Raw genomic sequence first — 144,179 nt, forward strand, 5'->3', positions numbered from 1 at the left:
CCCTGACCACCTCCTTCTCCAGCTGCAGAGTGTCCGCCAGTGAGTTGATCTCCTGTGCGGATGGTTTGGGACACTTGAGGAAGTGGCTCTCCAACGCGCCTTTCACGCTTACCTCGATGGATGTGCGCTTTTTCCTCTTCCTGCCCTGGGTGGCGATCTTATCGATGCTGGTTGGGCTGCCGGTCGTGGAGTCGGCCTCCTCCAGCCATTTGTTCAGCAGAGGCTTCAGCTTGCACATGTTCTTAAAGCTCAGCTGAAGCGCTTCAAACCTGCAGATGGTGGTCTGTGAGAACACGTTGCCGTACAGGGTGCCCAAAGCTAAGCCCACGTCTGCCTGAGTGAAACCCAGCTTGATCCGCCGCTGTTTGAACTGTTTGGCGAAATGCTCCAAGTCATCAGACGTCGGAGTGTCCTCGTCTGAGTGCGGTTCGTGGTTCATCCCGTGATGCTGGTGATGGTGCGTGTGGTGATTATGGTGGTGATGGTGATGACGGTGGTTTCCGTGGTCCAGCTCCGGGGATTCATCGCGCACCAGCCCCTGGTGCATGAGGCTCTGCCCCGCGTGCGAGCTGAGCATCCCGTTGACTGTAAACCCGCCGGGCTGAGAGTAAATGAGGGACTGTTGTTGTTGCTGCTGCTGCTGTTGTTGTTGCTGCTGCTGCTGCCCCTCGGTGATGCTGATGTGCGCCGCGGAGCTGCTTCCCCAACTTCCCAGGTGCGCCTGATGGGGCCCCAGATGTGGGGACCTGTGGTGCAGAGCGGTGCCTGTGTGGAGGTCCTCCCTCCCTCTCTTCACGTCCTGCGGCTGGGAGCTGGGGGACCACGGAGAGCCGGCCTCGACTGCTGCCACCGCGGCCGCGGCCGCTGCGGCTGCTGCGTGAGGCAGCGATGTCACCCACTGGTGGGCATGGCTTAGCATGTGCCCCCCATTGCTCGCCACCATGGCTCCCTGCATGAAGTCACTCTGCACCATCTTTACTGAAGGGTCCCCTCTGTATCCACTAGACACCGTGGTCACAGCGGTGCTGCCCGGCTGCATGCCACCAACCCTCCGATCAGAGTGAAGGACCGGGCCGGACAAAATCCTGCTGCTGGCTAGGTATGGACTCGAGGTGGCTGTGGCCATCCCCCAAAGCATATATGTTCAGATATATTTCTCTATTCTGGTGGTTTGTTAACGTCTAAAGTTAGTTCTAATCCATGAATAAATTCAGTCTAGAAAAGAAGTCACTCCATAGAGGCTCAGCTGATAATTAATTAGGTTGTTCGCACTGAGACATGTCTTCAAAACTTTTCTCTATCCCGGGAGCTCCGCCGTGCGTAATCCACAGACCTGATGATATGGAAAACACCTTCTTTGTCCCGTGCCAACATGAGGAGCTGACTCTCAGTTATTTCTCTTAACGATTTAAAGCGATTAAATGATAACGTTAAACGTTAAAGCCTCTCCGGTCCTCTCGATAGTTTCGCTCACTTCATCTGCTCTATCCGGCGCGTCTTCTACGGAGCGAAGAAGACGAGCATGTGTTTACCTTGTGCTAAGGCTGCGTATTCCTCTCCCTTCTCCATCCAATTACAACAGAAAGGCTCTGCAGAGCACCCGCTGATTGGACGCACAGTCAGAGAGGAGCTGGTGTGTCTCATTCAAGCCTTGGGTGCACTGAAGTTCTTGCTGCAGGACAAAAAAAGCAACAATATGCTAAAACCTATTACAATAGGCCCAAATAAACAGACAGAGAATGTATCTTTAAGGACGCACAAAGTAACCTTTAGGCAAACATAAATCATCTGTTGAAACGCAGTAAGAAATCCTGCAACAAAACTTCTTAGCCTACATAATGACAATGGATGTAATAAAGAGGATTTGCATCATTATTATACTGTTATTATCTTACGTCTTTAACAGATCATGAAGTTGAAAAGCAACTGAAATTAGTGATGCTATAATAAAAAATATATATATATATATCCACAGACCATTATTTGTATCTGGTATCTTTTATTATAACTCAAAGCCACCGAGGCCTGTGTCAAAGATACTCCTTTGGGTACATAGGGAGGTTTGTACGCGTCTTGCATCTTAATGCGCTCTTCTTTTCATATGGTAAAGGAAGGCCACAGTGGCGTGACGCCGCACTGGTGAGCGCTGAAGGTGCACAAAACAAGCCAACAGTTTTATTTTTCCATCCTTAAAACAAACCGGTTCTGTTGGGATGTTTCCATGCTGGGTCCGTTTCTGGATGGTCGGTTAAATAAACGTGTCACGGGGAATTTTCTACCACGGGGTTGCTTCAGTTTTGAGGGCCTTGAAGCATCGACTGAGACGCATGAAGTCTTGTGACTGGAAGAGACAGCCAGGTGCAGCCCATTTAAAATGTGCTAATTTATGTTTTTCAGCTTTCAGGATTTGTCTTGGATCTCATCCAAAAGGTAAAAGATAAATAGACACAAAAAATGTATTTTCCCAACCCGAAACATAAACTTACACTTTATCATTTGAATCTACCTCATGTTCCAGATTACATTTAGATGTATCCGATTTTAGGATGTGTTTAAGTTTGAAAAAAGAAGCCTAATACAATTTTGTAGCAATGGAAATATGCTACATGGTTTATTAGCAAAAGTATATGTGTGTGTGTGTGGGGGGGGCACTCAGGGGAGTGAGACAATGACACACACACACACACACACACACACACACACACACACACACCTATTGGCTTTATCAATTGTTCCTGATGCTTTAGAGATCAGTTTTTAATAATGAGCACAATGTGAGTTGACAGGGCTATATATATATACACACACACACACACACACACACACACACACACACACACACACAAAGCAAGTTTTCATGAACATACATTTCCAAAATGTTTAGTTTTTAGTGTTATTCATGTTTGTTTCCCACATTTAATGCTTTATTTCACAACACATTTTTACAATTGCATTTTCTATGTGGTTTTAAGAATTTGTAATATAGCCTCATCAAAAGTTATATGGACGATATACAGAGATCAACACAACAAATGAGGTGAGTGCATCAGCATTAAGTTCGTCCAAAAATCTGTATCATATCATAACATAGATAATATATCACCAGATATGGCAGTTTGTTATGAAAAGTTCAGATTTTGCTGTCTTAACCCATTGATCCTGTACGGCCACAGATAACTTCTTTTTATCAATATTTCAAAATATGCAGTTTTAATAATGGCTTGTAATGGTAATGGTCTGTAAGGCATCAATAAATCATTTATTGGGAAATATATCAAGGCTATTAGTTAAAATCTATAAACCTCACATTCACAACTGCTGACTTATTATTGTAATAACCAATTTTTTTTTGACTTTGAATTTAATTATCATTTATACACGTGTCAAAAATGTTATTGATGTATTTTACCTGATCTATAAAGCATTAGTAAATGATGTATTAGCCAATATTAAAGCGGTTTACAGCTTCTAAATGTAAAAATATAAGTAATGTGTTCCACAGTCTATGAAACTTGTTTATTGTTGAGTTGTATTCAGTAAAACACAATAAAAACAGAGAAGCCGTACAAAACAGTCTTTCCAGCCTACCAGCACAATGTTAAGAAAACCAGAAGACTCAGGGAATGCACTAATGTTTTTCATGTGTTGTGCTGGCTGGTCACAGCACTGGGTCCTCTATTTGTTATTCATGAAGGAAGCTGGGTGAAGAGGCCTTCTTATGATGCACATTTCTCTCTCCTCCCCCCCCCCCCTCTTTCTCTCCATGAAACTGCTTCACAACTAAGCAAATCATCTGTTTCAGTTGTAGTAAATACTTTAATTAATCCAGCATAATAAGCATGGTACTACTGTTTATTTTAGATATTCTTCAAATCATTTACACAGACTCTCTCTCTCTCTCCCTCTCTTCGCCCTCTGTTGAGTCTTCAATGTGCAGATCGGCCATTTCTGCCCCTGGGCTATTTTCTTTGGTAGAATTTGGAAATATGCAAATGCTTCCAACAAAAATTGCAAAGGAGGAAAAGGAAAAACCTTCATCTGGGCTCCAGGAGTTTTCCATTCAAAGAACTCAGATGATTTTCTCTTGTTCATGCTCTTGCTCCTCATCTGTTTGTGTTGTCGGTCAAGGGTCTGTCTAATTAGTCTACTGTAAGAAGAGAGAGAGAGAAACACAAATCAGGCAGACAAAACAAAAATTGTGAAGATGAGTTTTGTTGTTATCGCCACTATTATTAAGTTTAATAATATTCTATAACAAGATGTCCCTCTCTTTGGCTTTTGGCATGGTATCAGGTGAAATTGAACAGTTAAAATCTTGCTTTCTTTTTATTGATTCATTGTATATGTGTGTATGTTGTAGAAGCTATAACACTAGGCAAATTGTGTCTTTACACTCCTCCATTGTGAGCCGTATGTGGTGTTTACAGAATACTGAACTGCACTGAAAACACTGCTGAGAGAACATAACTTAGCTCCGTTACCTTCCTGCCTGCACTCTTTATACTCCACATATTCAGTGTCATCCTGTGGTTCTGATCATGAGTGTGTTTGACCTTCAGCTCTCCCTGAGTAGGAGAGATGCTTCACAGTGGGAGTCTCTACCAACCAACCCCTGCTGCGCGTTTAAATCAGAAGCAGAGGCAGCCGCGGAGAGGGGACAAGGAGAGACAAACTGTGATAGTTGGGGTACAGAGAGAGTGGGAAAAAGAGGATCTGGAGAGGGAACAGTCAAAGTATCCATTTCCAAAGTCCTTATTCAAAAACAGAGAAATACGAGACAAACATGATCAATAATATTCAAATTATTATATGTCTGAATGCACTGTGGTGAAAGCTCTTCTATCAATAACTGATCATTTCGTATTAACTGACACTTGATGTGGGGGAATTACTCAGGGAGGGTAAAAGGACAGGAAAAGAAGGAGCTGTGTTTACCACACTGGAGAAATAGTCAATTACCAAGCCCTGCTGCGACTTATTGTAAAGGATGACACCCAATGGACAGATGCACTGGTTAAACACTGTTGTTGTTGTTTGGCCCATTATGTCTGAATAGGGGGAATTCATTTGTGAAAATTACACTCATTAATCCCAATGGATCATTTGAAAGGGGTCAAAGTGACAAGGAACAGCACAGAGAGAACACAGCCGGGTAATGGTACAAAGACATCACTCATCTTTTTTTCCTTTCTTTTTTTTCATACTCACACACACACACACACACACACACACACACACACACACACACACACACACATACACACACACACAGGTGTGTGCAGGGCCTGAAATGTGGTAGTTTCTAAGTGTCTGTAAGCATTAACATAATGGTGAAAGATGTTCTTGGAATGATGGCCCGTTACGGACGTATTTGCTGAATATTTATGCTAAACTAAAACAAAAAGCACTGAGTGGAGAGACACATCTGGGCCATCATAGAAGAAAAACAGGAAATTGAGAAAAGATGAGACTCATGGGGTTCAGTGCATTTAGACAAAGTCACGGCCTACATGAACTGTATAGTGCTTACATCTGACTGCAAAAAAAAATTGACAGATGAAAGTTGGGTTAAAAATAAGCAAGCCTATGAGTTTTTAATTTCCTTTTAGCGTTTACTAAGGCTCATGAACTGAAATAGACATTTTAAAAAATGACTACATTTGTGGTTTGTCTTCCCACTGTGGCATCTAATGAGTTTTTATCCATGTTCTCTCTAAAGTTCCCTCACCGTCCTTCGAATATGACTGCAAACAGTATGACAGAGAAATTTAGTCAGGAAATACCTTCAGCTCTGCAGCCTGTGGCTACGGACAACTGTAGCCCTGTACCCAGGCCCAGTCCTGAGCCAAGTCAAACAGCGGGTGTCCCTGAAGGGCCGGTCTGGCTCAGTCTGGCTGGCCCTGCGCCTTTCATGAATGGACAGATTTCTCTCTGAAGCTCCCACCGCGGTCCACGTGGTTATAAAGGCTCTCTGTAGTTAAGATGATTTCTCAGGTGGGTTTGGAGGAAAATAAGGAAGTATCAGATACTGAAATATTAAGTGACTTCTGAACCAAGCGGCAGAATGGTTTGTAGCATTTTCATTCATGGCTCTGTGCTCCTGTAACACTACGTTCCACTGGATCATAAATACATTGCAAGGAATAATAGAAGTGTTTGTAATTTATTGACTGAATTTATGACTTTTTTGTTCAATTGTGTTTGAATTATCTGAACCGTTTGAGAAGAGCATAACAAAAGAACACTCTTGAACATGTTAAAGTTATTGTCAATGTATCAGCACTAAGCAGAGCTGTGCGGATCAGCTGAGACATCAATCAAAACACCTTACAGTGGAATCTAATTAACCAAATACAATGAATACCTTTACACACAGCAGGTTAACAATGTCATGCAGCTTGGATATTAAAACGTTCACCACAGTGAGTGGAGTTTCACATTCACACTGCACACTACCTTACATACTTATTGGGGGTAATAAGAGAAAAAAGTGTTTTTTTTAACTTCTTGTTAAAGTGACACATTTAGTGTTTTACCGATGAAGGTTTGGAATATGAAAGATGTTGTCACTTTATTTTTTATGTAACCTATGCATTTATGAAAAGTGCCATATTTCACTACGAGTGCACACTTTTTCAGTATGGTCAGCCCAAGTAGCGCTTCTTTGTTAGGGTATACTGGTGCACATTTTAGAAAGAATTTGCATCTAATGTCTTTATTAATGGGTAATAAATATTTTTAAAAATACAAGTAACAATCATACCTGTGGCATGTTTGCCCCCTACTAATAATAACCATCTTGCAAGGTTGAAAGCTCTGGTAAAAGATAGTGGACCTTAATTTGTTTTGTCAACCTTTGGGTGGCCAGGTTATTAAAATCAATTGGGCCTGCTGTACTAATGCAGCAAAGATACAATTTTCACATTGTACAGAGATTTAGTTTTATTGGTGGTTGTTGTGGTCTTAAAGCTTTAGTGTGTAACTTTTAGATATTAATGAAAGTCAGTTACATTCAAGCCATTGCCAAATGAGTTGCTACAAAGCTAAAGACTATCAGCTCCACAAAACCCTCTGTGTATTTCTCAGTATGGCTATGTTCAGAAACTAGTGTTGTCCGGCGACTTTCACACGCTGAAACTTGAGTGAAGATTATAATAAATTGTGTGTTTTTAATCCTCTTTGGATTATTTGTCCTCCTTGGCTACTAGCAACTGTGTGGAGGAGGGGTGGGGGTGGTGCGCGATCACGGAAGGCTTGTATCACGTGGGTGCGCCAACAGTTTTGTTGTCATTACTTAGAATTCCTCATGGGGGAGACAGAAACTACGCACTATAGCTTTAAACTTTAGTACCTGACTGCACAAATTTCCAGATTCCAAGCCGCACGAGCACCCTCACATGTATACACTGACAGAGTGTGGAAATCAATATCAATCAAGGGCCACAACTTTAACCTATGGCAAGCCTTTGTTGGTTGCAATGTTTGACTTCTCACCCTTGAGAACATGTCCAGCAGACCCAGCAGCTCACCTTGTGCCTTCCGACTGGCCCCATGCGCTAAACCTACACAGACAGCATCAGAGACAGCCTTGACATGCAGGCAATGAAAACACAGCCTACATCAGCATCTTTCTTTGATGTACATTATCAAAGACCTTTCTCCTCCTCTTCTCCCTGGACCAAAGGCTACTATTGTTTTTGTTGTTGTTATTGGTATTGTTTTCCACCCTTATAACACAAAGCAGTCTGACCATGACTCTGATGCTAATGCGGTGGTGGAGAGGGTGTTTTAATGAGCTGAAGAGTAGATCAGAGGGGCTCGGGGGGTTAGAGAGTGGGAGTAAGTAGCACTGACTGAACATCAAAACACAGCTAGTACTCCAGCTTCTGCTTTTCCCCAGCCATGACCTTTCATATACAGGATGTAACATGGAAATTATGAATTTCTGCTGAAGAGTAAACAATAAGCTGCAGAGAAGAAAAAAAACTGAGGTGGTGTTTAAAAAAAACAAAAGCATAAATTTAGGAGAGGAGATCATTTAGTTTGGCCACTAGTAATATGAATATTTTTGTATTCCTGACTGAAATAGATAGTGGTGACATAGAAAAGGTGTAAAGACCCAGTCAGACCAGCACTTAAAGCAGCAAAATTCTGTAGTGAAATCAATTCATTTCAATGGTATCACCACAATCGGTGGATTCGCATGCAGGGGCAGTTATGATACAGGAGTCGATGGCACAGATACGTATTTTAAAGCAAGTTCGCTACCTCAGCAAGCTTTTCTTTCTCGTTCAATTACTCTCTTGAATAAAAATGATGTTCATTCCTGTGAACAAAATGCCATGGGGAGTAAACAGCCCAGTAAAGAGAAAATAGAAAGAAGCTCAGGTATTATGACTGACTAGTGCTAGCATGTTCCCGGCTGGCTTGTTAGCAGTTAGTTTGCCAGCTAAAGTAGTTTAACTAGACCTGTGAGTAGTCACTACGTCACCAATCATTCATGCTTAAGCAGTGATTAAATAACATGCTACAGTATGAATAAATAACACATGCTACAGTATATACAGAGTGCAAGGTATGAATGATATATAAGTATATAGATATGTGTCTATTTGAGTGTCTATTACTACAGGTATGTACAGGCTATGACTATGGTAATACAGAATAAATAACTATAGATATAACTATATATCTCAGAAAGCTGCAGGTTAGAGTAAAATCGGTGCCAGAGGGACTGCAGTTGCTAAGAAATCAGAGGCGGCAGTATGTACATCAAGTCCTCAGCAGTACAGGAAAAGGTGCACACATTGTAGAGTGGGGAGGAACAGGGGCTCATAAACTATTTTGGCCCAGGGTCCCCAAGCAGGTTAATCCGGCCATGCACTGACTCACCATACAATTAATTTATATTAAAAAATGGCTGGTTAAGTAAAAAAAGACACAGTCTACCCTGTGAGTGAGAAAAGGTAAATAATGCTCCCAGAAAAGTATAAAGCATAAAGTAGCATATAACAGAACAAAACAACTTCTAAAGTCTTCATTCATAAAAAAATAAATAAAAATAGACACCGGATTTTAATCACACTGTCTGCACTGATTGTTTGAGGAGCAAATCTTTCAGAAATCATTTCAACACAAACTGCGAGTTTTATGCAAAGATTGACAAAAGCTTTACAGGAGACAATAAATCTGAAATGATTTGGAAAGAAAATACTGTCTGAACATCTCAAACTTTTTGTTACATCAAAACACTTTGTTGCTTTGTTTTGTTAAAGAAGACTGAAAGTTACTTTCTACTTGTGATCCTCAACTCCTAAAGTTCTTCTGTCCCCTTGCGCCAGCACTGCTCCCAACTTGGAGTAGTTTTCCTGAGAGGCACTGTAAATATATAGTTACTGTAGGTGAGTCTGTCCTCACCACTGCCAGATCCAACACTCATCCTCCTGAGCTCCCGCTGAGATGATCGGTTTGAAGCATCTCTTGCTTCTCAACTGTTCGTATAATGAGATGCGACAACAAAACTTCTACCAGTACAGAAGTCTTACAGGAAGCAAGAGTTTGCAAAGAAATGAACTAGCTTCACACAGCTGTGTTTCAGCATTATTGTCAGAAATCAGACTCTCTATGGTTACACTTCAAGTTATTCATCTCATCGGACACCTGACAGGCTTTGATTCTTAGACGCTGCTTCATCATGTTCTCCAGCTTCAGATCTACATGCTGATCATTTCCAGATGAATTATTGAGGAGTACGACTTAAGACACGTTTGTTTATAAAGTAGTAATTTTCATTGGGACCTCTACAGTGACTATGTATGTATCATCACTATTGGTGTTACAGGTGCATTAAAATGCAAAGCACAGAAGATGTGAGGTACAATTGTTCTTAACACAAAGATTCATGTTCAACTTGAATTTGTTTCCTCTTGTGGATAGCAATCTGTAGAAGATATGAAACATTACTTATTAGAGAGACTGAAAATGTTGTGTTGTGACTGAAAATGAAAGCTAAACACATGCTAAGGACTCTGTGAGGTCTACTTAGGCATAGTGGTGCATTGAGCTAAACACTAACAGGTGTAATGCTTACCATATTTACCATTTGCTAATTAGCACTACATGTGCTAAATGGGAATGTTTTGCAGATATTTGGATATAAACTTAATAAAATTTGACCTGATGATGATGCTAACTGAAATGTTATCACCCATGTTATTACAATTCATCCCGAAGAGGACTTGTGTGTACCAAATTTAATCCAATAGTTGTCAACATATTATATAAGAAACACTGTAACTTCAACTTCATAGTGGTGCTACAGAAAAAAGTCAGCAGATCACCAAAATATTAAGCATTCATCATCTGAAAACCATGAATGACATGAATACAAAATCGTGTGTCAGTCAGTAGGATTCATCCTTTGAGGATCATGAATGTCTGTAAAAAATGTCTGAAAGTGGTGTACAGACCGACCATAGACATAGTGCATGGGAATAATTTCTAAGAAACTATGCAACTGACTGAACTAAATACAGTATATACAAGCATAGTGCAATTTTAACATTGACAAACACATTTTATGTCTGTTCTAGCTGTCCTGTTATAACCAGGAATTTGCGATGTCACGATTTCAACAATTCACGCAAATTCAACCAATCACGTGAATTCGATGAACTCGCAACTTTGACCAATCACCGCAAATTTGACCAATAACCAGAGTTTCTAGGGCTGCAACAACGAATCGATAAAATCGATAAAATTCGATTATTAAAAAAGTTGGCAACGAATTTCATTATCGATTCGTTGTATCAATATGCCACTCAGTCGCGGAGATTAAAAAAATAAATTGTGTTGAGTGCAGCGCGGAGCAGCGCGGAGCAGCGCAGCACGAAAGAAAAGAAAAAAGAGCAGAGCGAGGGTAGAGGAAATACGGAGAGAGACCGGAGAGACCCGTAACGTTGTTCTGAAACACACAGCGGAGGCAGTGAAATCAGTACGACCTAAGTCATCCAAGGTGTGGGAGCATTTCACACTAAATAAATCGAAAACGTGTTAATTGCAAGATAAGCAAGAGCGACATGGCATGGCACAGGCGCACCACGGTGATGATTCAACACCTAACACGTAAACATGTTGGAGTCCTTGATGAGGAGGAAGGGAGTTCAACAGCAGGGCAAAGTGTACAGAATCCTACTTTTGTTCCGTTTTGAAGTGTTGGAACGTAACGTCCCTCCAGTAGCTCTGCTGGTGCTGGTGTGGTATTTACTCGTTATCCAGCTTGACAAGCATGACAAGCTAGCGTTAGCTCGTTAATAACAGTAGTAAAGCAGGCAAGACTAAAGACACGTTTTATTCACTCGCCTCTTTTGGCCCATTCATTTTTCAATCTATTGTCATGTATATATTCTGTGCTTTGTCCCATATCAGTTATTGTTTGACAAATATATTTGTGTGTGTTGTACTTTTTAATTTCATTTTAAAGTTCTCGTATAGCACTTGGTCATCTTGAGCTGTGTTTAAAAGTGGTGTACAAATGAACTTAACTTGCACTTACTACAATGATGGTAATAATTTAATGAATAAGCTTCAAGTGAACGTGTGTGTGTGTGTGTGTGTGTGTGTGTGTGTGTGTGTGTGTGTGTGTGTGTGTTTTGTCTGTATCTGCTCTTTGGGTTACTTACCTTTACACAACTATTAACTAAATCAACAAGTATGTATGTAAGTATGTATTGAGTTGATGTAAATTAATGCTTTTTTGTTTTTTGTTTTTTTATCCGATTCATCGATTAATCGAAAAAATAATCGACAGATTAATCGATTATTAAAATAATCGTTAGTTGCAGCCCTAAGAGTTTCCCACGACTTTAACCAATCTCAGCTAGGGCTGAAACGATTCCTCGAATAACTCGAATAATTCAATTACAAAAAATCCTCGATGCAAAATGATTTGCCTTGAAGCTTCGTTAAATCAATGTTTCGACACGGATCATTATTATTGTCGCACACCAGACGCTGCTCAGTCTGCTGGTGACACATGCCAGAGCGTAAATAGGGCTGGGCTAAGAGAAGAGACAGGCTGGAGAAAACGACAGAAAGTGTCCAAAGTTTGGAATTAGTTCAAACGTAGTTAAAACGAGAACTCTGTACAGTGTGTCTACTGAAAAACCGAACTAGCTTACCACAATAATAGCACAACGTCAATGCTTCAGCATCTCAACAGAAAACATTTCTCATCCATTCCACGAAGCGGACCCGACAAAAGTAAATCATGGAGTTGTATGGACGATGAAACTACACCAAACACAACAACTAGAAAAAACAAAGACAAGAAAATACGTAGCAGTGACCACAATTTGATCTAAAGAGCCGACTTGTTGACTATCCCTTCGGAGAAACAGCTGATTGTTGTGCACCACTCTCTCTCACTCTCTCTCTTCATGGAGAAACAGCTGATCAACGATCTACTAGCATAAGTGTAACAGAGCTGTGTGACATTGTAATTAAATATATAAAAACAAATAGGTTTAGTATAACTAATATTTACATTTAATTATATTTACATATAGGCCTATATACAGATCAGTCTCAGGATGAAACTTGTAGTTCTGAAAGTTAAGTTGCACAACTTAAGGTCATGTTTATGTTTTTTTTTTTTTATTTCACAATGTAATATGGCACTTAAATGTACTTCATATGTTTAGTTTTTGGAGAGATGATATTGTAAGCAATGTAGGCAACACAAATGTTGCTTTTTACGAAACTTTAACCAAACTACTGTTTATTATTGCTCTTCAATAAAACAAAAGTATTTCTTATCCGATTAATCGATTAATCGATGGAATAATCGGTAGAATACTCGATTACTAATCTCAGCAGTCCCATGTGCCAGACTTTGGTCAGTATGTGACGCTGAGAGCCATTGACCAAACGGGAGTGAGAACGGGTTGACGTTGATGTCGCCAAATTCATTTCCTTGTTTCTGATATGAAGACGAGACGTGTGTGACTCCAACATCTCACATTTACCAATAAAACCTACAGCACAAGACCGTGCAAAACATTTCTGACCGTCCTGCCAACCTGTATACATTTTAACATCAATGTAAGCTGTAAAGATTTTTCACTGTCAAGTCGCTGAATGCTGCTGCTATTTCAATCCTGTCGGCTCTCTGCAGAGGGCGGGGCTGCTGCTCAGTTCCCCCCGCGACTGACGCGCGCACACACAAACACACACGGTGGATGCAATAAAAACCGGAGATAAGACGTACAGGAAACCTAAATTGAGGACAGATACGATCTTTTGCAACTTAATTGCAAATAAATACAAAAGACATTGCAACTTTTAGCGCAATTTTTTTAAATCAGGCATTTTGGGCTGCAACAATCTCAAAAAAAGGCTGCGAAATCCTGGAGGGACTGGATAGTGAAAAAGCAATAGAAAACGGGGAATTTATCAAGAGTCTCAGAGTCTTAAACCAGGTTGGAGTTCAATACAGAAAGCAGTGTACTTGAACAAGGCAAATGGTAGTAAGGAAAAGAAAGGACTTGTTTACCTTTCCTCCCCTTCTGGGTGGAGGGGGATTCATTAGCTGCTGTGTAAATCAATCTGCTTCTCCTTAAAGGCCTGTCAATTTAGCCCTGATGTCTGGCAGCCTGACATCGCTTGCTGGATATTTAACTTGAAAGCCAATTAATCATCATGATTAATTCACTCACAAACCACATGGAACTGTTTGACTTTACCTTATGGAATAAGAGCCAAATTCTCTGAACTTGAAAAGAAAGAAATGTGAAGAATTGTAAGTCTTACAGCTCTCTTCTTGATCAGCCACTCAATACACAGTTTCAGCTGCAACTCCACACTCTCCTCCTCTCTACCAGTGTTGCACAACAAACCTAAAGTTCCATCTTTTTTACACACACTTCTTATACACACACGATCGTGGTCCATGATTAGAGTGATTCTTGTAATTGGCTTTGCTCTTCAAATCTATAATGTTAACACAGGCTTGAACTGTGAATATACTTTTGCTTGCACATATAATGAAGTAACTTCGGCATGTAGAAAAACAGCAATTTTAAACACTGCATACTGCACTCTGGCTAATATTTTTTTAGCTTAACTTTTAATATTTCCTCCTCTTTCTCAATGAAAAGGGGATCATACATTAGGAAAGTGGAGTTTTAATATAAATTCCGTATGGCACTTAATCATTATCTTCCAAAGTCTCAGCTGAGGTAATGGAAATGACCTAAACTGTGTGCAGAGTTACCGAGAAATACGGTTCTGCTATCAGTCGGGGGGGGGGGGCAAGGCAGACTTCAATCCATAGTTTTTTTTTTTATTTAGTGTGATAGGTTTGGTGAACTTTGGGAGGTCTTATGGCAATAAAAATGGAGATCACACCTGAAAAATAAAAATCTCATAATGTCATTACAAATTCTGCACAAAGTGTCTCGAAGCTGACTCAACAAAGTAATGAAGTCAAAGGTTGAATGATTCATGACACAGATTGGCTGACTGATGACTTCCTGTTCCAGCTGCTGCTTTATAGCCACATACTATGAGAGGACATGAGCAGCAGATCAATCAATCATACCCGCCCGCCCCCTCCCCAGCAATAGCACGCCATTGTGAGAACATTCTTTAGCTGCAGTCTAATCACTTTTGAAGCAGCAAATGATCACTGTCATTGTAGAGTCCAAGTGTAAAGGCTGACACCTCTGCTGCCAGACTCAGCTCATTTCACTCTGTTTGTGCACGTATGCCAAAGGATTCTTTGTGTGCCGGAGCATCTGTTAAACACATGTCACAACTTTAAATTATGCCTGAGGTACATATGCAGTCTGGACTGAACATTTCTGCCCATTCCTGAGAAAGAAAGAGACACAATTACCTTCACGAGACAGTGTAAAGACTGTAGATGTAGATGGGATGTTATCGCTGGAATCTAATAGTTTAACACAACTATAATCAATATTTTTATATTAATCATATGATTACTTGTATGTGGAAGAAATTGCTTGCATAGTGACAAACCCAGATAATTATCACCCCTCGGCTAAATAGTGCTTTATAGCATCTTCAAGGTCATTGTATTGGTTTTCCACCCCTGATCAGCCTTATTTCCAGCAGCAGCAGGCAACAAAAACAAAAAGCTATTCTAAACCGACTGCATGCTTCCTGCTCAGCATCAAACAACAGACAGACAGAATTAGCAACACACTGGTAAACACATTTGAGCATTTAGCCACTAAGGAACCTGATACTTTCTTCAGAAGTTGGTATAGACCAAAATACTGGACTTACATTCGACAGGTTGCCAGAGACTCAACTCCAAATAATTACGTTGCTTCGTAACACCACCATGCAGCTGTAAATTCTCTCTTGCCCACCAAATGTGTGTTAATCCATGGCTTTATTGATGCATAAATACTTTACTTTCTCCTGTTTACTACAAACAGCAGTGCTGTGCCGTTTTAGAACATTGGCCATTTTAGTTAAAAAAAAGAAAAATAATTATACATTGTGATTTCTAGGGTTGGGTATCATGTCCAGAAATAGCACCATGTTTAATTGTTAAGTTGGAACCAATAAGCAGAACTGAAATAAAAAAAGTTTTAACGGTGACCTGGTTTTTTGGATTTTGGAATTGGTTTTAATTTGAAACCAAGTTTTGGTTTCCAAACCTAGTGATTTCATAAGTTTTTTGTATATAGTAGGAACAAATGGGCTACTTATCTTCTCATGGGACAATAAAAAAATATATGGAATAACACCAGTCTAATCCTTTAATATCCGTTCAGTCGTAACAGACAACTGAAATCTAGAGCTGTAAGTGCAAACTAACAAGGGGCAAAAAAAATCAGCTATAACCCCAAAGTTCCTTCAAACCAAAAAAACATCACAATAGAGTTCTTCTTCGTCTCATATCCGAATAGGTTCTTCTGCTACACACTTTTTTGTCACATTAGAGGTCTTTTAATGAATTGATCCACCTGTCTTGATACAACCCTCCCCCCACCACCGCCACCACCACTACCACCACATGCAAGCTCCCACTGAGCCGAACTGTGCACCGAACCGTCCGCAACGCATGCAGGACATGAAAGCAACTGTAGACCCTCCACGTGGGCTTCATCGGATCTTAATTAAAAAGCCTTGCATATTATTTGCTGTAACAAAGGGAAGTTGGGGGTTCATTTAAATCCAATTAGGCCTGTGCTGAAGCCTCAGGAGATGAGAGAGAGTAATTGGTGTTTGAACACCAAGGTCTTTGTTCTGGGCTGCAGTAGATTGATAAAGGCAATAAGCACACAGTGTAGAGCGACTAGAGATGGGACGGGCCTGTGAACTTACAGTATGAAGGCTTAAACACACCAGGACCATAAAACAAGAGAATTAGTAGTATGGAAATTGTTCCTTGTTGTTCTGAAAAAAAAAAGTGGCCCCCTGTGCTGCAGGTGTTACTGAAAAGATCAGCTGAGTTAATTGCTTCAGTCATTATTGCCTTATACCACACGCAATGAGCCTCAGCATAGTCAAAGTTTAGGCTGTTAGTGTATAATTTTACTAACTGAAATACATTTCCTTTTGTAATGTGATAATCATCTATTTTTCCTCACTGTTCCATCCACTGTTAAAGACATTACTGCTTAATGAGAGGATCAGGTGTTCCCTCCAAATGGCCAAGGTGGGTGGTGGTAGTGATCAATAACATGAAATATGGACACACACAGGGTACATCATACTTCTATATGACTGGTTACCTCTGTCTGTCTAGTCCCCAAAAAACGGGGGGAAATTTAACAAAAGACATCCATCACAGCTACAGGAATTGATAACCTGCAGCTAAGCCTGAGCCTTGAACTGAGGGCAATATCAAGCATTTTTGAAGAATTCTCCTCTGTGGCATATTAACACAAAGAAAGCTGGCTAATACTGTGATCCGTCACTGTGTCTGTACTTGTGTATATGTGTTTAATGCATGCTCATGTAATTAAATTACCAGATCAATACCACTGAGCTCCTCGTAACCTCACAACTGCTTCTTAAGAGTGAAGAAAACATTCTTACTTCCTCCCTCTCACCTTCTTTGTGCTCTCTGAAGCAGCATTCAAGAGGAACCTTTTGACGTATTTTAACATCCGCCTTCCTCTTGAGCTCTTTGGAGATGCTCCTTTGGCTCAGGCAGTATGTCGAGGAGAAAGGGAGCACAGCCAGGACACTAAAACACACAGCACAGGTCACATGTGGAGAGGCCAGAGGTCACACGGTGGCGGTTAAAGGGCAGTTTTCTGGCTTTAGGCCAAGGCCAAGGCAGCAGAGGTCAGTGTCTGAGTTGTCAGCCTCATCCTGCCCTTGGCCTTCAGCTGATCAATGGGAGCAGAGTCTCTGCTTGCCTCGGCCAAACAATCAATGAGACATTTACATTTAGCCCAGTCACTCAAACACATACCCCCACGTTTCTCCAACCCCACAATATATCTGTTGGCAATGCTGTCTATCTTCGCTTCTCTGTCTTTCCTTTATTGTTTTCCAGGATGAAACTCACTCAAAAATCCAATGCAATCTTTTTTATTTCAAGTGTTAAAGGTCAACATTGCAACCTTAAAAATGGAGGAGCATCTCGCTGCAGCCCACGGGAAGGCGGGGTTTGATATCAAGCCCCGCCCACATTCAAGTCAGCCATTGTTTTGCTTACGTCACTCCCCATACACTCGAATGGACCAAGACAGCCTGGGAGAGAAGCTGATATAGCCTCTTGTTTCACATTAGATGATAGAAACTGATGATGTAGGCTAAACACAAACGACATTTAATGCAACAACAGTGAAGTTTTCACTGTTGTTCTGTTGTACTTATATACGATATCCAAATTTGAAAAAAAAAATTCATTTTAAAGCTTGTTAATATTGATGACAATGTGTTCAAACGGAAACGAGTCATATTTCATTGAATTTAGCCCTCAAAAGTAGAACGGTGTGTTGTTTCGTTATCATGGACTTTCATAATAACAGCAAGAATTGAGTCTCCATTAAAACCAAATGTAGCCTGCAAAAGGGGCGATTTTGCTTTATTAATAATTAACTAGATCGGGAGTTTGCCGTAGTAGCAGCAGCCAACAACTGGATACTTTTTACAATTTCCGTCTGCTATTTCACCACTAAAGACTTTTTTATGCGAGAAATCAACTGTGTAGAGTTTGAATATGGGCAGTTTTACAAAAATTTATGGCCAATTGTACATTTGCTCCGATGTTGTCGGACTTGAGAAGCTCCAGTCTGACGTGACAGCCAGCTGGTGGCGGCCGGGAACGCTTTCTCGCCGGCCGGCCAATATTGCAGACCCCGCTGTCAGCTGGAAGTCTCTCAATAGAATCATGTTCAAGTTTATTTCCTGAAATATGGCTTGTTTTCCATTTGAACACATTGTCATCAATATTAAAAAGCTTTAAAATGACCCATTTTTTTTCAAATTTGGATATCATTTCAAAATTGGAAATCAAATGAATGAAAAAGTAGACATGCCCAATTACAGTAACTAAATGAAAACTTCACTGTTGCATGAAATGTTGTTTGTGTATCATCAGTTTCTATCATCTAATGTGAAACAAGAGGCTATATCAACTTCGCCCCCAGGCTGTCTTGGTCTGTGAGTGTATGGGGAGTGACGTAAGCAAGAAAAAAAATGGCTGACTTGGATGCTGCAGCCCGTGGGAAGGCGGGGCCCGCGGGCTGCAGCGCTTGTAAAAAGGTGTTATGTCTTTTTTCGTTTACAGTGTTTATGCTGCCTCATAGTGGCCAAATTTTTTTTTTTACAGTAATACAGGCTTAAATTAGGACAAACAACCGATTCGGACTGATTTAGGGGAGGTGAATGATTTTAACATTACCTGTGCTGGTCAGTTATTTTAACCCCATCCGGAGTGTGTTTTTTTTCACCCCCAACCAAGTAATTTTCACCAAGTGCATCTCTGAGTTTTTTCTGCATGAAGAGCTGCTTATTCTTCTACTTTTTTAGCAAGCTCTGTGTAAAGTTTTACTTTTGTGTGAAAAAAGAGAAAGTCAAAAATGATTTTGCTACTCTCATAGACCGAAATATGTTAACACTAAGACATAGCTATTTGGGAATGAGTATGACAACAGAAAAAATGTAAAGTCATTATGAAAGCAAGACCCCGCAAAAGCTCATCAATGGGCTGTTGTAATGTCAGATCTTTTTTGGCTAGTACTGCTGAATGCCTATTACAGACCACATCCTGTAATTTCAAGATGGTTAAAATGGCAATGAGTTCAATTACCGTGAAGCACAGTGAATATTTCATTCCCAACCTCCCCCTGTAATCCCGTCGAAATGGGGCTGAAGTCTAACAATGTATTTCTAAGATTGAAAATCTGTTTGTTTAAACGGTGTGTTGTGATTAGCCGCCCTCCGTCACTTTTTATCTAGTTCTTCCCTGTTAGCTCCCTTCACTCTCACCGCTTGCTGCTGCTATCATAAACCTCCTTCCATCCTCTGCAGCTTCTCTGTGACATGGGACATTTAGGCAAACTAAAGCTATGTTATTTGGACAGTGTTTCCTATTAAATGGCCCTTCCTTTATATTCACACATGGTGCATTTCCAGTCCCAGAGCAATTATACACATGACTACACTTGGAGCTAAAGGAACAGGCTGAATCTTTATCATCAGTCAAAGACCAGCAGTACTGTAGCAGTCTGCCTTCTGTGCTTGTGTCTACACTCCCCCAGTCATACAAATAGTGAATATTATTTTGTATTAATCAAATGACCAGGACAAGAAAAATGAATGGATCCCACCCACTCCCGCTTCCCAAAACCCGGGAACTTTACTTGGGTTTTGAGGAGCTGCAGCATTTATTCAGATACATACTGAAACCTACACTGTACATTTACTACCACTTAAAGTGGCTGTATGTAACTTTCAGTTGAATGAAAATGGTCAAAAGAGGTAGTGTATTACCACACCTGCTGTTGTAAAGCTCTATTCTTTACGGTGCTTTATTTCCCACTGTATTACCGAGTTAGCGTTATTGGAGGTTGTATAGTCGCTAAGGGTGTCACGATTTTGATTTTAAATCGGAATTTATCGAAATGAAGCCACAATCTTGAATATCGAATAAAAAAATGGAATCGTCAATACTGCCACGCCCCCATGTCACGTCCGGTCGGCTTGCCAAGCGGAAAAAAACACACGTGTTGAAGTGCTGCGAGTCAGTCAACCTCCTCTGACTTATACAGCCAGTCAAAAAATAGCATGGCAACTGCAGATGTAGCAGACCTATCAACAGAACTTGAACCCCCTCCTCTTTCACTGAAGTCGCAGGTGTGGAAGTATTTTGGATTTCTAGTGAGTTATGTTGACAACGTTCACGTTGGAAGCTCTGCTATGTGCATGTACCATTGTGTTTACCATTGCACATTAGCCTAGAAGCTAGCAGAAATTCCTTCTGCTTATAGCTTAATCCCAACAAAACAGCACGGTTGAATTTCAGTCTGCATGCACGTTTTGTAGCCTAAACAGAGCAGCTTATATTGGTTATATTAGAGAGAGCAACAAGTTAGGGGACTGCCGAGTCGCCCTCTCTGCTCTCTTGCTCAGCCGCTGTGTGCTCCGAAGCGTCTGTGAGCGTCTGCCCTGGCATTGTCGGCAAACTTTTTTTTAATGTTTTCATTTTTTTAACTTTATTGATAAATTGTTAAGTTTCCAATTGACTGAAGATATGCTATTGTTACATTATGTTGTTAATAAATGTTTAATTTGACAATGTAATGTGGCACATTGCAAACAAAGGTCAGATATTATATTGCATAAAAGTCTAGTCTAAAAATAAATAATGTAAAAATCGAGAATTGAATCGTATCGTGACCTTTGAATCAAAAATGTAATCAAATCGAGGATTTGGAGAATCGTGACACCACTAATAGTCGCGATGAATGTTTTGCTCAGACAAAAAAAAAAAAATTTACAATAAAAGAATAAGTTCTAGATTTCAAGTGTTGCATATGGTAACTCAGCCTACTTTGGATGTCTCGTGAGCTAAACCGGGTTAACGTAATTACTGTCACTGCGTCACGAGCCAAAGCATAAAGACTTTTTTGTAGCAACCAACGTAATAATAACTTAGATTAATATAGCACATTTTATGAAACCCGCAGACGCTTTACACAAGTGTTACAGGGGGACAAGGGGAAAGAAAAGAGTAGGCCAACACAAACACGGACTGAAAAGGATTAAAACGTCTGCACTAAATGGAAGGGGGGCGTAATTTAATGTTGGCTACTGACATACAACCACATTGCATACAATAAAGTTATTTTATGAATGAAATAGACTACTACTATTACATACCTGAGGGCCATTTCAGGGTGGGTTTTGAATCATTTACAATCCCGTAATTGTCTCCATCTGTTGATAGCCAGACCGAGTGTGACTCGCGTTATCGCCTGTTGTCTTTCACATTTCCTTTTAGCTTTTAGTTGTTCTTCGTTTTAATTTCCTTCTTTTCTGTGATGGTCCTGCCCCAGTATCAGCCATAACTACAACACATATCTTCTAAAATAACATTAAAATACAATTAGGCCTATATAAAGAAATATCCTGCTTCTGTCTACCTGGCTCAACTGGCTGGATACGCTAACACAGGCTTTCCGGTGTTCCAAAGAAATCTGTGACCCATCAGAATGTGTCACTGTAGCACCGTCTACCTGCCGCAAATCATTGTGTGACTGCACAGGAAAAATTGAACCCGGGCAGAGACCTTACTAAAAACTATTTCAAAATGGCGTTCTTTTCACTGTTAGTCTTGTTTGCCGTTACATGTCATTTAAGACCATTGTATGAAAAATGATAGAGCTTCAGAAACATTAAAAAGTTACATATAGTCACATTAACAAGTAAACTGCTAATTTATTCTCTGCACTTGACTGCCCTGCTCTGAGCGTATTCACCGTAACAGTACAGATCCACTTTGGCGACACGACTGAAGCGTGGTGTCGCGACGTAATACATCCATGGTTGATGCTCCACGCCCTTGACCGGCAGCTGATTGGACGAACGTGTGACGTCTGGCTGCTCGAGAATTTCAACCGAGTGTCATGGCAGCTCGTTGAGAATACGATCTCGTATTTTACCATTCACCAAAACGTGTTTCTGAAAACATTTTAAGTAGAGATGCACCGATTACAATTTTCAAGGCCGATTCCGATTTCCGATTTTCTTTGAGTTAGGCCAGCCGATACCGATTTTAGCCGATTCCGATTTCATTTTTTCTAAACACTTTACAGCACACACAAATATTTATTTTCTATCTTTTCTTTAATAGAACATTTTGCACAGAACATAGAACATTTTTTGAACAGATAATGGATCACTATAAAATAGAACTATATAAATTACTCCTGGTGTGGGAAATTTACACACATCTAAAGTGCAACGTTAGAACCATTTCTTTCTTTTCACATCCAATATCCAACTAAAAAAATTGATTGATTTGGTTTTTGGTGTCGTCCCTCCACGCCCTACTTTTTCCTTGCAGGTGTTGCATATTGTAAACTTGTTATTTCTGCACACACTCTGAAGAATTTCCAAACGGCTGACATGTTGCAGGTTAATTCACGAGGTTCCCTACATGTGCGAGAATAGCGCGGACAGGGTATGGCTACGTCTGGGAGGGATTCTGATTCAGAGGCGTTCAGTCATAATCCCGCAGATGGTAGCTTTATGGTAGCTTTGGGACACTCAGTTTTTGGAAAATAATAAACTATAACCTGTCTCAAATAAGACCCTCATCATTTGGGACACTCGGTTTTTGGAAAATAAAAAAATAATAAACAAACCTGTCTCAAATAACACCCTCGTCCTTTGGGACAATACAGCTCACATGAAAATTTACCAGTACAGTTCCGCATGTACACTATCCACCAATCTCCTTCTGTCATTACAGGCATGTCTGAAATAGCAACGGCCCCTCGACTCACACATGGACTTGATTCTTCTGTCGAGCTGGTGACATTTACAGTAACGTAAGCTGTTATGGTCTATAGTTTTTTTTTAATTGTGTTCATGAAAGGCAGCTAATAAATAAACAACACTATTGCTTGTTTTGTTTTTTAAATCCAAGCAAGTGGCATAGATGTAGGGATGGCAATGTCAGTTGGACATTGCACCACTCTGTTCCAGACTGAAATATGGCTAGCCATAAAATGTTGTAGACTTACATTCTGTCTTTCAGTACAAGGACAAACATGTACTGACATGAGTGGCATCCCCCCTTTAACAGTCTTTCCTCTCTGATATTTCAGTGTCAGAAGATCTGGCAGCAGCTAAGATGAAGGCAGGACATTTGAAGATGAGGAAAGATGTTTGAACCTGAAGCCTCTTTTCAGTGTCCCAGTGGGGAGTGTATATGGGAAGGCAAGTCATGTATTATTTAGAGTCAGATATTCCTTTGTGCTTGATCAGGGCTTGATTGAGAGAGGCTGTGGCTGGTGCTTTCTTTCCCCATGTAGCGATCTGAATGTCTGTTCAGGAATGAAGGTGAACTTGTAACCTCCACACAGAACTCGGTCAATACCTGCACACACTGAATGCAAAGTGCAGGAAATGCATTATACCCCTCTGTTGTCATGTGCATGGACAGCTCATGTCATCAGAAAACATTACTTCAGTGCATTACATTATTGGACAGCTATGGGATTACCTGTAGTCCTTGTGGAGTTGTTTCAAGCACTAATAGACAAGAGCCTATGAGTATTGGTAATGTGTCAAGACCACAGGGAGCTGTGTTTTAGCCAGTCATTAATTAAAGTTGAAACTCCAAGCGGTGTGCTCCTCCACTGCTCCTCCGCTGTTCAGCAAACGAGCCATAGCTGATATGCTCTTTAAGTCATTAGCAGCTCTGGTTTGTAGCCACAGCACCTTGTTAGCAGAAGATGGGCTCATAATCCCAAAACGGAATGCTCTGGTGCTTGTGGAGCAGTTAGTCCAGTTTAAAGTGGAATATCTGTTTAGTTTATAAAGTGTGTAATTGCTGTATCAGACTGAATTATTATACTCATTAGCTCATATTCACAGCGCTGTTTATTGTGTCATGTATGGTGATAAAAACAAGGATAATAATAATAATGACTGTGACACTACCAGGCATCTTTGCATTAACAGATAAAACTCATTTGGAGAGAAATTCATAAATGTGGCCTCTGGTTGCCTCTTCATCATTGAAGTGTGTGTGTGTGTGTGTGTGTGTGTGTGTGTGTGTGTGTGTGTGTGTGTGTGTGTGTGAGAGACAGTGTGAGAGAGTGAAATCCGTCGGAATTTCCGTCGGCAATGGGGCCATCCTGGAAGTGAAACGTCATGGATGTAGACTACTCTATTACAAATACAATGATTTTTTTTTACCAGACTTCTGTAGCGCACTACTTAACTCTGCTTGAGGCTAGCTGCTCCAGGCTACATTAGCCGCTACTAGCATAACAAGTTTGATCTTCTTCTTTTTTAAACTGTCCACTTTGAGTCAGACAGTGTTATAGAAGTGCAATACTAAATCACTTAACCACTTTTTCTCTCTCTTTATATACATTATACCATAATTAATTATATCTGCAGTCTTTTTTTCAGACAATTTTTGAATAATGCTGTTTATGTTTTGAGACAAAAGGAGGCCCACAATATTACTGTGAAGAGAGAGGCTTTAGATGAAAGATGGAGTACAAAGGTTTGAGGTCAACCTCTGCTGTCTGTCCATAGATGGAAATATTATTAATAATACTAATATTAACAGTCTATGTGTCTGTCCCAGAGAAACAGCTGAACCTTGTTTTTCAGACATTATTGTAATAACTAAAAATAACTATTAGTTTAAAGAGATGCATACATTTAGATGGAATTCCCATTTAAGGCATATGTTGTTTTAATTCCTTTTTACAGTAACTCAATGAACCATACATAAGTACTGTGAATGGAGAAGGCTGCCATACCAGGCAAACTGTATTTGAATAACAAATATATACAAAAAAAGCAGGTTAACCTTCAAGCTACAGTGTACAGTGATTCATTGTTAAATATGCATTCAGAAGATGTATTGTCCTGAGTTGATAGGTCTGTGAAGTTGGACAAATGCTACCAAAAGACGGTTTATCCTGCTTCTTCCCTGCCCCGTCTTCTCCCTTGTCAAGGCTCCGATCTACAATCAGGATAATCCATCATTGTGGCACATAATGCAAAAAAGATATTAAACTCACTCTGAGAAAATGTATTCCCAGGGACTGAAATGAGAATAAAATGCTGCCTAAGCATTTAGTGAAGGTTAAAAAAGAAGGCTGCAGGTTACGTACCTTCAAACCTGACCATCAGAACACATATTACATAATTAATATTCTGACAGACTTAAATGACTTTAAAATACATATTTTATGCACTGTAACTAGTGATAAAAGTGTATATATTTGTCCTAAAAGACGACATGTTGCAACGGAGAATGACATGCAAATCAATAATATATAATGCAGAAGAAAGTTAATATTATTATAATACTGTAATGTGAACCAGTTTATCCACTGTGCATTGGTTAAACAAATGTTCAATAAAACATGCACCCACTGTAAGTAATCATTCCCAGCCCCAGTCTGTATCTTGGCATGAGGATTCACCTGAGCAAAATCCACAGTAACTGATCATATTTCATAAAATGTTGTACTTCTTTCATTCTAAAATAAAGTGAAAAAATACAAATGAAATGATATGTTGCGCAACGTCGAAGGCTGCTAAAACAAGACAATGCTAACTTCAAGCAACAGGAACATGATGAGGGAACAGATGGCAAGGCAGGAAATGAAGAGTTCAAACAAGAAGTAATGATGAGAGGCGAGAAAAGTCAGACGCAATCTCAAGATCAAGAATCATCACTTCATCACACAATCATCACACAATCATCGCAATCAAGAATCTCTTTACAGCAAATACACAACATACTGGACAATACCAATACAGATGTTTTTATACAGATGTTGCCAACTTGTGTCTATTTAACACCTTTTACTGTAAAGTAGTGGAATAATAAAAAAAAAATGTGTTCAGTCTGTTCATGACTAACATTTTCCACAGAAGGGTGGAAGGAGCAGGATTTACTGTAAGCCATCACATCACACTAAAAAGCTTCATTAATGTAAATTTGTATTACAGTAATAGTCTTTTTTTGTGCGTTAGCTGGGTGACAAACACCGTCAATTTACAGTAACAGCAGAAGAGTAACCGTGGATACCTTAGAGCATCTATACAAAAATGACATTTACAAAAAATTTAAAGTAAAAATATAATTACAATATAATAATGAAATGTGCAGCGAAAATCAACATTTCAGACTATTTTTTTGTAGCTTTGGTTGGGGAGAAACCATGAGAGTTGACTAGATAGATAGATAGATAGATGGTCTGTGTGTTACATAATGACAGGCCTGCAACAGGGCAAATCATTTCCAAATCACACTGTGAAAACCCTCTTCAGTTATCCAATGTTTGTGTGCAGCTGCCAAGTCCTGCTCAGAAGCCTGTCGGTAAGGGCAACCCGTTCAGCCCATCTGTCTGCTGAACAGATGCCCCATTACTCGTCCCAGAAGCTCAGATGTTGCCATGCCAACAAGCAGGTGTCCTGTGTGTTGATGGGCAAGAGACTGGCATGACATCTTCTGCTGAGGACTGGACCAGGGTTACACACAGGCCAATACAAACAGAGCGGCAAGGTAACCAAATCCATTTACCATCCATCAGAGTCTGAAGTCATTTTTTGCTGTTTTGCTTTACATTGTTGATAGAGTTGCACAAAGTAGTGTTAATTCTCAGTGGGATCGTCAGCAGCACTTATATTTGGAATATTTTCACAGCTTTACCTTGCTCTCATCAAAGCCACCAGACTTAAACAGTAATTTGAGTGTTAAAGGGTTTGTTTGAATTCACCAAAGTCAAGCAACACCACAAACAAATTAACTGATCGAGACAGTGGTAGATCAGCAACTCCCATGTTCTGCGAGGTAAAATTACAGTTTTTGTAACTCTTGTAAGTTTTGTAACTGTTTTATAGATCAACTTACACTTCTTGGGATCTTTTTTGATAATTGATTAATCGTTTCAATCATTTTTCTAGCAAAGAATTTCAAACATGTTCTTGTTCCTGCCTATCAAATGTGAGGATTTAATGCATTTATTTTTATAAATCATTTTAAACTGAATATTTTTGGGTTTTTGGACATTTGGTCGGAAAAAACAAGGCATTTGAAGATGTCACCTTGGTCTCTGGGATGTTGTTATGGGCCTTTTTTTCACTATTTGCAACATTTAATTATTTGATTAATCGATAAAATAATCAGCAGATTTATCGATAATGAAAATAAACGTTATTTTTAGGCTAAAGTTTAGTACATTGTTGTTATCATATCATCTTTATACTGTATGTCCAAGTCAATAGGGTTAGTTGGTAAATCTGCTTTCGTACACACAAATAATGTCCTGGCCTTAACAATTAGTTTCCTTTTGTCTTTTCTCCAAATACCATCATTTACAGTGTCTGGGTTTATGAGGTCTTGGCAATGGCAAAATCAAATAAAAGACACTTTATGACAGAAGAAGCATCTCTGCTTTACAGTGATATTCTATTGATGAGTTGTAAAGATCCATCACTTGTTAAAACTAAGGTCATAGCTAAACACTAACTGTTACGCATTGTACAGATTATTTTTGAGAGAGCATGAAACATTTAAACTCCATATTATTTTTACATTTGCACAAATTCAAATCATTAGTCTGCAAATCCTAAACATTAGCGCACAAGTCAGCATTAATGTGTTCGTGGTTGTGGCTCCTAGAAAATGATATCTGTGATTATTCATATCATTCAGAGGAGTGATTAAATATTCCTTATTCCCTCAGAGCAGTGAAACAAATGAACCAGGGCTACGTTCTAACAGGAGCTGACAGATCTTTTAAATAATGTTTATTTATCATCGGTAACATTTACCAGCCTTGGTACGGTCCCTCGGGCATGTGACTTCCACTGCCTGAAGCCCGGCAGCGTCTCCTCAGCTGGCATTTCCTTTTTTACTTTGTAAAACTTTGCAGTGTGTTTATCGTGGCTCTTATCCTCTTTAGTTCATCTTCAGATCTGAACAAGAAAGAGAAGGAGAGAGGGTGAAATAAAGGAAGGGATACAGTAAAGACGTTGTACACAAGGTTTTACACAAGCAGGAGAAGGGAAAGGACAAAGTGAAAAAAACAGATTCAACACAGAAGTGGAGTGTAACATTTTCCTTGTTTTATAAAAAGGGATGTTGAGATCCTCCTTGCATTCCCAAAGTTTGAATGATCACAACCAAAAGTATGGTTTATGACATATTTAAAGAGAGATGTTTTACAACCAAGTAATGAAAGTATAAGGGCAATCTAAATTGCAATTCAAACGTATAAATTAATAAATGAATATATGAACATATTCATCTATTATCTGCATGGAGATACATTATTCACCACTTTCTCCTTTCCCCAACATCCAAGCTAGGGATATCATTATACTTCAATTAATACAAAGTATACTCTTACCATTGCAAAACCAAACACCACATTCTCTCCGCACAAGATTTTACTTTCAAGAAATGTCAGCCCTACTTGGGGTCAAAGGTATAATTTTGCAAGTTAAACCAGTATAAAAGCACAGCAGCAGTAACCAGATGAGGACACACATGAAGCCTGTTGGTGAAGAAAAAAGGATTGCAACGTTACTCTTGCTAACTTTCAGCTTTAATTTGAAACTTCAAGCAACAAAAGGATCGTTTGTCGTCCAAACTGCTGCAAAATTTCAAAGGAAGTCAGCAGGTAAAGCATTCAGCCTGTGTCTGTACTGTAGTTTCTTTTCTCTTGCCTTGCATTGTGTTCCTTTCTGTGTCTTTTAATTTGATATTCACTGTCTGTTTTTGTATGAATGCCTGAGAACTGTATGCTTCAAATTTACAATTACATTCAACAATGTTTTCAATGATTGTCCCTAAACTACTGCAGCTAGAACACTGTGAAATTAACATTTTATTTTGTAGTTTTAGCTTCTTTTTTTTTTTTTACTTGTTTACTTACTTCACTCTTCTTCAAATCAGAGCCATATTACTGCAGTGTACATACATTACTTCGGCCAATAGAAAGTATTTCTTCCTGTCAGAGTTGTTGTACATTTGCGTCTAAATCTCAGCACAAGTGTGGTTCTGCTCTTGTAACTTTAGCGAGACATCACTTACGTTCATATCCAGCCGACGTGACTCTAATGTCGGTACAGATGTAGTTCAAGTGTTAATAATAGGCACACATTTGCTTTGCTGTAATTTCAATACATAATACATCATTTTCATAAATTTTACTCTAATGAAGTGAGGTTGCATATGAAGTGACTGTTATGAATACACATGAAGAGTGAAACAAAGAGAGTAGAAATCATTTGAATGGTTACATTAGAATTGTATATTTATTTTCTATTAAATATGGTAAACAGTGCTTGTGCCTGTTCATTTTGTTGAATCCATTTACACACGCTGACATGCTCAAGTCTAACAGATATGACAGTGCCCTCTTGTAAAATGGCATTAATAAACATGTGTAACATTAAAACAGACTGAGGGATTGTGGTTCAGCAGTATGGAACATTTTTATTGTACCATTGAGACGCGCTGGATGGAGAATCAGAGGTTTAAAGCTGAGTGAAGTGAACCTGTGAGCGAGGATATAAAAAAAAAATTAAATGTTGAAACATTTTGTTCCCTTGAATTTAGTAAAAACATATTGGTTTGTACTATGAGTCAATGAACTATGTTGGAAAATTTAGTAAAAGTTAGGAACCATTTCAGAAAGGACAAAAAGCATTGCAAATATGAACAAACTGTTCAAGCGAAAATTTGCAAAATTATTGATAGCTCAACATTAGGTTGCAAATATGGTAAACAAGTGTTGGTGCATTATTCAAATAAATGTATTTCATTAAATTTAAAAAAAAAAAAATTCTGAGAAGCTGTTTAAGAATTGTGCACCCCAGATTTAAAATAAACAATAAGTATACAGTTGGTCAGTGGCCACTTAATGGTACACTTAATAAGTACAACTATCTTTACGAAGTTTATTATGGTCAGTTTTTGTTGACATTGTCGGAAATGTGTAAATTAATTTATATGTTTACTATTGAGGTCAGTTAAAGATTATGTTAAAATGGACTACATTATATTGAGAGGTGTTTCTAATTATAGTAATACAACAACACTACTATCTAGGGAATAAATGCTAAAACATATAATTCAATTAACACCTCTATGACAGTGTAAAAAAAACCTGAACATTATAGGCATCATAAAAATAGACATAGCAGAACAGTTGTATTGGATTGTCTGGGTGTACCTAATAAAGTGGACACTAAGTGTAAAATGTCCAAACTAATTTCCCCAGGGGCAAATAAAGTAATCTTGAATCTTAAAAATAAATTAATGGAAAAGTAGTGTAAACGTAAACAAAATTTGAGAAAAATAATGTCAATTTCAGCATGACATCTCACTTTGTCAAATAAATGTTGGGACAGACTTTCTGTTCAGATGGGGACAGATACTTTCGGTACAGAAACGATAAGTGGCTTTGAAGCCCTTGATGTATGCCTCTTCAACGCCCTGCTTTACAACACTGCATAAGAAATGATATGCAAGAGCTAGATTTGAATATTCATGATCAAATCCATCGGCTGTTTATACTGTAGCATTAATGAATTGCTTGAGGGAAAGCTATACCAAAATAAGGAGCTTCAAGTGGCCGGTGATGAAACACAGCAATCCCAAAGAAAGAATTTAAAAAGTGAGAATTTACTTACTAGTGGATGCTAACACAGTATGGATCTTTCAAATAACATGGGATGTACGTACTAAAGATTTTACAAATTTATTTAACATCCACAATAGTTAAGTAAAAAAGACAAAACTCTCTGAGCTGAAATAATCTCATAGGTAACCCAGTCTTGAATGAAATCTCCTTTGTTTAGGATTTGTGGATATACTATATGTGCCATTAAAACTGTATAAATATTCAAGATGGTTGAAGAGTCCCAATCATCTCCTACACAGTTGCTCTGGCAGTTAAAAGAGGGCCGCTGAGAGCAGTTTTACTGTGAAAGACATTAGCATGCCTTTGAAACAAGAGACCTTGAGTATGAACAAGGGCTATCCATATCCATACACACTTTGGAATGTAATTTATATGCACAAACTGAGGTGTGAGGCCAGAGGATGTTAGAGGGGCAGAAAGGATCCACTCAGTACAGGTGATGATTTCACTGGCCAACAATGTAATACCCATTTTTATACCGCCAGTGCCTCTTTACACATCAGTGAGTTCCTCTGAACTTACAGACTCCATCAGAACTGAAAAGGTAATATATGAGGTATACAGATAATTGGTGCTCTGCTTGTACTTTCTTATATGTCCTCTATGATCTTAAAGAGATATGTTTCCTCATCAAAGAGATTTTGTTCAGTGTTTGGCAGCACGAAAAGTGTTGATTTTTAACTGTTTGTTTGATGAACCAAGTTACTTTTTGTGCCACTGCCACCGGTGACCTATGTGCTCAACTCTCTGAATTATGCATGGTGATTATACGACGCAGTCCTCTGAATTGTAAATTCTCACAATTATACAGCCCATTGTCTATTCATTATTTCAAAACGAATGGGAAATTATGTAAAACTATCTCTAAAGAGGAAAGCAGCGTGTAATATGACTTGCCATATTGTTCATGCAATTCAAATACTTTGCTTTTTCTGAGAGTTGAAAGTAATCAGATTTGGATGAAATCTGACTTGCATGTCATGTGGGATTATGATACATTTGGAAGATAAACTATGATAACTACACTACTTGCCATGAGGTGAGAGCACTCAGGCAAAGAGTGTTTTCTTATTAACTTGAACTTCCCTTAAGGTTAAATATACAATTGTTGACTGAGAGTCAGACTTATCTTCTTTGCCTGACCAGACGAGTGAAGGACTTGAACATGTCCCACAGCGTCTTTGTGGACTTTCTTTTCTGATCCCTTCACACAAGCAGCATATACAGTTTACATACTGCATATTTACATAGTGCCTTAGCTACTTTCGTCATATTTTTAATGTTTCATTTGTAAATAGCCACACAAAAGAAATCTCTAGTTTGAGGCGTCTGGCATAAAGGCCATTTGTTCCAGCACACATTTGTGAGCTTTTGTGCTGATACAGTACATACACCATACACACACTCATCCTCAGATCCTGCAACAAAACTCTGCTAGCAGTCCCCACATCTAAACTCAAAACTAAAAGTGCATTTGCTGTCAGGGCCCCCAAACTCTGGACCAGCCTTTTCGTTGAAATTTTGTCTCAGTGACTTCCTCTAAAATCTCCATTACTGAAAAAACTACTTTTTATGAACATGTTTTTCTGCATTAGGTGGTATTTTTGAACCCTGTCACTTCTTAAGGCCTCCACTCAAAAATGTGTTTGCTTGTTGTTGGATGTTTGAACTTCACTGTGCAGAATGATGTATGTGCAGTTTTGACACTAGAAGGCTGTTTTCATATTCATCAGATTCTCAGTGCTCACGTTTAACAAGTGTGTGTGTGTGTGTGTGTGTGTGTGTGTGTGTGTGTGTGTGTGTGTGTGTGTGTGTGTGTGCAACAGTTCACATAAAAAGTGGCCGCCGCTTTGACCATCCTGCTATGTTGACTTGACTGGGAATGTCCATTCTACTCTCATCTCTATTTATATGGTTAAGTTAAGTTATGTTATTGCTTGTTCTGTTATATTCTATTATTCTATTCTCAGATGGTCTTTTCACGTCACTATTATTATGGCATTCATTGATTTTTGAACAATCTTTTTTAGTCTATAAAAATGAAGAGATTTTGGTTCTTATTTTTCAAGTTCAGTGTCTTGCATGGCCTTGCTGTGGTTGCATTATGAACAGACTATAAGGACGTGCAGTGAGACCGCTGCTTCCTCCGCCTCCTCTGGTAGGGTTACCCTCTCATCCTCCATCTCCCCTCATCCGCTATTCTCCTCCTCACCTCCTGCTGCACTCCATCCCTCTGCTGAGCACAGGTATTTGTTTAGGAATCTCTCAGTGGAAATTATACTCCATCTCCGGCGCTCCCTATCAACACACAATTATCATGGGCAATCATGCAGAACAGTGCTGAATTCAGCTGGGAGTCTGATGGCATTACTGACTGCAAGGCCCGGCTTCTTCTGGAGGTGGCCTGCTCCACACCTGCATTAAATCTCTCTCTCTCTCTCTCTCTCTCTCTCTCTCTCTCTCTCTCTCTCTCTCTCTCTCTCTTCTCACACACACTCTCACTTGGATATGGATTGAGAAATGATTAAGCCTTTTTTTTTATATCTTATTAGGATTTCATTTTAACCAGGAAGACCACCAGATAAGAAATCTCTTTCCTTGGGGAGACTCGGATGAAAGGACCACTCCAACCTGACACAGGACAAATCCTGTGATTTTATCTTCCAATTTATTAGCATCTGCCAACCTCTGTGGCCTCTTCTTGTTGCAGAGGTGTAGCTCAGTGTAGCTTGTCATATAACTGGGCTGAAGTTTGGTGTGGCTTTTCTCTCAGAGTGGTACAGCAATTTGAAATTTCCGGAATTTGGAAGTGTGAATCGCCATCCTAAAAGTGTCTTCTGTAAAGGCAAAGTCAATCTCACAAAGTAATCAATGCCTTACATTGTGTCGCTTCCTTCTGCATTCCGAGGCAAACCACAGATGCATTTCCCTATATATGATAAACATATTATAAAGCTCAAAAGGCACAGAGTTGATACAGACACATGAGAATCGACACAGGAGTCCATTCAGATCCTGATCAAATGCTCCATTCATGAGTGAAATTACTGTCCGTCTGTCAACCAAGGTGTGAATTATTTCATCTACAGAGCCTACCTCTGAAGTTGTTTAATAAATGCATAATGCCACATACACTCCACATAGACTGTAGATAAGAAAATAGGATTTCTGCCTCTCTGGTGTATGGTGATGTGTAAATCATGTGAGCAGCAGCGCCCTCTTGTGGTATTTTGAGTTAAATGTTTTGTAATTTTCCAGACCTTTGTTACAATCATCCCATTTTATAGGAAAATTCCCTGCAAGAATTAATATAGTCCATGTGCAAAAGGTGTTCTCCTAGAATTATATGGTCTTAATTATTACTTTTAATTTTACATTGTCACCTTTTCCACATGGAATAAATCTTAAGAGCCTCTTCTCCTTTTTTTTCTCTATGAAATGGGACTGTTAATTTTAGCTACACACTCACCTGAAGCCTGGACTCAAGAGCGCACATCCTTTCACAATTCTTTAAATTAATTAAATGACAACATTATTAATTTTATATACATCAAAGCTTGCCCTGGCCTTGTCATTTTATTGGCAAACAGAAAAAAGAAAAGCATATAATTGGACAGATGTGATGTTATGATGAATACAAACTTAACAACATCATAGAAGTACCGGAGGACAAAAACTTAACAACATAAACATAAAACAGCTACATAAACTCAACAAAAAAGTTCTGTTCATAAACAGAGTGAACTGTGCTGAACCAAGAAACTGGTCAAAAGGGAAAAACTAATAACAGCACAGTTTCACATGTACAGAAATTGTATAATAACAATGCAGAAAAAGCTACAAGATTAAGGGGATACACTCAGTAAAATATGAATATTTTAGGATAAGTCTGATTGTATTCAACATTTTTGTTATTGTCTGAAAAAAAGACATATATATATATATATATATATATATAATATATATATATATCCGAATTTCCTGGAAATACATCTGAAAAAGTGGGGTCGTCTTATATTTGGGGTCTAGACTTTTTTATGTTAACCCTCTAAAGTGCACGTGGTATAATGTAATATTGAATATCTCCAGATCAATACAGTGTAAAGACTTACTTTTGTTTTTGTTTAGAAGCAGAGAAATGCGCCGTTTTAACAAGATCATCTAACAATTGTAGGCCATCCAGAAGCTTTTTTAAATCATCGTGGAATTACAGTCTTTGTAACATATATAAATAATTATGAATCCAAAAATCAACTCACAAATCTCCGTTTTTCTTTCACCCCAGTGTCACGTCTTGTTTTTAGCCGTGTAGCCGTTAGCTCCAGTTTTCCAGCCATATGTTTGGTGTCTTTGTAACCCTTCCAGAAGCTTAGTTATCCGACCGGGAAGACTGTAACTTTTCAGAGAGTTTCAGAGACTCTGACGAGTAATTCCAAAGCGATAAATCCATCTGAATAGCTATTTAGTCATTGTTCTGTGTGAAAATTATAATAATACTCTGTTACCTCGGTCCAGTAGCCAAGATGACGCTGACTGATGGGTCTATGAACCAATCACATGCAGTTTGTCAGCTGAATGTGGCGTTTAGTCAGCCAACAGAATCCCCTAGCAGGAGGGACTTGTAGTCAGTGTATGTGTATGGGGAAATAGAACCAGACAGGCCAAGAGGACCCCTGGAGGCCTGGAGGCTGAAATTAGTGGGATTTGGCCTATTGATGTCTAATAGTAGAAAATGAATTAGAGATGACACAACTAACATTTTCATGTTTACTGTTAATTTAACTGTGACACTTTCATCTAAAAATATATTGAAAATATTATTTTATTTAAAAGATGTTAAAAACAACAGCCTACCATGTTTTATTCAATGTGTTTTTATCAGAATTATTGTCAAATAAAATTATTTTCTTTATAAAAACAAGATTTGGTCTTCAAAAAGTATTTTTTCCAAAAATGAGTCTTGAAAGAGGGGGGATCATCTTATAATCAGGGTCGTCTTATATTCGTACCAATGCAGTATGTTCTGCACCATAAAGCTCCATATCCATCAAAAGAGTGGCATGTTCATTTATTAGATGAACGCAGGCTGTGTAGTTTATACTGAGCTGATACACATATGCTGTCCTGTTGTCGTAAATACTCACCAGAACATGCAATGTGTATAAGTCTGCAGCTTAAAAAAGTACAACAACTGCACTATTTACTCTGTTTGAGTAACGTTTGCTAAAAACTACAGCTGCCAGCAAAAAAAGAGAAAGAAAAGGAGTGTGTACATTTGCGATCTGTTTTTAAATATTACATCTTTAGTATAAATTAATCAGCTTGGAGATGAGTGCCACAGAGTTGGGAAGTATTGGTTTTGGTGTTTTCACTGGATTTGTGTACAATGAAAAAATGTAGAATATCATCAGCCTTACCTTTTAAGTTGACTGCAGACAAAGCTGCTGGCCATGTGTTTTTTCCAAAAACACTGACTTCCATTACTGTATATAGAGAAAATAAAAATATCATGCCACCTTATAGCTTTTCACTATGCACTTTATTTTAAAGATATTTTTAAAACACTATACAAAGCAAAATATATATTATAATTACTTACTATTTTTTACAAATAGCAAACACAAATGCCTGAATTAACATTTATCAACATTGATTGCTGGTCATTTGACATACACTCATAACCCTGACAACCATCAACACACAAGATTCAAACAAAAGTGTTATGCACTAAAGGCATTCATACTGCCAGTGATCAGGCTTGTTGTGAATAGACTTGTACGTAACTTAGCTGAATTGAAAATAGCTCAGGCTGGAGTGATTATGACGCCATTTCTGAACTCAACAATGGCAACAATGTTTTTTCATCCTGGAACAAAGTGTTGAAGACAGACAGATCATTTATACCACAGAGCTTCCATATAGTATTCACTGTACATGTCAGACAAAATGAGGAAAATGTCCAAGGTCTGGTGGCAAAAAAAAGAAGAAAAACAGTCCAACCAGTGGTGTAGTCTAATGCATTGTATACTGAACTATATATATTGGCCTATATATATATAAGCCTTTTATTTATTTTTTTAAATTTCTGCCTTTATTAGACAGGAAAGCTGAGATATGAAAACAGAGAAAGAGGGGGGAGGACATGCAGGAACGCTGCCACAGTCCAGACTCAAACCCCAGACCTTCTGCACTGAGGAACAAACCCCTGCACATGTGCGCCTAGCTCTACCAACCGAGCCACCTCCCAGAGGGGAAATTTTGAGCGTCAAAGACTTAATTTCCTTCAATCGAATACACTTTTATGCACCAATTTACGGTGGAAATATCTTTATTTAGCCTATGCGAAGAAGATAAACACAGACGACAATTCAAAATTTATCATAATTATAATGGAAAGTATGTTGTTGCGTGTCATTGGGCATTTTAAGTGGATATATGGAAATCCTGGATCTTTGTTAGTGGGTATACTGCATATACCTGCGCATCACGTAGACTACACCACTGAGTCCAACCACCTCAAGCCTCAACTCTTCCTCTAACCTGCTGCTGGTTGAAGTCAGTGGCAGTGATTCTGGACGGTTCGGCCAATGAGGAGGAAAAGAAGGCCAGCCAGGAGGCAGAAGAAGATGCCAATAGGGGCAAACATGAAGGACAGACCATAGTTGAGGGACAGCTGGAAGTCTGGACACACTGTGCGCTGGTGGTCTATGTAGAGATCCACCACATCCAACACCTGCACCCACAGTACGTACATAACCACCACACACAGCAGGAAAAGACCTGGTGCAAAGAAAAGCAGCAGAGGCAGAGATGAGAACTCACCCGCACACTTTCTATATAAACAAATGGATCCAAAACAGGGAAAAGAAATACATATTTAACCAGTGGTGGGAGAAGTACTCAGACTTTACTTAAGTGTACCATTACAAGCTAAAGTCCTAAAAGTATTATGAGTCCAATGTTATCAATACAGTGAAAGTATCAAAAGTAAAAGTATTTGTTATGCAACAAAATGGCCTCTGTAAGTGAGACATCATTATATATGACATTATTAGGTTGTTAATACTCTTCAATGGCTGTGCAGAATCTTACTGTTGTTGGTCGAGGTGGAGCTGGTTTTAGCTACTTAGAGAGTTAAGTCCACTAGGTTCCCAACCTATGGGTCTCATCCCCTCCAAAGGGTCATAAAATCAATCTAAGGGGTCCTGAGATAATTAATGGGAGAGGATAGAGAGGACCACAACCATATATATATATATATATATATATATATATATGGTTGTGGTATATATATATATATATATATATTATATTATATATATTAAATATCCTTTGGACGTCAACCAGTTATTTAATGAAACCATCTGAGAAGTTTAGAGGGGAAATGTCTCTTTGGTGGAACTGCATAGACATCTAAAACTTGGACAAGGACTCCCAACTTCACACTGATTTTTAAAAAGAGGCCACAAACCATAAAGGTTGGGAACCCTTTATATTTTATAATGCAATGAATTGTATTTCATCCGCTTATTATGGGTTTTTAATGTAAAATCCTAATTTGTAATCAGCAGTAACTAGAGTTGTCGAACAACTGTAATGGAGTAAAAGTATAAAGTAGCATACAATGAGAAATAAATCAAGTGTACTACGAGTACCTCACTTTGTACATAAGAACAGTACTTAAGTAGGCCAAAGTGTACTTAGTTACTTTCCACCACCAGATTTAACCATTTTGAAACCTCACCAGATGCCAGGAACAGGCCGCCGCCTGCTTTATACAAGCGATGGCTGGCGAACGGAGCAGCACAGATGATGAAGAACCCACCGAGCACTACAGCTGCCACACCAATGAGCATGAAGATGCTCCAGAAGCCCCTGTAGACTGGACAACAGAGATGTTCGCCAAGTGTCTTAGTAAAGAAAATAAACTCAATCTGTACAATGAGGCAAATCTCAATAGATAAACAGACACTTACTTATGGCTGAATCATACTCTGTTGCATTGTGGGTCTGATGAGACACAGGGAATGGGAAAAGGTAGGCATGCCTGCAAACTTTTGATTGAGGCTGATTTGCTGGAGAGAGAAAGAATAAATCAACACAGAAAATAGATAAACTTAATCTTACAAGTAAACAAACACAGTTTGCAGTTAGAGGATATCACTTAAATACAATATATATATATATATATATATATATATATGTACGTTGCAGACTGGTATACAATTAAATTTGAGAGTCAACAGAGTGTCATAAAGTGATGATTATGATTATTCTCCACTTTTTCTCTCATGTTTTTATCGTCTTTCCTATTCTTTGCTCTCTTCTCTTCCACAGACCCTCACAAGGTCCTTTCAGTGCCAAAGGCTGTTTCTGACAATGAACCACCATTCAAAGTCTCCATCAGAAAATAGACGATGCACACAATCACCTGACCAGAATAACATCACATGGCACAGCCTCTAAACACATGAGAGGGTTCGTACCATTGTGGCGTCATATGCGTTTTATAGACAGAATAGCAGCAAATAAAAAAACTGATTTTTATTTTGAATCATTACAGTGCATTACTTTTCATAGCTATATGTGCGAATGGTTCATGAGAACAGCCTGAACATTAACATACTGATAACATACAAGATAACGGTAATGTTTTTTTGGCACAAAAAAGGATGCGTGCATAGCCCATATAACATATGAAACATAAAATGTTTTCTAATAATAAATATCTTGTTGCCTTAATCACATGTGCAAGCACAGTTTATAGCAAAAGGGAAGGATTTACGGTCAGATGAAAAGAAACAAAATATTTAAAGGAATGAAATGAGTTGATTTTGCAATTATTCCCATCATTTTTCAAATATGAAGCAGTGGAAACAATGAGAAAGTTAAGCCAAAGTCAACAAAGCACAAGAGTTAGCTATCGGAGCAATAACGTGTGTCTCACTTACTGAACCAGAGCTTCCACATCAGGTTGTCATCACCCACGCTGCCTCCAAATGAACACCTCCAGAAAAAACCCTCATGGTATAGAGTGATATCACTAGTGCGCTCCTGCAGCAACACATCTCCACGCTGAAAGAAAGCGCAAAGGAAGGAATGGTGGCTTAAATATATATAATATACTGTATATATATAAAGTCTGCAGAATAGGGTTTGTATAAGCATAATTATTGATGCACCCCATGTTATCTGTTGATGTAGTGAGGCAGGTGTACAGTGTGCTGCCACAGTGGCAGAGCAGCTGCTTAGTCAGGTCAAGGGTTGAGCTGAGCAAGCACCTCTAACCTCATGCAGGTTTGGTTTGGTGCCGAGCGAGCGTGCAGGCCAAAGGTGTTCCCATTCAGGAAACACTCATCACAAGTGGTCAGTATTTTTGCACGTGAGCAAAAAACCTAAATGGATCCTGCACTTTTCACACTGTATCCCCCCTTTATATATGATGTTATTGCTATGAAAATATAACTTGTCCAGAATTAAAATAAATTAAATTAAAAAGATTCTCACATTTTATGAATGTATACTATGTGCTACCACTTTGGTTTTATTGTGGTGATATCGTGCCTCGGTTTTAGTTTCAGTGCCCACTATGAAAAGCTAGGTATGTTCTAGTCAGTGATATTTAATACAGTACCATACCACTGGGACTACTGGTGTTTGTATCTCTATCATAGGGGCACAAGATATGTCTCAATCACTGCATTGCTGAACACACACTACATTAAACAGTGTCTGGTTACATGAAGAAGTCCTGCAGGGATGCCTCTCCACCCTGCTGTTCATCTACTGAAAGAATGATTAGAGCAACTGATCACAGTTTCTAAAATAGTAGAAGTGACTTTAATCTTAGTTTAAAGATCCACCATTATATGGAATATGTTTAAGTATGAGGGTACAGAGTGCAATTTCACAATACAACATTTAAAGCTTAAATACTGTAGAAAATAATAGAATTACTCTCTGTGGCCTAAGAACAGCTGACCTCATTTTAATTCCTGGGGTTACAAATATGAACTTTTTTCAACCTAAAAACACATGATAACTAATATTCATCAAGAGATAAGAAAGACATAACAAATTATAACTGATCTTCCTCTTTGACACCCACCTCTATGGTCACACCACCCGGGCCAACAGATCCATCAGGGTTCGAGTGGCAACTCTCTGAGGCCAGCAGCCAGTAATCAGTTCCAAACGAAAGGAGGATGAACATAGCTGCCAACGCCCCAAAGAGCCCCGCAAAAAACAACGCCACACTAAGCCTCATGGTCCAGGATTGACCAGCCACTCAGCTACTGGATGCTCACACTCAGTCTGCCTTTCCCCTCTAACTACAGTGAGTGCATGTGACAAGCAGAGGCAGAAACAGTCACTCCTTGAAGTACATCCACTGAGTAAGATGTGTCCCAGCTGGTTTATGTTGTGACTGGATCTTGACTCCTCTCCTATCTCTGTTTGTGTTATGGGAGGACAAGGTTGAGCACATGACTTCTTTGGACCCTGATGGGGTCTGCAGTCAGCCCACCCTCTACACACCCTGGGCTATTTTGGGGGTCTGACTGAAGGCGGCTGCGACACTCCATTGTGGGACAAAGTGTGTGAAGCAGTTGGAGTGTGTGAAGGGAGGGGATCAACGCAGAAATAACCGGTGGCAACTGGACACCCACCGTCTGCACGGGAATGTCAGGGCAGGGTGAGACTGAAAGGACAGAAGAGGAGTATCCCACAACACCCTGCCCAAAGCTGGGACAACACACATGTAAACAACACACATACACACCAGTATTATTTCCTGTAAATGGGTGAGATGGAAATTACTGTAAATGCACCTTTACAGTTGTATCACACTCCAAGAATACAGAGATAATTATCAACTGAAGCTTTATAAACAGTTTAAATGAGTCATTATTGAAATAATACTGAGATTTCTCAATAATGTATTTTCTCAAAAATAAATAATATGAATAAAACAAAAACAACAATATTCCACATTTAAAGTATTGGATACAGAATACACAAAAACCCTGTTTAAACTGTAAATTAACACATCAGTTAAAAAAGTCACCAGGGCCTTTACTGTAATACTTTTGTGTTATTGACAACAAAAGACAGTATTCCATTTAATCATACGGTAATTTAGCTAATGCCACATAAATGCAGTTTTGTTACTTAAACTGAAGTTATTTAAGTAGTATTTCAATAAATGTTTACAGTATAACCTAAAACAAAGAAGTTTAAAGTCTGATGTTGTGGTCAGTAACAGTTAGTGTGAGCTGAGGGGAAATACTTGTTTATTAGCATCTTAGGGGCACATTTAGCAGTGAGCCTACATATAGACACTGGCAAATTTACACACTGATGTGACCCAGGCTATCCTACTCCACCCACATCCACTGTTCTGTAGTGTGTGTGTGTGTGTGTGTGTGTGTGTGTGTGTGTGTGTGTGTGTGTGTGTGTGTGTGTGTGTGTGTGTGTGTGTTATATCCACTACTGTAAGTAACTACATACACTTACTTAAGTAAAATTTTGAGGCACTTGTACTTAGTATTTAATGCTACTTTATACCTCTACTCCACTTCATTTCATAGTGAAATATTGTTTTCTTCACTCCACTCACTCCATGCAAGTAAAGAATCTGAGTACTCCTTCCGCCACTTGTTTAATATAAAACCGATTTATTCCTGTTGAGTTTTTCACTGAGCATGCACAATGGTACTAAACAGTGTGACAAATAGTAGTTTTGTTTCTAAAGCTTGGCAAAAAAGACTAGAAGGTTTATTTGTTTAGGGTATGTGGTTACGTTGGCATCTGGTCCTTTGTCCTAGGTAATGGTGTCTTGTAAGCCTGTGTGGGCTGGGCATATTTTATTGTATGCATGACACAATAATAAAAATATATTCATTCATTCATTCATTCATTCAGTATGTTTGTATTTCAAGGTGGCAAATAGTTTAAGTGATAAGGATTGCTGATTAACTGTTATCAGTATCACAAAGTACCTCCCTTTAAAATGAATCACGTGAACATGTTTAGGACTTTTATTAATATCTTATAAGAATGTAATTTAGACGTTTAAAAGTTATCTTCTCCACACAGGCCCAGTCTTGAGTTCAGAGGTTGCTTGAGCTCTTCAAAGGGTCAGTGAAACACTTTCCTACACGTTTTTGTCTAAACTAATTATATTCTTTATTTTAGCACCATTACTCTGATCTAAAAGGACTCAGAACTGGAATAATCATCACACTCTTCGTATTGTAGAGTTAATATAATTATGAAATAATAGTAATGTAGTATTTCCAGAATCATTGGATTCTTGTGATTAGGTGATTTTCATCATTGCAGTATTATTTTAAATTCAGTTTGCTGTAGTTTGGACTCAAATAATGTAAACTTGAGTAGTGTTGAATGCCTCAGTTTGTCCAGCAGATGGCGTAAAAGTAACTGCAATATCATTAAGTCTAAGAGCTGAAAACAAAATATAAAGAGCTTGGGGAAATATTCATCACAGAGGAAGACCATTCATTTGTTATGTAGGATATATAATAATGAGTATCATATTTTCGAAAAGAAAATATCAAATAATATGTGTTTATGATTTTTTCCCCTCATCTGTTTATGACATGGATGTATTCTATGAAATATTATTATTTATTTATTTATTTTACTTTTTTTATTAAGCACATAACATAAGCCAGTAAGTATAAGTGTACAGCCACAAGTGTATACAAGACAAACAGGTCAAGTATGCCAGGGGAGAGACAAAAAATAAAACAATAATAAAAAGAAAGAAAAAAACTCAATTTACATAAAGCATTTGAAAATTACAAATAGTGTGCTCTAACAACCTTCTTATTACTGCAACGGGATATAGTAGATATATAGTGTTTAATGTGAATGGGCAGCTCTATGAAGGTGTTTTATTTTGGAATTTGGACTTATGGATGTAAAGTTTGGTCAAAATTAAAATCAGGTTGATTAAATAAAATTGAGAGGTGAGATTTGTGACAAAGTTAATGAAACCAAAAAGTACATTTTCCCAGCACATGGAGAATTTAGGGTAAATAAGATCAGCTAAGTATCGAGACAGTTTACTCCAAAGTAATTTAGTATGAGGGTATAACCAAAATAAATGCACAAGAGTTTCTCTTTGATTCCTCCAACAAAGCTGGACCAGTGTGATAAAGAAGAGGGTGTACTAATGATGTCATGTTGAAAAAGTTGAATTATTTTGTTGATATTCTTACAGTGTGGAGAGAAGCAACTTCTACCAACCTCAGCATCAAGTACATTACCTAAAACAGGGAGGGAGATTACCATCAGCCTTAAAACCTCTAAAAGTTGCAATTACACCCATGGGGATAGCATGGAAAACAATCGAAAACTCCCTAGGAGTAACAGGGATACCATACTGCTGAAGAAATAATAAAGTTGACCGTCTTGGGTTAAATAATTGACTGACCAACAAAATATTGTTATCAAACCATTGTTTAAAGAAAATGTATCCATTTTTGAATAAAACATATGTATTGTTCCAAATATATAATCTGTGGGGACTAAAATTATGTTGGAAGATTAAAGACCAGGCCAATAACTTTTGTTTATGAAAAGAAGCAAGTTTGAGGGGAATTTTGTCAATATTATAGTTACAGATCAAAATAAAGTTGAGACCACCTAATGAAGAAAAGATGTAATGGGGAATAAAGTTCCACAGAGAAGTAGGACACCTGAGGTATCGCCTGATCCAATTGATTTTAAATGTATAATTTAAAGTAGTAAAGTCCAAAACGTTAAGGCCACCTTTACAGTACTCATTCATTAGAACAGATTTTCTTACATAATGAGTGCAGTTTTTCCAAACAAAGTCAGAGAAGTTTGTCTATAGCTTTACAGGTGTGGGTATCAACACTAAGTGAAAATGCAGTGTATGTTAACCTAGATATCCCTTCAGCTTTTGAAAGTAAAACCCTGCCTCTTAATGATAGATCTCTTAAAAGCCATTGATTACATTTTCTTTTTGTTTTTTCAATAATAGGATTAAAATTAATTGAACATCTCTGGGAGTCTTTCTTATCTATAGTAATACCTAAATACATTACAGAATTCTTTACTGGAATGTTCGCCACTAAGTCAGCATTACATTACATATTACATATTACGCATTACATATCTTTTATAGCCAACAGTTCACATTTATTTAGATTCAAACGAAGACCAGAAGCCCTAGAAAACAATTATATAATATTAATAGCTAGAGGAACTTGTGAGCTATCCTTCAAAAACAATGTTGTATCATCAGGATGTATTTTATGATTTTTTATTTTTCCAAACTGTATTTATTATTTCGAAAAATAGTTTACAGATATGTAGTCATCACAGTATGTAATCAAATAAAAGAATACAAAAATATGTACAAATAATATAATATGAAAGTAAATATGAAAGTAATAATCAGACAACAGAGAGAAATAAAAGATACAAAAGAGACAGACTTTCAAACTTCGTTAATAATATAGACAGCAGGAGCACTTAGACATCAGATATTAAGATAGCTTTCTTATTGGATACCAACTTAAGAGACTCAAAGTACATGTCAAATTCAACCTGGAATAGTCAGAAGCACGGTGTTGATCTGGAAAATGTTGCCTTATGGATATGGAACTTACCTAATAAAATAAAGAGATTTACAATATTACATAACTTTCTATCTTTACATTCAAAATAGGTAATAATATGTTTGCCTTCAAGTGTGATTGCATGTTTTGTTTTAGATACCATATAATCTTCAAAGCTTTTCCAGAATGCAATACAAATTAACGGGTTAACGACTCTTGTTATGTATTTTATGAATAAGAATTTCCCGATTCAGGTCTGTGACGTCAGCGAGCGATACCAACTGTCAGAGCAGCCGCGGGGGGATCAGACCGAACAACACTGCAGTTCAACGCCTGAGAAATTAACCACGACTCGAACAGTCAGCTCCATCGCAGGACGTATACTATCTCTTTCAAATCCGCCGCTTTTTACACCTGACACATTTGTGCCGACGGTTAAAATCGAGCAGTTTCTCATCACCCTCTGCATGTGAGAGACCCGCCGGGGACTGAGACGTGCCCTGTGTGTTTGGATAATTTACAGTCGAGCGGATGAGCGCTTCCGCTTTGGCTGTAACCGTGCTGTCACAGCGGGACGATGAACATCCAGAAATGTAGCCCTTTATTTCAGAAACCAAGAGGACGGACGAGGATTATACAATGTATCTATATGGTGGGCTTCATGGTGAGTAACTAACTGAGACTTGACTGAGTGAACTGTCAGGTCATGTTTTCATAACAATTTCACAATTCAGAGATCAGACACTTCCTTGTTGTTCGAACTGTACAAACATTGACCAAGGCATCCTCACGGTGTTTGCAGGTGATGTAAAACCATGAGTCATTATAGAAATAATACTGATATTTCTCAAAAAGGTATTTTCTCAAAAATAAATGATATGAATAAAACAAAAACAACAATATTCCACATTTAAAATAGTGAATACAGAATACACAAAAACCCTGTTTAAACTGTAAATTAGCACATCAGTTCAAAAAAGTCACCATGGCCTTTACTGTAATACTTTTGTGGTCTTGATGTAAAATGGCTTTGATGTAAAATTAAAATGTAATACTTTAAATGTTGCAAAGGACGTCTTAGAAGTGTAAGTGTGTTACATTTAAAGGGATGAGTGTTTATCATAGCCTTTACATATTGTCAGGATGTATTGATGTCTTCAACAGCATAAGTGTTGTAGCTTATATTCCCTTTACCTAAATCATACCCTTGCTTGCACAGACCCCTAAAACACTGACCTGTCATACTTGCCTGTAGTAAGATATTAAGTCTGCAAGCATGGTTTCTAAAAATGTATGTCTAGTTTTAAGACGGTTTCATGTTAAGTTAAATCTGATATCTGCAGACACACATTTCTTCTTCATCTGTAATAGATACTGTTACCATATAACATGTTTGACTGCAGACATCAGGAACATCATGTATAATGTAATGCTTATTTAAAAAGTGCAAGGCCAGTATAAACTCAGCATAGAGGAGCATACGCACATGGTGCTGTTGTGGCATTTTCGAAAGTGTTTTCTTCTTAAAGATGCATCAAGAATACTTTCTGACCACTCAGAATATAAATAAATGAATGTTATTTGCATACATATGATGTGTGTATTTTGAAAAATGTCACCCTAAATGAATCAGGTGTGCAGCTACTAAATAAAGGAGATGTTATAGAACAAAGCAGGTTGTTTTGACACCTCTGAGTGTGTTGAGGGCCACCTCTTTAAAGCATCACTGTCAGTAAAATACTGTTTCAGAGTGGACCGATGTATCCTTGAATTTAAGGACATGGCAAAGCAGTCATTCTTCAGAGAACTAGCTTTACATTTCAGTCTGCATATCTGGCTAAATGATCATCTGATTAAAGGTGACTAAAAGAATCCAGGCTGCTCATATTTTTGGCAGACAAAAAATAGCTGGGGACAGTAATGCACTGAAAGTTAAGCAATTAGTGTAACGAGTAGTGTTAGAACACTGTATGAACTGCTGTGTGACTTCAATCAAGAGTTTGGCAAGAGCTGCTGCACTGATCTCAGCACTGCACAAAAACAGGATTGGCGATGAGATTCTGAGGCTGCTGCAACTATCCTTAAACTCACTTACATGTAAATGTTTTCTTCTGTTCAGAGGTTTCTGATAAAATCCTGATAATGATAACAACTGGATACCTCTGGGCTCATTCCTGAATTCTTTCTTCTTTAGGACTTGTTTGGGGTGAGCATGATCATCCCGCTGCTGAGCCATCATGTGAAAGCTCTTGGAGCAAGTCCCACTGTGGCTGGTATTGTAGGTAAATTGTAATCTATTATCATCATAGCAGATGAACTCCAGGGTCATGCTTAATTAGGCAGCAAGCTGACATGCTCTCAAGTCTCGTGATCAAATAATTGTCTGCTTGCCAGAGTCAACGCCGGCAGTGAGGCAGATAATCAAAATTTTTGGAGAGAATGATTGCCATAAGGACACACAGCTGCTAACAAAACAATTGCAATGTGCACAACATAGTATATGTTTCCGACAGTAAATCAGTGCTGAAACAATAAGTTTGTCATTTGCATGCATTTTCTTACATTGCAGTGAGTGGAGCTCTCAGCGCCACCATAGTTTTGGACCCTTGGTTGGACCATTTGAATGTGTTTTGAATTGATGATACAAAATCATCGAAAAAATGCTGTAATTGTAGGCATTTTGATTGTTGCATCTGAACACATGGTGTCTGCTCTGTGTATAGATTATGTATAGATCTTATATTACAAATGTGAATAAAACTAATATGAAACTGTTGCAGGATCTACATATGGGATCTTACAGCTCTTCTCAAGCACAGTAGTTGTAAGTATTTACTTTGTTTCTCTCTGAAAAGTCTCTGTCTCTAAGCTCCATTCAGCCTCTCTCATTGACAAGGCATGCTCATAGTTAGTGGCCAAAGCGGTTGCATTCCATGTCATCTCTGGTATTTCATGAATACAATAAACACTGGCTCTTTTAGGTTGGTTGTGGTTGCACAATACACCCAGTATCTGCACATCCACACACAAGCTACAGTACTCACAGATGCACATATCACTCTTTTTGTATACAACTCCTGTGTCCTTGTTGCCTCACACAGAAATGCATTTTTTACCCGTTGACACCCACTGACTGGTCACTAAGGAGATTTTTTTATCTATACCTTTGGATGAAAAATCAAAGCTTTGATGATTAAAACCATGTCCAAGCTGTTACTCAAAAAATGCACAGTACTGTACAATAAGCATGGCATCTGATGCAGGATTCTCAGCTTTCCACGTCTTTCTCCTGCTGCCCACAGCTCCTGAAAATTGGTTTAATTTTCAGGGGTCATGGGACAAATTAAACAGATAAGCAGTCATCTGTTTGTTCCCGTGTGAAGAATGGCTAAATACTTTTAAACGTAAGGATACGTGAACAGCTGGGTCTCTATAATAATCCCACCAGGCTACACCCAGTAAACGGCAAACTCAATTGGTCCTAATTTCATTATTTCATTTTGTGTGTGTGTGTGTGTGTGTGTGTGTGTGTGCGTGCGTGAGACAGAGCGATAATCTAATAAAGGCTTATATGAACAGCTGCATGGTTAAATTTGGGGATTCCTGCTTCATTGTATTATCTCCGTACACTACTTGTGTACAGAGATACTTTTCTCTGTTCGTCTCCATTTGTTGTGATTTGTCATTAATCCCAGATCAATGCATTATGATTGAAGTTTAGGCCTCAACCCCACCCTGTTTCACAGGACTGTATAAAGATCCATAATCTCTCTTCTAAGTATCTTTTTAGAGAATGGGAAATGTAGTTTGACTTTTGTTTGTTGTTGTGTGTCATTTCCTGTGTGTGATTGGCAGGGCAGCTGGAGTGATGTGGTGGGACGGCGGTACTCTCTGCTGACCTGCCTGCTGCTGAGCGCTCTCGGCTACGGCCTGCTCGGAATGTCCACCAGCATCGCTTTGTTTGTCCTCGCACGGATTCCTGTGGGTAAGTCCCAAACTACGCTGAAACTTTTTAACTGAAGACATTTTGACATGTCACAGAAAAAACAATTACAGATGTAAATAATAAAATCAATAATGGCTAAATTCCATTTAGCTTTTCATTGTAATGTTATTAGTTTTCCCCTATGACAAGTCAAAATTTATGCTGTGAAAAACGTCTATGGACGTCAATCGACAATATTTTTTCACAATATTTTCAAATGTTCATTAAATAACAGTTTGTTCAGAATAAACTAAGCGTCTTTTAAAATAATTTTATGATCGATCCAAATCAGAATATTTTCCCTTATGTCGCAGATTTCCTTACCTAACCATGCTTTGTTTCTAAATGCACCAATAAGTATTTTGAAACTGTAAAAAGTAGATAGTTACAGTTAAATTCAATAATTTAGGAAAGGCTTAAATAAGCCAAGTGGGACTTAAAAAGGACTTTACTACAAGTCACTTCTTTTGGTAAAATAAAGTTATATACTATGGTATACATACCTACCTGATTCATTTTCACTTGGGGGTTAACTTCTCATTCAAGTTGTATGAGGAAAAAAGACCCACCACTGTTACAGATGTACTCTTGTTTCTTTGCTCTTGGGTAAAATAAAATCATGACTATCTAGACTATCTAGAGTAGGCATGATCAGTCCCCTTCTCATTCTCATCGTGCATTGACCGTTTTCTGTCTCAGGGCTGTTCAAGCACTCCCTCTCCATCTGCAGAGCCCTGCTGTCTGACCTGGTGTCTGAGTCAGAGCGCCCTCTGGTGATGGGACACTTTAATGCAGCCTCCAGTGTTGGCTTCATCCTGGGCCCTGTGGTGGGTGGCTACCTCACCGAGCATGACGGCGGCTTTTATACCTCCTCCTTTACCTGTGCAGTCATCTTCCTTACCAATGCAGGTGGGTGGGAAATGGAGAGAAATAACTTATTCAATAGCATTTCAAATATTTACTAAACATTATGTGTTTATCATTCCAGGGCTTGTATGGATACTACCATGGAGCGAGACGCTAATTCACCGTAATGACACTAACTCAAGCAATGACACAAGTAAAGGTTGTAATGACAAAAACTGCAGTAAGTCGGTTCGCAATGGCTCTAATGCAAGTACTCACCCCCCAGTGTTGGCAGCAGACACTGACCCAGGCTCCATAGCTCCAGGGAAGCAGGTAGGTGGTCTCAGCTGGAGGGAGGTGTCTCTGCTCCAGCCTGCCTGGAGACAGCTGTCCTCAGTGGGCTCCAAGATCCACATGGTGGCCTCCTCTGACATGTGGGACCTCTTCCTGGTGCGTCTTCTGATGGCTATAGCTATCATGCTTTACTACAGTAACTTCTCCCTGGCGATGGAGGAGCGTTTCTCACTTAAACCAAAGGTGACGGGTTATCTGATCAGCTACAGCAGCACCTTAGGGGCCCTGGCTGGGTTCCTGGTGGGGCCTGTCACCCAGCTGTATGGGAACAACATGCATGCTCTTCTGCTTCACTCCACAGTTCTTACCGGTTTGCTCATTTTCCTGTACGCTGCAGCTCCCAGTGTGTCACAGGTGCTGCTTACCTCCACCTTCTTTGCCATTTCCACCACTATTGGACGGACATGTATCACAGACCTGGAGCTGCAGAGAGGAGGGGTCCAGGCCAGTGGGACTCTGATCGGAGCCGGGCAGTCAGTTACAGCCGTTGGTCGAGTCCTGGCCCCTCTCCTCTCTGGTCTGGCCCAGGAGTTCAGCCCTTGTGGTCCCCCCAGTCTGGGAGTGGTCTTAGCCCTTGCAGCTGTATGTTTACTGCTCATCAGGATCCCCAAATGGGACGGGAGGGGGATGACAATAAAAGCCAAACTCTGATTAACTGAATTTATTTAAAATCGATGCAAAACTTCCACACAGAAGTGCTCTTATTTGTAGGAGGCCAGCTGTGAAGATGAACAGCAGACTCATAGTGGGAACAAAACGTCCTGCCCAATGCCTCTGCTAATCGTATCTGTAGATGTGACGACCTCACAGGGTCAAAATGGCTCGTCACCACCAGCACTGCAGCCATTCTCTGAGGAGCGCTCTCAAAACTCATGCCGTCATTGATGTGAATTCGGGGCTGAGAAGTTTAATCTGCTTCCCCCTGTGCTGAAGTTTGATCAGACAAAAACATAAGGGTCTTGTGATGGCACATACTACTTGGGACAGCTTGGAAATAATGCACACTTTTAATTGTAATGTAATCTTCTAACTACTGTATTGTCCAAAGTCCCTGCAGTTACTGATAATACACTACAAGTTAAAATAACGGTCTGCTGCTTCACCAAAATACAATACAAGACAAAGATAATAGTCCTTTCACATTTCAGGCAGTAATGCTTCACACATTCATAAATGAGCTGAATCTGTAGTTGCTTTGGGGAAATTGGGCTGCCTGACCACCCCAAGGTAGATCACACTGTTGTAGTTTAGTCTAGTTAGCCATAATTAGTTTAACACATAGTACCTCAATGCCAGTTGTTTCTCCAAATGCACTGCATCCAAAATGGTTCGTACGGTGGTATATGAGCAAATGTTATAGTCACAGAGATGTGTTCATTTATTTAACAATATGTTTAAATGGAGATTTTAAGAAATTGTTTTTTTTTTCCTGATCACTACTTGTAAAAACCAAAACAAATACCCCCTGGTTAAGGAACATTTTATATACATTTATGTAAAGGTGTCAGTGACCCATGAAGTGCACGGCAGATTCATGCCAAAAGTCAACTTGCAGGAATAAACAAGGTTTTGTATGCGAGTCTTGACTTTTGAGTTGTATATGAAACACTGAAATCAATGCTGCAGTTTGGATGTTGCATCTTCTCTTGCTGGTGCCTTCAGTGCCACATTTCAAAACATACATTGTATCCATGGTTGTATCAAGAATGCTTGATAACAGCTTTCAACAACATCGGAAATTTGTTACAGAAAAAGAAAATAATAAAAGGGGGCAGCCAAGTGGGATTTGTGAGGTCCATCAGTGTAGTCCCAAGAGTACTTTGTACTGCACAGCAATAGTTTCTAACGTTAAACATGTATGGCCTATATAAAAAAAACTTGTATCCACAATCATACACCTGTCACAAACAATAGACAATACAAAAGTACAAAATATGTAAATATTTACATCTGAGGACAAAGAAATAATTATTCAAATAAAATCATTTAAATTACATTGTCTTTAAAAATTCTATGGGAAGATAAAACAATGAAGATCGCATTTGGTGTGAACTGCACAGATAAAATTGTCAGACTGTTGAGAGTTGATATACAGTTCCTTCATTATAGTGCACTGTTCTTCTGATGTGCCTGACACCAAGATATGACTGTCCTTTTGGCTCATTTTGGAGGGTGATTTACCTCTAATAAGTAATGAATGAATCTTCAGTGTTAATTTACTTGGTCTTTAAACGGTAAAAAAAAAAACACAGGCGTATGTAAAGATCCTGGTGCTCCTTGAGAACCTAAGACTCAGTCTATGACTGTCCAGCTGCTCTTGAAAGCCCAGAGGCTCTTTTACATCTTCTTGGGGTTCCACTGAGGCCGTCTGAGCAGAGGGTTTTGTGCTGCATTGTCTCTGGGTGTAGCAGCCCAGGCTGGAGGTGGAGGCTGCTGCTCCTCCTCCTCTTCCACTTCCTGATGCCCCCTTCTAATGTTATAAGCTGAGCTGCTGTCATTTTCAACGGAGGAGTGAAATGGACGGTGAGGAGCAGGAATGTGGGAATCACTGGAGGAGGAGTTTGTTCTGAACGTGCCGCGCCATGACCTGCCTCTCTCCTCCCCTGTGCTTTCATCCAGCATGTTAACAGAGGGCACCTCCGTTAGGGTGTCCAGCCTGCGTAGAGGCATCATGCCTCTGGAAGAGGAGCGTGCGGGCTGGCCAAACCGAGAGGGTCTGGAGTGGTAGACCACCTCTGACATTGTTTCCAGGTCATCTGGAACAGGTGAAGAAAATAGTAAAATTGTACGGAAACTTTTAGTGAATGGAATTATGCAATTGCACAATTGCATGTAAGTAACACTGAAAAAAAGTCCTTGATGAATGAGGAAATTAATGTGGGCACAGAGTTTTACCCAGTAAAACTCGCTAACCTGCTGCTGGATCAGTCGTGACAAACTTATTTTGTGCAGCCAAACGTTCAAATCTACATAACTTTATTTGAAATTCTAGTGGAGTTCTCAAAGTTCCAAAAGATACCAAACAAGATGATTTTTGGAAAGGTGTATCAAATAATACACAGGACAGCTGGAATGGTGCCAACGTCTGTGAGGGTGTACTTATGCACAGCTTTGATCTAAATGCTAACTTCAGCATGGTAAGAGTACAGCTGAGGCGGATGGGAATGTAATAGTTGCAATAGTTTTGCAGTTATATAAGCTATATAACATAAACTAAAGTAAAGAGAAGTTGACCTGATGATGACGCTGGAGGAAAAGTCAGGGAATCACAAACGTTAAAATGCATCTTGTGCAGATACTTACATGTTTGTACAACATGTCACTGGCCAATTGCCATCCCAAGAGCCACACTGCTAGGATGGCTAAAAATGTCTTGGATTTGAATATTTCACTCAGTGTGCGCATCATATACTGCAGCTTAAATGGAGAGCTAGAACAAGTTTGCTAGTTTGCTGATACACACACACCTGAGCAAGTTCTATTTTTGAAAAAGGCGGTCTAAAAGCTCTGGAAAGAAAACTTAAGTGAATCTTGTGTTTACGATGATTATTCCAACTTTAAATCTACTTAAAAAAGGGAGGAGAAAAAAATGGATGTTTAGTGGTTAAAAGTAGTTTGAGAAGCGTACCTGTATAGCTTTGCCTCCCAGGAGGGAATTTTGTGTCCAGATTTTTCCCAGCAGGAAGAGAGAAGTATTTGTGGGATTTGGGCACCATCTGACAATAAAATATGGGAATAAAACTGCAGAGTGAAAAAATTGGCAAGAGAATAATGAATGAGAGATGGGATAAAGAAAGTGAACCACGTTTAATTTGGAACACTTTGAAAGATAAGTAACATATTTCTCACAAGGTTCAACTCTGCTCTCACTTCCTTACTTTTAACGAAGACACTAAGAACGTACTGTTTGTAGCTCATGTAATACCTTAAGTCAAAACCAGCCCCAGTTACAGAGCTTTCTTACTTACCGATAACTGAAAGCTGCCAGGTCGGAGGCTGCAGCGGATGGTGTTGTGGCGTCTTATCAATATCTCTCTGCTGTGGCTGTCGTTAGGCAGGGCATGCTTATTTGTGTATGACACCGTCTAGTTAAAGAGAACAAAAAAGGTACAAGATACAGCATAACACAGCAAATTAGATGTTTCCAGCTCTATCTGTAGTAAATTCACAAGTGTGAGCCTACAGGCTGCCACAATGATTTCACCGCAAGGTAACCTCATCTAAAACAGACAGTTAAAAAATGTGTTCCCTAAAGCTCAGATTACTCAACCAAAACTGGCTACACCTGTCTGATACACCATGTGTCTGTTTGGACCCGTTGTTGTCACTCTTAACATAGATCTTTCTGTCCTGCAGCTATAAGGTTAGACCTAAAACAAACATTTCAAACACTCTGAAAAGGTTGCCATTGTGTCCTGTCAACATAATGCAATGCATGCATGTATTTTCGCAAGATGTCGTCATGATCAGACAGAATAGAAGCCAATTTAATATTCAGTTCTGTTAACATTACAATTTGCATTTTCATCTAGTAAAGTGATAATAATAATAATAAATAAATAAAAACACACTGTTGTTAAATGCAACATCTCTAACATGATGTGAGATTAAAAAGGGCACATGAGACCAGCCGAATGAACTGCTCCGGATGTCAAATGGTAAAACAAATAACATCACAGGCAGAAGTTGACGCAGGGTTTGTGTGAGAGACATACAGTGTGAGAGACTTGAAGAAAGGGGCTATTAAGATAATCAGACAGACAATCTACTACTCAAGAACAGAAGCACATGCTCCCCATTTGTCTACACATCAAAGCGTATCTGCATGTGGAGAAGAAAAAGTGCTCCTGCTGAAATTTGTATGACTTTTTTTTTCTCCTAATCTTTGAATGAGTTATTCAAATGAAACTCTATTCAAGGAAACCCCTGTTTTAATATTTGCATTTTATTTAATACATATATGTTTTTTGAATAGGACTAGTAAAAATTTAGTAAAAAAAAGTATTTTAAATGAACAGATTTTTCCCCTGAAGATTAATGAAATAGAAGTATAAATAATAACATAGATACTGTATACAAATGTCTCAAAACTGTACTGAAATATGGTACTTGAATAATTTGTTACTTTCCACCACTGTGATGTTTGATAAGAGAGGAAGGGAATGGAGAAAAAAAGCAGAATGGTGTGCACACAGCTGTTATTCTGCAAGAAGATTTCATATCTCACCCGTTGCCTGATCTTGTACATGTTCTTGGACAGGATGTCATGCATGTTCTTCACGTCAGTAGCCAGGAACTTCTTCTTAGGCTTAGCAGAGCTTTTCTTTTCCTCACTAAAAGACAGATGAAAACAGATTACTTTCTCTAATCCCTTTGATCTGAACAGACAGGAGGTAGTGTGATCGTCCCAGAAACAGAGAGACATGATGAAGGTTTCATACTAGAGAGAGACGATGGACGGAGTAGCGCTGATGTCTCCAGACACATTGTCCAGGATCTCCATGGCGTTCTGCAATTCCAGCCTCTTGTACAGCGCCACAATACGGGACTCGGCCTGGTTGTCTCGGATCAGGATTTTCCGCAGGATTCGATTGTTAAACTTCAAAAACCTGACATGGAGAGAAAGGGGATTACATTGGTTAGGGTGGACAGCTTGTGTGAAATAGAGATATCTGAGATCAAAACCAACAGTGCGTTCCTAATGAAGGAACATGACACCCAGCACTACCGGTGCGGCTCATTGATGCGTTTTTAATAGTTTCTGACAACAATCAAGGTCTATTACACAAAAGAATAAACTATATTAGGCTCTGGCTACACAAACAATACTTCTTTGTATCACAATATCAAATATTATATAGAGTGTAGAGTGTAATGTTTGTACTTTAACTTTTTTATTGCAACTTTCTTGTCTACTAACTGCGTATCTTTTACATGTTATAGTTATGTTTTTTGTTTTTTTCATGCTTCATTTTATGTATAGTAAAAGTTTACAGTATATAGTATTTTTGTAAATTATTTATTTGTATTTATTTTATTTTCTAATATTTTGCAGTTGGTGATGGGCTGAAACCTCTGACCCACATCCATCAGCGGACGCTTGATATCTTCCATGGTAATGCAGCCATCTGCACTTCTTGCTTGTTTTAGAGGCTTTTTGCATTAAGTCTGATCTTCAGTAATGAAACGCATGATCAATGGGATTGAGGACACGTGACTGACCTGATCAATCAAAGACATCCGACTGTTGGCTATTTGCAAGTTTAGGATCATTGTCCTGCTAGATTGTCCTAAAGCTGACGGGCTGTGTTGAAAAAGGGCTACACTGTCACTGTTCACCCAATATGGATATTATTAACAAACGCCTGCCTTTAAAGCTTAGTTAATCCAACCTAAAATTTGCATTCATGAGGAACCCAACTCACGGGAAAACCATTAAGAGTGTATAAATAAAGCTACAACGAAGAGAAAGAACACTGGAGAGAAAAAAAGGCATCAGATAAAGGGAGTAGTGTAAGCAGTGGAGATTAAAGGAAGAGGAGGAAGTGTGTTCAATCACATTTAAAATGTCAAAACTTACTGTAATTCATTTGAAATGTGTTTTTGTTTAAAATGCCCACAGAAACTACACTCCAAACCAAATACGTTTGTAACAGTAGGTGCAAGTAATTTCCTCTGGTAAGTAATTGTCACAATTAATACATTCTCACTCAGACATCAATCTTTTTGAGTCTACAGTGTGGACATAAACCTAACAACCTAATTTGGGTTTTTCACAAAAAAATGAAGACATTTTAATGAATAATAATAAAACAATGACAAAATGAAAAAAATTTCAAAGCTATAAACAATGGAATTGTGCAAAGGTAATAGCTGAAGATAGAAAACTGTCTTCATAAAAAACAGTTTTTAGCTGTAGCAGGTAACTATGCACCAAAACACCAAACTACTAGAATACTGTGGTAATATAATGCATTCATGTAATGCAAATACTGTGAGGGTAAAAGATTCAGAAGAACTAAGTAAAACAAATCAGAGCTCTAGAAAAAAACCCATCTCTGTCACTGCCAATGGTGGAAGCTGAACTCGACACCAAGTGTGATTAGTCAACATTCCCACACAGTCCCGGAGTGAACAATAGCATTGTCAAACAAAACAAAGAAGGAAACTAAGAGCAGGTAAAATGAAACTGCCATATCTCTTCCAGTTTCACTGCAGATTATTTCTCTTCAAATTTAGCGATATGAAGCGATGAGTAGTTTAAGATTAAGTGAGTAATGTGTACATTTTGTAGGCTACTCTTGAATGTATATGGTAATGGATTTTTGTTGAGCAGACAGGATGAGAGAGACGTTCTTACTTGTCCTTCCAGTAAAAGTGGCCCCACTGTCCACAGAGGTCCTCAATGCCAGCTACTGTGTGCTCCATGAGCTGAGAGCAAAGTGAGACATGTTAACAAACTGTTCACAAAAAAAAAACATACATCCCTCTACCACATTTACATCTACAATCTGTAGCATACCCTGTAGTTAATCTCTACGTTGATAGTGTCAAGATTGCGGTTGGTTCTGCGGACATTGATGAACTCAATCAAAGGTCGAATACTGATGCCCTGTGGAGGACAGAAGGAAAGATCACAGATTCAACAGAACCAAGAAAAAGACTGAAGACTTTTACTTTCAAAATATTGGGCATTAATTAAAGTAGAAGGTACATAATCCAGAGTCCTTGCAACAGCTTCCAGTTGTTTTGGTGGACAAAGATGGCATTTTGATCGGACATTGGTCCGACATTGAGTTGGAATGCAAGATCATTATATCCAAAACCTGCACAACTTATTAGATAATGAAATCAATTCTGATCTGGACTTTAAATCATGTGGTGTGTTCCAAGGAAAATCATGACACAGGACGTCAGTCTGTTTCTTTCTGACTAAGACTATTTTTCTATTTGATTCAACTAGTTCTACTACTAAGACCAGACACACACACACACACACAAAAGACATGAATGATTCGCAGCAAACTGTGTTAAATGTTTTAAAATATACACAGACACTCCCTTACCTGAAGAAAGACAGTGAATAGGATGATAACAATGGTGGCAGTGACGAAAAGCTGCCTGCGGACAATGTTTTCAGGAAGAGTGAAGGCCAAGGCGAAGGAAATTGCACCTCGCAGACCACCGTAGGCCAGACCAAATTGATCTTTAAAGTTAAATGGGATGGTGCGGAAAGGGTTAATGATCTGAGTCAGCACCAAGACACCTGGGAAGAAAGAAAGAACAATGTCAGGATGTTATTTGAAGCTGCACTAACTAATATATGTTGTGTTTACAGCTTTTCTGCGTCCCCAAGTGATAAACAAAAGAATCACAAATAGATCAATAAATGCAGCTTTAAAGTGCTCATATTATGCTTTTTTTTTGCCTTTTTCCCCCTTTCCTTTATTGTGTTATACATCTTTTTGTGCACGTAATAGGTTTACAAAGTGAAAAAGCCCAAAGTCCACCCCAAAGGCACTTACCATCTTCCAGAGAAAACACGGTTCACAAACTGCTCCAAACAGCTCTATTGTAGTCCAGCCTTTACTTCTGTGACAAACATGCGTCACTTTGTAACACACGTTACAATGCTCGCCTAGCTGCTAGTCGAGCTGTCCAGCTATTCTGGTACAACCTCAAAATACAATTATGAACCTGAAAATGAGCATAATATGAGCACTTTAAAGAGCAACATAACACCAGGCTGAAAAAAAGTGTTTTGCTGCCCTCTCTGTTTCAAAGTATCAAGCCTGTTTCAGTGTGCTTTGTTACATAACTACAGCAAGGAGATGTCAGCAAAAACATGGGGGGGAGGGGGGTTTAGCTACTCTTAAAAGTTTTATACAGTATTTTGATATTTTATCGGGCTCTCAGCTCATAGCTATGGAGGCAACCAAAAGTTATTTATGTTTACATTCAGGGTTATTTACATAAATGCATTTGGTGTCTTCGAAGTCTGACAAGCACTGTTTACATCCATGTTTGCTTAATAGCAGTCTTTTTCTTCCCTTCTTTTGTTGGTGCATTATTGCATATTGTGATTAGTGCGACGGTGTGAAACCAATGGGTTCATTAAAACAAACTCATAAAAACATGCTTCATAGCACTACTAGAGGTCAAAAGCTCCACAGGGTAACTTTAATCCTGCAACAAGAGTGAAAGACGCCAAAACAAACAAAACCTGACCTCCAACATGACACAGACACCCCGTGTCCTCTCCTTACCGAGACCTCTCCATACAAAAGCAAACAGCAATGTGAACAGGATGTAGCCCCAGTTCCACTCATGGTCTGTTGTTATGGTGACGACCCCCAGGAAGAAGAAGATGAGCGTCTCTGAGATGGAGCCAAGCATCTTGACAACATGGCGGATGGTTGTGCAGGAACGCTGGGACACATTTTCCTCCACGTAGTACTTCATGGTGAGAGCACAGGTCACAATGCTGCAGAAAAAAACATAAACTGCAGATGTGTTTTCGCTGTATTCTTCTAGCTTTAAATATTTTAACCTGGAACATTTTTTTAAATCTACTCACGCCATGATGGATGAAATGTTGAAGAGCTCAGCAACCAGATAGGCCAGGTAGCTGTACAAGAATATGAAGAGTGGCTCGATTTCTCGGACCTTGAAGGTGAATCTTGTGGTGAAGGCGGCCACGAAGCCAAATAGAATGCCGAAACCCATCCCACCGAGCCCCACCACAAAGAAACTCCCCACCCCGAGGAAAACATCCACTGGCTCCACCTCTGGCATCAACGTCACAAAGTTGAACATGTTGTACAACACCTGTAAACAAGCACATATACAGTCAAACACCACCCCACTTTTTTTTTCTTTAATTTTTTAAAAGGCTATATTACAGTCCCTCCGGAAAAACGTGATTATGCGATCGCATAATTCAATGCATAATCAGCCAAAGTCCGCATATTTATGCGGGGGCCACATTTTTTCAAATACGCCGCACTTTCGCCGCATAAATAGCAAAATATGCGGGGCTTGCATGATTTTATAATCCCCGCATTTTCATTGCAAAAACTTACATATCTTAGCAGAAAGTTGAAAAATTTTGCGTTTACTTCACACAAGAGCAGCCCTTTTCCCCTGTTGCCATGGAAACGTTATGAAGTGACGTAATTGCGCGATGTGAACATCATCAAAAAGCTGCAAACCCCGCCATGAAGCCATGATGAAACCACAGTTTTTGCAAGTTCCTGCAAATTTTGCAAGTTCCCGCAATTTCATTGCATAAAATTGCCTAAATATCCCGCATATTCCATCGCATTTTTTAAGAAAACGTGCCGCATAATCAAGGATTTTTGCCTACAATAATCACAAAAAAACTCTGCATTTTTCTGGAAGGACTGACATTACTTCCTATAACAGCGGTGCACTGTAGTTTTATTTTGGGGTGCTATATTGTCAGCAGAAATATGTCATCTAGTGTGGCTTGCTGGTGTATTTTTTTTTTTAATATAGAACATCACTGACCTATCCTTTAAAGTGACTTTTCTGCTCTGAGATGAGCCTGTCAGACACAAGGGTTAACACACCATTGAAAAATCAGAGACAAGTCGAACAGGAGCCTTTTAAACATTTAATTAAAGCAGATATGTACTGTATGTAGAGTATGGCAGCAATAGTTCCCTGTTTTAAATTTGCATATTGAAGTTCATCATAACCTGGCACTTGCACTCAAGGGCGGAGCTAGAAACTCTGGGACCCCACGTTTTAATAATAGGATCCTACTGAAGTTTGATGGGTCCTCTCCAACTGTCACCTTCCACCTAACTAGTGACTGCAGTTCTCACCGAAAGTATTTCTACTTTTGGCAAATATTACATCTTGTTTGATGGGTGCAATTCTGCAACAAAGAGCTCTCTGTCCTGACCATGCCATGGCTTTCCCAGTCTCCTGGGTAAATGTTTGTCCTCATTTTCTGTATCAGCTCCACTACTGTGAACTAAACAAAAGGGTTGCAACATCAAAGCTAAGAGCATGTCATTGTAGCTGGATGGGTGTGTTTGAACCCAAAAAGAAAAGAGTGAGGGAAGGAATTTGAGCATGAGCTTGGTTCAGTCAAGCTCCAGGCGATGCTGTCTACAGACGTGTACGTAGAGATGGTTTCCCTCAAATTTCCCCTTGGGGATCAATTAAAGTGTCTATCAAATGCAACAGTGACCTCAGAAATTGGTTTGGCGGTATCTGAGCTAGCAAACTTCCTAAGATACACGGCTCAGGCCTGTGGACACATCTGTTTAACAACAACTGTCCCACTAACCTGCAAAAAGTCAAACACTTTCATAGCCTCTGCCTCAGCCCACTCACCACAGTGACAACATCATTGAAGATGCATTCTCCAAACACCACGATGTACAGCTGCTCATTCACAGACACGTCCTCAAACACGCTCAGCACGGCCACAGGGTCCACGGCCGAGATGATGGTGGCAAACAGCAGGTTCTCCTGGAGGTTGATGTCCTGCACACCAAACGCCTCAATCTGGCATATGGCAAACAGAGACACGCCAATGCCGATGCTGTTCCACAGAGTCCCCACCACTGCGAACCACAACACCTGCAAACACAGAAAGAAAATGTCATATTGTCTTTATGTGAGAACAAGATGTTGAATCTGTTTTAGGAAACTGTGGTTTTGTAACAGACCGTGCCGATGTTCTCAAAGAAAGGCCTGGTTGGCATGAAGTAGCCCGAGTCGAGGACAATCGGGGGCAGCATGTAGAGGAAGAAGACATTTCTGGAGAGCACAGCAGGGGGCTTCTCATGGACAGAGTGCATGATGCCACCCACTATCAGACCAATGCTGATCAGAAGGCATGACTCTGGCACCCAGATGGTGATCTTGTGGTACACATGGAAACCTGAAAAAAGAGATGTAGGCTAACTTTAGTTCTATGAAAAGGTCACACCTATTACTGATAAAATAATCAGCTAATTTGATCTCAGTGTCAATAAAATCACCAGTTTCAGCATATGTTACTGTTACTCACCAATCTTTGCGAATGAAGCCAGCAAAACCCAAAGAGTAATCTCAAATGGTAACTGTATTCTTTGGTAATTCATTGTAAACACTGGCATATTTTCCTTTACCGTGTCTGGATAGGCCTGGGGGGCATTATCGGGGTTAACCGGGGGCAAAATCGTGACACTGCCGCCGGTTGGTTGGGTTGGGATTTTCCCGCTAGAGTCGTGCAGAAGACTTAAAAATGTGAAAATAATGAGTAAAACTCCTGTTCGCCTTGTAATGCTTGAATCCATTGTGCACAAAAACCCCACAGCCGCCCTACACAGTAAACCAGATCGATGGAAATATCAATCACTCCATCCAACTTCACAGCCGAAAAGCAGTTGATTTGAGAACAAACTCAGCTTCTTACAAAACAAAAATTAATAACAAAAATGATACAAACATGTATCATATTATTAATGTTCTCGCCTGTTCTTACTCCATCTGCAACAGTACATCCTTAATGAACTTGTCTTTAGAGCTCACAGTTGTGGTCCGGGTGGGTCTACTTCAATTGCAGGACAACACACCTGTCGTTTACCTGCTGCTGTGCGTCCACGAATTCCGAGACAGGTTGGGCGCGGCCCCGAGGCGATTGGGTGTCACCTGATGCAGATAAAAAAAAAAGGGTGGGGCCACCCTTGGGTTTCGGTTAATACTGTCTATTAACCCTTTATGGGGCAAGTAACCATATATATATATATATATATATATATATATATATATATATATATATATATATATATATATATATATATATATATATATATATATATATATATATATATTTTATTTATTTTTTTTATTTGCAAAACTTTACAAACATGTAGTATAGTGTTTGAACAGTTCAGCATAATACACACAAAAATAATGATTTCCAACCAGGGAACATTACAACCTTACTTAATAAAATAAATAGAATATATATATATATATATATATATATATATATATATATATATATATAATAAATAATAATAATAATAACAATAACAAAATTGAAATATATATATATATATATATATAATTTAAAAAAGGGCATTTAATACATAATTAGGAAAAAAAAACATAAAATATAATACAAAGGCAATATGAAATGGAATGAAGGCTATATAATCACATTTCCTTGAAAAACTCTGGGCAAGTAACCATATTTAGTCATCTCCGCACACATTCAAAATACCCTCCCCCTGCCTCCATTTGGAGTTGTGGAGTCATGTGGTTTTCTCTTTGCCAATCAGGGGAGATCAAGCTATCTGACAGATATTGACATCATGGCATCTGACCAATCAGCAGTGGCCTGGAGCACCTCAAACAGCCATCTTGCAGAAATCATAAATATTGCTTTTTTTTAACCTGGCTTCTCCCACAGCTATGGTAATAACATCATAACTAAACATGGTAAGTTGATGTAACGCACACATTATTTGGTTGAATAGTTGTGTTAAAGATTGAGATTGTTGTTATTTGCACAGCATTTCTTAAAATTAGCTTAATGTTTGGCTGAAAGCTAAATGCACCATATTTGATCATATGCCCCGTTCACCTAAGACTAGCATGAGTGGCACAAGTGTCCATTTTTAGACATATGTCTTATGAATGTATGTTTTTTATTATGATTAAATGGCATACACAGGTGCTTATTGTTAGTGTGAGGCCTTGTACTGTGTGAATTGATTTTAATTACTCAATATTGGTTTGTGATAAAACACAATTATGAGCAAAATATAAGTGGTACTAACAGTAATTATAATAGATTTTTCTGTTTTTATCGTGTTTTTATATTTTCTATGTCAATACTTCCAGTAGATCTACATTACACTGTTACTGTTTTCCTTAACAAATAAATCAGAGTTGGCTTAATATTGACTTAAAAACATATTCCTTTTGCAGCTGTCTGCTCGGCTCTTTTATGGGGAGAGGGATACCGTTGTTGTTGGCCCACCAACAAAAGGAAGCCAGAACCTCGGGAACCCTCTGGCAGAGGGCGACCCACCCCTGCCTGAATACCAGCACATTCCCCCTGACTTCATCCAGGTACTTCAGCAGGTACTTAAGTCGTGAAGTAATCTCACACATAACATATCAAACCAATTTATATGCAACCCAGATGAACATCAACATCACCTTTGCCACCACTGATGATGAAATTATGAACTTTGTGACTCATAATTTCATCCTGGTTCAGGTTCCCGGGGTTCTGGCTTCTTTTTGTTGGTGGGCCTCTTTGCCGTTGGTGCCGGCTCTTGATTGTCATCATTTTTGTCCAGGTCCTCATCTACAAGAACCTCCACTGCAGGGCGCACGCACTTCCTTTTGGCAGAGGGGCCATCAATGTCCAGGTTGTGGGTGGGTGGAAGGAAGTCGGGATCTGCCACATGGTTGTCTTCTTCCTCTGAGCTATCATCATCATCGCTGATGGCAGGGTTTACGGGAACAACAACGGTATCCCTCTCCCCATAAAAGAGCCGAGCAGACAGCTGCAAAAGGAATATGTTTTTAAGTCAATATTAAGCCAACTCTGATTTTTAGAAATGCTATGCAAATAACAACAATCTCAAATTTTTAACACAACTATTCAACCAAATAATTTGTGAGTTACATCAACTTACCATGTTTAGTTATGATGTTAAATGTATTTCTTGTATGACAGTCAAGCCAGTATCAGTAGCCTACCCCAAGACAGAGATGTCTCCAAATAAATGTTCCTTGCAGTTTGTGTTTTTCTCATATTTTTTTAAATTCACGCTCGGTAATTTTTTTTTACCCTAGACGAGCAAGTGCTCATATGTGGTAACTTCATTGACCTTGATTTGTAATGCAAAGATGAAAAATATTTTTTTTTTAAATGTCCTGTACCATCCCCCATTAGCTTTCTGAGGTTACAATTTCCAAAGATTTCAATGAGTGCCCTATAAAGGGTTAACACACAGTTTTCCTGATTTATCTAAAGTGGTTTATAAGTTACAGACCGCAGAGGTAATTGGTAGGCTATAGTGTGACCATTTCAAAATGTACTGTAAAAAATGAAAACATATATCCCATTTCTTGACTTATATTATGCGACAATCTTTAACCAGTTTACCTCTAAAATTCAGCACCGATCACGTTAAAAGTGAATTCTGCAGCATCATTAGACCTTTAGTCTGATTCTGTTCTCAGCATGAAAGCCCATTTCCACTAAGAAGGAAAAAAATCAATAAAGACTTAATGTTGTAATGACGAAATATATTATCCCATAATAGTAGAGTTTCCCATAAGAGCTATCATGTCAAACTTTTAACTTAGTATATCATTCTGACTACAAACTGTGGAATTTGCCTTGGTGAAAGGTGCGTACATAAACAAACAAACAAACATGTTTATTGATATATAATAAACAATAAATACAGAAAAACAATTATCTACATACAAAGTAACTGTTCCATAAGAAAAATGCTGAATGGCCTTTTAAGGCTGTGGCTATGACCCAGAACACAGAGGATCACGACACGGACACAGAGAGGAAGTTTAAAGTGTCTTTTAATGAATGATCACAAAAAAGGCAACGCAGACAGGGACAGCTTGCAGCGCTGGTGGTGGGGACAGGATAGCAGCGGGCGAAGCAGAGTGTAGTGTGTCCAAAACGCTCACAGGGATCCCGGCAGAGAGGCGAGGAGCTGGTAGAACAGCGGCAAACGGCAAACAGGTGTAGTAGTGTCGGTCTGAATCAAGAGAGGAGGAACAGATCAGTACGGAGCACGAGGAACAAAAAGAAAGGCCAAAAAAAACCTTACAGGAGTTACAACGTAGTACAACAACTGAGAGCCAAGTTACCACTATGGTAATCGTAACGAATCTGACGCCGAATGCACGTTCCAACCGGGCTAAATACTGCAGCCGTGATTACGAGGATCTGCAACAGCTGAGCAGATGTGATGAAGAATCGCCAGCAGCAGTGCAGGTAGGTAGATCGTCCGGCCACGCCCCTTGACCTACATTGCGCCGCAAAAAAACAGACACAGAGAGGGAAAAGGAGAGAGAGAAAACAGACATAAACACCCCAAGGACAGCTGTCCCACGACATGGCCATTGTTAGTTTTTATTTTATCATTCCAATTTTTCAATAATAACATTCATTTAAAAAAAAAAAAAAATGCAGTGGATGTATCTCTTGGTTTAGAAATAATTTTGAAAGTCTGAATAGTAACTTGGTAATTTTTCATTTTCACTTAGTGTTTTTTTTGTTTTGTTTTTTTATCATTTCCTACCTTTCCACAGTCATTTAGAATTATGTCATCATTTTAACTCAGTATCTCAAAATTGTGATTTAGTATCTCTATAATTGTGATTTAGTGAAAGTACTGCTATGGTGGGGGGCTGAATCTCCTATTTCATTTTATAAAAAAGCAAGTCCCATTTTCTTTGGGCCCTCCCTTTGACTTAGAATAAAAACTGTAATACCCTCCTACAAAATCTCAAAATGATATTTATATGCCAAACAACAATGTAGAAAATACAAAAACTGCTAAAGCCAAAATAATTGAGACTTACAGTGAGTATTTATTATATTTATCATACCTATCTTATGTTTCCATTAGTATTCAATATTCAGGCGCTGTTATTTTGCGCAATGTACAAATACCCACGCCTTCTCCATCCACGTACAGTCCTCCACCCACCTACAGCCATGGACGTATTAAACTTGTGAGGTTATTTCTGGTGGTACCATAGACTGGACGGTACAATCGCCCCCAGGCCGACAGCGCCCCCCAGTGGAGAGAGGAGAAGCTGCGTGCAGCGGAGGTATTACGTCTCGATGTGTCAGAGGGAGTCAGGGCGAGTCTTGACTGCAGACATCGTCGAGTAGCAACCAGGATGCGCATCTATAGGAAAGGAAACCTTCGTATTTCTCTAAACGGTATGATATATTTATCATTGCTTGTGTTTCTCATTTGACATCTGATCATTTAACGGTTCATAGAGGGCGTTTGTTCACACAAATAGATGCTGCCGTAAAGAGAGAACAGCTCCTCCCAGCAGAATCAGAATAAAATATGTTAACAGCCATAGCAAGATCTGAAATGTCGATTCATCTGTTTTTATTCTTCAACATGGCGTGTTTTTAATTGTGCTGAACGTCCTGCAGCACCATGCAGAAGCCTCACTGATATCATGACGCAATAGTTGTTATTGTCCCAGTGTCAGTGAATGATATGTGTATCCACACTTGACGTATAATGACAATATTATTGGCCAATGCTGCCATAAATAGATTTCAATTGGACAGCCATGGCCTCTTGCGTGTTCATTTCCACGCACCCAGGCTGGTAAACAGACAGGATGATTCCCACAGGTTTACAGAAGGCCAGGATAGCGTTGATGTAGGATTATGGAGAATAATATTACATATTAGTTTTTTTATACTTGCTACATCTAAACCCAGATGTGTTGCTCATGAAACAGTGTCACGCATATTACAGTACTAGGTCCCCAGATGCTCCCAACAGAGCAGAACGGATTAGACTTCATCTGTTTAATCATTGTTTTCACTATTTTCATAACAGAAAGGGAACCAAATTACTCTTTCTGTGGCTCACCTCTAACTGTCTCCTCTGTTTCTGTCTGTCTCTTGCATCTGTGTCTGCTGGCGTGCCTGTTTTTGATGGAGATTTTTGAACCTAAATGAGCCTATGAATGAACCTAAAGATACACATACAGAATTAACTGTGTGTGTGATCCTGTAGCATCATAAACAAGAGTTCATCACCATCATCATTATCACCATCATCATCATCATCATCTTCATCAATGGTTTCTTTCTCATGCTCAGCTGTCTGGGTAACAAGAGCTTCTTTATGCGTGACGTTACTTCCTCTTCACGTTTGTGTGTGTGTATGGGGGGGTGAGTGTGTGTGTGTGTGTGTGTGTGTGTGTGTGTGTGTGTGTGTGTGTGTGTATACGTGCGTGCGTGCGGTTGCGCTGCTCCTCTTTGATCAATCGGATCCAAAAAACAATTTATAGACATGTGGATAGAGTCAGCCTTCCATGTGTCCATGGTTACGCCAGACATTTCTACATCACGTAGACGACTGTGGATCAGACTCAAGGGACAGCAGTTCAGGCACCAGCTCAGCTCTGGACTGAAGCAGGACCAATACATTGAAATTGAGAGGGACACCGGGGTTACAGGGGGGACACAGGAAAGGGAGATGGCTGGAGCACAAAAAAGACGAGGGAAGGGATGATGTCAGAGTAGAAGAAGGGGAATATTTGAGAGAGATTTAGGGGATAAGGAGGAGGTGAGTTAAGGAAGAGGACATCTGTAAAGAGAAACACTGCAGTGCAGCCGGTGCTGACAGCATCTGCAGGGGGGGCCAGCTGTATGCCGACAGCCTCACTAACTGGCTCATTCTTGTCTCTGTGCCGCCCAAGATGACTGTCTACTACCACGAGTACCACCTGAATCTTCCCTATCCTCTTTACTTCTACCACTTCATTAGCTTTCTTGCTGCATGTACAGTATACCATCTTTTCTTCTTCTTCCCTTAAAGCTGGAAAATCAAAATATGTCTCGCACTGACCTGTTTTGAGGTCAGAGGTCAGCAGCTGTGGCACTTCATCAGTGTGGATGCCTGCTGTTAATGGGTTTGAATCCACTAGCCACTGTCAATAAGTGCTGAATTGTCAGTCATTTTTTAAGCAAGAATACTGACATTCTCTGGTTCCAGCTTCTCAAAAAATTAACACTTGCTGCTCTTCATCTTATTATATCACTGTAATTTAAATATCTTTGAGTTTTTGGACTGTTGGTAGGATAAATGTTTGAAGACGATAAACGTCTTCAAATGTTTTGTCCAACCAACGGTCCAAAATCCAAAGATATTCAGTTCATAATTATATGAAACAAAGAAAAACAACAAATCTTCACAGTTGAGAAGCTGGAACCAGAGAAGGTTTGCCATTTTTGCATTAAACAGTCACCAAAATTGTTGTTAATCAGTTTTCCATCCACTGATCAATCAGTTAAATGATGTTTCAGCACCACTCGCAAGCGTTTTGTCTCCTTTCAAGCAGACTGCATGTGGCTGACAGACAGATGTGATGATGATGATGATCCGTGGCTACCCATGGCTTTCCATTAGATCTGCTGTGGGTTTCCTAGAGAGCTTCCCACGGTGCCCCAGGCAGTGGAGATTACAGCATTTTAAAAGACAGCTCCCATTGATATAAACTCCCACACAGCCTAATGAGGCAGAGCTTCCACGCTGCAATTGTCATCTGTTTTAGTCTCACATGAAGGTGCCAAAACAGAGATTAAACTGGCAGAGAGCATCATGCTCAAACTCTGCATTGAGTGTGTGTGACTATGCAGATGACTTGTGTGTGTGTGTGTGTGTGTGTGTGTGTGTGTGTGTGTGTGTGTGTGTGTGTGTGTGTGTGTGTGTGTGTGTGTGTCACTAGGGGATTTCATTTGTGCGAGGTGTGTGACGTCAAAACAGATTCACGTGTAAAAATAGACCACCGATGGTTAAAGTCTTTACACATGAATGCACAGTGGCACACACACATTTGTTCTACTTTCACTGTAGTGTCAAATAAACAGAAACACACACAAGTCAGACAAACACTCAGTACCGGATATGCCCAGGCCTACCAGGTCTGTGCGTATTAGGGCTGAGAAGGAGAGAAATGTATTCTAGCTGATCACTCTGAGCAAAGGCAAGTGGGTATTTGTGTGGCCGCACACACACACACACACACAAGCACTAAAGAGGAAATGATAACTGAGTCTGAAATGCCACCGGAAATGTAAATATTTACCTCTTAGGCCAATTTGAAGCAACTTTGACCCTTAGGTTAGTCATCAGACCACTTGCTGCACTCTTTTTCTTTTCTTGTAACCTTTCCATTTTTCTGTTTTCTATCTTTCCTCTTCGTCTGTCTCACTTCTTCTGTGGTTCATATTTGTGAACTTAACAGCTGCACCGTGTGCCACACTTGGCACTGCCTCAGATTCCTGTTCTCTCACTGTTGCAAATACATTTGGCAGGTGCAGTGTTATTTCATGAGCAGCCCTTTATGCTTTGGCTTTTGTATTGTCATCCAAAATTAGTATCGGACGTAAACAAAGTGTGTCTCACTTTCAGTATGAGTTGCATCCCCAAGCACTTACTGGATGTGGTGGAATAATAATAGTTATGTAAGGCCCAAGTGTGTGTGGTTAAAGGAGAATGTCGGTCAATTTCAACACGTAGCTCTGTTGTTTGGAAATGTGGAGTGCTGTCAGTAGCAAAAAAAACGAAAACAATCAGTGCTGCCTACACCGTGTTATTCCCCTGCTAGCGTTAGCACCTAACAGGCTTAAACAGGGCAAATTTTAAACATGTTTTAAGCCTCTAAACATGCTCGAAATGTCATTACAAGTGCCTACCCATGTGCAGTGATTCCTTCCGAGGGAACACAGTGAATCTGACTGCAATAGATGTGACAGAAAGGCATAAAAGTTGTGTTAATCCAGCCAGTGCACATACCTCTGTTTATTTCCTGTTTTCCGGTCAAGTCCACACTAGTCGATTGTCGAACTCATACAATCCAATATTCCAGTCAAATTTGCTGTGTTCCCTCGGAAGGAATCACTGCACATGGGTAGGCACTTGTAATAACATTTCGAGCATGTTTAGAGGCTAAAAACACATTTAAAACTTGCCCTGTTTAAGCCTGTTGGGTGCTAACGCTAGCAGGGGGATAACACGGTGTAGGCAGCACCGATTGTTTTAGTTTTTCTTGCTACTGAGAGCACTCCACATTTCCAAACAACAGAGCTATGTGTTGAAATCGACCCGAAGTCTCCTTTAAAGTGAGGAGGTTGTAATAAACAAGGCATTGTTTTATAATATGAAAAAGTGATTTTATTGAATTCTCATCTATGTTAGATGTTAGATTTGAACTAGTCTCGTCTCGCTTTGCCAGACCCTCCTCCAAAGCGTGCTGAAGGAGGGTCTGGCTACTCCACATAGCATTCGGGGATGGGAGGAAAACATGCTCTGCTTTAATGGCATTTCTTTAAACCAATCAGAATCGTCATGGGCGGTGCTAAACTCCGCACAGAGCCGCTGCAAAATAGTCGTGCGAGAGAAAACTCAGATTGGACAGATAGTCTAGCTAGCTGTTTCAATTTACCCTGCAGAGATCTGAGGAGCAGTTAACCATAGTCCTCATAAATCCACCAAATTTAAAATTCTAACACAAAGAAAGCGGAAGGAAATGGCGCAACCCGGGAGTGGAACGCAAAGGATATAGACTCGATATAAAGAGATGTGGAGCATTTTTTGTCAGATTGTCTAACATCATCTCAGTTTGTTTGGGAGCAGTATATCTTGTTAACTGTGGGTCAAATTACAATCAAGTTTTGTATTTATATTCAAGATTTAAAGAACAGGTGTGTCAAAAATGTATTCCCCTCAGAAGATTAATCATTTTAATGACTTCTTGGTAAAACCTTTGTATCCTTTAGTGGCTGCTAGAGGTGCTTTTCTTTTGATTATTGGCACGGTTTAGACACAAGGGACCTCATACAAAAAATCTTCATATACAGGAACAAGGCAATAAAATGCTGAACTATAACATTAAATAGTTAAAAAGCTGTCTGAGAACATTTCCACAGTGTCCCAGAAGCTACTGGTAAATAACTGATGGTTCTTAGTTTGTCTGAAAGAAGAAAAAATACCAGAAAAGCACAAATAGCATCAGGAGATAGAAGTTGAATATTCATTCTGCTGCAGCTCTGTGTTTCATTTCCTACAGCTGTGTGAAAAGTCACACTTTTCCCCCACTGAATTTGTTTCCACTGCCTATATTAACACATTATCAGAAGGAAACTGCTCAACTCTCAAACGCTGCTCATCCCAGAATGAAGCATCATGCCAAAACAGACAGCCACCTTAAATTAGTTTAACCTTGTTGAAGACTGTTATGCGATGCTAAGCATGCATGCAGTCAGTAGCCACCAGCATGGCTAATCACAAGCAGTTCTCTAATTCTGTCTAATGTCTCTGAGCTCAGCTGCCATCTCAATGAAAGGATGGCATCATTATCAAAGAGTTGAAGATGTCCAGTTTGTCTCAGATGATCACTTTGTTGTTTTCGTCTGTCTTTCTTTCAGATTTATCACTGAAAAACGTGTGACCTCTCAGGTCAACACACAAGGGAACCCACAAGTTCATATCTCAAAAAACCGACGTGACAGACGGAGTTTTGAGTTTGAGTCTGCTCAACATTGTTCTGCTCTTCAGTCCTTTTATTCTAAAATCCATCCTCTGCCCCGACGTAAACCCACCATGTCCGGGAAGGAGCGCAGCCCCCGCCATCGGCCGTGGTCGGTCTACCGGGCCAACACGTTTGATCTCTCAGCTGAGATGATGGGGCTGGCTCTCTCGGGTAACTAAGTAACTGCTCCCATGGTAACCTGTTTACTTCATTGGTGATGAAATAGCAGGGGTTTAAAAAAGAGCGTTGTCTCTTTTCTCTCTGTCCTACAGGCAACAGTCAGGATCCAGACGAGCCTGTTCTGGAGTTTAGTGTTGGTAAGTTCAAGAAGAAGCCATGGATACACTGCTGTACACTGCATGCGGATCAGACTGTGTCCTCTACCTAGAATTTAAATATACACCGTATATTGAAAGAGTCCGCTTCATTTACACCAAGTTGAGCATTAACAAATCATGACCTGACCAAAAACAACATTGAATTGACCCTTGTACCTACACTGACTACACAGGCAAGTATTGTCTGTGTATCCAAAGCCTGATACAGCTTATTCTTCTCCATTGTTGAACACACAAAAACACATTAATGAGCCACACTGTTGCACTGGCTGGCATGGGCATGGTAGTTTATTTTGAGTCAATCCCACACACACCTGCTGCAGTTAAAACTCAATATTGCACCAAATGTGTATTGGTCAACAGTAATAATAATAAATAGTCCCCGTCAAATGCACTTTTTTACTTCTGTTTGAGTTGTTTGCTGAAAACTACATTGCCCAGCTATTTTAGGAGATTACTGAGCTTTCTTTTTTCTTTTAGATGTATCTGTATTTGTGACCTGTTTATATAGAAGTTAAGGTGGAAAGTATTGAGAGACAGCCTAATGCATTGTTGGGTTTGGTCTTTTCCTTGGATTTGTTGACGATTAGTAAATAAAGTGCTAGAAAATAAAGCCGTATTCTTTAAAGCTGCACTAATCAATATTTTTATATGTACAAATGACTATGTCTAATGTGAAGGCAGCCACTGGTAGTGACATACTCAAAGAATTATCGCCCAGCTCTGCACTTCCCCTTCAGATTTTTATCATCTTTTAGTTTATTGTTTAGTTTATTTATTGTTGGTTTTACAGCCCAACTTTACTGTTTTAGTTCACTGTTGTTTGTTTTTTTCAGACACAGCAGGATTTTTTCAGTGAAAGGCTCTGATAAACGCACTGAATGCTACCTCCCCAGCACCAAAACAGACAAAGTTTACTACTATCTGGTGAAGTGGAGCAATTAGAAGCTAAAGAGCAATATTTTCCCCTCAAACCTAAGGGACAACCTAAATATTGGATTTACATTCACCTAGAAACACAACTCCAAATGAATGATAATATTGCTAACATGATCACCATGTTAATTTTAGGTGATAATATATCAATGTTTACATTTTGTTCAGCTGCCTATAATTAAAGATCATTCGATGCTGCTTTAAAGGATCATGTGTCTCGTCACTGATTGGCTCAAGAGCTGACTCTATCTTTTGTGTGGACTTGTTTTACTTTTTATCCTTTGTTCAATCTGAAAGCAACACTGTAAACAACTGCTGTTCATCAAGTACTAACAACTCACAAATACTCTAGTACATTCCTCCCATGGCCCATGGATTAGTGACCATCCCACCATTAAATTCCACAGTTTGTAATCTCTTTCTGTGTTTATATGTCGGTGCAGCCTGCAGCGAGCTGGTCACTCCCTCTCTGGACCGTAAGCCAACCAGCTTCGTTGCCATCAGCTGCACCACTCCGCCCCAGGCCTTCTGGACCAAACACGCTCAAACTGAAATCATAGAGGTACACCACTGTTTGCGTTCCCTGGCTTCCTGTCTGCTGTTGGAGAAATCAGAACCATTTCACCTCTTTCTCTTTCTGTCTCTCTCTGTCTTCAGGGCACCAGTAACCCCATCTTCCTGAGTAGTGTGGCGTTCTTTCAGGACTCTCTGATCACTCAGCAGACTCAGGTCAAGCTTTCTGTCTACGATGTAAAGGACCGCACACAGGGCACGGTAAGCCCCAATACAAGAATCATTTATTGCAAAAGCACATTTATCACCTAATTCCTTGTTGTTGTGTGTGCTTTTATGTGACAGATGTACATGCTTGGTTCGTCCATGTTTTCTGTGAAAGAGCTGCTGCAGGACAAACACCACAGACTGCACCTGACTCTCAGGTAACATACAACACACTGTGCCTTTTTCCCTCTATCAGTGACACAATGATAGCCACTGCTTGCTGGATTTGGGTTCAGGGATATTTAGTTTACTCAATGTCCGTGTGGTTCAGGTCAGCGGAGAACGAGCGCGTGGGGAACATCACCGTCATCGCCTGGCAGATAGAGGAGAAGCGCGAGCAGAGAGCTCCTGTTGCAAGATTACAGAGAGGAGACACTGTGAATGGAAGGGTGAGTTACTCTGAAAAGAGTCAGGACTGAAATATCTTTTTTTCTCATGAAAGTATTAGTAACTGAAATGATCATTCAATTAATGGATTATTTTAATAACGATTCATCATTCAAGTCCTTTTTCTAGCGAATACTAAATATTCCGTTGTTTCAGCTTCTCAATTGTGAGGATTTTTCACTTTTTGTCATCTTATGTGATAAGTGTCTCATATTATTGTAATATTGTCTCAAATATCTTTGGGTTTTTGACTGTTGGTCAGACAAAACAAGCAATTTGATGACATCACCTTGGTCCTTGGGCTTTTGAAAAACTGTGATGGGCATGTTTCACAGTTTTCTGACTGTTTTTAGGCCAAACAATTATCAAGAATCAATACAATAATGGGCTAAATAATTGATAATAAACATAATAGTGTCAGCCCTAGAAAACATATTTAACCTCATATTGTTTTGCCTGGCTAAGTATCTCTGCCCTCAGCCTATTTCTGGTTATATTGTTTAAACAACAGGTCACAGATCAATAAATGAGGAAAGAAAGACACATGAAGGGTTTCTTTTCTATGTGTGTGTGTGTGTGTGTGTGTGTGTGTGTCAGATGGTTCTCCCTGTTGATGAAAGCTTGACTGAATCCATGGGCATTAAATCCAAGTCTTCATCTCTGTGTAAAGACCCACTGCTAAGGGCTGGTGAGTGTGTCTATATGAAGTAAATATCAACCTCCTGTATGACTATGTGAGAGTTTAGTAACAGGTGAAATCATGGTGATGGTCATGGTGATTCACGGCTGTGATTGTATGTTTGGGTCTGCTTCAGTGTTTGGGGGCGTGATGTCGCGAATGTACCGGTTCCCCACCACGGACGGCAACCACCTTCGGGTCCTGGAGCAGATGGCGGAGAGTGCTCTCTCCCTGCATATTCCTCGACAGTTTGTCAAGCTGCTGCTGGAGGAAGACGCTGTTAGGTAACGTCTGAAAATTGTCTTGATATTATTAACCAGGAGCTTCAACATCTGGGCAGAGGAACAGCAGGGTGTTGTAGTGCAGGTACTCTTCGTTTAAAGCAAAGCAATGTCTACTTGCTACTCGTTGTCAGGGCTGCAGGACTGGAGTCAGAAACTCAGCCTTGAGTCCAATCTCGAGACAATTTCCAACTTGTCTCAGTGTCTTGGTTGTTTTGACTTTGATTGGTTCGGCCTCGGCCAGCAGTCTCACCTTTAACAGTCTTTGGTCTTTTTTTGTACTTTTCTTTTTCATCTTCCTTTTCTTTTATTCAATATCTCATGCAGTGCTCTGTACTTTAACTTAGAAAACTTAACAGTTTTCCATGATGTGTCTTGTAAAAAAAAAAACTTTAATGTGCGAAAAGAAATTATTCTTTCCTTCTGTAACATTTTGCAAGAATATTTAATATAATTGTGTCTCCTTGGAAGACATTAAACTGAAGAGTGTGTGATATATCATGAGCTTTATTTTCTTTATGTACTCTATTATCTTGTCATCATCATACGATAATAGAAACATTATCATACGACTCCCTCTGTTGCCATTTCTACTAATGGTTGCTTGTAATGTGGGTGATTTGAGAAGTTGGACCTGCTCAGCTGCAGGTTAACTGAAAAAGCTGCACTAACTTCAAGCTGTGAGATCATCAGTGCATCAGCTGGATGTGTTGATCGTAAATGCATGTGTGTGATGTGCAGGGTGTGTGAGCTGGAGGAACTGGGCGAGCTGTCTGCATGTTGGGAGAACCTCAGGAGGCAGATCATCACGCAGTATCAGACCATCATCCTCACCTATCAGGAGACCATAAGTGACCTGCATGAATACAAAGGTTAGAACCACATGCTATTGATTACATATCATTTTTAAGGGGAACTCCACCAATTTTAGATATCAAAGTCACAGGGAGTACTACTATACCAGACAGGAAGGCTCTAACAAAAACATGTTTTTGGGAAGTGTAGAATCCAGTGTTTTTGGCACTTGACCCCTATTAGGGACTGAAACTTGGGTTCTCATCCTTTATTGAATTTGACCCTTGAATCCCACAGTTTCATGAAAGTGCAATACTAAATTGTTGAGTGCTCCTTCAAGTAAAACTAAATAAATGTCGCAAAATTGCACAAACTAAGCAGTGCAACATCTTATAAACATATATTTATGTAAATAAATATCACATTATCTACACACTATTATATACAGATACGAAGAACCTCTTTCCTCCTTTCTGCACCCTCCCAGGTCCTTCATTTAAGTCTAGTACTTTGAAAGCTGAGAGGAAGTTGGAGTTTATTCCTACTAACCTGCACATCCAGAGGATGAGAGTACAGGGAGTGTCTGGCTATGGTAGGTATTTGCACTGCATGCCTATGTCTGTCCAAGGTTTAAATGATGTTGTTTGTTCAGTATCTTATTGCATCCTCTTTATAACTATCCTCTGATCAGACCGGACATACGATGTTGTGACTATTGGTGCTCCTGCAGCACATCATCAAGGCTTTAAAGGCTGCGGCCTCCGAAAACTGCTGCACAAGCTTGAAGAAGCCAGGAAACAGTGAGTAGAGCCAAACAGAAAATAGTTTCATGGTATTGTTTGATTTTATGAGTGATTCATTCTTAATAATTCATCTTTTTTTGTGATTGGTTTTGCCTTACTCACTCAGCACTTTTGAGGAGGAAAGGTGAGATTACGTGTAGTGTATTTACGTATCAGTGTATTGTACAAACGTAAGTTTCTTGTGTGTTTTTTGTCATTGCTGTGTTCCACAATTTATCTTCTTTATCACCCAAAGTTCTGCTGGCTCTGGCTCTAAAGGAATGGCATACCAGCCTCAGGACGTGGTGAAAGCGAAAGAGCTGATTGGTCAAATAAACACTCTGAAGACACAAGTGTGTTACTACACTGAACGTCTGTCTCGAGCTGCCAAGGAACGCTCACCCAACGCTTTGGAGAGAACACTGTCCATCCTATCAGAGAAAGTAAGAGAGCACTGATATATTATATATATAGCATTGCAGTTTCTTCTCTGTTGGATCTCATGTTTTCACTATCCCTCTGCTTCTGGCTTCCACTGATTCTCTCTTGACATCTTATCTCAACTCTTGTCTGAATAGAAATTCTTGCAAGCAAAAAATAGCTTCTTAATTTTGGCAATCGAGTGCAGTAAAAAAAGGAATAATACAATACTGTACAACAGATAAAACAATATGTGTTCTCAGTCTTCGACTCAACTAAGACTGCAGCATCGTCAGCAATCCTCTGAGTCACAGAAACACTGACACCAAGATAAATAAATTCCTTTAAATTAATTAATTGTTTATTTGGTCCCATTGATTACGTTTTAATTAGACCTATGTCTGTTGCTGTCACCTTTGTTGAGCAGTGAAATTTACAGTTGCATTGCATCTCAAACATAACATGATACCATAACATGGACAAGATAATATGTTGTTTCATACAAAAAAAATCACCCACTGCTAACAGAAAGTTAAAAATGTATTCTGCATTTTGTCCTTGATTTTTAATTTCAGGGTTTATAAACTTTAAAAAGCATTTTTTGTCTCAAGTCACAGTTTATTTAATGCCCACACTATAACCACTTTACCAGCCTCTCTGTGTCCTCTCCCTGTCCTCTTGCAGACTCGTCAGTTAGTGACCGCGTGCGACTCCAAGCTGCTGTCCTCAGCCATCCTCGCCCTGGCAGCCGCCCGCCCAGAGTCCACTCAGCACAGCACCCCGTCCCCGTCCTCCTCCTCCCTTTCACCCTCCTCTTGTTCCCCATCTCGTTCCCCATCCCGCTCCCCCTCCCGCCACCCAACCTCCCCGTCTCGTGCTGCCACCTCGCCCTCTCGCCATACAGCTCCTCCAGAGGGCAGCGAAGGGAGTAAAAACAAGCGCTCCTCCCTTCAGGGAGATTTACAGGAGGAGGAGTGGGTAAGAGAAAGTCTGTCGGCCTCTTTCATGCTTTCGTGTGTTTTTTTAATGTTCATTTATAATGTGTTTGTGTGCAGGGTAAGGTTTGGCTAAATGTTGATAAGAGCCTGGAGTGTGTGATCCAGAGGGTGGACAGGCTGCTCCAGCAAGACAAACTCCAGAGTGACAGTAGCTCTGAGGATGTCTTCCTGCTCGCCAACGAGGAGCCGGGTAACACTAAGAAAGGTACACACACACACACACACACACACACACACACACACACACACACACACACACAATCATGCATTGCTAAGCTGATTGAACTCACTTCATCATGTCATCCTCTACTATCATCACCATCCTTGCATTCACCACAAAACAATCATCATCATCAATCTCCCACAAGACTCCTGCATGCCTTTCACATTGCGTTGATCACATTTGTAGGTTCATTTTTGTAATCATGTTAAGTGCTTCAGTGTTGCTGCATGTTTAAAATCTGAGTTACATGTAGAAGTGGAATTCTGTCCGTATCTTAACATCCTTTACTTTCTCTCACTCGTAGATTGCAGCCCAGATGTAGGAAAGAAGTCCCCAGGTGAGAGTGTTATATCAGGGACCCCTTAGCTGAAAAAGAGACCGAGTAGGGACCCCCTACAGCATATATTGTATACAATTGAGTTGCATATTAAACTTGGCCCAATGAATGAAAATAAATGGATATTATTTATACATCATGTTTTGACGTTAAACATACATGTGGAAGGCACAGTGAATCTTTAAGCTTAACTGTACGGCTACCATAGTGGCTAACTTATATAATAAGCTAAATTTATCTTTGCTATTGATATATTGGATTCAAATTAATGTATATTTTCAGACATATTAATTTTCGAAAAAAGAAACTTAACAAAACATATTTTTTAAATAATTTAGCGGCCCCCCCTGCACTAACTCTGAGGACCCCCTAGGGGTCACGGACCCCCTGTTGAAAATCTCTGCGCTAGAAAGTAGAGTACATCCAAATAGACACTACAATATAAACAGCTACATGTATATCTGCAATTCAATTGTTTGAAATGTAAAAATACAGCATTATGTCGTGTTAGTTATGTGTAAAATAGAATTGTTTACAATACAGAAACATTTTTAAGAATAGGACCAACTGTATTAAAATATGGCGTAATGGAATTTAATCAACTATTTTTCTGAAAATATTTCAAACCAGAATTTAAAATATTTTGTTCATTTTCAAGATATCCGCAAAATTTCATAACAATAAATGTGAGAATTTAAGATTTAAAGAAGAATAAGAATTACATTTAAAAACCATAATTATGAAATAAAGTTCCTCAGCCTTGGGGTCAGACATTTACCTGCGGATGCTTGATATGCAGATCAGGTCACAGGAAATTTCTAAGAATAATATATTTAATATATTTTTCTTATATTAATTCAACATTAAAAAAAATTGTGCGTAATTTTCATATGATCCACCTGGCAATCCCTCCATTCTCATTCTCATTCAGTAAGTGCTGTGTGCCATGTCTGCAGGTGAGTGGAGCGACGCTCTGTACCCTCTCCTCACCACGCTGACGGATTGTGCGTCTCTGATGAGCGACAAAGCCAAGAAGGCCATGGTGTTTCTGCTGATGCAGGACAACGCCCCCACCATCGCCATGAGCCTCACCCTGCAGTACCGCCGTGACGTCGTCTTCTGTCAGACGGTCTGTCAACTTCTACCTTCCCCTTCTAGCTCTTCTGTCTTTCATACATATGAAGTTTTGGAGAATTACTTGTCATTAGAAAGTGTGCATAATGTTCATAAAAAAACATGCTCCTTTCATCGCTGTATTGATATGAGTTGTGCTTCTTTCAGCTGACGCCGCTGATCTGCGGCTTCATTATCAAACTGAGGAACTCTCTCTGTGACTCAGGCTTCCTCAGGCAGCTACACACCATTGGCTTACTGGTGCAGTATGAGAGCCTGCTCAGCACCTATGGTAACCTGAGGATGAGTGTGTGTGTGTGTGTGTGTGTGTGTGTGTGTGTGTGTGTGTGTGTGTGTGTGTGTGTGTGTGTGTGTGTGTGTGTGTGTGTGTGTGTAAACAAAGAAATGTTTCATCACACAGAAAATAGAAAACACTAAGAGAGTTAACACCTCCCCAAAGGCTGTAAAACTTTGCAGAAATTGCTGTTCTATGAGAGGTCTCATATTAACCAATCATGCTAATTGGTTAATAGAAGCTGTGGTTTAGCCTAAATCCATACATACATAAAATGCCATCACAATTGAATCAACATAAGCGGGATTGCTCAGAGTAAATGTGCTGGCTAAATCGGATTTTAATTGCATGATCCATTTAGAAGTTTAGGCCTTTTTTTTAGATAGGCCATACTTGCCCACAGATTTGGTAACTAATGATGAGGAAAACAGTATAGCTTTAACAAAATCTAATTAAAAACCTTTTTGGGCATACAAATATTTTATTTAGTAAATTTGTTGAAGATTGGGTGAAAGGACGGTTTAAAGAAAGGTGGAAATTGTACCATTTTAGAATTAATGAACCACCTTGTAAAGTGCCTTCCTTAGCACATGGCCTAACTTTTCACCGCATTTTACTGAAATCTGTTCAGCAGTTTTTGACATATCCAAAGACAAACAAGCAAACATACAGGACCAAGATCATAACATCCTTGGCTGAGTTAATGATGTCAGTGTTCTTTGTCTTAATTTTCTCTGATGACTCCTTGTTTCTTAAAGGTGAGGAGCTGGCCATGTTGGAGGATATGAGCGTCGGAGTGATGGACCTGAGAAATGTCACCTTTAAAGTTACCCAGGCAACTTCGGGTTTTGCCCCAGACATGCTGCCGGTGATCACAGGGAACAGGAACGGCTTCAACGTCAGGGTCCCGATGCCCGGGGCGATGTTCGACACGCTGCCACGAGAGATCCAGAACGGGATGCTGCTGCGCGTGCAGCCCGTTCTGTTCAATGTGGGGATCAACGAACAGCAGACGCTGGCTGAGAAGTGAGTCACTGAGATTAAAGGAACAGGAAAGGTTGAGGGCTTGAGGACAGAAAGAAAATGGAGAGGAGAAAGGGCACCCAAGAGGAAAATGGCAGATTTAGTGAACAGGTCAATTTTTTGACATTTTGGTAAGGTTTCCAATAAAATAATTCAAACAGCCATCGGAAACAAACATGCACCTTTTTATCTAAGTGCTTTTACCAAATAAAAAGGGGGAATTGCCATTCTCTCAAAATGACTCTTACATGTTCACAACACACAAACGTCGGGTTGTATACATTTTGAATAATTCAGCATTGTGCAATTATTCAAATGGATTTTGTCTTTTTGAGTTGTTTTTCAGTTTTTTATTAAGTCTTCCATATGAAATCAATATATTTTTAAAAAGATGCTGCTAAGAGATGCTGTTTCAAATATGTCTTCCCCCCAAAAAACTGATTAAGAAACCACAAAATATAAGTAAATGAATAAATAAACTAGTTACCCCATTCATAAGGCTGAAATAGCAATGTTGTGATTCACTATCAAGAAAAACATATTTAATATACAAATATGCACATAATATCTTAAAGGCCATATCACCCAATTTGACAGTATAAATAGGAACATGAATAGAATAAAAAGATAATACAGTGATATATTGTACTTCTGACCTGTTCAGTCATGACATTTGAATATGGTTAAATGGTGATGTTTCTCCTCTTTATTCACCTGGTGCTTCTCAATCTATTAGACATGGAGAACATTAGGAAACGGAAGACTAAAAAGTAGAAAAAGAGGTTTAAATTAAGATTGAATAGATGGAGTGATAAGAGCGAGGTTGCTGGTTGGGACCCCATAAACCACTGTTGAGGTGCCCATGAGCAAGGCACTGAGCCCTAGTTCAGAACTTGGTTGTGAATATGACATTAAAAAGCATCGGTTTTCTGCAACAACCTGCACAGGTTGTAGAAGAAGGAAGAAGCTATACTTTATTAATCCCTCTTAGGGAAATTCAGACATACATAGGCCTAAAATACACACATGCACACACACATGACGTCAGAGTGATGGGTGCCATGGGCAGGCTTCAGGCATCTGGGTTGATGCCTTGCTAAAGGGCACCTTTTTAGTGCCCAGGAGATCCCCAAGCCAAGTCCCTACAGACTGAGCTACTGCCGCGATGAAATATTTTGAAATTACATCACTTATTTGGGGCAGGACAAGTGTGATAGTGCTTCAATATTTTAACTCTAATATCTTACATGTTTTCCAGGTTTGGAGACACATCACTACAAGATGTGATCAACATGGAGAGCATGACTCGCCTCAGCTCGTACTACGACCAATTTAAAGAAGTCCTGCCGGAGGACTGTGAGTTTACATACATACAAAACACTTCTACCAGAAGGAAAAATGTGAATCTTCTTGTTTTCATATTTAACTCACCTCATCATTCCTCCTCTGTTCTCTCCTCAGGCCTGCCTCGCTCCCGCAGTACCACCAGTCTGCCCGAGCTGCTGAAACAGCTTAGCCAGGATGTGAACGCAAAGAAAAGCAAGAATGTGGAGATTTTGTGGCGGGCAGCCGAGGTAGACTTGCTTCTCATGTCTTCTCTATGCAAATTTGAAAGTTCTGTCTTCCTCCTTTAATCTCTTTCTCCAAACCCTTAAGGCATGTCGCCGCCTGAATGGAGTGCGTTTCACCAGCTGTAAGAGCGCCAAGGACCGCACAGCTATGTCCCTGACCCTGGAGCAGTGTCAGATCCTGCAGCAGGAGCACGCCCTCGCCCCACAGGTCTTCTACCAGGCCTTGGACTGTATGCGCAGGTCAGCTGATGATGATGAAAGTCATAAATGTTACAGATGTTATTACCCCTGTACCAAAAGCTTGTTAGAAAAATAAACAATGCATAGCTTCTGTTTCTCCACAGTGAGGGCTGCAGGAGAGAGAACACCATGAAGAATGTGGGATGTCGTAAATACGCCTTTAACTCTCTCCAGCTCAAGGCCTTCCCCAAACAATATCGCCCTCCAGAGGGGACGTACGGAAAAGTCGAGACCTAAGTGGACTCTTCTAACTGGAGGAAAACCCAAAGACTGAAGGGGATAATGATGATAGCACCACACAAACAAAAACACCAAACTGGAACAACAGCCCTTTGTTTTGTGCTTAGTCACTGTTAAGATGTCCAAGTGCCAGTGCTACTGTAGATTGTTTTATAGTGCTTTCCCCTCTCCTCTAGTAATACTGGAATCACACACTTTTCACGGCCACTTCACAGCCAGAAACAATAAAGATGGCTTTCTGTGTTACTTTGTAGCCAGTGTGCAGACAACACTGTTTGCTGCTGTACCACTCGTAGCATCAGGAAGCGTTCAGCTGAGTCATTTGTCCCTAGAAATAGGATGTTCAAATGTCTCAGAGATTAGAAAGATGATGTGGGACACATTTGTCCTTGTCCTTGCTGCTTTTATTTAATTTGACCAGTTTATCAGGTAAAGGATAAGGCTATAGATTCCATGCAAAGCCCAAAACAAACAATGATTTGATCGTACTGACACTGGCTACTGATCCAGCTTATTCCTGTGTGTCATAGAGCTCGATTGTTGTTCAAAAACTATTAAAAAGCACATCAATGAGCCACAATGTTGCACTGGCTTCATTATCCTTCATTATGGTTAACATGAGTAAATCCCACATACACTGTCCTGCTGCAGTAAAACTCACTAGCACCAAATGCACCCCTGTAAATAGTCCCTAGTCTCGCTTTGCCAGACCCTCCTCCAAAGCGCGACGAAGGAGGGTCTGGCTACTCCACATAGCATTGGGAGTAGCCAGACGCTTGCAGCATGGGAGGAAAACGTGCTCTGGTTTAATGGCATTTCTTTAAACCAATCTCAATCGTCATGGGCGGCGCTAAACTCTGCACATAGCCGCTGCAAAATAGCCGTGCGAGAGAAAACTCAGATTGGACAGATAGTCTAGCTAGCTGTTTCAATTTACCCTGCAGAGATCTGAGGAGCAGTTAACCATAGTCCTCATAAATCCACCGAATTTAAAATTCCAACAAAAAGAAAGCGGAAGGAAACAGAAAATACATGCATCCAGTGGAATTTCCTGCGGCACCGGAGCAATCCCGGAAGTAGAACGTCAACGATATAGACTAATAGTCCCTAACAAATGCACTACTTACTCCTGCTTGAATAACATTTGTTAAGCTACAGTGCCCAGTTGTTTTAGGAAATTACCGAGCCCTTTAAACAATTATATTTGTTTGCCTTTTTTAAGGCAAATCAGACGGGGAAAGGAAGTAGAACGTATTAAGAAACACACTAATACATTGTTGGTTTTGGTCTTTAATGGGATAATTGACAGTAAGAAAAACATAGAATAATACCAGCCTTATCCTTTAAAGCTACGCTAGGCAAAATGTTTAAGAAGAATTGACTCTTTTCCAGCCTAAAACATAAAGTGAAGCTGCATTGAGAGCAGATCTCATCTTATTTGTCAAGACAAGCGGTGGCACATTTAAGATAATGGTAACAGCAGCAAGCAAGCACATGTGTGATTGTCTGGAGATTACAAAACGTGACAAGATTTTTTTTAAATGTTTCTTGAAAACATGTTTTTAGGAAAATCACTGTGTATCTTGCTGCCATTTGGAGCTGCCTACATGTGAAGTTGCCTAGTGTAGCCTTGATTAGACCATCAGGTTTGTCAAAGCAGATGTATTTGCCTGTTAATATATTTCTCTGGACCTAAAGTCAAAGCACGTATGTAAGTGCTTTGAGCCTGTTGTCTGTTTCCATTCCACTGTCTCTCCTTCTTCTTGTCTTCTTCAACCACATCGATATTTAACAACATATCACTCTCTACAACAAGCACAGATGTTAAAGACATACATTTCTGACACCACTATCTGGCATTTTAATTACAATTATGTGATTTCTGAGGTCCCTCTGATGCTACACTGGAAGCACTGGTTCACAAATTGTGGGCTTCAGTGGTGCAACATATTATTCTATAAACATATCTACAGATATGTAATATTTTTTTGAAGGTTATATTCAGCACTATAGTGGTTTGATAGCCCTTCAAACTTGCGTTTTTATTTATTTCAAGTGTGTATACTCAGTTTTACAGCACTCAGTTGAATTATGCAGAACTTTGTGATCAAAATTGGATAAAAAAAATTCATTAATTTAACCTGCATGAAGATAAATAAAAACCCATACTGCTTTCTACTATTGCAATTGTTGAGATTAAGAGTACCATTAGCACTAGATGTTTTTAGACTGAAGTGAAATAATGCATATTGCATTTTTCTACTGACCACTTGTTAGTTTACCAGCGCCGGGCTCCAATGTACTTTATTGTAAAAAAGTTACAGAGACAGTGGATTTGATTTTATAAATGTTAATTTACTTACATGTATTTATGTTGATAGCTGTTGTTGCCAAATGCTGTTATCTTTTAGCCATTGTTATTGAGTAAGTTAGGATCTTGTTCTGATAAGTTGTACATGCACACAGGCTGGCCAGGGGAGTTTGAGAGACGCCTGCACCCCCACAGAGGTATGAAGTGAAACTGGATAATGAATAAAGGCTTGTCAATGCCAAATGAGTGTGTCAGGAAATTAAATGAGACATTATGGTCATGACCAAAAGAACGAGATCCAGGGTACAAGTGGCCAAAATGGGTTTCCTCAGGAGGGTGGCTGGCGTCCCCCTTAAGGCTCTGACACACCAACCCGATTATCGGCCATCGGACAGTCTGGTGAGGTCGGTGACTCGAGTCTGTTCCATGTGTTCCGTGCCGTGGTCAGTCAGAGGAGCCGTAGACGTTCATTTTGGCCGATTTGACTTGTTGATTCGGCCAGTGGGCAGTCGGACTCAATGACCAATCTGATTGGTGGAGTGCTAGCCCTTGACTAGCAAATCAGTGCTTCTTCCACAAGAAGAAGCCTGTAGAATATTGGTCTGAAACCATAACTACTGAGGTGATTTAACCCGGAGTGACCTGGCTGATGCGCTGATGTTAACTTGCTGTGTAGCGTTCAATAATCGTCTGACGATGTTGCGTTGCAGAATATCAATATGTTTATTTTGGTTAACCATGCAGCATGAAACGTCCATTCGTTCATGTTTTCAACGTTAAATCCATAAACACATTAGACACAGTTGAAACAAAGAGTTTGGCGCCAATGCGCTCCAGCATCGCAGCGGTGTGTCACAGCGTTAGCGGTCAAAAACCATTTGCCCTTTCCTGGCCAAACACCTGCCGGTAACAATTTGGAGCCTACCTTTATAACCTTTCACCAGGTAATACCACAGCGACACCCAATGTACATACAAGAAACAACACCCAAAGTCTGAACACTTGAAACAACATATTTGGCTCCTACAAAGCCCAAGGGCTGACAACGTCAGTATCTTCTTATTACTAGCCATCGTATTTTCTTCCGTTCAGCGAGTAATGACAACAACGATCCTTCTTGACTACTATCAACACTCTGATGAAAACAATGACTGACGACAGCGTGCTCTGTGTTTACTAGGTCTAGAGAGATGTTCCGTCATTTCCGGTTTTCATTTTTTGGGCGACAATACAGACGTATTACGCAGGGCCGGCGATTGCTATAGGCGAACTAGGCGATTGCCTAGGGCGTCAAATGTGTTGGGGGCGCCGTGTAGCCCTTAGGTCTACTTCTCTTTAATAGGCCAATAGAATTAGAATGACAAGTGAAATAAAACATGTTTATTAAACATGATCATCCTAGGGCGCCCCCTCAGCCACACGTGTACTTGTCAACCTGATTATTAGATTGAACTGATAATTACTGTCGATAATTTCCTAATTAGGGGAAAACTTCAAACTAATGATTTAGTTTGAAGTTCCCATGACGTGACGTTTGCAGTCTATGGGTCAGGCTCAAACACACAGAGCTCTGAAGCAGAGCTGTGCGTCGCTTAGCGTCTACTCTCTGTAACAATAGAGACGAGCAGCGGCACAGACCACGGAGCTGCTGCAGTGCGTCTTCCGTGGTCTGTGCAGCTTCAGGTTTATAATGGACGCGCTCTGCTGTCGACATGCTGCTGCAGATGTGTCCCGTTTGTATGGGGTGCCGAATGTAAAAGTTTGGTTACAATTTTTTAGCTGATACATTTTCAACATTTAGCTCACTTTCCTCACATTTAGCGCATTTTCCTCACATTTGCGACAGAAATGATTATATATATATAAAATGTTAAATGTTAAATCTAAATGTTATATCTAAATCTAAATGTTAAATTTATATCTAAATGTTATATCTAAATATAAATGTTAAATCTAAATCTAAATGTTAAATCTAAATCTAAATCTTAAATATATATCTAAATGTTAAATGTTAAATCGAAATATTATATCTAAATCTAAATCTTAAATATATATCTAAATATTAAATCTAAATGTTATATCTAAGTGTGTCGCCAAGTGTAAAGCTAAATATTTAGAAAATATTCAAATCCCCAAGGAAACCACGCCCACTGCAGTGGCTTCAAATCGTGCTGCACCGCAATTTTTAGTCAACACTTGTTGAGTAAATACTGACTACAGTGGAGCTGTTCGACTAATGTTACTGGATTGAAACACATTTCGGTCAGTATTTTGTATTATTGACTTATATCACAGAAATGTCTTAATATTTGTGTGTACTATAATGCCGTTGTTTTGTTTGACTCATATCTCCTTGTGTGTTTAACGTTAGTTTGACTCATCCTTCACAAGCAATTTAGCTCACACACTGCAGCCGACATGTCATCTGAACAGGCCTCGCAGCACTGTAACTAGCTAAGTTAGCTAGGTCTCGCAATGCGAGACTGAACAGCAGTAGGCCTGTCACACTATAGCTACATGTAAGTAGTTTTCAATACTTTGGTTACATTACCGTATTTTATTAACCTGAATTATGTTGCTATATTAGCTTGCAAAGGAGCTATCCGTTGCTAACGCTAATTTATCTCAAAAAGCAGAAACGTTAGCTAACTACTGCCAAGATATGATTTCACTAGAGACCAGAGCGGTGTTGCAAGACTCGTCAAGTGTTGTCATGTGTTTACACTGTCTTACAATGAAACCATATCTTGGCAGTAACATTAGTTAGCTACTGCTTTTTGACATAAATTAGCTAGCTAGCATTAGCGTTAGCAACGGAAAGCTACTTTGCAAGCCAATAAAATATAGCCTTGGCAAACAGAATTAAGGTTAATAAAACACGATAACTAGCTATGTAACCAGTATTACAAACTTCTTACAAGTGGCTGGATAGTGACATTTTAGTTGTGTTCGGATGAATATGTTGGATGCATAGCTGGACTTTATCCATGCTGGGCTAATGTTAGATTGCTTGGGAAGGATGACGTTAGTCACACATGGAGATATGTATTTCAAACAACGGTATTGTGATTAACACAACTATTAAGGCATGTCTGTAATATACCCGTCGGTCAAAAATATAAAATACTGTAGATCAGTGCTTTCTAACCCTTCTGCTCTGAGGTTCCCCCACAGCTCTGTTATATAAACTCACATACACCGCTCTATCAATTTCCAATGTGTTCACACTATTTATCATATTAAAGTGAATATTCTTACATGTTCATGCAATTGAACTGTAAACATTTAGGTTGGTTTGGTCAGAAATTCTACTAACTAGACCTTTTACTTGAAGTGTGGTTAATGTTTCAAAAGTCATCCATTACTTTTAGCTAATCATTTCAACTTAAGTGCTAAGTCAGTAGGCCACTTTTAGCTATTTTTTTCTACCATTGATTACTTCGCTATATGTTTTAACATATGTGTTGAGCTGTTTTAGCTGATATATTGTTTTAAATCAATCATAATTCAATTATTATTTTGATTAGTTATGCTGCTCCACAATCTTTCCAAGTACCCACTGGCTACAGCAGAGATACCCCTTGCTGGGGCATCACTGGGTGCAGCGCGATTTAAAGCCACTGCAGTGGGCGTGGTTTCCTTGGGAATTTAAATATTTTCTAAATATTTAGCTTTACGCTTGGCGACACATTTAGATATAACATTTAGATTTAACATTTAGATATATATTTAAGATTTAGATATTTAAGATTTAGATTTAGATATAATATTCGGATTTAACATTTAGATATAAATTTAAAATTTAGATTTATATATAACATTTAGATATACATTTAGATTTAGATATAACATTTAGATTTAACATTTAGATATATATTTAAGATTTAGATTTAGATATATATTTAAGATTTAGATATATATTTAACATTTAGATTTAACATTTAGATTTAGATATAACATTTAGATATAAATTTAACATTTAGATATAACATTTAGATTTAACATTTAGATATACCTCCCTATATATATATATATAATTTCTGTCTCAAATGTGAGGAAAATGTGCTAAATGTTGAAAATGTATCAGCTAAAAAATTGTAACCGAACTTTTACATTCGGCACCCCATAAGGCATTGCATGTACAATCTATGGCTGCAGAACATTTACTGTGAAGCCCTAAGGTAAGGACATTTTAGAAGGTCCTCAAAAGAAAGTCCAAAAACATAATTACATTACTAAAAACAGGCTGTCAATGCTGAGTACATCAGCAATAACTGCAACAAAACGTTTCCAGTAACTTTTGAACACTTCTGCTTATTGACTTGGACGAATCTTTGCCCATTCCTCTGTATAGAACAACTTCAACTCTTGGATGTTGGTGGGTTTCCTCACATGAGCTGCTTGCTTCCTCATCCTTCCACAACATTTCAGTCATTTTAAGGTCAGAACTTTTGACTTGGCCTTTCCATAAGATTCACTTTATTCTTCTTTAAGGTAGGTGGGTAGATTTATTTTGTCACAATATAACAGGTTATATAGTATAAAGTATAAATTGAGTTTGTAACTCCCGTCTGCTACATAGCAGACATCCATCCATCCATCCATCTTCGTCCGCTTATCCGGTATCGGGTCGCGGGGATAGCAGCTCCAGCAGGGGACCCCAAACTTCCCTTTCCCGAGCCACATTAACCAGCTCCGACTGGGGGATCCCGAGGCGTTCCCAGGCCAGGTTGGAGATATAATCCCTCCACCTATCCCTGGGTCTTCCCCGAGGCCTCCTCCCAGCTGGACGTGCCTGGAACACCTCCCTAGGGAGGCGCCCAGGGGGCATCCTTACCAGATGCCCGAACCACCTCAGCTGGCTCCTTTCGACGCAAAGGAGCAGCAGCTCTACTCCAAGCTCCTCACGGATAACTGAGCTTCTCACCCTATCTCTAAGGGAGACGCCAGCTACCCTAACCCATTTTGGCCGCTTGTACCCTGGATCTTGTTCTTTCGGTCATGACCCAGCCTTCATGACCATAGGTGAGGGTAGGAACAAAAACTGACCGGTAGATTGAGAGCTTTGCCTTCTGGCTCAGCTCTCTTTTCGTCACAACGGTGCAATAAATTGAATGTAATACCGCACCCGCTGTGCCGATTCTCCGACCAATCTCCCGCTCCATTGTCCCCTCACTCGCGAACAAGACCCCAAGGTACTTGAACTCCTTCACTTGGGGTAAGGACTCATTCCCTACCTGGAGAAGGCACTCCATCGGTTTCCTGCTGAGAACCATGGCCTCTGATTTAGAGGTGCTGATCCTCATCCCAGCCGCTTCACACTCGGCTGCGAACTGATCCAGTGAGTGCTGAAGGTCACAGGCCGATGATGCCATCAGGACCAAATCATCTGCAAAAAGCAGCGATGAGATACCCAGCCCACCGAACTGCAACCCCTCCCCACCCCGACTACGCCTCGATATCCTGTCCATAAATACTACAAACAGGATTGGTGATAAAGTGCAGCCCTGGCGGAGGCCAACTCTCACCTAAAACGAGTCCGACTTACTGCCGAGAACCCGGACACAGCTCTCACTTTGGTCGTACAGAGATTGGATGGCCCTGAGAAGGGACCCCCTCACCCCGTACTCCCGCAGCACCTCCCACAGTATCTCCCGGGGCACCCGGTCATACGCCTTCTCCAGATCCACAAAACACATGTAGACTGGTTGGGCATACTCCCAGGCTCCCTCCAGGATCCTTGCGAGAGTAAAGATCTGGTCCGTTGTTCCACGACCAGGACGGAATCCGCATTGTTCCTCTTCAACCTGAGGTTCAACTATCGACTGAACCCTCCTTTCCAGCACCTTGGAGTAGACTTTACCAGGGAGGCTGAGAAGTGTGATACCCCTGTAATTGGCACACACCCTCTGGTCCCCCTTTTTAAAAAGGGGAACCACTACCCCGGTCTGCCATTCCTTAGGCACCGTCCCAGACTTCCACGCAATGTTGAAGAGGCGTATCAACCAAGACAACCCCTCCACACCCAGAGCTTTAAGCATTTCTGGACGGATCTCATCAATTCCTGGAGCTTTGCCACTGTGGAGTTGTTTAACTACCTCAGCAACCTCCACCAGGGAAATTGACGACAATCCCCCATCATCCTCCAGCTCTGCCTCTACCATAGAGGGCGTATTAGTCGGATTTAGGAGTTCCTCAAAGTGCTCCTTCCACCGCCCTATTACCTCCTCAGTTGAGGTCAACAGCGTCCCATCCTTACTGTACACAGCTTGGATGGTTCCCCGCGTCTCCCTCCTGAGGTGGCGAACGGTTTTCCAGAAGCACCTTGGTGCCGACCGAAAGTCCTTCTCCATGTCTTCTCCGAACTTCTCCCACACCCGCTGCTTTGCCTCTTTCACGGCAGAGGCTGCAGCCCTTCAGGCCCTTCGGTACCTTGCAACTGCCTCCGGAGTCCTCTGGGATAACATATCCCGGAAAGACTCCTTCTTCAGTCGGACGGCTTCCCTGATCACCGGTGTCCACCACGGTGTTCGTGGGTTAGCGCCCCTTGAGGCACCACAGCTCCTCACTGCAGCTTCATCAATTGAAACTGTGAACATTGTCCACTTGGGTTCAATGCCCCCAGCCTCCAAAGGGATGCACGAAAAGCTCCGCCGGAGGTGTGAGTTGAAAGTCTGTCGGACAGGGGCCTCCTCCAGACGTTCCCAATTTACCCGCACTACCCGTTTGGGCTTACCAGGTCTGTCCAGAGTCTTCCCCCAACCCCTGACCCAACTCACCACCAGATGGTGATCGGTTGACAGCTCCGCCCCTCTCTTCACCTGAGTGTCCAAAACATACGGCCTCAGATCAGATGAAACGATTATAAAATCGATCATTGACCTTTGGCCTAGGGTGCTCTGGTACCAAGTACACTTATGAGCAACCCTATGTTCGAACATGGTTATAGACAATCCATGACTAGCACAAAAGTCCAACAACAAACAACCACTCTGGTTTAGATCAGGGAGGCCGTTCCTCCCAATCATGCCTCTCCATGTGTCTCCATCATTGCCCATGTGCGCGTGCAGGACTCCACTCAAGGTCTCCAAGAAGGCCGAATACTCCGAACTCTTGTTTGGTGCATATGCACAAACAACAGTCAGAGTTTTCCCCCCCACAACCCGCAGGCGTAGGGAGGCGACCCTCTCGTCCACCGGGTTAAACTCCAACGTAGCGGCGCTCAGCCGGGGGCTTGTGAGTCCCCACACCCGCCCGGCGCCTCACACCCTGGGCAACTCTGGAGAAGAAAAGAGTCCAACCCCTATCCAGGAGTATGGTTCCAGAACCGAGACTGTGCGTAGAGGTAAGCCCCACCAGATCTAACCGGTAGCGCTCCACCTCCCGCACAAGTTCCGGCTCCTTCCCCCACAGAGAGGTGACATTCCACGTCCCCAGAGCCAGCGTCTGCTGCCCGGGTCTGGTCCGTCGAGGCCCCTGACCTTCACTGCCACCCGTGTAGCAGCGCACCCGACCCCAGCGGTTCCTCCCACAGGTGGTGGGCCCATGGGATGGAGAGATGTCTGCCACGTAGCTTTTTCGGGCTGTGCCCAGCCGGGCTCCGTGGCAAACCCGGCCACCAGACACTCGCTGACGAGCCCTCCATCTGGGCCTGGCTCCAGACGGGGGCCCCGGGCTTCCTCCGGGCAGGGTCACTTCATCTCTTCCTCGATTTCTCATAGGGTTTTTGAACCATTCTTTGTCTGGCCCCTCACCTGAGACCACTTTGCCTTGGGAGACCCTACCAGGAGCACAAAGCTCCAGAAAACACAGCCCTCAGGTTCATAGGGACACACAAACCTCTCCACCACGATAAGGTGATGGTTCCCGGAGAGCAGCAGCATAGCAGACAATATACATTAATATAGAAGCAATTATAAAAATGGTAAACAGAAATAAACTATAATCGGTGGAGCAGTGCTGAGGATAAACTAGAGTTTAAGAGTCTGATAGCTTGGGGGAAAAAGCTGCTCTGCAGTCTGGTGGTGCAGCAGCAGAAACTTCTATATCTCTTCCCAGAAGGCAGCAGGGTGAACAGGCTGTGGCTGGGTGGGTACTGTCCTTTAGTATCCTTTGGGCTCTGCGTAGGCACCTCACCTCACCGACATCACTGATGCTCGGGAGATGGGTACCAATGATCTTCTGAGCAGTTTTAATCTCCCTGGGGAGATACCTACTACAACAGCTAAATCCTGACTGGGTTTCCCCAGTGAATGCGGAATGTTGTTAAAACCCAACTTTTTTTCAATGTTTAACACCAACACTTAAAAAAAGAGAAAAACCCTAAAATGTAAGTGGCTTGGGTCTCTAAGGGAGAGTCTTGTCCTCTGTGGTGCAACCATCAGATATTTTGTCATGGTCTCCATTACTCTCGGGACCACCTCATTCGTGAGAAGTTGTGGGTCTCTCGCATCAGATATGGTGCTCTGTGTATGATGATAGTACCTGCAGAGCAGGAGTGCGAATATGGGGGGAAAATGGATGATGATGTGGAATTGAAAACAGGGGGAAAAATGTTGTCATATTTCAGACCTATGAATAAAATTCACAGCCCCCCTGCCACAAATCACCAATGCAGCAGCAAGGGCCAAACAGATCAGGGATGAACAATGTTGTTATTTCATGTCGGATACTGGTGCAGTGCCTTTTCAATGGGTCAAGATATAGGATAGATTGTCCGTGTGTAAAGGAGGATAACTTGTTGTGTTTCAATTGTGATTACTGAGAAGGATCAATAAAAATCATATCAATCATAATGGCCTCCTGTATCATTAGCACCACAAAGTCTACACACTAGCGTCATAGATGTTGGAAACATAATGCATAGTTTTTGGTCAGGGGATAATGGAATGTGCAAAGTTTAATTAGAATGTTCTCATAAATCAGGATCAGTGAATGGACCACTGACTGGCCTTCATTCAGATGCAATATGAGCAGTTCATGGCCTATTATTGAAGACAATAATAGTGTGAAGTACCTTGGCATAGCTGTATTCACATGTAGACTATGTTGAAATGGGGTGAAGGTGACTCACATTACATTGAGAGTAGCAAGACATTATTGCTGAATAAGTTGTTAATGTGGAAGGAGATCATGGAATGTGTTCACCAAGTTCCCCATAATGTAATGTTAATGTGGTTTCTGTATGAAAGGTTACATGTGAATGGAGGACCAGACGACCATGCCCAGACCATCAGTGTTCACTTCATGGAATGGAACGCTGTATTCACGTGTAGACTATGTTGAAACGGGGTGAAGGTGACTCACATTACATTGAGAGTAGCAAGACATTGTTGCTGAAAATTTGATGTTACAGTGGACTGTGTTTAAACCCACAAGTTCCACATCATTTGTATTAATATTATTATCATCATAAGGACTGTGGAAAAAAATACAGGGACATTCACTTTTCCAACGATAGGCTTTTATTATCAGAAGTAAAATGTATAAAAGTATAAAATGCATGAAATTTAAAAGGGAAAAGCACAAATACAAATAGTAAGAGTATTTCCAATATTCCTTATATAAATATTAAGAGTCCAGGTTGTGCTCCTCGAAAAAATTTAAAATTTTTCAAAAGGTTTTGAACTCTTTTCTCCAATCGAGGCAGGAGATGTGGTGGCCTGGTTGTTGTCATAGGCATCAACAGTGGCGCCTGAACTGGTGTCAGTAGGGGCCGGTGGTTCCTAAAAAAAATCACAAGAGTGGATTTAATATCATGGAATCAATGCATTCATAACAAAAGCAGCACATTTTTTGTTAGTTAGTGTTGAGTTAAATACAGTTTAAACAATACTGATTTTTAATAACCATGTATTTCTATGTTTTTATTTTATTAAATTGTAGGCTGCAGCCAGGTTAGGAAAATATGATTGAATCCAATGACTATCAAAAGTTTAAACTCCATCATGCTGTTGTAATTCTCACACCTTGTTTCTGTGAAGAATAGGTCAAGACAGCCTTTTGTCTCACACTCACTCTCACTCTTCACCTGTCTTTTCAAGAGAGTATTAAAACCCAACATGCAAAAAGAAACCGCCTCCTATACAGCAGGAAGAAACCTTCTGTCTCCAACCCCCTGGTGTCCTAGACTAAACTTGTAAAGATTTCACATCTGTATGCAAGAATCTGTTGATCTGTCCATTCGTCCAACATGTTACCATGTCAACGAAGAGCCAATAAGGATGGTTTTTACTCACGCCCCTGGGGCTAGAGGAATAAAGCCTGTAGTGAGACGGAGATCGGGGCAAATAGATGTGGAAACTTAAGGGTTAAACAACTATTTACAGGCCCGCTGCAGCGTAATTTATGTATTTTGATCCTAATCATTTTTATTAATTTTATAAATTTCATTGTTAAATCTTCATTTGGACCAAAGCCTCTTCTTCTTCAGAGATTCTGAAACACGTAAATTTCTTTACATTAGGCAAAACAAAACTGTGAAATTCTTGTATAAGAATATGTGTGAAGTCCATAGTGAACACTACTTGGACTTCATTCGGATGCAAAATGAGTAGGCTACTATTTAACAATGGGAGAGTGAAAGTTCATACCGTGTGAGTGAGGTTAGATACACTCTTTCCTTTTCGTATGTGGCTCCAGAAACTGTAACCTCTGCAATATCCGCTGCTGTCTGGGAGTCTTGTCTGTCCCATAACTCCCTGAAGGAGAGAGCTTGTGATAGCGGGTAAACTGGGACTGGGTCTCCCACTTCTTCGTCTCTTTCTCTGAAAAGTTTACAGAGTAGAGTTATATTTAGTGACAGCCTACCAACCTACACAATAACACAAACACCCAGGTAAGGCCCACATTTATCGAGATCACGTATAGGCCTACACAAAGTCTGCTGCTTATGGCCAAAAAGAAGTCTTTGTTACAAGGCAGGCTAATGTCCACACACATCACAGGCTATTTCGATTAATAAAAGAAAGGCAATGTTTCGACCCTGCGGTCTCTTTCATGTCTTACATGCATTCTGGCCTTTGTCCTACACATTGTACGAATGTGGGATGTACACACAATTAGATAGAAGAGAAAATATTACCTGATATATTTATTTTCTCTGTGATTGGATGCATAGGAACGCTCCTTGAGCCTGTCGCTGTGAGATCCATGACTTAACCCACTTGCGGTTTCTCCTTATTTTTCGCCTGCGACATCTTTCTTCTTCCACAAGAAGAGCTGTCAACGCCAGTATGTTCTTATTACTAGCCATCGTATTTTCTTCCGTTCAGCGAGTAATGACAACAACGATCCTTCTTGACTACTATCAGCACTCTCTGATGAAAACAATGACTGACCAGTGACCCCCCCCCTAAGGATTTTAAAAAAAAAACAATTAATAAACTATTCAGTTCTTTTATCTGGTCAAATAAGGCTCATAGATTGAGTAGAAAACTACTTCAGAATAAGAGAAAAGAAGGAGGACTAAACTTCCCAAATCTTGAGCTATACTATTATGCTGCTCAGTCTTTTTATATCAACAAAATCATTAATAGATCAGAGGGAGATATGTGGATAAATATAGAGGACCATCAGCTTGGGGGAAAAAAATGTTAGTTTTGTCACAAATAGCACATTAAGAATATAGGATAGATTAAAACATATTGTAGGGATAGATAAATGAATGTTCCAAAGAATACATGCTTGTGGAATAACCCATCCATCACCCTACAGAAGGAGGAGCTGAAGTGGAGATCATGGAATGACAAAGGAATAACAACTATTGGAGATATTATTTCTCATATCAATATAAAGCCATTTGAACAATTGGTTATAGAATTCAATTTAACTAATAAGGAATTGTTTAGATATCTTCAGTTAAAGAGCTGGATCACAGATAACTTTGATCTAAACTATAATAGGACTACAGAACCCTCAGTTACTCAGAGGTTATTTCTAAACTCAGGCGAAAACAAGAAATTAATAGGGAAAGTGTACAAACACCTTATAGAAGCACAGGCAGATAATTATTCTCTCCAAAAAATATATGAGGATTGGAACAAAGAACTTCAAATTGCATAGTACAGGAGAAGCTCGCAGGCAGTTTCGACTTACATTAGCTGTTTAAGTTTAATTACTAATGTTAACTAGCATTTTAGTTAGCAATAATTAACCTGTGCCTATGTTATCTCCTTACATATAGGCTACCTACGCTCTCCATCTCTGCAAGATTGGGCAGTGTTGGTCATCTTACTTTAAAAAAGTAATTAGTTACAGTTACAAATTACTTCCCCCAAAAAGTAATTGAGTTATTAACTCAGTTAGGCTACCACATTGTAAAAGTAATTAGTTACTCAGCAAAGTAACTGTGACGTTATTTTTTATGTTCTATAACACTTTTACGTCAAAGATGTTTATATTAACTGATTGAAGAATAAAAACACTATACAGTATTTTAGAACATTTGGTATTTATTTGAACTCAATAGATTGCAGCCTGCCATATGATATGCATAGAAATAAAAACATGTAAAAAATAAGCTCGGCCTTGGTCACCTGTTGCTGACCCGAAAAATCGAGCGTTACTTGTTTTAACAGAGTGGCTCCGTCGCTGGAGCTCACGCTAGCTGCATTTGGGCTGGGGTTGGGTTAGCAGCAGCAACAAGTGTCTTGTTAGCATGTGTTGATGTGAGGTGCTTCATAAGATTCGAGTTGCTTGAGACAGACGTGGAAAGACGTGGAAGACACCGGAAAAAGTGCTTCTAATATCCTTCACTGGTCTCCGTCCAGAGCAACGGGATCTGTTGGTCCATTTTATATACAGTTTATGGTAAGAGCTCGCTGGGTCGTCCCCTGCTCTCAGGTTTCCATCTGTCTGCATGGCGGGGATAATCCGATGTTTTGTAAAACCACGCTACGTTTTAAGCAGCTCTGCGCGGAGATGAGGCGAGGCTTTTACTATGACCTAAAAACTGAAGAAATGTTTGAGTTTCTCAGAGACACAGAGCTTTGCTACTTTTCATATTTCTTTCTGATAGCTTTCATGTGAGCTTGTTGTGTTTCTGTGAGTGAAGTAGGCTACATTTTCAGGCTCAGGAATGCAGAAATGACAGATATGTGACTTATTTAAAAACGCTCCCAGTGTTCAGCAGTGGTGGAATGTGACGAAGTATACAGAGGATACATAATGGTTCTATATAAGAGGATATGTAAAAATGTACTTGGCAAATAACGAATAGCCTATATTATTATTTTATAAGTAGCCTACATTTACTCAAATACGGTAAAATCTTGAGGTACTTCTACTTAGTATTTCCATACTTTTACACCACTTCATTTTGAAGGCAAATATTGTACTCGAATATATTTATTTGATAGCTTTAGTTCCTAGTTATTAACTGCATCTTTAGATTATTAATACAAAATATAACTCAACCAATAAATTATGATATAGTGTTGTAGGTTAAGCTACCCGACCATAAAGCAATTAAAATGAACGCCACATTTACCAGCTGCAACATTAAAGTCACTAATTATAATTGATATAAATATTATAAATATTTCTGATTTGATCTGTTTCTGACTTTTACTTAACAGGACTTTTTTAACACTGCAGTATTGCTACTTTAATGCTTGAATACTTCCACCACTGGGGTTAAATGTTCCCTTTGAGATATTAATTTCCTTTTAGTCATACATTTTGCTGGCATGTGATACTGAAGCTTTTCATCCGCAGACCAAAGCATCACATTCAGTGTTCTTTCCACATCCGATAATAGATTACTTTTTTTCACTGGAGGAAGACATTGATCATCAAGAAGCTAAATGATTAACTCTTCCCATTTAATCCACTCTCCATTTTGTTTCTGTCTTCCTTCTTGCTGCTCAAAGGTTATTTGCAGCTGACCATCGGTGGTTCCACTCTGTGAGAGGAAGAGTAGCAGCCAGCACACACTACAGTTCATCTTTTTCACACTCAGCTTCAGGTAGGTCTTGTCTTGTGAAATATGTGCTTCTCTTTCATATAAATTCACTGAATTAAACAACCTGCAAAGCTCACCACAACTTTTTATAACCGTGATGTAGGTTATAGGTTTACATATATCTCCAGACATAACGCTTATTTTAGTAAGTGTCATTCGGTTTTTGTCATGACAACTTAGGGTTAGGGTGTATCATGACTTTGTCATGACAGTGTCATGTGTTCATGACAGTGTCATGTCACTCTTATGTAGATACCTTCAAGTAAAGTGTTACATTTTGTTCTTATTGGACTAAAGTCTTTGCTCCTCAGGGTCCATGATGAGTAAGAAGCTGCTGGTGGATGTGGACTGTGGAGTAGACGATGCTCAGGCCATCATGTTAGCGCTGGCCGCCCCAAACGTGGAGCTCCTGGGCATCACGTGTGTGCATGGAAACATCACAGTGGAGAATGTGTGTAAGAACACACTTCGAGTTCTGCAAGCCTGCAATAAACTTGAGGTGAGTGCAGCACGGTTAGTTTTCTATAAAGTGTAGTTATTTTATGATCCGGACATGATTTACTGGTGAATCATGTATGTGTTTTCTCAAGAGTTTGGGAGGAATTTACTGGCGTCATGTTTGCTGTTTCTAAAACTGCCCAACAATGAGTTGTTGTTCCTTAAACCACGTGACATGAGGCGGGAACTGGAAAAAAAAACTACACAACCAGTATGAGCTCAATTAGCTTAAGTAGCAAAGTTGCACGAGTTCATATGAAGATTAGACTACTGCATTTTAATACCAAACGAAATAGGAAATGTTCTTTGGTTTTGGCTAGCCGCTCTGGAAAAGGAAATGAAACCAAACACTTGACATGATATTATTATATTACAACAAAAGCACTGCTTATAACATACAGTATTACACATAAAGCAGCCTGTCTCATTCAATGGAAACCTCTTTGAATTACATTTGCCAATTAATCAACAAGATGTACGTCAATCCCATCATACATACCAGTGCATACAAATTTAAGGCATTAAATGTCCCCAAAAAGTATTTTAGAAAAGCATAACATCATATAGTCCAAATTCACTGCATTTATGGAAACCAGCATAGTACACATATACTATACATTTTTAAGGAAAATAAGGTTTATTGACTGATTGAAAAGTAGTAATTTGCTTCAGACATTCTTCTTGTTATGTCAGCGTTTGTGTAACTGTAGCCAATAGAATTACCACATTACATCCTAAGTGTGTCCACATTTAATATTGTAGTGGGGGTGCGAAGGCTTCTAGCAAGGTATATATACAGGGCTGCGAGCAAAACCATACAAACATCATTTTCTTTATAGATCTGGGTACGAAAAGGATCAAATTCAGGTATCGTTTGACTACTCGGTACTGGGTTATTTTGGTCAATATCTTAAAGGTATTGAGTACTAATACCCAGCCCTAGGTATATGTATTTTTTTTAGATTATCATTGTCATATGTCAATATATATTGTGATACAGTTCATTTTCTGAGAATTCAATTTATTAACTGTTAGATCAAATAATCAATCAATCAAAATGTATTTATATAGCACTTTACAGCAACCAGCAGGTATCTAAAGTGCTTTACAACAGGAATCAAGTATAAAACAACATATCATACAATAAAAAGAATGAAACATAACACAGTAAAATCAGAAAAGGTTACAAAGAAACAGGAGAGTGAAATTGTCACACTACTACTACGTATTAAAAGCCATTCTAAACAAATAGGTTTTGAGTTTGGACCTAAAAAGAGCTACATCCGTAATAGTGCGAATATCAGGGGGTAACTTGTTCTGGAGTCTCAGGGCAGCAACTGCAAAAGCCTGATCACCCCACCGTTTATACCTTGACCATGGGACTTCTAAAACCAGCTAATTTGAAAACTGCAATGACGGGTTGTGCTTACACAAAGTAAAAATTCCGGACAAATACTCCGGGGCCAGGCCATTTAAGGCCTTGAAAACAAACAATAAGATCTTAAAATCTATTCTAAAACACACAGGGAGCCAATGTAGGGTGTAGAGAACAGAAGTGATGTGTGCACGTCTAGATGTATTTGTTAAAAAGCGAGCAGCAGCATTTTGAACAAGTTGAAGGTGTGAGATGGAGGTCTGATTCAGACCAACAAAAAGAGCATTACAGTAATCCAACCTTGAACTAATAAAGGCATTAATAGCCTTTTCTAGGTCGTGCCTGCTCAGGAAAGGCTTAACTTTAGCCAGGAGATGAAGCTGGAAAAAGCTCATTCTAACATTTCTGTTCTTCATTACTGATCTGCTTGTCAAATTTCATGCTGCAATCAAAAGTAACCCCCACATTTTTGACATTTTGCGTGCCTGAAGTACTGAAAATAATACACTCAGTTTTATCTTCGTTCAAATTAAGAAAGTTTTGTGAAAGCCACAACTTAATATCATTAATACAACTAAGCAGGGAGATAATATGCGACACTGTCATTTGCTTTCATAGGTAAACACATTTGCAAATAATCTGCATAACAATGAAATGACAGGTTGTGCTTGCCTATAATAGCCCCTAAAGGCAACATATACAAAGAAAAAAAAATGGGGCTAAGAATGGAACCCTGGGGTACCCCACAAAAGAGAGGAGCAGCTGACGAGGAGAGGTCACCAATCATGACAGAAAAGCTCCTATTTGCCAAATAGGAGCTAAACCATTTAAGTGCCGAGCCTCGGATGCCTACACAATGATCAAGGCGAGAGAGGACTGCATGGTCCACTGTGTCAAAAGCCGCTGTGAGGCCCAAGAGCACTAAAACAGTAGGATTCCCAGCATCTACAGACAAGGCAATATCGTTGTGTACTCTCAATAGTGCAGACTCAGTGCTGTGACGTGATCTAAAACCAGATTGAAATTTTTCAAACACAGAGTTCTGTTGTAAAAAGGCTTGTACCTGTATGAAAGCAACTTTTTCCAAAACCTTTGAAAGAAAAGGCAGATGAGAGACTGGTTTAAAATTGGACAACACTGTGGGGTCAACAACAGGCTTCTTAAGTAGGGGCCTGCCGCCTGACCACAGCATGTTTAAAGGCAGCTGGGACAGAACCTGAACTAAGACAAGAATTCAAAAAAAGTAAGTAAGTAAACTCGACCCAATGGTGCTATTAAAAACCTCCTTCACCATTCTGGCGGCACAATATCTAAGGGGCAGTTGGTAGGTTTCATGTGTTGCACTACCTCAGTAAGCAATGTCAGAGAAACTGGCTTAAATGCCTCAAACACAGCAGAGTGCACAGGAGCAGCAGGTACAAACACATTAAAATTAGCACTGGCGTTTTGCCTGACAGATGCTACTTTGTCGATAAAATTACAGAGAAACTTCTCACGTGTACTGATTGAAACATCTGTCGGAGGAGAGGTGCTAAATTCACGACAGAGTTAATAGTATTAAATAACACTCTTGGTTCATGGCAACTGCTAGCTATGACAGAAGAGAGATTGTGCATCTTCGCCACCTTCACAGCCTTCTGGTACAGCTAGACTGACCCTTAATGAACCCAGCGATACTTGTAAATTGTACTTCTTCCACCTTCGTTCAGCTTGTCTGCAGCGTTGCCTAAGGGCCCTTGTGGTGTCATTTAGCCAGGGGTCCTCCTTAGGTTTAATCCGATGAGGGGCAATAGAGTCTAGGATTTCCATGCTTGTGGAATGGAACACAGAGAGAATTTTATCTGGGGAAGAGGGAGAGACCAGACCATTCATGACATAGAACTGAGAGCCCATGAACGCAGAAGCAAACTCTCCAGCTGAAGAGGTGATGCAGCGGCGCCTAGAAGCTGAGGATACAGGCTTACTAGCAGGTGGAGGAACACTGATCTCAAACCTGATGGGGAAGTGATCTGAGATACCAGTTTCTGTTATTTCACTGAGTGAAACTGAAAGCCCATAGGAGATGATGAGATCTAATAACATAATGCAAAGATGTTGGGCTAATTCAGTCAAGGTAAAGTAACATCACATTGAGTTAACAATGTGGTAAATTCAGTGTTAAGTAAAATAAAATAGTCCAGCTGTATAATTTGCAATATTAGCTACATTGTTATAAATGTTGTCTCATTATGTTTCAAACTACAAGATATGTTGCATATATGGACAGAAATCAGTTTGGAAGCTGTGTAACAATAACACCGGTATAAATGTTTCCTTGTGGTACGTGTTTTTCATTTGGTGCCAGATTCCAGTGTTTAAAGGTGCAGCTAAGCCGATCCTTGGGAACAGCCTCAGTATGGGACAGTTCCACGGGCAGGACGGGTTGGGAGACGCTCCTGACCCCAACGCACCTGGTCTGGACCTGGTTCAGAAGGAGGGTGCTGTGTCAGCCATGATCAGGATTGTCAATGAGAATCCAGGAGAGGTGAGAGGTGTGAGACAGCTGTCTGTGTGTGTGCGTTCGCGTATGTGTGCTTTTTCAGGTCTTTAAGGTTTGGGTTTATTCCCCAGGTGTCTCTGGTTGCCACGGCACCCCTCACCAACCTGGCTCTGGCTGTAAGAATGGATCCATCTCTACCGAGCAAACTCCGAGGGCTCTACATCATGGGAGGCAACACTGAATGTCAGTAAAATCATAAACTAGTTTTTTCATATTGGATTTAAGCAAAAGGTGGTGAAGGTGACACAGTGTTAATGGGCTAGACAAAGTAATGTACTCTGACAAAAAGGACTTATTTGAATAATTTCTTTCGCCATTAATCTCTAATTGGCACAGAAATGACTCTGTTGTTGTCTCTTATCTCATATGTGTTGTTTTGAAAACTGAGCGCCAGACATCTTTTACAGCCTAACAGATGCCACTGCCACTCAACCTACTGTGACAAGAGCTGAAAAAAAATGTGTCTGTAACTATTCTGATAATTGATTATTCATTTAAGCCAATTCTCCAGCAAAACTGCCAAACTGGTTGCAACTTCCCCAATGTGAGGATTTTTGGCTTTTCCTTGATCATCATTGGGTTTTGGACTGTTGGTTGGACAAAAGAAGCCGGGTCAAATATGCCAATATGACATATTTCTTTAATTACTAGTATTATTCAGACAACAACATGAATCAATCAATCAAGACAAGAATAATCTAAAAGGAAAATAATTGTTAGCTGCAGCCCTAACCTTGACCCCGTGTTAATTGTAATTCAAATCCTTGTCTCAAGTGTTCTCATTATTCTGAGATTATTTTTTGGGGCTTTTCCGCCTTTAATTGACAGGACAGCAAGGTGAGAAAGGGGAGAGAGAGGGGGAAGACATGCAGGAAATCGTCACAGGTCGGAATCGAACCCTGGACCTCTGCGTCGAGGCATAAATCTCGAGGCATAAACCTCTAAGTATATGTACCCTACCCACCTCTACCCACTGAGCCAACCCGGCCACACACTGTCTACATCCTTTAATGGTGGAGTTTTCTGTGGTTTGCTCCTTCAGCTCGAGGAAACACTACAGTGTGTGGCGAGTTCAATTTTGCTGCTGATCCAGAGGCTGCGTACATCGTACTGAACGACTACCAGTGTCCCACCTACTTGGCCTGCTGGGAGTTTACCTGCTACAGCAAGCTGTCCTGGGTAAGGCTCCTTTTCACACATTGTAACGTATATATTCCTCAGACTATTTACAGCACACAGCCTTTCCAATAAGTTTATGCATCGGGGAATTCATCAGAGAACAATTGCTGATCTGTGTTTACATCTCTAATGGTATTGACAGGAGTTTTGTGACACCTGGTTGGCGCAGGACACAGAAAAAGCTCGCTTCATGGCACAGATCTTCCAACACAGCATCGAGGTGTCACACAGCAAACACTTCCAGAAAGAGTTTGCCGGCGGCACGGGTTTTATTTCCTGTGACTCGTATGCCATGGCAGCCGCCGTAGACGATTCATTCATCACAGAAAGCGACCATTATCCAGTTAGCGTAGAGCTGACGGGCACGCACACCAGAGGCATGATGATAGTAGATACTGTGGGCTTTCTGAAAAACGCTCGAAAGGCTTTTATTATGAAGAAGGTGGATATGGAGAAGTTCAAGCAGATGATGATGGCTGCTTTGAAATAACAGCTCTGAACACACTAAGCATGTCACGGTTTCCATCCACAAATTTTGGCCCAGTTTTCTGTTGAGTTGTAGAAGCAGCTTTGGTCTTACTACTCACAATGAGCAATTTCTCCATTTGTGTTTTTAGTAATAAGCCAACATACTGTATATAAAACTGTGCAACTGACTGCAAACTGTAACTTTGCACTGTGTCTATAGCAGGAAAGACCAAGACGAACTCTGTATGATGTAATATGAATGCTAACGGAAGACTTACACTGTATGTGTATACCTCAATTGTCATTTATGATGACCCCATCATGAAAACTGATTTTAAATGTTTACTTGAAATCGTATGTTTCAGTCAGACGTGTTTTTGATGACAGCACCTCATTAAAATGTTAATAGAACCTCTTTCTTTACATTGCATTCATTATTTATTTCATCACATCAAGTTTCTCACAGCACAACACACACATTCATCCAGAAAAATCTCCAGCCAGTGACAGCTCCAGTGTTTTTCAGCACTAGATTTTGTCCTTCAGTTTGCATTGTTCTTTAATATCTGGTAGTCCTTTCTTGACACGTTTAGTTTAAATCATTGTAAGTATTTACAGTTGCTCCAGGATTCACTCGACCACTCGTTCCTCAATATCCTTTCCTTCCTCTGAATCTCGACCTTGTGTCCAGCTGTAAGACAGGACAGACATTTGTTAGTGTGCAGCACACACTCACGCTGAAGGCATGAGTCAATTGTACAAGACAGAATTTAAATTAAACATTATCAGCCATTTGTTTTCAATATTCCCTATGCTTCTGGTCACTTTGGGAAAACATCTTACAGACACACCGAGAAAGAGGAAGATAAAACATTCCCTGCTCTCTTTACTCTTCCACTTCCCACCAGTTCCTACTGTAGGTGCACAAATGCTTTCAACATTACAATGTAATACTGCTGACTTACCATTGACCTCTTGCACTCAAAGAAGGATGTCTGCAGGGCTTTGCAGTGGCCCTCCTTCAAACACTCACTGGGCATCTTCCCCTCCTCACAAATTAAGAAACCAGTTAGAAAACACTGGGCACTTCCCATGAGCTAAATGTTCATTTCCTCGCACAAATGCAATGTTTGAACCTGATCTCAAAATCAAATTGAGTTTAATGAACACTCCAACAACATTTAATTCAAAGGTTGTAGTGTATCAGATGCTTTCTAATGCAGTATTTTTTATTTTTACATAAATAATGTTTATGGCCACTTAATATACAGATATTCAGTTATGAATTAGGATCAGTTGATCAAGTTTAGCCCAGTGATCTAGGATCTAACGTTACCGCAAATGTTGCATACATCATCTGATCCACCACGAAGGAGTACAGCAGTTTGACATTTTTAACGTTAACATGTTAGGCTAACAAACACCAACCTCAATATTGTATTTTTGGTGCAGTAACTTAGCTAGCGTTAACTGCATAGACTGTATAAAACTAGCTGTTAGCTACTTAACTAGCTAAAGTTGTTACGTTAACGAATGTGACATTCGGTAGTTAACGTTAACTGTAACGTAAGAAATACTACTGACACCGAATTCAACAAACAGCGTGTCACATCGATTAGGTTAGGATTAAATCCATGGATTTATTAAGAGGGTTAAATCGAGGCTTTGGCAGGTAATATCAGCGATAATCGACGAATGTTAAACATTAAACTATAACTTCACCTCGGTGATTTCATTATCATATTTATGACTTGATTAAATGGTCAGCTTTTACAATGGGGTTTGTCGTGACGTAGAATGAAAGACGTTATTGGTGACTGGTTGGGGAAACATATTATCCACGTAACATTACGGTTCTTACTCCAGAGCACTGCTAGGTCTGGCAATGGGAAACTACGACTTAGGTACTAATAGGTCACGTTAAAGTTAACTTAACTCCAAGCGTTTGTAGACTAATTATCCAACTATGGAACCGCAGCGCCTTGTTTCACACCTGTAGTTACTTCAGATGTTATGACTATGAACAGAGAACCTTTACTTACCTTGACCACGCAGTCGTGCTGAAGGAGACAAGCCTTGAAGTCCTCTCTGACACCGGCGCAGGCTCGGGTATCCTCCTCTTTATCCTCGTAATATTTCGGCATTGTGCAGAATCCACTTTAACACCAATATTCCCTTATTCATACATTCACAGGTGCAAAACTGGGCTAGATAACAGAAGTGACATCAGACCTCAATGTTAAGAAAGCTTTCAGCCACCATGTTTCTGAAACTGCATGATGGGAAAACGGAAGTACTTTGGCGCAAAGAAGTGAACGCTGGGAAGGTTTGTAGTTTTTCTATGTCGATTTTGTTTAAAAGTTTGAAAGTAGCATGTAGACAGGTCATCCATTTGCGCAAAGTTAAAATACTATGTCAAATGAATTTTCTGATCATGTTAGCAATAGATTTGCTATGCTTTTACCTTGTTACTTTACAGCTGTTCTGAAATCAAACCTGGTGATGCAGATGGCATGAGTAATGCAAGTAGAACAAAATCACAACACAGAAAAATGGCCATGAGTTCTAACAACTTTTATCATTTATTTCAAAGATGTCCATGAAAAATGATGTCAAAAACATCAGAGGCAGGCATACACATGTACATGATGAAGGCACATGAACTGATGAGTGTATGGAGTTGTCGATCAAGGGAAGAGTTCCTTTTCTTTTTTTGTCTCCAGTCCAACAATACAGTAGGGGAATCAGGAGATTCATGACCGTTCATGCTGTTTTCATGCATTCAGTTTTGGTTTGTATGGGGATCCAGGAAAAGAGGGCAAAGCAAATCCTGTTACTAGTACTGAATCTCATTCCCCTTTCAAAACATGTGCCACCATTTAAGCGACTTGCTCTCATCTTCTCCCAATTAAGAATCTGATGAAGAGGCGGCGATCAAGCTTTCTTGAGTACAGCTCTAGCATGGATGGTTTGATCAGGGGGTGGAGGAGCCTGCTCTGACCAAAAATGCATTGTTTATAAACTACAAATAATAATCATGCACGTGAACAACATAAGCAAAGATTGACCCATATCAATTTCACCAAAAGGCACTTCACTACCTCCTTGAATAAACCACAAAAATGTAAAATGAGTGAAGTTTCACAAATTTCTTCAACTCAAAACATTGGCCACACACAAAAACACATGTCAAGTGGATTTCAATAAACTATTAAAAAGGCGAGAGAGAGAGAGAGAGAGAGAGAGAGAAAAGCGTTGCTTTTTTTTTTTTATATATATATATATATTTACAATCAGTGAAAGTACTACACAACCTCAGCCAAATCATACAAGAAAATGTGCACATAATCAGTAGTCATATTCTGTCCAATCGAATAACAGATACGTGATTGGGCAAATAGATGTTTACATAGATTTGGAGGAGTCAGTGAAATAAGCATCTACTATGGGAATTTAAGTACAATGGTGAAGGGTGTGATGGTAACAAAAATTGTGAAAAAGCAGTGCAAATTACACCGTTTCAGATGGTAATCTGGTATAAACCCCCCCCTATCTTTTTTACCACTGTCTCTTAGCATAACACAGAGATATTGTTCTTTACATCCAATCACTAATTGGATTTTGTGTTATTTTAAAAAATATTAGTATTTCCAGCAATCAAAGTGTAGGCAAGAGTGACAGATTGGAATAATGTTGCTGAGACAATTTCAAGGGACCTGGATATAAGGCACAATTTTTTTCAATTTTGAACCACAACTTCTTAAACAGAATCTATTCACAACTCTCCAGCCATTCAGACTTTAAGAAATGAAAATGAACTGTTTTAAATGTAACGTTTCGCTTCAAGTGAAAAGAAACGGTAACCAACTGAACCAAGCTACTTGCAACAGCAGACAAAAGCAACTTCGCAAGTAGCTGTAATAATGAAAAGAAAATGTACACAGCAATTTAGACAACAAAAAAACAGTACAGAAATAAAACATCCTCTGAATTACCATACACGTCTCTTAATAGAATAAAAATATATCTTACCTCTTGTACAAATTAAAGATTTATTTCAAATAAATTAAGTCACCTTCATAGATCGTCATAGCTGTAATAATATATCAATATAACAATATATTCCTTCGGGAAAATGACACCAAGGCAATGTCTGATTGGTTTACTATTAATGGACACTGAGGTCATACACGGCCTGTCAGACAGGAGGTGAGATAGATATGGTATCATGGAACTTATTTTCTTGATGAATTGGGATAGTTACCACGGAATCTGGCCTACAGTATGGTCAAAGTTGTTACTGACTGGCTACAGGCAGGATTTTGGAACAGTAAGCTCATCCTGAGTTTGTGTTTCAGGACAAGTGGAGTATTTGAGTATGGCTGACAGTACTCTGGGTGTGAGGGAAACATTGTTGTTTGGGCTGGTGTTGATCTAGAGCTCCGTTATCTCTGTCGAGAACAGAGAGCAACTGGCCATTAGTGATGACAACATTCTTGATCATCATGGGCTTTTGCTGAGGCGCTAGTGGACAGTGCAATGCCCCAGCTTGCCCAAAGGTGGCAGGATTGAGAAACAGAGGAGGATTTGGCAGCATCTACACCAGTGGCCAGGTGACTGGTTCTCCCCAGACATGATAATTTGTCCTTATTCGTCCAAGCATTTTCTGATTGTGTTCAAAGCTGCTGAACAACAGTCACTTTGAGAGCCAGAGCTGGGAACAGATGTCTTCCACACACTCCGCTGTTGTTCTTTAGGACAGTAGTATTCACATTCTCACAAATGAATTAAGAACACAAGAGTGGAGGAGAGATGCAGAAAGAAATGGAGAAATCGATCGATGAGAAGCAAAACAAGGTACATTAGGAAGAGCGAGGATAGAGAGGTGGCGTTCTCAGACAAGCAACTCTAGTGGGCTCTAATGACTTCACTGTTGGTTGCCAGGTGCCAGAAGCCCTGCGTAAGCAATCTAGGAGATTTTGGTCCCCCAGGGGCCATGATTCATGTGCCTGCTCCAGAACAGTCAGCCAGCTATCCTCTTTATATGTATCTGCAGGAGGAGAGCAGAGCATCACATGTGTTATTGGATAAAACAATGAGTCAGTATGCATCTGGAGAGAGTGATATTTATAATTTAATTGGACAGAAGATGAACAGGTGTAGTATGCGATTGGCTTACTTCACTGAGAATGGCCCACACAGCTGAGTCTTTGACAACTGAAAGCCGAAGTGCTATGATGGGATTGAAAGAAGGATCTACAAATCCCTCTGCCACACCCTTTTCAAACTGACCTGTAGGTTTACACACACACACACACACACACACAACTCTAAATCATATTTTCAGGGAGAGTGCACTGCCAGTAATTAAGCAGTCATCTATGTGCTCAACAGTGAGAAAACAAACAAATGTGAAACAAAACATGGCAGCTTAGAGAATAGGAACTTTATTCAACCATCACATTTCATAAAAAGCTAAGAAATAAAAAGCTATTTTATAAGCTTTATGCATTATAAAAAAATGTCAGCAAAGGAATTAAGAGGAGAAAATGGCTGCAGGAAGAGCAGAAAACTTCCGATGAAAATCAGAAGGCATAAAAAGAGAAAAGGGCTGTGACTGAGAACATTTCACACACTTTTTGTCTGTATCACTGTAGGCAGTGATACAATGTGAGTGTGTAATCTGACCACGATGTTTCTGTAATCTGACCACGATGTTTCAGTGTGTTTGTATGCACTCACACACATATGGCACTAGGAGACTGTCAAATCCACTTACCAATCCTGTAAAAGCGGTCTTCAGTTCGCTTGAACTTCTCTTTGGTCTTCAGTTCAGGTTCCTAACATTTGAACACATTGAAAGATGGACAGTAGAGTAAAAGAAAAGACACAAATGAAAATGTTATATTAATTATTTCTCTTTCGAGTAGCCCCTTAAACAGACATCTGTGCCTACACTGGGAGTGTGAATCACAATGTAAAAATGTATTGCCTTTGGCGGAGCAAACGATTCTGTCACGCGCACATTCCTGTCAATAATCAATATGCTACATACAAGAGCAACCGTTCTGTGTGTTTGTGTTCGTACCGAAACAGGCAGTATTTCCACTGTGGTGTTCTCAATTTTGTCCCCTGGGTGCTCTTGGTTTCCACTGCGAAACAGGAATCTGCCAATCAAATCAAATATGCATTTATTCATTTTAATATTTACATTCATGGATAAGCATTCTTGCACTTTTCCCCTCATGGTAGCTGCCACACAGGTATGCCATTAAATCACTCATGGACAGTAGGTTCATTATGCAAGTTATGTCTATTAAATGAAAAATGTAGTATGCAAAAGCATGTATATACTAGGGCCATCAGGATTAACGCGTTAATCGTGATGCGATTAAGGGCCGAGCATAACGCGTTCATTTTTTTTTTATTGCATTAATCGCATGCCGCCATTTATTAATTTATTTTACACTTCACTCTGCTTTGCGTCGTTCCTAACAGGCTACTATTTTGACCCTTTGCCGCACCTTTACTTATCATCAAGCTGCCAAACTTCCTTGTAACACATCACTGCTGCAAGCATGATGGAGAAAGACAGCAGCAACACAATTCTCCGGACGGCTCAGTAGACAAGCCATATGCACATTGTGTAAAGCCAAATTAAAATATCACCGAAGCACGTCAAGCTTCAGCTACCACCTACGAGCTGAGCATAGTACAGTTAATGTGACTCAGGTTGATGCTAGTGGGCTCAGGCAAAGCACCACCCTGTGGATGAAACCAAATCCCCCAAAAAATTCTGACCCGTCTTATACATTGCCGTCGAGGGGGACAGCAGCCCCACGCACACACAGCCTGTACGACACGGCGAAAGCAGCCCAACTGGAACTGCTGCAAAGTGCAAACGATGTCTCATTAACCGGTGATCACTGAACGTCAGTGAGTAATCAAAATTATTTAGGAGTTACTGCACACTATATTGACTCTAGATTCACACATTTTTCTTTTGTTAACAGTAAATAAATAATAAACAAATACAAATCAGTAAGTCGAGTTCATTTCTTTCTTTGCATTCATTTGATTCCCAATCAAGATACACTGGTAAGAATTGCTTTCCATTGTTAATATGTACTTAAAAACAGTTCTGAAATGCAAAATAATAGAATTTTAATCATGTGATAAAACATGAACAACTGAATTTCTATAGTTAAAAAATGAATAGTTTATCAGCCCTAGTATATACATATAATAAATGTATCTTTAAGTCAGGGTATCTTTCCAAGCGACATGAAAAGGGCTAGGGTAGTCCCCCTTTTTAAGAAAATAGATCAGATGTTGGTAATTATAGGCCTGTATCAATTCTGACAGCCATATCGAAGGTGTTTGAGCATCTTGTGTATGAGCAGGTGGAAGAGTACCTGGTTAGACAAAATCTACTGTATGAACTTCAGTCTGGATTTAGAGCAGCATATTCTACTGAAACCTGTCTTATTAATTTATTTGATTATATTCGACAGAACTTTGATGAAGGAAAGTATGTGGGCATGAATCTTCTTGATTTGCAAAAAGCCTTTGATACTGTAAACCATGCAATACTACTATCAAAGCTAAAAAGTATAGGCTTCAGAAATACTGCTGTGAAATGGTTCACCTCTTACCTCACTGGAAGAACTCAAGTTTGTGATGTTGAGGGGACCATATCAGAGCCTCAGGATATTACTTGTGGGGTGCCCCAAGGTTCAATCCTTGGCCCCCTTTTATTCGTTTATATCAATGACATGCCAGCTGCGGTGAAATGTAAGCTGCTGGAAGTTGTCTAGAACAAATGCACTTAAGGTCACATGTAATGGCACTGAAATAGTGTCTCAGAAAAGTGTCACATACCTGGGCTTAACATTAGAGCAGTCATTAACCTGTAAATCTATTGCTGACAAAATATTATCCAAGTGTGCTGGTAAACTGAAATTCCTGTATCGCAGGACAAGGCATCTAGATTTTTCTATCAAAAAATTACTGGTTGTATCACTGATTCAAAGTCATTTTTATTATGCATGTTCTGCTTGGTACTGTGGATTATCAGTTATCAGTAAACTTAAAAACAGACAGCACATTAGATAGAAGTGCTTTTTTCTATACAGGTATAACATTGTGGAATAATCTTCCGCTTTCCCTCAAAATTGTAAATACCAGAGGGGCTTTTAGACATCAGGTTAAGGCATTTTTATGGAATAGAGTAACTGATCTTTTTCATTAAAGTAGACTGATTATTTCTGATTTTTGAATGCTCTTGAACCTTGGATGATTTGTGTTAAATGTTATTGTCTTTGTACTGCAATATGTCTTTGTCATGTGTTCCAATCAGGTGCATTTCAGTGGCCAAAGCAATGTATCGTTTATCTGGGTATCTTATACCCTCCTGTAAAAAAAAAAAACCTAGTTCAAGTTAATTTGGATCCATTATTGAATAAAATCTCTTGTGATTTTAACAAATGGTTGACTCTCAAGCTCTCATCAGCAGGGAAGGCCAATGTTGTAAAATTAGTTTGTGTTCCCAAGCTGAACTACCTTACCCAATCTCTTCCTCTGGAGGTTCCCCTGTCATATTTTAAATGGTTTGACAGGATAACAAAGACATTTATTTGGAATGGTAAAAACCCCCAGCTACATTATAATAAATTACAAAGACCGATTGATAGAGGAGGTTTGGCTCTACCAAAGATGCTGTATTATTATTATTATGCTTTTAACTTAAGGCATCTAGCCAACTGGTCTCTTCCTCCTGAGAGAGCCCCACCCTGGTATTGTATTGAGCAATCTGTTCTTGCCCCATTATCGCCCTTACAAAGCCTGTCTGTTAAACTGTATGGTGAGGAGAAAACGCAGCCGATAATCTATCACTAAATGTTGTTTGGACCAAAGTGGCCTGGCTGTTTGAACTGTTTCCATGTCTAACTACTTCATCAAGTGTTAGATGAAATCCAAAGTTCTGTATGGGTAGATCTCTCCTTTTTTGGAGGGATTGGTTGGAAAAGGGTATTGTCACACTGGGGGATCTGTATCTCGGTGGATCCAGTTATTCAGCCCCGAGGGCACCAGAATGTTTAGATACAGTGTTGTTGAAATATGGAAAAGGTCATGAGGCTTTGGGTATTATTCTATGCTTATGCAGAACCCGGGGGATGGAGCCTGGACAGCCCTCAAAAAGACATGGGAAAGGGATCTGAGTATTACACTGGATGATGAGGAGTGGGACGGAATCTGTAGGAATGTTAAAACTATGTCACGCGATGTGAGGGTGCACCTCATTCAGCTCAAGATTATGCATCGCTTCTATTGGACTCCCTCCAGATTATTTAGAATTGGTCTGAAAGACACACCGAATTGTTGGAAATGTAAGACAGTGGACGGCCAATTACTTTATGTCCTATGGTCCTGTGATAAGGTCCAGGAGATTTGGACCGGTATACATGATAACCTATGTCAGATAGCAGGGAACTAGGTTCCATTCCAACCAAGATTATTTGATCTTGGAGATGGGTCAATCCTAAACGGGATGGATAAGCACATAAGAATCTGGGTCCAGACTAGTTTGATAATAGCCAGACAGATTCTTTTAAGAGGATGGAAGAATGAAGGGGTGCCGTCAATCCAGGAGTGGGCTTGTGCAATGGCTAGGGTGGCGGTGTTTTTACTTAAAGTTTGCAGTTGCACCGTACTTACTTGTATTACATGTTTAACAGACAGAGAGTAGGAGACAGAGGAAACATGTCAGACAGACCAACTGCTGATGAGATGTTATCTAAAAGAGTCTGAGCCAGTGTCATTCAAAAGCAGACAAAGCACTCCAGAGTCAGACAGTGAAACACAAGATGGCCCTTTTCCCACTCACTGCCACTTACTTGCTGAGTGACAGTGACAGTCTCACACACTTGTCTTGTTGTCCTAACATTATCTTTACAAAAGCAATGGATACATTCATCGCTATAAAATGAATTTCCTCATGACCAAATATTAACATTCCTTTCAGGTCTGCTCTGATCCAAGCTGTCAGCTTTGCTATCAGCTCTCTTTATATTCACTGTCTTGCTCCCTCTCTACCTCCGGATCCACAGAGAGTAGGAGGCTGGCCCGAGAATGCTTATTTTAGAGCACTCTCATTAGCTCGGCCTGATCCCTGAAGAGACACACAGCGCATGCACACACACACGCACACACAAGCTAAACCTGCATCACTGAAGGGCAGCAGGCAGAAATAAGTGAAAAGACAGATTTCTGCATGTGCCTGTATGTGGAAATGTTATGGTCATGATAATGATATATATGCATGCTTACCATATTATTTGAACGCAATCAAAGCTGTGCACACAAACCTATCACAATTAGATAAAGCCCTTTATACGTACCGCTCTATGCTAACAGGTCGGTCAAATTTGAAGAGGATGTAGTCTCCTGCAGTAGGAGTGATGGCCCAGAAGAAGTCCTCTCCTAGGTACGTCTTCTCTAATGTGTGACCCTGATACACCTGTGTGACACAATACACGTTTTGTTCCACACTGATCACTGATTTTGAAGTTGGTGTATATTGCATTAAAGAAATTTTTCTTTGATAGTTATTTTTATGACTAGATAAGTGCAAAGTAAAGATCAAGAGATAATAGTTTATGGGAACACTGCCATGATACCTTCACTGAAGTGGAAACCTCAGCTGGGGGGTTGACATGCATCTTGTGAAGCAGTGGCTTCAAGAAGTCCTTGTCCTACAGACACAGAGAGGAAACCAACCTTTCAACACAGGAACTAGCCTCAACTATTGTTGGAAATAAATGGCGGTGAGGGTGTGAGACTCACTGTGAGTTTTTGGATCTTTCCAGCAAGAGAAGAATGGAGTCCCACGTGTTGAAACAGGGAGGGTCTGAACCGCACACGTAGGCTGGACTTCTGCCGCTCGCAGTGTTTCTTTGAAAAAGGACAAGGGAGAAATGATGAGACCCATTCCTCTTACAATGACACTCATATCTATACAGTAACCACAGTGCATACCGCATCTTTCTCAGGATTGCAGACTTTGACCCAGAGAATATGGTCCAGCAGCCAGTCGATGGGCTTTTCCTTGTAGAACATGAAGATGAACTCGACAATGAGGTTCAGGTCTGGAGCCTGGAACATTTTTCCTGGAGGAAAGAGAGAATAAGGGAGGTGTATAGACATTTGTTGATCCTGAACGGAAGCATTCAGCATCATTAACAATGAGCAGATTAAAGCATTAATCTGAATAAAAACAAAACAAGAAGAAATGATTGCAACAGTTTCACTTGGACTAAAATATACCCGTTTCTCATTTACATATTGTAGTGATGTGCTTAATTTGGATTTGCTTTTCCCTGCCAAATCAAAGTACTTTACAATGACCCAATTTCTACGCCGATCAATATAATTTCAATCTTTTCTTAACTGGCTGCTGCAGATCCATCCACGGTGCATTTGACTGTTTATCATAAAATCCGACAAGTCTTACAGCATGTGAATGCTTTGCCAAGTTAAGAGAATGAGATAATAATCACTTTTGAGAGACCATTTAGCCAGGAATGCCATTGTTTGGCATTGCAGATCTTGCTTCATTTGACAGACCCTTGGTGGATGCCGAGTATTGATCATGTGCTTAACGGATCGTACCAATGAAGCCCAGCTGAGAGAACTCCAGGATCATCCAGTCCTCTGACGAGAGCTGCAGGGCAAAGTTCTTCATAGTGGCAAAGTAGTTAGGCTTCGCCACAATGTCATCCTCCAGCTGAAGGAACACAGACACAGAAAGAACAAAAATTTAAGAGTTGGGGTTTAATGTTGATGGAGAGGGTGAGAGACACGAAGGAGACTACTCCACTGGCGTTTTTCCATTACATGGTACCTGCTCGACTCTACTCGGCTCAACCGCGGTGCCCCGTCCTCCATTTTCTATTGCAGATTTAGAACCGCCTCATGCCTGAGAAGAGCGTAGCTGGTCGTCATAGCGACGCCGGAGGAAACTGCCGTGACCTAACGCGACACACACACACAGAACGTCGGAGGTGTGTTGTTTTTGACTCTCGGCATGTGGCTGTTGCAGCCAGAAGACAAATGTTTCAAAAGAAGCTGGAGGCAGCAAAAAAACCACCGCTGGCTAAACTATTTAAAAATGACCTGTTAGCAGGTACCAGGGACTTTTTTTCGTAATGGAAAACCAAAAAAGGCGAGTAGAGTCGAGGCTAGTCGAGCAGGTGCCATGTAATGGAAAAATACATCCATACATCCACTCAAGGACAACACTCTAAACTGAGCTAAGAAACACTCGCTACACCAAACTAGAGTAGCAGTAGATATCAGACAGGCAATACCTCTTCCCTTCAGGTGAGAGCATAGAATGGAAATGACATACCCCACAGAAAGATGGATGATTAACAACACAGTGAAACTAAACCGTCAATGGCTAACGTTAGCGTTAACATTCATACAAACGCTCCCAAATTGGATGCCTAGTTTAGCCAAGAGGACAGATAAGAGCTTTAGAAGTCTAAGAGGATTAGGCTAAGAATAAGTGAAACTGGCTCAGGTCTGATGAAAACAACACTGGCTCTGATGAATGACTGCAACAACATGCATTTGCTTCAGTACTTACCATGTTTTAAATTTGGTATGACATGCTCCAACCAAAAAGCAAACAAGTGTTTGCCTAATAACAGGCTTTCACGCTGACACATTATATGTAACTGTCTACAGAGCCCTTCTTAAAATGCACTCCAACAAGTTGCTATGGGAAAATGTATTGTATTTGTGTATACCTGGACATAATAAACTCCTTTGCTCACAGCATACATCATGAGGAAGGAATAGTCCAGATTTTGCTTGGTTCGCCATCTAAACAAAGAAGAAATCATCAGCACATAATAAACCGTACACAATAATACACACATGAAAAGCAAAATCATCTTACTGTATTTTAAGTTACCCTCTGGGATAGACACACTGCTTCACATGCAAAAAGATCAATTGTGAAAATCAGGTATTCCCAGGTACACTGTGAACAACAGACTACTGAAAAATGTATAAACCAGTGCTGTCCCACTAATTGTTTGATCTGACTGATCTGCCATTATTGCAGTCTGACTTGTGGCTGTTTACCACAGGCTGCAGATGTTTGTGATGCTTCCAGAGGGGCAGGTGTGGAAGGTGGCGCGCGCACACAATTCGGGTAATCAGACACCATAAATATGAGGGCATGGATGCACGTGCACTTAAACTCAGCCAAGTAGTTGAGTGTTTCTGCTGCTTCAGCGGTGAGGGAATGTAATAAGCCTTTTTCTATCCCATTCACTTAGTTACACACACACACACAACAGTTTTATACCCTGGTCCATGTAGAACAAGACGCTAACTGTTCAGATTTAGCTCACAAACACCCACAACATAACACATACTCGGGCCTGAAGGCTATGATCAGAGTACAAACTGTAAGTAGTTGGCAAAAACTGCATCATTAACACATTTCTAATGTTAGCCAACTATAAAGAGAAGATAAGTACAGAGGATAATAAGAGGGAGCACTACAGAGAAAAAGAGATAGAGGGTGCTGCTGCTGATGACCTTGATCAGACTTTGAGAAATGCCTGTGGAATACTAAGTACCTCAGCAGCCGACCTAAAAGCTCTTGCTTGCTCCCTGCCTACCACTTTCCCCCTGACTCATCCTTTACTTTTTCTGCAATCCTCATCACAGCTCTCCTGCATTTCATTTCTCTCAGGGCTGGTTTCTTCATGATTACAGTCATGATTTCTATCATATTTTCCCTAATTGAATGTCAGAGCAGTACACGCACAGGTAACACAGATGTCTTGGCTATGTGAGTTGCTTACTTGACTCTCTCTTTGGAGTCTCCAAAAGTCTCTTTGAGGTTGGTGAGTTCGGGGTAATAGGCGGCTGGTGGGGAGATCACCTCCAGCAAGCCTGAACTCAGCTCTGTAGAAAACCTGAAGAAAGAAGGCGATGTTGAAAGTGTGACACATGCAATTTTCTCACTTACAGTATACAATATTTCCACCTTTTTGCGCATCTGTTAAGAAGCAGAGAAGTGTACTCACTCTTTCTCCAGGCCAGCAACCACGCTGTGAACATAGTCCACGTCAGTCTGCAGAGACAAAACAAGGAAGACACATTAGACCCACAGACCTATTTTAAATTTATCATTTTTAAATTAATTGTGCAGAAGCACCATGCTTTGACTGTTACTGTATGAAGATGACATCTCACCTCCCCAACGAAGACAATAATGACACAGTCAAGTTTCTCCTCTGGTGACAGCTTGTCTATTAGCGAATGCAGCGTCTCTGACAGATAAGACTTCACCTTCCGCTTCACTGTAGGGATCCCCATCACCATGGTGACTGAGAAGAAGAAGTGTGAAGTGAGAATAGAAAGTGCCGAAGGCTGCTGGGGGTGGGGTTTTAATCAAGTGGTTCCAAAACCATATAATCTTCGCTTGTTAGACAATGACTAATTACACTGGCCTAAATCCACAAGAACAGAAATTCATGGCCAGACTGACAGATGGCAGTGGGAAGGATGACTGATGGAGGTAGTTTGGAACGCATCTGCACTACCATGCTGCATGTCATTAAAGATAAGTGTATTTAAACTACAATCTTACACAATGTGTAACTTGAGTAAAGAGTCACTGAATCACCACGTAGAGGCAACAATGTTTGGACTTTAGACAGAGGTAACAAATATTTATCATAGCTTGAATTTACTCAACATCATTGTGTATGCCAAGCGTAGCTAAATTTGTTCATGAGAGCTAAGCTAAGTCAACGAAGCCAGACGGGCCAACACCGACAGCAATGAGAAAAAGAAACTAGAGATCTTATTACTGATTAACGTGTAATGTTTTTCATTACTTGATGTAAAATGTATTGATAAAAACATCAAAAAGGTTATGCCTATTGTGTCGGGCTAATAGTCCAGAAAAACAGCAAATCCCACATTGTGAGAAGCCAGAAACTGCTGATGTGTTTTCCTTGATACCAAACAATTACTCAATCAATCAATCTAATTAATTTTGTCAATCAACTAAGCGATTGATGGCGTCAGCAAAACCCACTGATCGCAAATATGAAGCTGACAATCATCTCTGAGCTAGGAAAGGTCACAAGTAGGAGCAGATGTTACATTCAGCTGAGGATAGGCTGATGAAGGGAGACAACAGTAAGACATGGAAAGAGCGGAAAAGAGAGTGGCTATTGTCATCTCCCTGTCGCTTGGTGGTGGTTGTGACTTAACAGACTGCCTCTTCATTAGTGTGGAGAGCTCCCCACAACAGACTGTACATAACACCAGTTCATTTTACTCTTTAAGACACAATGATCACTCTCACTAGGGAAAGAGAGAGTGAGGGAATAAGAGAGCAAAGAGCGTACAGCAATTCCACACTGGTGTGACAGCAAATGCCAAGATGAAGTTATCAGGCTGGTTATCTGACACAGAATCAGTGTTTTCTTCACACTAAGGAAAATAAGTCAAAACAGCAGCATGACATTGCCTATTAGCCTCTGTGTGTTTCATGTTTAGCTTTCTCTTGCTCTATGCATGGTGTACTTGCCTTTTACTTAATCCAAAACCTAGGTTCATATACTACAGAAGGCCGTTTAGCATAATATTTTGCATAAAATGTACAAGGCATTTCCAGAAAAAAAGAAAACAAGGTTAAGTGTTGTATTAGTGTGTGTGCAGTTTAAAAGGGAGACCATGCTGACTGAACGGATGTGGGGGCACAAGGGGCCTCAACAACAAACTTAAGGTGCAGAATGTGAGAGAGTGAGCAGCACAGTGGACTGGAGAAAGGGTACAGAGTGATCTGTGCAGCGTAGAAAATCTGTCCCAGTTTTGCTTTGTGTTTCTCACACCGAGCTCCGTGTCATATAGCGACACCCACCAACACCAAGAAAGTAGGTCGAGGATGAAAGGAGAATGTGGGAGGAAGGAAAGGAGACAGAGAGTGACAGAATAAGGGAGGGTGGCAGACAGTGAATGAGTGATAATGCATGCAAGTGCAGCGTGAGCAGGACCAACTCCATGACTGCCCCTCCCTGTGTCCCTTGATCAGCCTGGATGCTTCACTCTGCCATCCTTTCATGTCAAAAACAGCTAAACAATCTACATTTATGTCCACTTCTCTGTCACATCAGTGAAAAGACCTGATTTGACATGCCTTACACATAACACAGCTGGTATTCGGCTGTGGTTGTTATGTTCAGCAAATTGGCGCTTGATTGTTTGCTTAAACGTAGCCTGAAAAATAACTATGTAAGAGTAACAGTACATGTTAAATAAATGAAATTAAACACAAAGTGTGGTCTTAGTGGCATATGTATATGGATTATATTTGGAGTTTGTTTTCTTTTTGTTTGAAGGAGTCTAACCCACACTCACATTCCTGAACTTATAACTAATCAAAGCTTGAGCAACTATCTGTGTGTCCCTGAGGCTATACATTATACAGGGAATACAACCTTAATACTGAGAATAACATATCTAGATTATAGATAGATAACCTTGTTTGTATCTATCTACAGTAACATATCTTTGCTTTTGATATTACATGAAATAATTAAAAAAGAAGCCTTTTTCTCATAAGGAGTGTGGATGCTATATTAAAAAAAAAAAAAACTGAAGCTTTTTTAAAACTTCTAAGCTTTCAAGGTCTTACAAAGCATGAGGGACACTGTGTGTGTGTGTGTGTGTGTGTGTGTGTGTGTGTGTGTGTGTGTGTGTGTATATAATCCATAAACTGAGTAAATCACCTATTTAAAATCCTTTCATTTGTGTAAAAAAATGGCCACGTTTATCACACTCTAAATGTTTAGTATCATGTTACTTAAGTGGTTCGTTCAATACATTGAATCTCTTATTCAATTTAGGTTGTATTGGTTCTGCTTGTGTGCCATTTAATGCTGCACAAAACAGCTTCACTAATGAAAAGAAGAAATTCCCAATATTTCTTTTAAAAAAACATGATCAACGGCACAAACTTCACAGCCGGGGAAATCAGTGATGGTTGAAAGCTTTGGCTCATGTTTGCCGATGCATTTTAGTCAAAAATGTTTGCACGAAGGGTGAGGCTTGATATCCAAGGTACAAGATTGTAGCACAGTCCTGTGTTACTGAAACAGGGTTTATTGGTTTATAAGGGGGTATGAGTGTGTTGAAAACCTACAGAATTGAATTAGTTTCAGATATTGTTGATTAGATTAATGAACTGAGATCACAACTTCTGCCGGCAGAATCAAAAGGTTTCCATGCCATATGTTGAAGTTACTTCTGAAAGTGTACAAGCAATTATGTCGGAGGCACGAAATATAATACCAGTCAAGCAAAGAAAGAAGCAACAAAATATGCAAATGTAGAAATCATGTTACTGTCAATTTACGCCTCTTTTACACAGAAGCAAAAAAACACATTAGTTTTTGCATTCAGTTGCATTATACCAAATACAACTGGCAGCGCAATTGGCAGCAGTGAGTGGGATGCTGGCGAGGTGTCACTGCACTAGCAACTTCTACTGGTTAGTTGGGACACCTGTACGGAGAGCGTGGGATATGGGAAAGACTGGGCGAACTTTCACATGCGGCCCTTGTAGTGAGGTTCAGACACATGACTGTTACACTCTCCTCAGGCCAACAGAAGAGTCAGCAGCGACTGTAGCACAAGGAATTACAAATTGGGGAGGAAAAAAACAGAGCCTCAACTGTAGCTTGTAACATGTTTAATAGCTGGTCCTTGTAAACACATGTTGCTGTTGCTTGGCAACAAAATAAGTACTGACTGTTTGTAAAAGGGCACAAGTTGGCATGCTGGTGGCTTGCTTAAGGCCATATGTGTGTTTGGAACAAGCAAGGCTGCATTTACAATAATGCTCTTTTGTTAGTTCCAGTCTAAAAGGGGCGCCAGTCAGGCCCTACTCCAACCATTTCAGACTCAGAGATTCTCTGAACCATTTCTTAACGTAACCCTTGTTCAATTCAAAGTGAGAGGATGTCCTAATTTGCACAGCTATAAATATCTCAATGTCAGATATGCTCAGATCAGCATAAAAACAAGTGGAAAGTAAATGAAAGATACAGAGGTGGACAAAGAAGAACAATGAGCAATAGAAAAAAAGGGAGGCCAAAGGCACTATTGCCAGTGGCTAATCAAGTATGTCATGGGGCATGTATGGGTGGATGTAGGGACAAAACTTCACCCGCCGCTGCAGAGAAACACAATCACTTCCCAGTAGCAGTACCTCCTGCTTGGTTGTGCATTCCAGTGAACACAACTGATAGTGTTTTAGGGTGGGAAGCTGGTGATAACAAAGCAGCAGACAGCGACGATCGATCAGTGGCTAGACATTCTCTAGAGAAGAGCAAAAAGAGTCTTAAAAAAGGTAACAAATACCTGCCCACCTATCATAAAACCAGACAGACGGGCAATGGCTAAGAGATGGCAATGATAGGCCTTGCATTTTTCCTTGTTTCCTGGGGGAATACCTGCACTCTTTGATCAAACAGGCTACAGGCCAGGGAAAAGAAACTCCCATTATTCTTTTATCTATCCCTTCTTCCTTTCCTTTAATTTGTCTGGGGCCTCTGTTCTTCCTCTAGGTCATTGTCATTAGGAATGTGGAAACACCACTTGAGCTGTTCTGCCCCAAAACCCGCACCCCCAATTCACTCCAACTATCACACTCATGCCGCGTTCTATTTACCTCGCAACTTGGTTTTAACGAGGTCAAAGTCGTAAACACGCCCCCTGACCTCGGATTTATGAGCTCGGAACTCGTACAACCTCACAGTAGCCCGAGTTCAAAATCCAACATGGCTGCCCCCTGTATCAACAGTTGTGAAAAGCTGCAATAACAAAGTTATAAGCACTTCTGTCTTATTTGTGTCACTAAATCAGTCGTTCACACAGGCATGTTCAACTTCTATCTGTGGACATGTTGTTACGCTGTTTGCATGCACAAAAAACGGCGTAATGCATTGTTATCAACTGGTATTGCTAACAATAGCTAACCAGGCTAGAGCTAATGAAAACAATGAAAATCCGACTTTTAAACAGAACGCATTCAACTCGGGTATGACGTCATTCCCAGCTCCGGCTTCCGAGTTCCAAGGTAAATAGAACGCGGCATCAAATTAGTAATCTTGGTATAGGAGAGGTCACATGCTGAATGCTTCTGTTGGAGGGGTGAAAGGAAGAAACATTCAAAAATAAAAATGGGGTTGCTAAAAATAGGAGTTATTAGAAAAGACTGAAAAAGGAGAGAAATAATCCATATGAAAGAGGAGCCAATGGGAGACAGCAGTGTTGACAGGACATGTTGCAACTTTCTTTGTAAAGCACTTTTCAAAACATTACAGTGCACCTCTCAGGTTCAAAAAAAGAGAGCACAACAGACAAGCAATTGAACACAAAGTGCAAGTGCATGTCATAAATATAAAGTAGGATAGAGATGTGAAAGCAAAAGGGAAATCCCTGTTCGATCAAGCTAAGAGGTAGGATACATACCTTGTTAAGTAAATAGGGAATTACACTGTGCATACACTATACTTATCTTCTTCAGAATGATCCTATTGCAAAGCTCAGTCACCAACTGAAAACTAGTTGAGACTTAATTCTCTCCCTGATTGTAATGCGGATCTCTGGAGGTTTTACTGTGTTTGTGTAGCATGCATATTCTGGAGAAAAACCCTCATTAATCAGGGAAGTTACTGTTGTACTGAATGTGCTGTGTGTGTGTGTGTGTGTGTGTGTGTGTGTGTGTGTGTGTGTGTGTGTGTGTGTGTGTGTGTGTGTGTGTGTGTGTGTGTGTGTGTGTGTGTACGCTTCTCACCTCCTGTGCGGCCGAGACCAACCTGCACGGCAGGGTGCAGGCTGCCCTCATTGTCGAGAAGGTGAGGCAGGTGGTGGTAGATATTTGGCACCTGGAGAGGTTTCCTATTTGCGAGCTCCTTCAGGAGTTTCTGTGTCTCATCTGAAAGCAGGCACACATAGAAAACTTTTCTCACTTTCATTAAATGATGACAGGAGTATAATTATGCTGACTTTTAAAGCACCAGCTGTTAATTTGCTCTGGTAGAACTGATGCTATCACTACAGGATGAATAAAACATTTAACTATACACAGCAGGAAATCAGACTTCTTTACGAGAATATGAATACTTAATGGCTGCAGCACCCTGTCTACGCTTGTGACTTATAGCATACTGCATGGTTTACAGATGAATACTGTATTTCCCTTATGCAGGGCTCTTGATGTTTTGTACTAGTCCACTGCTGCCAATAATAAGACAAAATCATATAATCTAATCGAGTTTTCATTTTCCATTTGTCTGTGTGCATGATGTATGAGTAAATTAAAATCTAAAAATGTTTGAAAAGCATAACTGCCAGAAGAGGAATTCAAATTAAACTAAATTGAAATATAATTTTCAGAAGCATAACACTGCTATTAGGATAATAAAACTGAATATGAAATGGACTTTTCATTTAAAAATTGGCAGACAATGTGCAACGTAAGCTTAGAAACAAAATTTCAAACTAGACTTTTACATTCTTATTTGAATTGTGTTCTATGCCAAGCAGTGAAATGGTATCGTGATTGTGAGTGTGTTTTTGATTTTAACCTATGCAACAGGTGATGCAGAGCCAGTACAAGAGGGAATGCTCGATCTATGCTACGACATCTGCTGCGCAAAGATGACTGCAAAACCTTAATGTTTCCTTAACAGTGTAAAAGGTCGGTTGGAGTTAATGAGTCTTCAGATGTGAACGTGTCAGTTACCTGAGAAGTTTGTGAGAGCATCTTTGCTGCTGTTAGTCTCGGCGATGGCGCGTCTGAACTGCTCGAGAATGTTGTTGAGCTCAGACGAGCGCTGCAGCGTCCTGTGCTCGGCCACACGAAGGCGTTCTTTCAAGGCATGGAACTCCCGCTGGTATGCTATCAGCTTCTCTATAAGACAGAAATTTGCAAAAGGTGTGCATTAGCAGCGTAACATAAAGTTCCAGATTTTGAAAATAAAACTTTTAGCTCATAGGGGCTGGGTTCAGCCACAAAGTAAAAACATTTAGACAGACTAGGCAGATTCAACACTTGTTTTTGTTTTTTAAATCTCTAAACTACTGCAGTACCATATAATGTTATCATTGACAATGATACAGCACTCAGGAGCAGCTATTTATTGGCAATTCCAGCAACGTGTTTCTTTTTACTGGAAATTACTTGGTGGTGTATGTTTACTGCGAATATGTGAGGAAACGTTATCAGGAAACAGAAGTTTAGTGGTTGGAGTAGGAGTTTGAAAGTAGAGGCTGTGAAATTCTATGAAAAAGGGAGTAGCTGTGGTCTGTTGGTGGGCTAAGATTATGAAAGTTTCATATAAGATAGATACAGCACAGTGAGTCAGTCTTAGGGTAAGCTGCATATCTTACTTTACTTGTTGAAGTTTTTGTGTTGGGTTTCTTTTCTAATTTAGTATTTGTATTGCTTTGGTGTTGTATAAGTACTACTGTATAAGTAATACATTTATTAATTAAATTATTTATTATGTTTGGAGATGATTAGAAATGGAGATGGTTTTAAGCCAAGAAAGCACATTTGTGGTTGTGTCAGTGACACACTTATAAAGCAAGTCTTAAGGTAGTTACAGACCAACCAGACGGCCGACCCTTGGCAGAAAAGGCAGTTGGACTGATCAGTCTCCCTGAGTTGGTAAAAAAAAAAGTGCCTCGGAACACACCAAAGCGACAAGACGTAATACGTCTCCATAACAGCAGGCGGCGCTAATCTGTATTGTCGCCCAAAAATTAAAACCGGCAGCTGATTGGACGAACGCATCACGTGGGTTTGTTTTCTCCAGAAATTCAAAGCCAGACTGTCATGGCGGCTTCTTCAGAATACAATCTCATATTGTACTAAAACAGTTAAAAACATTTTAAGCGAGAAATAGGCCATGCAGTTGCTGAATCTGTCTTCATTTCAGATCGACAAAGGTCAGTTTAAAAGGTTTTCGTCTGATTTTGAGAGGCATAGTCACACTCATTCCGCTCCCCGTTTCCGGGTGAGTCCCGACTGCCCTGTCTCCAACTGAACACGTCAGGTCGGCCAAAACGAAGGCCGACAGCTCCTTGGACGGACGACGGCACGGAACACACCGAACAGACTCGAGTCACCGACCTCGCCAGACTGTCCAACGGCCGATTATCGGCCCGGTGTGTAGCTGCCTTTAGTGTCAATATTAGCAGAGAAGACTTGCTTTTGTTCCAAAATCCATGAGGGAGAGTACAAAGAACATCTCAGGTGTATATCTGTGTGTGTGTGTGTGTGTGTGTGTGTGTGTGTGTGTGTGTGTGTGTGTGTGTGTGTGTGTGTGTGTGTTAGGTGGGGTTGTGGTTTTGGCCAGTCTCTGATCTTCCTCAGCAGGTAGATGTATTGTTCCCTTTCAGAGAGCCCTTTACTACAACAAAACCCACACTCCCTTAATCTTCCCCTCTCCATCACTCTCTCTCTCTGACTGAGCTATTGTCCATCCACTCTGCCCTAGCCCCTCTTTTGCACAGAACCATGCTTTTTCCCCCCTAAATGTTGATCTCTAAGACACACAGACAGATGCTGTCATTTGGCCCAAAACTTCATGAAAAGGGCAGCATCAAACTAAAAACAGACTTTCATCTTCACATCAGTCCTTTGATTGTAGGACTCCGGGCCTGTTGAGATGAAACCACACCTGTAATCCCACTGTTCAAAGAAACAAAGACACACAGAGCACTACAGGAACAGAAACAAGAAGTAGGTAAGGTTTCTAGTATGTATCCCTTGTACAGATGTAAGGTGTTGAAACTGTAGGTATTTTGCATGTATTGAACAATATCACATTCTCTTTCTAAGAAGTGCCTCTCCCATTACCTGAGCAGCGTGTTAATGCAGAGTTTGTTGGGCAGTGTTTACATAAGTCTCTTGACATTTTAGTTAAGTCACTCTTGATATGCTTTCATTACCGTAACACAAAAGCTGACCATGACATGGTATACAGCCACTGGATGACTGAATATGCATAATGCATGCATTAAACAATTACCTGAGGTCTGGATGTTTATACAATCTCATTATTCTTCTCTGCTCTCTAGAACCATGAGTTGTGGGGGCAGGGCTAAGTGGCTATGCTCTACCTCAGAGCTTAACAACCTCTCCTCTCCTTCCTTCTGTTTGCATCCAACCTCTGTCTCATCCCTTCCTCCCAATTTTATACTCAAGGTTTTTAGTGTCCTATATGAGTAACTTTCTACACAATCTGCACATCCATCCTGGCGTATGCTTTTGTTTTTTCTCTGTACCCTCGTCTTCTGTGGTATTTTGCCTTGACGTGCCAACCTTGATTCCTCTGCTCTGGTTATATGATTTATTAATGAGAAACGTGGGAGAAATGGGGAGTTGTATATATAATGGGGGTTCAAACTGCCTTTAGAATGAATAGACTCAAGGCCACACGCACGCACGCAAATATAAGACTAAAATGAGCTGATCAGCATGGGTTAAAGCCAGAAAACAGGGCACCTGGGTAGCTCACCTGGTAGAGCGGGCACCCATACAATATAGAGGTTTACTCCTCGACGCAGCGGCTGCGGGTTCGACTCAGACCTGTGGCCCTTTGCTGCATGTCTTTCCCCTTCGCTCCCCTTTCAAGTCTAAACTGTCCTATACAAATAAAAAAAATCTCTTAAAAAAGAAATCCAGAAAGTGCGTTTTTAAAGAAATGAAAACGATAAAGTCACGGCCTCTATTGCAAAAACAATCGACATATTTGACAAATACTTGTTCTGGTACTGCAACTTGATAGCAAAACTGACACACGCAAATTTTTTCAACCAAATGTGCTGAATTCAGTAACTAAAAAAAGTTGAACATAAATGAGAAACTAAATAAATCTCCGTCCACACAAGCATTTAGGCTCCATATCAGAAATGATCTCTGTCCATATTAACACGTCTGACAACGCATATCATGACCATTCGCATACACTGAGCATGCACATGCCGGTGTAAACATGAAACAGATTGTCTAATGTTACTGGGGTTGACAGTCATGAATGTATAAGTTAAAACTACAGAAACTATTTTGGAGAAAGAACAACAATGGCAAAAGACCCGAGATTTATGTGTCGTAGCTTCCAAAGGGCCCAGTTTCTGCCCGTCCAGACTACAATGCAACAGAGTTTTTAAACTTAAACGGGGTCAGCAGTGTTTCCAAATGTCTCAGTTTTAGGGCCTCGGAAACACCTCAGTAGTGTGGCCGCTTAAACGTAGAAAAAGATATTCGTTTTAAAAACATTGTGCGGATGTAGCCTTCGAACAGATGTGTCTGAAGACTCCTTAAAACATAGCAAGAAGCTTGTATTTGGTAACATCTAGGGCTGTGTATTGGCAAGAATCTGGCGATACGTATCACCATACATATATACATACACGATTCAATATATTTCAATACTGTGCGTAAGGCGATATATTGGGATTTTTTTAAAGTATAATTTTAGAAAAACATATTTAAAAAAAGACAACAAATTTAAATAATTTTTAAATACACTTAATACTTATATAATAACATAATACTTATTTATTCCAGCATCCTTTGCACTATGCGCCATAATTAAAATAATAATTTATCACAAAAATGATTTACTCCTGCACACTTTGCACTCTTCATTGCACTACTGCCTCAACCTGTCTATATTGTTTGTTTTTGTTTGAGTAAGCACATTGTGAGCAATGTATAATCCAAAGCAAAATTCCTCGTATGTGTCCTCATATCTGGCAAATAAAGCTGATTCTGATTCTTGATTCACATCCTTGTTGTTGTACTTGTTATGGCATGGTGCTTACGCACATTGACCTCAGTAATAGTGATACAAAAAATCTAAAGACAATGGATGGATGTCTAAGCTTGGCTACATAGATCTTCAAACTACCATCTTCTGAACTTCACAAGAGAGAACAAGGATGATCTTAGTGCTGAGAAATACTTTACAGAAATCCAACCCTGAACTCACCAGGGTGTTGAGTTTTATTAGTCAATGCATTAGCTCCGTGGTTCCCAACCTTTTTTCCTTGGCGTCCCGCCTACTTATGTCTAAGAAAAGCTGAGCCCCCCCCTCCGAAACCAAAGTTGAGGTAACTCTCGAGATAGAGCCTTACTTTCTTATTTGATACAGAGGAGTAATCAGCACTTTTACATTTCTCCGCTATGTTTCATTCATAAAATAGTGATGCCGTGGCGGCAGGAAAAACAGGTTAAGAGGTCCCGGAGGTTTGGCCTACCAAGTAGCCTGCCTACAATTTTAAGCGAGAACAAAAATATATAGTTTTTATACAGACTTTTGTATACATTATATATTCTAGTGTATTATCATAATTTGTTGCAAATATTTTTATTTTTTTACCTCAACCTCAAACCAGATAAAGACTTGCGCACCCCCTGTTATCTTTGCCACCCCCCTGAGGGGTCCCCGGGCCCCAGGTTGGGAACCACTGCATTAGCTCATCAAAAGCCCTCACAGTGATCTTGTCCTTGACCCCGCTCTCCCTTGCTGATGCATGCTGCTGACTGCAGGTTCATGAGTGCTGATAAGGGACTTGTGCAGTTTATGTTTGCATGAGTGAGAGAGTTGCAGCACATAATATGCAGGTGTCCTTATTAAAGCAAAATTTCACTTTTTCCAGCACATTTTCACTTTGAAATACACAACTGCCCATTTAACAATACATCACAAATAACGTCTGAACAAATAACCAGGAAGTACATACATACAGTGTATGCTGACTAAAAAAACTGTTCTTGTACAGTTTGTCTACTTAATTTGCTGACCTGGTCTACTGTATTCAAAACATTTAGTTTTTAGATGAAAAAAGAAATTAAACCTCATCTATGTGTTTAGATGGTGTTTGTTCTTAATTACTTTAAAATGTTTAAAGATTTTGAAGATCTTTTATTAGATGTTCTGAGTTAATGTTAACTTTAACTCTTAGTTCTTCCTTCTTTTAGTGCACCCTATTAAACTTTGAATCAGGCACTTTGCCAGAAGTCACATTTATCAAAAAAGACTTGACTTGACAGACTGTCTCCGTGTACTGACAGTAAGCCAATTTACCTCAAAAGCACTTTAGCTTTTACTCACATTAGACTGTTAAATCAGCAACCTCAACAAATGTAACAATCCTTAAACATGTTAGGGTTGAAAAACGCAGCAGCACAAGTATCAGTCCTAATGACCTCAGCATCACAAGAATTAGAGAGTGACTATGCAAGGTGTGATTTCTGTTTTTGTTTATTTTTGTTTTTCTCGAGATCGCAGAGGGTGGGGGAGGGTTTTTGTTCTTGTTCAATTGTATTTGTATGTTCTGTATGTTCTAAATATAAAAAAAATAAAATAAAAAAAATAAATACATTTTAGGGTTGCTGAAAAGATGCCATGTCATTAAGCCTTTTCTTATCGACTTGCAGCTACAGATTCCACCTGCCAGACATAGGAGTAAGATGCACATGACTGCAAAACATGTCCATATGCATTATGCATGTATGAAGACCCTCAAGTGATGCACCTGCTAGCCACATGCTTCTACACTGCAGCTGCTATGTGCAACACAAAACATTTAACTAGGCAGTTATCTACCAAGTGGGGCAGCTGGTGCAAAACATGAACTTGAGATGAATAGGATTAAAAACAGGAATAGTTCTAACATGTTGGATCTAATAGTACACAGATGCCCCACCAATAGTCTAGATAATGCCAGGATAAAGCCCGACATCTGGAGCATCCCTCTACTTCTGCTCTGTGTGTTGCTGTTCTCAAAATCTGTTCGCTTTGAAAACAACTTCGAAACAACAACAACAAACCTCGAGCTAGCATTTGAAGAAAATTTGGACCGTGCAATAAGGCAGGCCTGCTTGGTTGTTTTGGTGAATGAGACAGGGATTGTAAAGATTTACAAAGAATATGTTTACTGCATTTACTATCTAACTGGGACGTTTGCTCATTTATATAAATAAATTAGCTAAATTTAAATAAATAATGCATGGTTCTGCTGCACTGCTAGCAAAGTTTGTAACTACAAAAGGGGGGCCCTGCAGAGAAGGTTTGGAAACCACTGCTATGGACGAAGTACACATGGCAATACACTGGTAAGAGAAAATTATGTTTAACCATGAATATAGCTATATTAAATAGCTCACATTACTGTATTGTGTGAACAGTTAACTTAATAATATTTTTTGAGGCGTTTTCTTTTGCGGGGTGCGAATGTTCCACCAAAACAAGTTCCTTCGCGAGACCATTTTGCAGAGCCACCGCCGCTGCGTCCGGAGCTTAGCGCCACCCAAGACGATTGTGATTGGTTTAAAGTGCCCATATTATACATAATTGTATTTTAAGGTTGTACCAGAATAGGTTTCCATGGTTTCATTTTCAAAAAACACCATATTTTTGTTGTACTGCACAGCTCTCTCTCACTGCTGCAGATCCTCTTTTCACCAGAGGCCTGTACTACGAAGCGAGATTTGGCGTTAACGAGCTAACTTCAGGTTCAACCCAGGGTTTTCTGTACTACGAAGGTGGATCACTTGTGATCGGGTTCAATCGCCGTGGTAACTTATGCTGAACGCCTGACCTGGTCGGGAGCAGGTTAAGTTGGAGATCAGAGATCAACCGGTGTAAAAGCACCGCCTACTGACCAATCAATACTCGATTGATAACGGCGTCACCGTTCTTAGAAGATCAGGCGGAGCTCGATGCGCAGAGAGAGAGGGAGAGAGGGGTGCGCACATAAAAGTTAAAACATTTAGAGACCGACAACCCCGTTAGCATTCCCTGATGTGTATATTTATGAAATATATAGATTGTAATGGGAGGGAATTACATATTGGGTGTGTTGCCAATGCGCAGTTCAATCAGTTTGAATTTTGTTTTTATATATTTTATTTGCTCTCACGATGGCTTCCCACTGCCAGAGTTGCAACTGAAATACTAGGCTAAAGCAACGACAGTTTATGGAAAGTGCACAAGTGTAATTATGGTCAGATCTTGGTCCTGACTGATGGGGAAGTGATATTAATAAGCGTTGTGATTTACGCATCTACAGCGTTGGCTATTTTTTTGCCAGCTTTCCTTCCTGTTTTAGGAAGCAGCGACTGTATTGCGTTTTGCCTGCAAAACCGTGTCTGTGTTATTCATATTTATGTGGAATTATAATTTCGTCTTCTTATGTAAAATATGCTGCTCCGGTAGATGTTTGCGATTGGTCGTGCTGTGCAAACACCGCCTCTTTTATGTGAACGCGCACGGCGCTGGATTGGAACTAGTTGATAACCAGCGTCATGATATAGCTTATGCGGGACCGCGGGTGTTAGGTTAGGTGAAGCTGGGTAACTGAAAGAAATCCAGGATCCATGTTGATCTTGCTTCGTAGTACAGGCCTCTGGTCTCTGTTTTAGCTACAGAGTGAGACCTCTTTTCTTCTTCTGTACCATCTTTGATTGCACTCGCACATGCGCAGTAGCTCAGATGTAGATCATGTCAGCTAGCTAGCTCCATAGACAGTAAAAGAAAGGCTGTTTCTCCAACTTCGGTCAGTTACAAGGCAGGATTAGCTGGGAGACTTCTAAATGAGGGTGCACATATAAGTAGTTCTTTTGTAGATTATGGTGAACTTGCTACGAGCTAACGGTTGCGGTTAGCCAGCTCGTTTCGGCTAAAATCGAGCGGTTCAAAATCGGCACGGCTTGTGACGTCACAAGCCGTGCCGATTTTGAACCGCTCACCCGGAGACTGAAGGTAGGACACATTCAGAAACTGCATCTCACTCAGAACAGCATGGATGGATTTTTTTCAAAGTTTGTATGCGTGTGGAAGCACTAGAGACACAAAATAACACCCCAAATCCCAGAACAAGTGTTTTTTTCCATAATATGGGCACTTTAAAGAAATGCAAACAACCCAGAGTGTTTTTTTCTCCTATACTAGAATGCACGTGTGGTGTAGCCAGACCTTACTCCACAGCGCTGTGGAGATCTGGCAATGCAAGACTACCTCACTATTAATCTAACATGACTTATGGAGTCAACATAAGTACACCTAATGTTATACGCCTTTTTGACCACAGTCTTATGAAGAATATTACTGTACTGTGATAATCACTGGATGTGTTACCTTTAAATGATACTAGTTAATACAAGTTCCATTTTTTGGGTCAACAGTCTTACTCACTGGGTATGTATCATGCAACACTTATCTTCACACAAAGAGAAGAAAACAAGCACACCAACACACATAAATGATCTTGCACACACAGAGTAGTAGTATTGATTTTTGGGATATTTTCCGGAGGAGAAGTGGAAGTCGATCCATGAGTAGGCGAGTGATACTCCCTGAACGGTTCTGTGTAGTTTTCAGAAAGAGAAAATGCACACCTTTATCTCATTCTGTCCTTTTTTTTTCACAATACACCACAACCCTTTCACCTCGCCTTTAAAATAAAAGTGAAAGGGTTGTGGTGTCAAAAAGGGAAGGAGTATCAGAATAAGCCGGACCAATATGTGCACTCTTTGCACATTTCCAACTCAGATTCTTGATTTTTAATCCTAACTATTGTTTCTTCTGACCTACACCCACTCTTCTTCCTTTACTGTGCTGTAAGTCATAATAAGCTCATGCAGCCTGCTGTGTCTTTTTAACCCCATTTCATTTTTGACTCTTGGGCCTACTTGAATAGAAAATAAAAATTAAACACACGCCATTTCCACCTGGTATTAAAATCTAATCTGAGTGATCCAATCACAAGTAGACAGCTCTAAGTATAGAAGGAAATGTACCCAGGATGCATTGAGATCCAATCACTTGGACCACATTCGGAGGTAGTTTAGGCCACATGTACTCTCGCTTTGCCAGACCTCTCTCCACAGCGCTGTGGAGAGGGGTCTGGCTAGTCCACACGGCATTTCTGGATAGGAGAAAAACATGTTCTGGTTTATTGGCATTTCTTTAAACCAATCACAATCGTCTTGGGCGGCTCTATGCGTCGGACGCAATAACAGTGCCTCTGCAAAACAGCCTCGGGATGAACTTGTTTTGGTGGAACGTGCTAGTTCAAAGTTTGTGCAACAGAAAACTCAGACTCGACAGATGGTCTAGCTAGCTAACTGGATTTACCCTGCAGAGATCAGAGGAGCAGTTAACCATAGTCCTCAAAAATCCACCGGAGTTTAGAATGCCGACACAAAGAAAGCGGAATGTGAGGGACATCTGGCCGAAAATGAGGGACATCTGGTGGATCTTCCGGCAGCACCAGAGCAATCCCCTAAATTAATCGTCGTCAATATAGACTAGACCACATTCTTTTAGCAGTGTGTACGCGTATGTGTCCTGGGCCACATTGAGGACCGCCTACTAAACTGTGAGTGGAACTACGTACTCATTCAGAGTATTTCTCATGTCACAGAAACCACTGAGAGTGAATCGTGTGTTTTGGATGTTATTATCATACTGTCGGTTGTGTGTCACTGTTTTTGTTCCTGTGCTTCCTGCTCTTATATCCCCCGCTGTTTAGAGTTCTGTGCCCCGGGGTTGCGTGGAAAAGGCAGCAGGCAGTATACAATATCCTTATTTTTAGTTTCAAAATACGAAATCCCTGAATTCACAAATATGTAGGATCTTACTAAACATAAGCATCATCTGCTGTTGCAAATTACACAGCGCTGTAGTAAGCTGGCAAATCTGAGTGGTCAAAGCAGCAGCTGTCCAACGGTGGAACAGTTTCATTTCCTAGAAATTCTTCACCAGGAAGGTTCCATGTTATTATGAAGCAGCAGTAAGTTAACACGAGTCCTTTGAGCACCCGTGTCACACACACACACACACACACACACAGCGGGAAAGTGGTCACTCAAGACACATTTGGAGTTGCACGATATTGACAAAACGTGATATTGCGATATTGATTATGAATATTGCGATATCAATATTAAACTCTTTTTTTTGGAAACTCACTTTCAGGGATGTCACCAATCAATTGTATAATGATATCCATAGAGTCCACTACAAAAACAAATTTAAGAGCTGAGAGTCCATTTACTGATTAGTAGAGTGACAAAAAATAATCGATTTTGATAATCCTCTAATATGTTCAGTCATTTTTTTAAGCACAAATATCAAACATTTACCATTTCTAGCTTGTCAAATGTGAGGATTTGATGCTTTTACTTATCAATATGATAGAAAACTGAATATCTTTGAGTTGGGGAAAAAAATGTGCAAGCTGAAAATGTAACCTTCGGCTCTGGGAAATTATAATAAGCGTCTTGAACTACATTCTGTCATTTTATAAGCAAAACCATTATTAAGTTAATCACGATAATAGCTGACGCATAGGTAATAAAAATAGTATTTGAAGCTCTTACTATTTTCTGTCATAATTGACCAAAAACTAATATATCTAAATTCAACTGATATTTACTTTATTTTGCCCTTAAATTAAAATCTAAAGCCATATCTGCATGGCCACTAGGATTCACATGATGAAAATGTTGTCGTCATCTCCCAGAATCAGTGAGGTTCTGTGTTCTGAGTTTTTTGTCAATTAAAAGCTCATCACCTTGAGCACAGCGGTCATGATGCTTGTAGGTAGAAATGTTCCGATACCAGTATCAGTATCTGCCTAAAACGCTGGTATCGGGAAGTACTGGAGTTTATGCACCGATCCGATACCATGTAATAAAGCCCTAAAGAAAATCTACGTTAAAGTAGTTTATTTATGTTCTTTTTCCGTTATAACTGACTGTCAAACTGGATAATAACAGAAAGTTCTGGGGCGTTCATCGTTTGTGTTTGTTCATGTTTCACAAAGAGTTTAACCTGAGCCAGGCCGACAACAAAGATATAGAAATCATATCACATCCATACATACAGGGATAGTAGTATACAGTTGTTAAAACATAATAAAATATATGACACACTGGTATCGGATCGGTACGCAAAAAATGGTATCGGACCATCTCTACTTGTAGGTATGCAAGAACACATCCACAGCGACAAACTAATGTGTACAAGCCGGTCCTTGTATAAACAGCAAGCTTATGTCACAGATTAAATCAACAGAGAGCAGTTAGAGCCCAAACAATCACCATCTCTCCTCCCCGACACTGAGGAGAAATTGTGTGCCCTCTGGGAATTCTGTCCAGAAAAAAAGCAGGAACATGCATAAATGAATGAATGAATAGCAGTGTGGGACACAGGAAGTGAACAGAAGCACGAGGAGGGAAACACGATGATTGTTAACTCGCCAACGGCTGAAGATGCCTGTTCCTGTTTGGACAGGCTGTCTGGGTTAAAGGGAAGTGTGTGTGTGTGTGTGTGTGTGTGTGTGTGTGTGTGTGTGTGTGTGTGTGTGACTGACTAATACCCCTTCACTCTGACATTCTAGTTCTGCTTTGGATGCCGTCAAGCGGGATCTCCGATCGTAATCAGTCCTTCACTGACCAATCAGCATTCATTAGCAGAATGCTAGCGTGTTATGGGCAACAACGACTCAACCTGTAAGAAATCGAAAAAAGACACAAGTACTCGTTCATTCAACTTTTGACCTATAATCCATAAACTTGCAGAAACTACAATCAAATCTGAGATTTCTCAACGACAATCAGGCGAAAGAGACACATTTAGCCGTCTAGCTCCATAGAGTCCCATTCATTTAGCACTGGACCACGATCACCCCCAGTGGAACTCTGGTGGAACTGCAACCAAATTCAGTACAATGGGGCTGAATAGGGAGTGGAACGGCTTTCCGTAGATGGGCTTTGGAATTGCGCACGACCTGAGTCGCTAACAGCCGGGGCGGAACATATTATGTGATTGGTTGGAAATTACAATGGGGCAGTCTCCACAGGTCCCCGCACACTTTATGACGTACATTTGTTTTCACCATAGACTGTATAAAACTAGGATGTTCACAGGCAGATCAACAACAGCAGAGCGGAGCGCTTCAGTTAATTTCCAAACAGTCCGCTGGCAGTGAGTGCCCGGATGTTCCCTAGTCTGCCTTTTGCAGAGCGGTAGCCGTAGTGGAGTTTTACAGGCAAAACTTCCTGTAAAAACCCAGCGTAGAACGTAAACGTATGAAAATAAGTTTTGTTTAATTCTCTTCGCACCGTCGCTCTTACTCCCTCTCTCCGACACCCGTCTGTAGACTGCAGTTCAGTGTGGCTGCTGCGGTAGCGCAAATCTCTCTCTGTCTTTTTTAAAAATAAGTCGTAAAGCCGACATCAAAGCCCAACTTCACTTTTAATGAAAGTAGAGTTGGGCCGATTTCCAGTTTCAGCAGTCCGGTTTACGAGGCTAAACTGGTTTGAATTCATGCTAGCCGGTTGAACCGGCAATTGGCACTTATGTCACCTTCTGGCAAATTAAAAAGTAGCTGACATTAGCAACCTGTGGCGACAGCGTCACGGCACTAAATACTACTTGTATTGCAAGCAGTGTTGGGCGGTAGCGTTATTAGTTTAACTACTTCTAAAAGTGTTGCTGTTTCTAAGTCAAATAGCTTTTCAGTGGCTTAAGTTTAGGGATGTCACGAGAACCGATACTTCGGTACCAAAATTCTGAAACGTGCCAGTACTCATTTTCCCAGGTACCGGGGGATGCAATCCTTCCGGACCTGACGGGGACAGTATATATGCCTAATGTTAAAAATGTTCTAGACTGCCGCTAAATGCTGAAGAAGAACACTGACCAGCACGGAAAAACAGTGAATAGCCGCTCATCTCCCTGTACGGCTTGACCGCATTCAGCTTCTGGCTTTACCGTACATCTACGGCGGCAGCTTTCATGACTTCACCTGGAACTCACAAACAGCAAGTTAGTCTATTTCTCTCTGCTGTTGTCTATCACAACCTAACGTGTGCTCTGATAGCGCTTGTTTTAACGGACCTCTATAACATTAACTTTAACCAGCCCGGTTCTTTGTGAAAAACGACAACAGCAGAGAGAAACAGACGTAACTACTGTTACTGTTAGTCCCGGGTGAACTCATGAAAGACGGTACCGTACGCTGGCTGTGTGGTGATGCCAGGCTTCAAAGCAACGGGCTGTGGGGTCCAGAAGACTGACGTTTTCGTTTTTGTAAATCACGCTCTTCTTGCCCCCTCCACTCCACACCATAACAGAAAGTTGAAACAAAAAGAAAACACTGAAAGAAGAGTGACATGACCCTGCCCGCCCCCCCAATATTTAAATAAAGGAATTAATGTTTAATGTAATGTAAAGTATTATTATTATCATTTTATTTTTTACACACACCATGGTATCGACTTTAGTATCGAGTATCGTGTACTTTTGTTGGTATCGGTACCGAATACTAGATTTTTTGTATCGTGACATCCCTAGTTAAGTTAACTTTTATTGATCAAGTCGCGCGGTAGCGTCCACGCAAGCTAACGTACATTTCCTCGAGCATTCTGAAGCCCAAGCACGGAGCTCTCTGCTGCGGTCTGAAATAAAACTGCTGAGTATCACTGGTGCCAAACACAGACGTGTATCATTACATGAATGTATAAAAAAAATTAAAAATGATGCAGGTTAAAACTACAGAAAAATAACTTATCCCACAGTCTCACTGCCTTGTTAGCACTCTCATCCATTCTCTCCATCATACAGCCCACCTCAGGCTTCTCATCCGCTCTCTTTTAAGATTTGGCCTTTCTACTCTCTTCCTCCTTCCAGGCCACTTAGGAGTTGTCTGGCAGACTGTCCTACTTCACAGTACACACCACCCCACCCACCCCCCCCCCCACACACACACACACACACACACACACAAATAAACCATGTATCTGGCCTAACACCTTCCTTATCTGCTGGCTCATTTGCCCTCGCCACTGCAATTACTTGTGCTATTTTTGGCCCATTGTGTTAGGAATGATGTGATGATTGAAGAAAGCCATGCCTTTAAAACACAGAGGAAGGGGAATGCATGCATGGTTTCAAGGAAGGAAAGGAGGAAGTCATATTTGCAAAAAAAACTCCCAGAAAATCTCAGCAAATCTGTTGAAACAGCTGCTGAATCTTAGAGCCACCTGAAACCAGGGCAGAAAATCACAGAGAAAGCAATAATACACTCACAACTATAGTGATATGAAAATACAAACAAGCATATCACTCGTGTTAATTGTGTTTTCATACTACAGTGTTAATTTTCTTAACAGAGATGTTATTCTGTTTCCTGCCCAGGGACTACAGATGTATCTTATAGCTAACTCTGATAAAGTTAAGAAGCTCTGCACTGTCCCTGTCAAATAAACAAATAAACTAGAATTACCGCCTTGTTGCAAACATCCATGACATAATATATGAATTTCATAAAAGTTGGCGCCTGGGTAGCTCACCTGTTAGAGCATGCGCCCATATGCAAAGACTCGATCCGATCGAGTCCTCGATGCAGCAGCTGCGGGTTAGGTTCAGACCTGCAGCCCTTTGCTGCATCTCATTCCCCTTCTCTCTCCCCTTTCAAGTCTAAGCTGTTGTATCAACAATAAAGGCCTAAAAATGCCACACACAAAACATCTTTAAAAAAATAAAATAAAAATGCTTCCCCCACACACACACACACACACACACATCTTCAACCCGGCACACAAGACAAATACAATCACCACAGTTTCAAGATTAGTGCCACCAATTCAGTATCCAACCAAATGTCTTCCCTTCTGTTAAATTGAGTGACTCTAAATATGCCTGATGGAGAAAGAAAGTACATTTAAAGAGGGAAAATAATGTTTAAAGCAACTTGTAGTGGCATAATGGTAGTATACAGTAGCACCATTATCTTCACATTAGGTTGATAAACTATAGCCAATGCATGTTTGCTGTGTCACCAGCAGTGTACTTTATTATCAGGAAGCAGTTCTTGTACACTGTATACTCTTTATCATGCTTGTTTGTCCCAACATATCGCAAAAGAATTATCACACTATATTGCTACATAAACTCTTTGTCCCACCCTCATCTCTAACCCAATACACTACATTATTGTTCATATCTATCCGGTATTAACAACAATATAGTTAAGGGCTATTTGAGATATAACCAGGGAGATACCAGATAGCAGTCTCTCACTGGGAGTCGAGGCGGACTCTGACAGAAGTACACATTCTGGAGAGTCATTTAACATGGAGTGTTTGGACAGCTGACTGGCACGGCTCTCACTCACAGCAGTCAAGTGACCAACACAATGCTGTCTGAAGCAGAGAGTTAGGCAAAAAAAATGTAAATAAAAATGTTGCCCAAGATTACCTCTCCACCCCAATAGTCTCCCAAACAACAATCTTATAAACTGCAATGACTGAATCATACAACACAGTCAAGAGCCTAAATGTAAACTTGTTTTGCAACTACTGGAACAGGTTTTGAAATTTTCCAAACCCACACTGGGCAGCAGCAAGAGAATAAGCCATCTATAACCACAGGGAGAAAAGATATGGCACATAAAAGAGCCTTATATGTATATAAAAAAAAAAAGCTGTATTCAAACAGCTCATGTTAAGAGAGTAAACAATACAAGCACAGAGAGTCGAGGAGCCAGTGCAATACAAGGTAGAGTCAATGAATGTTGTACGTACCCTGGGGTTAATACTGAAATATAAGATAAAGATAGACTAATAAATATTTAGGTCCAGGCAATCTCAAAGTTGACAATATCGCATTTTATTTCGGACCTTTGAAAGAAGCTAGGATACTTAGTTAGCGTTACATTTGATCTTTGTCACATAAAGAAATAAAACAGCCCAGTGTTGTGTACAAATAATGCAACTTTTCAGCAAACAATGAGAGCTATTTGTGTCAGTGGCCTTACAAAAACTAATGCTTCCCAGAGTTTATGGTATAAATCACTACTCTAGCTTTCACTAAAAGGCCAAAAAGAGATCTTCATTACTGCTCACACACCCTGTTTATCCCCAGAACATGAACATTTGACATATTTTGTAGTCCAAACTGTAATGAACCTCTGAATAAACAAATAAGTTTGCGGTTTTCAATATGTTGCTCAGTGCACTGCAGCTAAAGAAAACAAACCACAAACAAATGAAGAAAATGTCTGACAACACATAGGCTGCATTTAGGAAAGACATTCTGCAATTGCAAATAAGCAAAACACAATCAAATTAAAATGCATGTTCTCCAATTCATCAACACGTATAAGAAACTTGCTGCATATACAGACAATACAAGAAAATATAGAAACGCTGTAACACTACACCACACTAAAAATGACGGATGTATCAACCATACA

At 40.1% G+C, this 144,179-nt stretch overlaps 8 protein-coding genes across 8 annotated transcripts in view; 3 read left to right on the forward strand and 5 right to left on the reverse strand.

The window, feature by feature from the left end:
• pou3f3a (POU class 3 homeobox 3a) overlaps positions 1-1,138 on the reverse strand; it is a 1,290-nt gene extending 152 nt beyond the window's left edge. Inside the window, exon 1 of the mRNA XM_078262828.1 lies at positions 1-1,138. This exon is cut by the window's left edge and continues 152 nt beyond it. Within this exon, the coding sequence (XP_078118954.1) occupies positions 1-1,138 (1,138 nt within the window).
• Positions 1,139-37,467: 36,329 nt separating this feature from the next.
• Positions 37,468-41,178, reverse strand: tmem182a (transmembrane protein 182a). The gene is made up of 5 exons (XM_078262977.1): positions 41,020-41,178; positions 39,863-39,986; positions 38,888-38,986; positions 38,656-38,793; positions 37,468-37,691 (listed from the first exon to the last, which is right to left on the reverse strand). Exons 1-5 carry the CDS (start codon positions 41,176-41,178, stop codon positions 37,468-37,470), a joined length of 744 nt encoding a protein of 247 aa, XP_078119103.1.
• Positions 41,179-45,819: 4,641 nt separating this feature from the next.
• Positions 45,820-52,287, forward strand: slc67a2 (solute carrier family 67 member 2). Its single transcript, XM_078262189.1, has 6 exons — positions 45,820-46,187; positions 47,718-47,805; positions 48,304-48,347; positions 49,379-49,508; positions 50,208-50,417; positions 50,497-52,287. Exons 1-6 carry the CDS (start codon positions 46,101-46,103, stop codon positions 51,357-51,359), a joined length of 1,422 nt encoding a protein of 473 aa, XP_078118315.1. The 5' UTR covers positions 45,820-46,100; the 3' UTR covers positions 51,360-52,287.
• Positions 52,288-52,875: 588 nt separating this feature from the next.
• slc9a2 (solute carrier family 9 member 2) lies at positions 52,876-63,310 on the reverse strand. The gene is made up of 13 exons (XM_078262190.1): positions 62,758-63,310; positions 62,414-62,628; positions 62,076-62,324; positions 60,286-60,536; positions 59,975-60,192; positions 58,775-58,974; positions 58,231-58,320; positions 58,069-58,139; positions 56,150-56,317; positions 55,936-56,041; positions 54,677-54,793; positions 54,337-54,424; positions 52,876-53,464 (listed from the first exon to the last, which is right to left on the reverse strand). Exons 1-13 carry the CDS (start codon positions 63,023-63,025, stop codon positions 53,046-53,048), a joined length of 2,460 nt encoding a protein of 819 aa, XP_078118316.1. The 5' UTR covers positions 63,026-63,310; the 3' UTR covers positions 52,876-53,045.
• A 4,250-nt stretch (positions 63,311-67,560) lies between these two features.
• On the forward strand, positions 67,561-85,969 carry inpp4aa (inositol polyphosphate-4-phosphatase type I Aa). The gene is made up of 23 exons (XM_078262191.1): positions 67,561-67,674; positions 72,919-73,193; positions 73,295-73,339; positions 74,740-74,858; positions 74,954-75,070; positions 75,155-75,234; positions 75,348-75,465; positions 76,061-76,151; positions 76,279-76,426; positions 77,165-77,295; positions 77,706-77,810; positions 77,910-78,018; positions 78,257-78,443; positions 79,105-79,398; positions 79,476-79,623; positions 79,946-79,978; positions 80,935-81,107; positions 81,260-81,383; positions 82,145-82,412; positions 83,668-83,765; positions 83,871-83,983; positions 84,066-84,220; positions 84,325-85,969. Exons 2-23 carry the CDS (start codon positions 73,094-73,096, stop codon positions 84,455-84,457), a joined length of 2,889 nt encoding a protein of 962 aa, XP_078118317.1. The 5' UTR covers positions 67,561-67,674; positions 72,919-73,093; the 3' UTR covers positions 84,458-85,969.
• Positions 85,970-99,630: 13,661 nt separating this feature from the next.
• LOC144525404 (inosine-uridine preferring nucleoside hydrolase) lies at positions 99,631-106,829 on the forward strand. The gene is made up of 7 exons (XM_078262192.1): positions 99,631-99,689; positions 100,640-100,737; positions 101,046-101,233; positions 104,952-105,131; positions 105,218-105,329; positions 106,189-106,325; positions 106,468-106,829. The coding sequence occupies exons 1-7, from the start codon at positions 99,631-99,633 to the stop codon at positions 106,813-106,815; spliced, it is 1,122 nt and encodes a 373-aa protein (XP_078118318.1). The 3' UTR covers positions 106,816-106,829.
• Positions 106,745-109,070, reverse strand: coa5 (cytochrome C oxidase assembly factor 5). The gene is made up of 3 exons (XM_078262193.1): positions 108,836-109,070; positions 107,759-107,842; positions 106,745-107,484 (listed from the first exon to the last, which is right to left on the reverse strand). The coding sequence occupies exons 1-3, from the start codon at positions 108,935-108,937 to the stop codon at positions 107,443-107,445; spliced, it is 228 nt and encodes a 75-aa protein (XP_078118319.1). The 5' UTR covers positions 108,938-109,070; the 3' UTR covers positions 106,745-107,442.
• A 639-nt stretch (positions 109,071-109,709) lies between these two features.
• The window catches only part of mgat4a (alpha-1,3-mannosyl-glycoprotein 4-beta-N-acetylglucosaminyltransferase A), a 37,397-nt gene continuing 2,927 nt past the window's right edge, over positions 109,710-144,179 (reverse strand). The window contains exons 2-16 of the mRNA XM_078262194.1: positions 127,642-127,809; positions 126,691-126,831; positions 121,071-121,204; positions 120,902-120,948; positions 120,677-120,790; positions 119,606-119,681; positions 118,464-118,578; positions 117,831-117,961; positions 117,639-117,746; positions 117,473-117,547; positions 117,194-117,312; positions 112,882-112,960; positions 112,573-112,633; positions 111,973-112,085; positions 109,710-111,843 (exon numbers count right to left, since the gene is read on the reverse strand). Of these exons, the coding sequence (XP_078118320.1) occupies positions 111,817-111,843; positions 111,973-112,085; positions 112,573-112,633; positions 112,882-112,960; positions 117,194-117,312; positions 117,473-117,547; positions 117,639-117,746; positions 117,831-117,961; positions 118,464-118,578; positions 119,606-119,681; positions 120,677-120,790; positions 120,902-120,948; positions 121,071-121,204; positions 126,691-126,831; positions 127,642-127,809 (1,508 nt within the window). The 3' untranslated portion in view covers positions 109,710-111,816. The remainder of the gene's footprint in view (positions 111,844-111,972; positions 112,086-112,572; positions 112,634-112,881; positions 112,961-117,193; positions 117,313-117,472; positions 117,548-117,638; positions 117,747-117,830; positions 117,962-118,463; positions 118,579-119,605; positions 119,682-120,676; positions 120,791-120,901; positions 120,949-121,070; positions 121,205-126,690; positions 126,832-127,641; positions 127,810-144,179) is intronic.

The sequence above is a fragment of the Sander vitreus genome, chromosome 11 (assembly GCF_031162955.1).
Source record: "Sander vitreus isolate 19-12246 chromosome 11, sanVit1, whole genome shotgun sequence".
Lineage (NCBI taxonomy): Eukaryota > Metazoa > Chordata > Actinopteri > Perciformes > Percidae > Sander > Sander vitreus.

Coding starts and splice junctions, on each gene's coding strand:
- tmem182a (XM_078262977.1), bottom strand. CDS start 41,178: ATGAGGCTTAGTGTGGCGTTGTTTTTTGCGGGGCTCTTTGGGGCGTTG. Junction 38,987..39,862: donor GATGTGGAAGCTCTGGTTCA/GTAAGTGAGACA, acceptor TTCTCTCTCCAG/CAAATCAGCCTCAATCAAAA. Junction 38,794..38,887: donor AGAGTATGATTCAGCCATAA/GTAAGTGTCTGT, acceptor TCTGTTGTCCAG/TCTACAGGGGCTTCTGGAGC.
- slc67a2 (XM_078262189.1), top strand. CDS start 46,101: ATGAACATCCAGAAATGTAGCCCTTTATTTCAGAAACCAAGAGGACGG. Junction 47,806..48,303: donor CACTGTGGCTGGTATTGTAG/GTAAATTGTAAT, acceptor AAACTGTTGCAG/GATCTACATATGGGATCTTA. Junction 49,509..50,207: donor CCTCGCACGGATTCCTGTGG/GTAAGTCCCAAA, acceptor TTTCTGTCTCAG/GGCTGTTCAAGCACTCCCTC.
- slc9a2 (XM_078262190.1), bottom strand. CDS start 63,025: ATGGATTCAAGCATTACAAGGCGAACAGGAGTTTTACTCATTATTTTC. Junction 60,193..60,285: donor AACATTTCATCCATCATGGC/GTGAGTAGATTT, acceptor TTTTTTCTGCAG/CATTGTGACCTGTGCTCTCA. Junction 53,465..54,336: donor TGGGAGGCAAAGCTATACAG/GTACGCTTCTCA, acceptor CACCTGTTCCAG/ATGACCTGGAAACAATGTCA.
- inpp4aa (XM_078262191.1), top strand. CDS start 73,094: ATGTCCGGGAAGGAGCGCAGCCCCCGCCATCGGCCGTGGTCGGTCTAC. Junction 76,152..76,278: donor AGACCCACTGCTAAGGGCTG/GTGAGTGTGTCT, acceptor GGTCTGCTTCAG/TGTTTGGGGGCGTGATGTCG. Junction 79,624..79,945: donor GCCGGGTAACACTAAGAAAG/GTACACACACAC, acceptor TCTCACTCGTAG/ATTGCAGCCCAGATGTAGGA.
- LOC144525404 (XM_078262192.1), top strand. CDS start 99,631: ATGGCGGGGATAATCCGATGTTTTGTAAAACCACGCTACGTTTTAAGC. Junction 105,330..106,188: donor CATGGGAGGCAACACTGAAT/GTCAGTAAAATC, acceptor TTGCTCCTTCAG/CTCGAGGAAACACTACAGTG. Junction 106,326..106,467: donor GCTACAGCAAGCTGTCCTGG/GTAAGGCTCCTT, acceptor TGGTATTGACAG/GAGTTTTGTGACACCTGGTT.
- coa5 (XM_078262193.1), bottom strand. CDS start 108,937: ATGCCGAAATATTACGAGGATAAAGAGGAGGATACCCGAGCCTGCGCC. Junction 107,843..108,835: donor AGCACGACTGCGTGGTCAAG/GTAAGTAAAGGT, acceptor TTAATTTGTGAG/GAGGGGAAGATGCCCAGTGA. Junction 107,485..107,758: donor TTGAGTGCAAGAGGTCAATG/GTAAGTCAGCAG, acceptor CCTGTCTTACAG/CTGGACACAAGGTCGAGATT.